The 144,179-nt window shown below is 36.6% G+C and overlaps 3 protein-coding genes across 10 annotated transcripts; 2 read left to right on the forward strand and 1 right to left on the reverse strand.

Annotated features, from left to right (window-relative positions):
* Nucleotides 1-66,104: 66,104 nt before the first annotated feature.
* On the forward strand, nucleotides 66,105-67,880 carry LOC127851209 (uncharacterized). The gene has a single exon (XM_052384834.1). The coding sequence runs from the start codon at nucleotides 66,105-66,107 to the stop codon at nucleotides 67,878-67,880; it is 1,776 nt and encodes a 591-aa protein (XP_052240794.1).
* A 5,966-nt stretch (nucleotides 67,881-73,846) lies between these two features.
* Nucleotides 73,847-89,588, reverse strand: LOC127849516 (protein FAM32A-like). The gene is made up of 4 exons (XM_052382140.1): nucleotides 89,425-89,588; nucleotides 78,492-78,642; nucleotides 77,902-77,955; nucleotides 73,847-75,335 (listed from the first exon to the last, which is right to left on the reverse strand). The coding sequence occupies exons 1-4, from the start codon at nucleotides 89,493-89,495 to the stop codon at nucleotides 75,267-75,269; spliced, it is 345 nt and encodes a 114-aa protein (XP_052238100.1). The 5' UTR covers nucleotides 89,496-89,588; the 3' UTR covers nucleotides 73,847-75,266.
* A 302-nt stretch (nucleotides 89,589-89,890) lies between these two features.
* LOC127851015 (spermatogenesis-associated protein 6-like) lies at nucleotides 89,891-120,942 on the forward strand. Of its 8 annotated transcripts, none has more exons than XM_052384435.1 (14): nucleotides 89,891-90,058; nucleotides 91,800-91,937; nucleotides 93,493-93,541; nucleotides 93,965-94,137; nucleotides 94,505-94,603; nucleotides 96,368-96,453; nucleotides 98,019-98,051; nucleotides 101,380-101,551; nucleotides 107,980-108,106; nucleotides 109,399-109,424; nucleotides 112,787-112,850; nucleotides 114,337-114,563; nucleotides 119,254-119,312; nucleotides 120,720-120,942. In XM_052384435.1, exons 1-14 carry the CDS (start codon nucleotides 90,011-90,013, stop codon nucleotides 120,874-120,876), a joined length of 1,458 nt encoding a protein of 485 aa, XP_052240395.1. In that variant the 5' UTR covers nucleotides 89,891-90,010; the 3' UTR covers nucleotides 120,877-120,942. The 8 variants fall into 8 exon arrangements, with proteins under 8 accessions (XP_052240395.1, XP_052240401.1, XP_052240394.1 ...); XM_052384441.1 differs by lacking the exon at nucleotides 109,399-109,424 and adding an exon at nucleotides 111,033-111,079 and having other exon boundaries at nucleotides 119,254-119,340; XM_052384434.1 differs by lacking the exon at nucleotides 109,399-109,424 and adding an exon at nucleotides 111,033-111,079.
* Nucleotides 120,943-144,179: the final 23,237 nt, after the last annotated feature.

A 144,179-nucleotide genomic window follows, 5' to 3' on the forward strand; every position in this document is an offset into this window, starting at 1 on the left:
CTTACAGAAATTCCTTTAAGCAAACAGCACAGACCCTGATGAGACATAAATGTGTTAATAATGAACATACCACCGACTGTACCCACACACATGTTGTATAATGTTTGCCAGTGCGTCGTCGGAACACACATTGGTTAATTAAAATGCGTTCTGTTGCAAACGCAGCATGTGTTAGTAACGTGGTTATTGAATGAGTTGTCTCGATGTAGCAGCTAGAAGACTGTTGACATACCACTAAGATGATAGGTTTAGCTTGTGTCACAATCTACATGTGCTTAGCTTTGTTCTTGGAAAACTGGGCTTAATGCATGTGCGTGGCAAGTCGTCACAGATTAGCATGTGCAATCCACACAGGCTAATCAGGGACGACACTTTCCGCCTAAACTGGATTTTCGTTGAGAAGATACTTCATTTGAACAAAAAATTCCATTAAAGCGGAAAGTGTCGTCCCTGATTAGCCTGTGCAAACGCTGCTCTACATCTGACAGTGCTCCAGCTAGGATTCAAAAAAGGCAGGGTGGCTTTTTTGTCAAAAGGGCACTCTCGACGCGCAGTATTTTGTCAACAGGGCACTTTCGAGCGCGTAAGCGTTTCTGAAATGCTTCCTGTTGCATATTAATTTATATGTTATTAATTATTGTTAGAATATATTATTCCCATTATTATTAAGCCATTCTACAGTGTAATATAATGTGTACATTGAGGAATAAATTAATTACAATGTAATAAGAGATTATTTAAGTATCATTCATATGTAAAAAAAATATTTATTTTTTTTAAGGGCAGCGGGGGGTGGGACAGGGCGGAGGTTCGGAATGGCACGGCGGGGGTTCGGGAGGGCAGGGCGGGCGCCCTTCAATTGAGGCCTAGCTGGAGCACTGATGTGAGTTGTTTTGTTAAGACCCGAGTGATGCTTTGTAGAGGTAGAACAGGTTATCTGGTACGTCACATAACTACGTATTCATACTGTGGATTTCAAGTGACGGCATGTGTACAAAGGATTAGGGAGCAATGTGAACTGAACTGTATTATGTCAGAAAGGCAAGATAGCACAACTATGGTTACGTTGGTTAAAAACATAAACATATATCCAATTGTAATTATTTCAAGGTGATTATCATTCCTTCAGATATTCTCATTATCAAACGAATTGTACTGGTTTGTTGTCCAGTTATATCTGGTTTGCTAAGCCCCTTAACCAGATGTCAAAAGCGCAAGCTAAATACTATGTTATATCTTTATCATGTGGCAAAAAGATATAGAGCTTGTAATGTGCAGATAAAGAACGTTTAATGCGAATAGATGCGAGGATTCTTAATCACAGTTATCTTTCAACTGCATGAAATGCATTAATTATTTTGCCGCGCTTTGGGCAAAGGGCCTTAATGCATGTGTTGTAAGTGTCGTCCCGGGTAAGCGTGTGCATTCCGCACAGGCTCATCAGGTACGACGCTCTCCGCTTGTCATTTGGTACTCCTCGCAGATTATCATTATCATAATTATCGGTACATATCCGATGTTTGACGGAAAGGGCCGAGAATGTGCGATTGTCCGCTTGTATGGAGTTTTTCATGCAAAAGAGATCTCTTCTAAATAAAAATTCGATGTAGGCGAAAAGTTTCTTCCCTGATTAGCCTTTGTGAATAGTGCAGGTTAACCTGGAAATTCATTTTCGCGCATAAAATTAAGTCCAGATTTCCCAGAATAAATTTCCCCATGATAAATTGAAACGTATAATTGAGTCGCGTTCTGAGAAAACTGGGCATAATGCATGTGCGCAAAGTGTTGTCCCGGATTAGCCTGTGCAGTTCGCACAGGCTAATCAGGGATGACACTTTCCGCCTAAATTGGATTTTTGCTAAGAAGAAACTTCATTTAAACGAAAAATGTCACAAAAGCGGATAGGGTCGTCCCTGATTAGCCTGTGCGGACTGCACAGGCTAATCTGGGACGCCACTTTGCGCACATGTATCAGAACACGACTCTTTAGATGAACACTCGCCAAATGTTATGCGCGTGTTCTCAAAATCAGAAATTAAGAATTAAACATGATTATTATTGTATATGTTCTGTGTTGAGTACCTTATTGTCTTACTTCAAGAAACATTATGGCTAATTCACTTAAAAATCTACATCCAATGTCTGAGCAGCTCCTGTTGTTAGAAAATCTTCAGGGACTTTGAAAGCACCTATGCCAAATGTTATTTTTCCAATTAACATCGCGCTGTCAATTACAGCGGGAACTTCATTTTGTATAGCACAGACGTTTAAAAGAATTGTTGACTATTGGACGTTAATTAATATTACTACTTTAATAAAACATAAATATCATCCGAAAGAAGCATAAAATAAATGTTTTATTTTACAGTTCTCAAAAATAACCAACCATCAAAATGCTCCGAAGAGTTAGCATTTAGCCACATTTTAATTTATTTAAAAATTATCTTCATTTCAACTTTTCCGTGATTTAACACATATATTACAGAACTCACATTAAAACAGATATCATACATTACAGAATAATGCAAAAATACATTCACGTATGTGGCTTATATACAGTCATGTGAACGTTAAGTCATCCAGTCTTTACATAAATATCATTTTCAATTTTGTGCATACAATGCATATGACGTTATTTTTTTATTTAAAATACTTTAGCTAATATCAACACGTATAATTTTAAATTTACTGCTAACAAGCCTGCCAATAAAAAATGTTCCGTTCAATGGAATACACAATCAAGTCAAATTGACAACTTTCCACATCACAGCATCAAGTAATAAATGTCACTTTATTTGATAATTTATGTTTTTTGTAAACTATCTCACTTAGTTGCAATAAAAACCATGTATAGTGTACTGTGGAACGTTTAACGTTTGGGACAAAAGTTAGAATAAAGTTTTTCACTTTTAAATGCGGTTATTTATTTACTAAGTTCAAAATCAAGTTTAATAACATTGCTTGACTACAGCTGAGTTATAACAAATGCATATTTCAGTTTTCAATTATTTCAATTATTTCTGTAATCATAGTGACCTTTATTTGATGAGTACATAAGAACTGCCAAGAAATGCGGTCTGTGAACGTTAAGCTCGTCAGAAGAATTATTAAGAACTACGATATTAACATTCTGCTGCAAAAAGGAATTATTTGTCTCAATAAGTCACCTGAGATGATGGAAGCATGAAATTTGGCATGGCAGCAAAACATGTAAGCTGACATAACCACTAACCAATGCAATGTAGCTTATCATTCAATCAGTGAATTATTTAGTCAGAGAAAAGAAGGCGTAAGGGTGAAACAGTGATAAGAAAGAACTGTGGAACATTCCTTGGAAGGTTGCGTTGTGTGTGAATGTGTTTGACCATAATTAACCCATTTATGCCTAGCGTCTAGAAAAAAAGGCATTGGCAAACAACGTAGACCCAGATGAGACGCCGCATGATTCGGCGTCTCATCTGGGTCTGCGCTGTTTGTTTAAAGGAATTTCTGTAAGAAAAATCCTAAATATAGAAATAAATGTACCAGACATCCCTTATTTTGGAAATAAATTGATCCAATTTAGAAGGATGGGAGAGTCCACTAGGCTTAAATGGGTTAATAAACAGCAGAGATAAATGTCATCATGAATTTCTATTAATTTGTTTCAAAAATTCGACATGACCTGACCCGTTCATGCAGTCGATTGCAAGCGTATTGATGATATGAACGATTTGAACAATAGACAGCCAATCCAGTAGAGCACGCAAGTCTGTGTTACAGAGGCGCTTGTTTACATAAGATGTCAGATCTGTCAAGCATCTGGCCGACAGCGATGACACTCATGGGAATATCAATTGACATAACTTAAAATATATTTTTTATCCGATCAACTATGCCATTATTCCGAATGGATCAGCTTTATGTCTGAATAAAAAATCACAATTCGAAACAAAAGAAACCGTTGTCCCAACTGATAAAGTGATATTTTAATCTGAAACAAATCCTTTGTTGTTCCTTAAATCTCTAAAAACTGTGTCTGAAATGCGGGTTTTATAAGGTATTATAAAATAATTTTGATCCATAGTTATCAATGTTAAGTGCTTTAAGGTGTTACCTGTTTTACATAGGCTTTCTTTATACAGATTAGTCACAGGCGACTACTTGAACTCAATAAGTTTCACATTTTTACTGATTGAACTAACCAAATCGTAAGTCAGAAATAATCATAAAAATATTATATTTATCTAAAACACACGCGCGCTGAAAGACGATGAAAGCATTTCAAATATAATGTTGTGTCAGCATATCTTCCATATGTTTAATCTCTGAATGTTTCTGCTGTTTACTTTTACCCTTCATACAAAGTTTAAGCAAATTATTTTCAGACACACACATATCACATGCTCTGTTAGGGATAGCGACATTCCCTTCGATAAAACAGTGTATCAGGAAAGTTATTCAGAAATAAAATTCTCTGTAGCATTTCATCCTTGAGATGAAGTTACAAAATACAACTTGAGAATCAGCAAACACTCTCAACGTAACATGTCGTAATATGACTCAAATTGAAAAAGAATTTGTGTAAACGAAATGCTAAGATAAATTTATAAACGTCAGTGCTTTTAAACGTATAAATTATAAGGAACATCGCGTGCAAATTGAATGGTGTGCACAAACAAGTGTACCGGTAGTAGTATTTCGACGGGCGTACGGATATACGAACGAACAGACTGGACGGACGCACGTCCATCGTTTAAGGTCATGTAACAAGATGGAGTGGTTCAGGTATATGCACGATGTGCTCTGCAGATTATTCGTATCAACTCAGTCTTTCCCGTAACCCCAAAACGGACACGGTTCATTAACACCACAACTTCCCTCTAACAATAACTCTTCATTTCCCACGAAAACGTACTTCAATTGTTCTCGTATTTCAACAATTCATCGGCAAATCTTTAATTTACATGCATACGTTTTGTGAAAACACCGTATAGTTAATTCAGTATACATCGCCAAGAAAAAGAATAAACGAGTGCAACAAAAAAATCGTCGTTATGGAAAACTGGTCTTAACTCGTTTGCGGAGTGCGTAGGCTGATCTGGGAAGAACGAGGCTCATATCTAAATAAGGTATGTCAATCTTTGTGCCAAAGTTTCAGCATCGCGATCATGTTAATTCATGTTTAATGCAAATGGCTATGATGATAATAACAATGAGATAAAGAAGAGGACATATAATAATATCTTGACGATGCTAATGATCATGAAGATGGTGGATATGGGGATGGCGACGATTGTGATGATGATAATGCTGATTATGATGATGCTTAGGAGGAGAAGTACGACGATGACGATGATGTTGATGATGATGATGTTGATCATGTTGTTGATGATGATGATGAGGATGATAATGATGATGGTGATGATGATGATGATGATCATGATGATGATGATGATGATGATGATGATGATGATGATGATGATGATGATGATGATGATGATGGTGATGATGATAACGAAGATGATGATGATCATCATCATTTTTATTTAGACTACGATGGCGTTAACGACGATGGTAGTGATGATTTAGATGAGGAAAAAGAACATAAGTATAAGGATAGTGATAATATGATTAAATCTATATTTGGTAATAATCAATAACGAAATAACTAAGATAAGAATGATGAGTGACATTAATATGTATGTAGATGGAAGAGAACACCACGCATACAACAGCTGGTGCAATGTTCTGGTACTTACAAGATAGTTGTGTCGGCCGAGACCCGGGGTATCGTATCCAGATTGAGGAACATACAGCGTACCGTGCTTCCGTAGCACTGACACCGGTCCGGACACTGGCCCCTCGAGAGCCCCGCGCACAGCGCGAGCAGCAGCCCCAACACGCACGTGAGGTTCGTGGACATCGTGCACATTGAGGTCACAGATGGAAATATTATCCAATATTATTTTAGAATAAGTGTTGTGTCTAAAAAGATACTTATGCGTAGCCTTACCCTGCTGTAGGTTACAGATTCTAACGTTATTTGTTAATCCAAATAGAATACAATTTCACACGCGACTTTTTTTTTCTTATTTCCCATCAATCACATTATGATGTCAGCACATTTACACTTGATTCAACATGCAGTGTACATTAAACGAACGCTTTACATATAATGTAGATCACATAAAACGAAAGCGATGTGAAGAAAAGATCCGAATTTTATTTTAACATTTGAATGTAGCCAAATTTGTGTTTCCCATAAATCATATCAACAAAGATTCACATATACGCATATTAGCACAATTACGCGAGAAATTCAGCCCACTAGATTACAAACAAAGAAGTTTTTCAAACGTAAATCGCGTTATTCCTCTCCACTAGATAACCATGCTCTGTATACACCACTTTGTAAAACAATCACATACCAAACACGATCTTATATTCCAAGGGGGTTATTTCAATACGAAATTGATAAGCACTTAAATACAAAATGACAAAAATGCAAAGAAGACACACTTCTTTCTTCCTTAAACGTAATTCCTCCCACGTGTTTCTTGTGTAAGCTTTGATTTATCTACAAATATCCACTGGCGCATTATCATACTTTGTCTGCCCTCTAACTGCGCATGAAAACATGCAAACTCATCGAGAGCGACTTGCTTATCTCACGATCAGATATGCGCATCTTACCAGTGCGATGTCTCACTGGCTTCTACCCTGAGGTACATCCGAAACCCCTCGTTACTTTACCTGTGTTTGTCTCTTTGTTTAACTCTTTTCTAGTCCTCTCGAGTATTGCGGTCTGACTTTAATGACAAAGTAAATCGCTGACTGTCGCACACTGTATTATGAATCAGGTTTTAGTCTGTTTTCATTCTTCATTCGATAGTTTAACTTCTCCGAGATGTTACCTTTCTCCCCCATAAATCAGCCCCCTGCGTTTCGGTATGTCTGGATTTCAAATTGAGCCAATAAACTTTTATTAAAATTGAAGAACGATGATTAAAATAAGCTAGCGACACAGGGTAATTGACGTGCCAAAAATTGATATTACAATTTTGTTCGCGCTTGAAATGAAATCTGTACACCGCTATAGCTATCGGCGAGGTTTAAACGCAAGTATGATTTGCAACAAACAAATAGCACAGTGACCAAATTTTTACTATTTTATTTCGCTTGTTACACACATTTTTTAACATTCGTTCTATTTCACGTTTTAACTAAGTTATACATTATTTAGTGGTATTCAGAACTGCAGAGGTCCGGGCATGTTATAGTAAGTGTCGTGCAACTTTTTTTCCGAACGTATGTAATTGAATCGAGATGTATTCAATAACTTCGAACAGAACTATACTGTAGCGTTTAGTTTAAAGGTACTTTCACAGCTGTTCTTATTTTTGAAAACATGTAATTAAATATGCTTAATAAAAATATATAATGTTTTGAATATTATCAATATTTTACAATAGCAAGACAGAAGTTGCATTAAAATATTGACTAATATGGAGGAAAGACTTACGCTATACTATGAGCCGCGTTCTGAGAAAACTGGGCTTAATGCATGTCATCCCAAATTAAAATGTGCAGTTCGCACATGCTTATCGGGGACGACACTTTCCGCTTTTATGGTATTTTCAGTTACAAGGAAGTCCCTCCTTACCGAAAATCAAGTTTAGGCAGAAAGTGTCGTCCCTGATTAGCCTGTGCCGACTGTACAGGCTAATCTGGAATGACACTTTACGCACATGCATTAAGCCCAGTTTTGTCAGAACAAGGCTACTATTTTACCGGTTTCGAATGATGATAATGCAAACATGAACCGATATTTTTAACATTTTTTGTCAGGAATATTATAACGTTGTTTAAAACCCATGTATGCCTAGTGGACTCTCCAATCCTTCTAAATTGGAACAATTTATTTCCAAAATTAGGGATGTCTAGTATATTTATTTCTATATTTAGAATATTTCTTACAGAAATTCCTATAAGCAAACAGCGCAGACCCTGATGTGACGCCGCATCATGCGGCGTCTCATCAGGGTATACGCTGTTTGCCAAGGTCTTTTTTTCTAGACGCCAGGCATAAATGGGATAAACATAATGCACACATTCTTTTTAAATGTATTACAATTACTATCATTTTGAAACTCATCATTTTACAAAACAGTGAGCAAGTTCTTTTAAAACGAGCATTATACCAATGTAAGTTACCAACATTTACAACTATTCCTTTCAATCTGTGTAGTATTCAAAGGGGCTACTATTCCTTTCAATCTGTGTAGTATTCAAAGGGGCTACTATTCCTTTCAATCTGTGTAGTATTCAAAGGGGCTACTATTCCTTTCAATCTGTGTAGTATTCAAAGGGGCTACTATTCCTTTCAATCTGTGTAGTATTCAAAGGGGCTACTATTCCTTTCAATCTGTGTAGTATTCAAAGGGGCTACTATTCCTTTCAATCTGTGTAGTATTCAAAGGGGCTACTATTCCTTTCAATCTGTGTAGTATTCAAAGGGGCTACTATTCCTTTCAATCTGTGTAGTATTCAAAGGGGCTACTATTCCTTTCAATCTGTGTAGTATTCAAAGGGGCTACTATTCTTTTCAATCTGTGTAGTATTCAAAGGGGCTACTTGGGTACGAAAGGGGTCGAGGTTAAAGTCACCTTTGTAAATAAACACCAATAACAAAGATCTTATCGCGAAGCCGACAGCTTGGGTGATTTTCCTGTCTGCAATTACACTGTAAAATGATCGTAAAGCGAGTCTGGCCTGCAATTAATGAGCGATTACGGGCTTAAATTGTTTAAATTGCGGCCTTTATCAGTGACAAATGGTTTTAATTGTCGGCATATAAATAAATTGCTCTTTATTCTATGTTTATTCCTTGATAAGTCATTTTGCCGACGAACTTTTAGCATGGATTAATTTATCGTGGCAGGTTTCGTGTGAGGGCAATTTTATATCGTCGCAGTTTTCGTGTGAGAATAATTTTCGCCAAAAATAAACCTTCGTTTAAGATGCTGCATCATCGCCATTAACCAAGTGAGCCTCGGTATGGGATAAATGATTTGAAATGGACCTTTTCACGTTTGGGTAAATTGACAAAATGGAAAAAAGTAGTATCAGATTCGCAAATTTTCGTTTTAATTATGATATTTATGAGGAAACAGTAATACTGAACATTTAACATGCTCTAAAATAGCCATTATATGCATCTTTTGACGATTTAAAACAACGAAAACTGTAAAGCGTTGCAACGCGAAACGAATTAATAATTTGGAGAGTTCTGTTGCTGTCGTTATATTTTGTGAAACTGCGAGGATTGCTTATAAAAAGTTTAAAATACATCTGTCATTGTATCTGGAAGGATGGCCGAGATTTCTAAGAGGTAGACTCTTTACTCCAGGACTCCAGGGGTCAGTGGTTCGGGCCCTGCTGAGGGTTTCCTTTTTTCCTTTTTTAAATTTTATTCTTGATTTTTTTACTGAATCTTTTTATATTCAATGTTTATATTTATCAATTTAAAGCATTTATTGACAAACTTCGAAACATGCCAAAATCTGTGAAAAGGCCCCTTTAATGCATTGTAACGTAATGAATGCTGTTGAATATATATATATATATATATATATATATATATATATATATATATATATATATATATATATATATATATATATATATATATATATACATATAATAATTAAAATTTGGGAAATTTGTATTTGAACATAATCATGATCAGTAAATTAATTAATAATTTATAAAATTCAATTATTATTTATACCCAATACTGTTTAATAACTTGATTTATAATTTCCAAAATAGGATTATTATATCATATATAATAATATCCAATAGTTTTCATTACGTTACACACAAAAAATATGCATTGATAATTTCCAAAATTCAATTATTATTTAAACATAATACTGGCAAAACATATATTAATAATTTATAAAATTAAATTATTTTTTATCCCAAATAATTTTTAATACATTTATTTATAAATTCCATAGTTCATTATTATATTCATATAAATTAATATTTGATAGTAATCATTACGTTAAATCATGTGGGTAAAGTGTCGTCCCAGATTAGCCTGACAGTCCGCACAGGCTGCTCAGGGAGACAGTCCGCACAGGCTGCTCAGATAAACAGTCCGCACAGGCTGCTCAGAGAGACAGCCCGCACAGGCTGCTCAGAGAGACAGTCCGCACAGGCTGCTCAGAGAGACAGTCCGCACAGGCTGCTCAGAGAGACAGTCCGCACAGGCTGCTCAAAGAGACAGTCCGCACAGGCTGCTCAGAGAGACAGTCCGCACAGGCTGCTCAGAGAGACAGTCCGCACAGGCTGCTCAGAGACGATTGACAGCCCCACACAGACTGCTCAGGGACGATTGACAGCCTACACAGGCTGCTCAGAGACGATGACAGCCGCACAGGCTGCTCAGAGAGACAGCCCGCACAGGCTGCTCAGAGAGACAGTGCACAGGCTGCTCAGAGAGACAGTGCACAGGCTGCTCACAGGCACAGGCTGCTCAGAGAGACAGTCCGCACAGGCTGCTCAGAGAGACAGTCCGCACAGGCTGCTCAGAGAGACAGTGCTCAGAGAGACAGTCCGCACAGGCTGCTCAGAGAGACAGTCCGCACAGGCTGCTCAGAGAGACAGTCCGCACAGGCTGCTCAGAGAGACAGTCCGCACAGGCTGCTCAGAGAGACAGTCCGCACAGGCTGCTCAGAGAGACAGTCCGCACAGGCTGCTCAGAGAGACAGTCCGCACAGGCTGCTCAGAGAGACAGTCCGCACAGGCTGCTCAGAGAGACAGTCCGCACAGGCTGCTCAGAGAGACAGTCCGCACAGGCTGCTCAGAGAGACAGTCCGCACAGGCTGCTCAGAGAGACAGTCCGCACAGGCTGCTCAGAGAGACAGTCCGCACAGGCTGCTCAGAGAGACAGTCCGCACAGGCTGCTCAGAGAGACAGTCCGCACAGGCTGCTCAGAGAGACAGTCCGCACAGGCTGCTCAGAGAGACAGTCCGCACAGGCTGCTCAGAGAGACAGTCCGCACAGGCTGCTCAGAGAGACAGTCCACACAGGCTGCTCAGAGAGACAGTCCACACAGGCTGCTCAGAGAGACAGTCCGCACAGGCTGCTCAGAGAGACAGTCCACACAGGCTGCTCAGAGAGACAGTCCGCACAGGCTGCTCAGAGAGACAGTCCACACAGGCTGCTCAGAGAGACAGTCCGCACAGGCTGCTCAGAGAGACAGTCCGCACAGGCTGCTCAGAGAGACAGTCCGCACAGGCTGCTCAGAGAGACAGTCCGCACAGGCTGCTCAGAGAGACAGTCCGCACAGGCTGCTCAGAGAGACAGTCCGCACAGGCTGCTCAGAGAGACAGTCCGCACAGGCTGCTCAGAGAGACAGTCCGCACAGGCTGCTCAGAGAGACAGTCCGCACAGGCTGCTCAGAGAGACAGTCCGCACAGGCTGCTCAGAGAGACAGTCCGCACAGGCTGCTCAGAGAGACAGTCCGCACAGGCTGCTCAGAGAGACAGTCCGCACAGGCTGCTCAGAGAGACAGTCCGCACAGGCTGCTCAGAGAGACAGTCCGCACAGGCTGCTCAGAGAGACAGTCCGCACAGGCTGCTCAGAGAGACAGTCCGCACAGGCTGCTCAGAGAGACAGTCCGCACAGGCTGCTCAGAGAGACAGTCCGCACAGGCTGCTCAGAGAGACAGTCCACACAGGCTGCTCAGAGAGACAGTCCGCACAGGCTGCTCAGAGAGACAGTCCGCACAGGCTGCTCAGAGAGACAGTCCGCACAGGCTGCTCAGAGAGACAGCCCGCACAGGCTGCTCAGAGAGACAGTCCGCACAGGCTGCTCAGAGAGGACAGTCCGCACAGGCTGCTCAGAGAGACAGTCCGCACAGGCTGCTCAGAGAGACAGTCCGCACAGGCTGCTCAGAGAGACAGTCCACACAGGCTGCTCAGAGAGACAGTCCACACAGGCTGCTCAGAGAGACAGTCCGCACAGGCTGCTCAGAGAGACAGTCCACACAGGCTGCTCAGAGAGACAGTCCGCACAGGCTGCTCAAGAGAGACAGTCCACACAGGCTGCTCAGAGAGACAGTCCGCACAGGCTGCTCAGAGAGACAGTCCACACAGGCTGCTCAGAGAGACAGTCCACACAGGCTGCTCAGAGAGACAGTCCGCACAGGCTGCTCAGAGAGACAGTCCGCACAGGCTGCTCAGAGAGACAGTCCGCACAGGCTGCTCAGAGAGACAGTCCGCACAGGCTGCTCAGAGAGACAGTCCGCACAGGCTGCTCAGAGAGACAGTCCGCACAGGCTGCTCAGAGAGACAGTCCGCACAGGCTGCTCAGAGAGACAGTCCGCACAGGCTGCTCAGAGAGACAGTCCACACAGGCTGCTCAGAGAGACAGTCCGCACAGGCTGCTCAGAGAGACAGTCCGCACAGGCTGCTCAGAGAGACAGTCCGCACAGGCTGCTCAGAGAGACAGTCCGCACAGGCTGCTCAGAGAGACAGTCCGCACAGGCTGCTCAGAGAGACAGTCCGCACAGGCTGCTCAGAGAGACAGTCCGCACAGGCTGCTCAGAGAGGACAAGTCCGCACAGGCTGCTCAGAGAGACAGTCCGCACAGGCTGCTCAGAGAGACAGTCCGCACAGGCTGCTCAGAGAGACAGTCCGCACAGGCTGCTCAGAGAGACAGTCCGCACAGGCTGCTCAGAGAGACAGTCGCACAGTGCTCAGAGAGACAGTCGGGCTGCTCAGAGAGACAGTCCGCACAGGCTGCTCAGAGAGACAGTCCGCACAGGCTGCTCAGAGAGACAGTCCGCACAGGCTGCTCAGAGAGACAGTCCGCACAGGCTGCTCAGAGAGACAGTCCGCACAGGCTGCTCAGAGAGACAGTCCGCACAGGCTGCTCAGAGAGACAGTCCGCACAGGCTGCTCAGAGAGACAGTCCGCACAGGCTGCTCAGAGAGACAGTCCGCACAGGCTGCTCAGAGAGACAGTCCGCACAGGCTGCTCAGAGAGACAGTCCGCACAGGCTGCTCAGAGAGACAGTCCGCACAGGCTGCTCAGAGAGACAGTCCGCACAGGCTGCTCAGAGAGACAGTCCGCACAGGCTGCTCAGAGAGACAGTCCACACAGGCTGCTCAGAGAGACAGTCCGCACAGGCTGCTCAGAGAGACAGTCCGCACAGGCTGCTCAGAGAGACAGTCCGCACAGGCTGCTCAGAGAGACAGTCCGCACAGGCTGCTCAGAGAGACAGTCCGCACAGGCTGCTCAGAGAGACAGTCCGCACAGGCTGCTCAGAGAGACAGTCCGCACAGGCTGCTCAGAGAGACAGTCCGCACAGGCTGCTCAGAGAGACAGTCCGCACAGGCTGCTCAGAGAGACAGTCCGCACAGGCTGCTCAGAGAGACAGTCCGCACAGGCTGCTCAGAGAGACAGTCCGCACAGGCTGCTCAGAGAGACAGTCCGCACAGGCTGCTCAGAGAGACAGTCCGCACAGGCTGCTCAGAGAGACAGTCCGCACAGGCTGCTCAGAGAGACAGTCCACACAGGCTGCTCAGATAAACAGTCCGCACAGGCTGCTCAGAGAGACAGTCCGCACAGGCTGCTCAGAGAGACAGTCCGCACAGGCTGCTCAGAGAGACAGTCCGCACAGGCTGCTCAGAGAGACAGTCCACACAGGCTGCTCAGAGAGACAGTCCGCACAGGCTGCTCAGAGAGACAGTCCGCACAGGCTGCTCAGAGAGACAGTCCACACAGGCTGCTCAGGGAGACAGTCCGCACAGGCTGCTCAGAGAGACAGTCCGCACAGGCTGCTCAGAGAGACAGTCCGCACAGGCTGCTCAGGGAGACAGTCCGCACAGGCTGCTCAGAGAGACAGTCCGCACAGGCTGCTCAGAGAGACAGTCCGCACAGGCTGCTCAGAGAGACAGTCCACACAGGCTGCTCAGAGAGACAGTCCACACAGGCTGCTCAGAGAGACAGTCCACACAGGCTGCTCAGAGAGACAGTCCACACAGGCAGCTCAGAGAGACAGTCCACACAGGCAGCTCAGAGAGACAGTCCGCACAGGCTGCTCAGAGAGACAGTCCGCACAGGCTGCTCAGAGAGACAGTCCGCACAGGCTGCTCAGAGAGACAGTCCGCACAGGCTGCTCAGAGAGACAGTCCGCACAGGCTGCTCAGAGAGACAGTCCGCACAGGCTGCTCAGAGAGACAGTCCGCACAGGCTGCTCAGAGAGACAGTCCGCACAGGCTGCTCAGAGAGACAGTCCGCACAGGCTGCTCAGAGAGACAGTCCGCACAGGCTGCTCAGAGAGACAGTCCGCACAGGCTGCTCAGAGAGACAGTCCGCACAGGCTGCTCAGAGAGACAGTCCACACAGGCTGCTCAGGGAGACAGTCCACACAGGCTGCTCAGAGAGACAGTCCGCACAGGCTGCTCAGAGAGACAGTCCACACAGGCTGCTCAGAGAGACAGTCCACACAGGCTGCTCAGAGAGACAGTCCACACAGGCTGCTCAGAGAGACAGTCCGCACAGGCTGCTCAGAGAGACAGTCCGCACAGGCTGCTCAGAGAGACAGTCCGCACAAGCTGCTCAGGGAGACAGCCCGCACAGGCTGCTCAGAGAGACAGTCCGCACAGGCTGCTCAGAGAGACAGTCCGCACAGGCTGCTCAGAGAGACAGTCCACACAGGCTGCTCAGGGAGACAGTCCACACAGGCTGCTCAGAGAGACAGTCCACACAGGCTGCTCAGAGAGACAGTCCACACAGGCTGCTCAGAGAGACAGTCCGCACAGGCTGCTCAGAGAGACAGTCCGCACAGGCTGCTCAGAGAGACAGTCCGCACAGGCTGCTCAGGGAGACAGCCCGCACAGGCTGCTCAGAGAGACAGTCCGCACAGGCTGCTCAGAGAGACAGTCCGCACAGGCTGCTCAGGGAGACAGTCCGCACAGGCTGCTCAGAGAGACAGCCCGCACAGGCTGCTCAGAGAGACAGTCCACACAGGCTGCTCAGAGAGACAGTCCGCACAGGCTGCTCAGAGAGACAGCCCGCACAGGCTGCTCAGAGAGACAGTCCGCACAGGCTGCTCAGAGAGACAGTCCGCACAGGCTGCTCAGGGAGACAGTCCGCACAGGCTGCTCAGAGAGACAGTCCACACAGGCTGCTCAGAGAGACAGTCCGCACAGGCTGCTCAGGGAGACAGTCCGCACAGGCTGCTCAGAGAGACAGTCCACACAGGCTGCTCAGAGAGACAGTCCGCACAGGCTGCTCAGAGAGACAGCCCGCACAGGCTGCTCAGAGAGACAGTCCGCACAGGCTGCTCAGAGAGACAGTCCGCACAGGCTGCTCAGGGAGACAGTCCGCACAGGCTGCTCAGAGAGACAGTCCGCACAGGCTGCTCAGAGAGACAGTCCGCACAGGCTGCTCAGGGAGACAGTCCGCACAGGCTGCTCAGAGAGACAGTCCACACAGGCTGCTCAGGGAGACAATCCGCACAGGCTGCTCAGAGAGACAGTCCGCACAGGCTGCTCAGGGAGACAGTCCGCACAGGCTGCTCAGAGAGACAGCCCGCACAGGCTGCTCAGAGAGACAGTCCACACAGGCTGCTCAGAGAGACAGTCCGCACAGGCTGCTCAGAGAGACAGCCCGCACAGGCTGCTCAGAGAGACAGTCCGCACAGGCTGCTCAGAGAGACAGTCCGCACAGGCTGCTCAGGGAGACAGTCCGCACAGGCTGCTCAGAGAGACAGTCCACACAGGCTGCTCAGAGAGACAGTCCGCACAGGCTGCTCAGGGAGACAGTCCGCACAGGCTGCTCAGAGAGACAGTCCTCACAGGCTGCTCAGAGAGACAGTCCGCACAGGCTGCTCAGAGAGACAGCCCGCACAGGCTGCTCAGAGAGACAGTCCGCACAGGCTGCTCAGAGAGACAGTCCGCACAGGCTGCTCAGGGAGACAGTCCGCACAGGCTGCTCAGAGAGACAGTCCGCACAGGCTGCTCAGAGAGACAGTCCGCACAGGCTGCTCAGAGAGACAGTCCGCACAGGCTGCTCAGAGAGACAGTCCGCACAGGCTGCTCAGAGAGACAGTCCGCACAGGCTGCTCAGAGAGACAGTCCGCACAGGCTGCTCAGAGAGACAGTCCGCACAGGCTGCTCAGAGAGACAGTCCGCACAGGCTGCTCAGAGAGACAGTCCGCACAGGCTGCTCAGGGACGACACCTTCCGGCTGAACAGGATTTTCGCTGAAAAGAAACATCTTTTAAAGGAAAAGTTCAATACCATCGGACAGTTTAGTCCCTTACTGCATAGGCTAATCACGGACAACACTTTCCGCCTAAACTAGATTTTTGCTAAGAAGAGACTTTCTTTAAACAGAAAATATCATAAAAGCGGAAAGTGTCGTCCTTGATAAGCCTATGCGGAGTGATTTTAACCCCTTTTTCACAGAACGAGACGCATACTGCAACATTCCCCACGCAATCTATGTGTAATTGTCATCAAATAGTTGTTTGATCGACGACATCCGGTTCACACGTGAAAATGCATTTTTTCCTCCGGAACAATGCATTTCAACCGAATATTACAATCATGGTATTAGTTGTTTGTAATTCATGATATAATAAAATACTTTATTAAATGTACGTTAAAAGAATAATGTCTTAAGAAAATAAACCTATCAAGTTCTGTTTATTTCTATTAATATATTAGTATTTGTTGATGAATGTGTGGGTTAACCCGTAAACATATTAGTTTAGGTCCATGACTCATGTTAAAATGGCAGGAAAGAGTTCTATTTGTATTGTCTTTTTAAGGAAGATGTTAAATTTACAGTTTGTACAAATACAAGTATTAAAAACAAAGCGTTAATTTGTTTAAATATTTGATAACACATGAGTGGATAAAATCAGAACAAAAGACTTATTTTAATAAACAAAATCAATTTTTAAGTTTAATAAACGAACATTTTAACGAATTAGATAATACTAGATAATACTATCAAAGGTTGGGCTAATGGTCTGCAAATTAAAATAATTCACAATATTGTTCGCTCTTACTTCATTGGCGCACGACTATTGTTGATTCTCGTAAGTGCTACACGTTTATCTCCCTTTAGATTTTTGTTGCTGAGATTAAGGTATATAGCATACTTCAGTATAATAAAAGGCCAAAACGTAAAATATCATAATGGTAAATGGTTAAACCAATTAAACATATTTATTTTCATTCCCACTACATTAATCATCCGTTATAATATACAATTCAGATATGGATATCTGGCAGGAGGGATTTACAGGGGATACATTATTGAAGTGATGGACATACAAAACTAACGCAAATCTGACTCAGCGAAGGCGGTAACCTATTAAATTTGTCGCTTAAATTACATGTTCTAATCACTTCTACAGAATTAATAAGCACGTGTTTTACACAATCGTTTTGCGTTGGGTTTCGGTAAACACTGTACACAAAGGGCAATAACCTTATAACCAAATATCACACATCACTGTTTTCAGAGTCAGTAACCTCCCACAATACATTCCCTCCAGCCACCAACTGTGGGCCATGGTCTTAACTTGCTGACGACTGTCAAGTAGAAGAACGTCTATTTTTGTGCGTTATTTACTCTGAGTTTGTGTGTCGCGCTGTGTATATATTGGTATTTCTCATTTTATGAAAATTGAATACCATGAAAGATTTGTCTAATGCGTTTAAAATAAGTGAACGATATTTATATTGACTTCGCTTTACACCTGTTCTCTTTTTAGGGTTACAAAAAAAGTCTGTAAACTATTCTTAAGGTCGTAGTGGAAACGATTTCTGTATTGAAGGTTCAGGATGCGATATGTACTTAAAGAGTCCTCGAGCTGTTATATCGGTAGCGGGCTGATAATATAGAAGTCCGGCTTTGCTCTGCCGTATATTTTCGTTTATATTTGATATCCTCCAATTGTGTTGCTTCACCAATTTCTTTTCATAGAACCAGATTTCCGTACCTTTATTTTAATTTAACTTATCTCGCAACTTATTTATGTTTGTAGTTTTTTTCTTTGTATGAATTGCTGTTTGACATTTACTTACAATTAGTTATTAAGAAACTCTGTTGTGTTGGTTTGAGTTTCTCCTATAAGTGCTGTTCTTTCTCCGATGTTCCTGCACGATAAGCTGTAGATGGTTGATGCATAAAAGTGTATATTTGAAAAACGTGTTAGGCATTAGAATGGTATTTATAGATGAATATTTCTGTAACGTGCCTTTGTTTCATATCATAAGAGAACGTTTAGTGATCATATAATAAGCAATGAAATCGTCTCATTGAATTTTGTTTGATTAACACGTAGTTTAGTTGTTGTTGTTTTGTCATTTTTCAACAGTATTTCAGTCATATTATGATGGTCAGTTTACTGTTTTCCTAGGTTACATGGTTTACCAGTACTGTGTGCACGTACTTATGCCAGTAACAACCACATACCCTTCTTCAAGAGAGGCAGTGGGAAAATAGCAAAAGAAAGGATTTCACGACCAATACAACACAAGTTATGTTGTCAAGCCGGGGATCGAATCCTAGGATTTGTAGTCTAACAATCGACTATCTTAGCGAGCCGTTAAAACTTTTATTCTCAATATATTTTACGAATACAATTTTTACTTTTTCCACGAATCACAAGACCCTTTAAAGTCCCTTTAAAGGAAATATGTATGTTAAATATTGTATAAACAAAGCATGTGTGCAAATAACAACTTAATTATGTTTAACTCGAGAAGTGAAGTGTATTCGGACATATATTGTTGGGATATGTCCGTTATACGATAATACATTATGGCAAAATATCATGACAGTAACAAATGGATATCTATTTAAGTTTAAAACAAACATTGATCGTGAAATGCCGTCGATTATGAAACGGTTTGTACACTTATGCTGATGTTATGAACCAATTTTACATTTAAATAGTTGTTTCCCATGTTTTCTTTATAATAAAATCGTCCAATAGTAGTTTTCTATCTTACTTCATTTAAACAATATATTTCAATCCAGGTTGCTTAACAGAACATGCGGGAAATAATAACTATACTTCAACTCAATGAATTTTTAAATATGTTTATTGTTGGTCTTTTTGAACGTGGTTTACTATTAAAACTAGTTAAGATGTATATATGTTTCATTGTTATAAAGCAAAAATCATAATATCAAGTTAAAATTTTGTTGAAATAAATGAGTGGCACACAGCTTGACTTGTTCATAAAAAGAAATCGGAGCAATCATGCATACTTCTCTCAAAATCGCAACAATTTACATTCACAAAGCTATTTAGCTTAAGAAGACAAACAACACAGGTCTGTGTGCCGTGTTCTGTGAAAAGGGGGTAAAATGAATGTGCGTAAAGTGTCGTCCCATATTAGCCTGTGTAATCCGCACAGGCTAATCAAGGACGACACTTTCCGCTTTTATGACCATTTTTCGTTAAAATGATGTCTCTTCTTAGCAAAAATCAAATTTAGGCGGAAGGTGTCGTCCCTGATTAGTCTGTGGGACGACACTTTACTTACATGCATTATGCCCAGTTTTCCCAGAACGCCGTTTATAAATGTAACAAAATGACAATACACAACAACATTTGCATCCTAAAGTGGACACATTTTCATAATAAAGAGATATTTATGTTTTCATTTTTAACAAATATTACACATTAATACAGAAATGGTAATATCAAAAGCATCATCACCCTTCACACAAACTTGCTATTGCAAATGGTAAATATCTGAACATGCCCGGTAATGATCGAACCCGACATGAAACAGTATACCATGTTTTACTTATTTGCCCACCAAATGTGTAAGGAGCTCAGAATGAAATATTTCAAACCTTTTCACTGTCACTGGCCTACGCTAAATGAGTTATGTTTGCTTCTAAAATCAACATGTAGTACCAGCTTATATAATGTCGAATAATTTATATTTAGGGCCGATAAATTGTGAATAGACGCTTAAAAAGTTACTGTTAACATATACATTTTACTATAATGAATCCAAATAGGTTTTCATTTACGACCACTATCTGTTTAATATTCATTTGATTCTCTACGTCGATATTATTTATTGTGCTTTGTATAATGCTTATACATTCTGGACTTAGACTTAGACATTAAATAGTTATAATAATAATAATTAAAGCTTTATTTACAGAAGGTTACACATAAAGACAATGACACATTATGCATATTATGCAGATGAATCAATACTATTTTACAATGTGGCCTTCTTAAAATAACATACACATATAGGTCTATAACAAGTAAAAGAAGTATGCATGACCTATCTGGAATACATACACAATCCTTCAGGAACCATACGCTTTATTTCTTATTTGTTAAATATATAGGGTGACAAACACATATTTTCTGAAAATCTGTTTGAAATGTCATGATATATATAGAGCTAGACCATTAAATTAATTTGCTTCTAGCGCTACACGTGGAGGAGGACTACACCGATAATTCAGCGCACTGAGACAATCTGATGGACACAGGTGAATGTGTATCAGCTAAAAATAGACAGCCGAATTACATAAATTGGATTTCATGATTACTTAACTGCTTAGTGTTATCGACAATTAAATCAAACTACTCCTTGTCTCCCAAACAATGGCGCTTGACATAACAATCATCACGTTTGGGTCAAAAGTTATCGACTCGTGGTCCTTCATATTGTGTCGGGGCCCATACTGGACGCCATGTTTGTGTAACGTAATACACGTACACCATATCTGATGATCTTATTGTGTTCTTTGCCCCCCCCCCCCCCTCCCCCGAAACCCCCGAAACCTAGGTAACAACACCAATATCTTCAAATTTGAGTGAAAAGTTACACAGTTATGATCATTAATAGATTTTTGTGGCCATCTTGAAAAAAAAACACACTTTCCGGGGTCCAATTATGGTTCACTATTGATTTGTAATAATGTACCTTCTAGCCTAAAAGGATCAGTTAAAATACCTTTTGTAGCATTTTTTGGGGGTTGATAGGGTATTTTTCATTTATTGACCCGACTAATTGTATACATTGTAACAATCAGCATTTATTTCGTTAACATGAATGCGCCAAGTCTTTAAAAAAACTATTTTAAAACGCGCTTTTGGATACATACAGCCTTAAAGGTTAACCAAAACCAGATATTCTAGGTTCCAATTTCAAACACACTGAGGCAACTGGAATTAATGTTCCTCAGTATTGTTTCCACGACATTCTTTTTATAAGGTGAGTGAAACTTGATACGTTTTAGTCGGAATGTAAATAAGCCGTGCTCTGTGAAAAGTTGATTTAATGTATGTGCGCGTAAAGTGTCGTCCCAAATTAGCCTGTGTAGTACGCACAGGATAATCAGGGACGACACTTTCCGCCTAAACTGGACTTTGCCTTTGAAGATACTTTATGTAAACAAAAAATACCCAAAAAACGCAAATTGTCGACCCTGATAAGCCGGTGCGGACGACCTTTTACGGACATGCATTAAACCCCCTTTTCACAGAGCACGGTTCAAATACTTTACTATGAAGCTTTAGCCAGTCCAACAATACAGCCTTTATAAGTAAGTTTCGATTATGTTTCACAGATAGATATAACTTACCCTGTTTAACAATATTTACATATGATGTGCACGATGAAATGTATATGCACTTGTCAAGTGCAAAAAAAGTTTGTTTATCTGTTCAAATATGTCCTACATATTGTTAGCACAATTACAAATACTTAACTGTTGCAGCGGACGAGTCCTATATTTAAACTACATTTACATTCCAGGGTAAAAAATAAAATTATACTTCTTAATATCATAATTGAAACCTTCTTAATTTTCTTGAGCACGCTCAACTCCGGGACATTTATTTGAAAAAAATTAACCTTAAAGGGATCTTTTCACGCTTTGGTAAATTGACAAAATTGAAAAAAGTTGTTTCAGATTCGCAAATTTTCGTTTTAGTTATGATATTTGTGAGGAAACAGTAATACTGAACATTTACCATGGTCTAGTATAGCCATTATATGCATATTTGACGATGTTAAAATCTAAAAATTATAAAGCGTTGCAACGCGAAACGATTGAATAATTTGGAGAGTTCTGTTTTTGTCGTTAAATTTTGTGAAACTACGAAGATTGCTTATATAAGGTATAAAATACTTCATGTGTATGTACTCGGCGGAATAGCTCAGTAGGCTAAAGCGTTTTTACTTCAGTACTCTGGCAGGACTCCAGGGGTCACTGGTTCGAAACCTGCTCCGGGCAATGTTCTTTTCCTTTTTTTAATTTTATTCTTGATTTTTTACTGGAGCTTTTACGATCCAATGTTTACATTTATCGATATAAAGCATTTAATGAATAAGTTAAAAAATGCCAAAATCTGTGAAAAGGCCCCTTTAAATAAACGTTCAACAATACGTGAACTATGAGTTTAGCATTCATGTTATAAATGCTGCATACAAGATAACACATTTTGAAAATATAATACCACATACGCCGTTGATGTGATCATTTTAACCTGCATTCTGTAGAGAGAATGTATGACCATAAAGTCAGCGGTGATACTGACGTAATGTTTGTCGTTTGTATTTCATTACCACATGAGTACTCATTTAAAAACTTTAACCAAAGTAAACAAACTCATCATAGAACCGCTTTCCTGAATCATTTGTAGACCTACCTCAAAAAATAATTCTATCATGCGTATCATTATTGCATTCAGGATGCAATCCGAATCATCAAACGCATTCGGTTTTTGCTTTTTTCTGTTCATCGCCACAAGGTACAGCATCTCCATCTCCATCTTTTTCTTACTGATCCACAGCATCGGCTCTGGGGAAGCTACAATGGCCTGACGTATCTTCGGCAATCTCAGAATTACCCTGGGACCCTCCGCCAGCATTTCCGTGATATCTGCTACCCATTTATGCTGCAGCACATCCCCCAAACCACAGGCCGCCATTAAATTTCTATCCGGAATCATGTAATATCGAAGTTGTTTAATCTCAATAGCAGTCCTAAGCTCTCTAAGCCCGTCGTGTAGCCAGTGAAGTAAGTTTCGTTCATGAAACTCTGTCTGTGGGGTGTTTTCTGCTTGCCATAATATGATATTTTTCAACACGTACGATGTTATTTCTTTATTTTTGGGTTTCATTATATCGTTGACAATCATTTAAAGAATAACATCAACTTTTGTTTGCGTATCATGAAGGTCGTTCACAAGTTGTGCCTCACCGGTGTTGAAACAAATCCTCCACTCTATGTGTTTATATTCACTGTGCCTAAATCCAACTGGGGTTACATAGGCTCCTAATGATACAACTTTCTTAACTATGTCGGGTGAAGGCCAATATCGTGGTCTCGCAGCCCATTTTTGTAAGATGCTGGGGTAGTGACAACGTAGTGCAACTACTTTATCGTGATGAACCATATCATATAATGACATCGGAATCGATGGTCCCGCTCGTTCGTGATACACCACCGGAAAACCCAATTCATGATATTTAGTCATTGCTGCCTGGCATTCATCAAGGAATAAACTACTACTTAATATAACGTTTCCATATCCATCATCACACAGAGCATTGGTAATTTCATCATAGCGTGCATTTGCTGGTCTCTCTTGTAACAGTATGCAATGACCTTGATATACGCGTGTATCCATTCTAAACACATCTATGTCCTCTGGTATGTTATGAAGATTGATACCAGCTTCCACACAGAGAACACCTTTAAACACGGCTAATTCGTCCATGTCACTTTCATGAAAGCTGGTCAACCCCTCTGCCTTGCTGCCAGCTGTGATTCTAGTGGATTTACTGGTTTCAGCATATCGTGCATTGAATATCCTATCATTTTCCTTATATTTCTCAATCCGCCACCGTCTGATCTCCTCGCTGTATCCCAGCCGGGAATTATACTGCAGATCTCCACGGACACACTTTCCACATAATTCTGAAAACAGAAAACCATAATCTTTAAGTCAATTTAAGATGCGCATTGTATTAATTTAAATATCGGCACACGAAAATCCACATATACCTGGAGTTTATTGAAATATAATTTTCGAACAATTACAGTTTTTTTCCTGAAACGATAGTAACGGAATTATAACTGGAATTTCGGTTATTGTAAATATGTTGATTAAACCTCTTAAGTTATTGCTTGAACATTAAATCCAAAGATAAACATAATTACTATCTACAACTAGCTATAACGAATTCTATTTTAAGAAAGATGATTGTTTTGTGGCAAGGAAAGAGTTGCGTACACGAACTGTAGAAATTATTCCATGGATACACATTCACAGCAAAATTTTAACGACAATTTTTCGCTTTTATTGACTTTTTTTTGTTTTAAAGAAAGTGTTGGTCCTCATTAGCGTGTACGATGACACTGTACACATACACGCTTAATGCATATAAACAGAAGTACGTTGATTAAAACTATTCTTTTCTTTTACTTGTCCAAACACTGTTTCTCTTTTACATTACGTTTATATTGTTTGATACGGTTATTGATCAATTTACATTCATATAAACAAACCATATTAAATCATTTTCACATAAAAAGAAAAAACAATCGTTTTCTTATGGAAAAAATAGTTTAGTTTATTAGATAATACAGTAGGCAATATGCCCATGAGTATACATGAAATATCAAATACAATAAGCAAAAACACAAAGTCACAGGTCATTCGAATCATAGACATCAAAAATACATCGGTACAATGTAAAGCAAAGTATTGGATATTTTATAAGACAATATACAGCAAGAGGCTGTGCATAAGTATATACAAAAGTCCTACCCTAATCATAATACGTATTATAAGTATTTCTTATTTCCCATGCTTTAAAAATAAACATAGCTAAATTTTTAACTATATTGCTATTTTGAGAGGTCAATAAATCTATAAACTTTAACATATTTGGTCTTACGTAATAACATGGTTTTAAATAAGCTTTTCTTACATCAGTATATAATGTACACTCCATAACAAAGTGGTATTCGTCTTCTAAGACATTGCATAGAGTACATTTTCTTTCTTCATAAGGAATAGCTATTGGTTTTTGCCATCTACCCGTTTCAACTTTAAGCTTATGTGCAGAGACTCTTAATCTAGAGAGAGCCATTCTGTACTTTGGGATATTTACATCACTTAAATAGGATTTAAGTTTAAAATCGGATATTAATATGTATGTTTTTGCTCTAGTTGATTCACTCAATTCGGTTTTCCAATTTTGTATAAACATGGATGTGCTTAGATAATGATTGATTTACCTATTTAGCATAGGATATTTTTCAGTAATTTAGACAATCCATACAAATAGCTCCTATACATGTACTTTGTTTAAAGAAAGATATCAGATAATATTGAACTCATACAGTTAGTTTCTTATCTTAGCAAACGCTTTGTTCTTAACAAATTCTTAATGATCTTTAGTAATTGATTGTCAACTGAGACATGCTATGACCAAACCAAAATATGAGAGTGAGGCAGGGGAAACAAGCAAACAATTTTATTAGAGATACATGTAAGACGTGACAAAATTTGACAGAATATATGACACATTTCAGAACTATAGGAAAATATGGGCAGCTTTTTATAAATATAGGATTTCTATCAAAAATATAGGATGTTTATAGGAAGATAAGAATCTGTTGACAGTCTGCTCCATAGACTGCTATGTAACAACTGTATAGACCGCAAAGTCTACAGACCGCTGTGTCTTTAGACCGCTGTGTCTGGAAACGCTTTAAGTCTGTGACTTACCCAAGAGTGACGACTGTACACGCTGCTGTGTCTGGGAACGCTTTCAGTCCCTGACTTACCCGATAGTGACGACTGTACAGGCTGCTGTGTCTGGGAACGCTTCCAGTCTCTGACTTACCCGAGACTAACGACTGTACAGGCTGCTGTGTCTGGGAACGCTTTCAGTCCCTGACTTACCCGAGAGTGACGACTGTGCAGGCTGCTGTGTCTGGAAACGCTTCCAGTCTCTGACTTACCCAATAATGACGACTGTACAGGCTAATGTGTCTAGAAACGCTTCAAGTTTCTGACTTACTGAAGAGTGACGACTGTACAGGCTGCTGTGTCTAGAAACGCTTCAAGTTTCTGACTTACCCAATAGTGACGACTGTACAGGCTGCTGTGTCTAGAAACGCTTCCAGTCTCTGACTTACCTAATAGTGACGACTGTACAGGCTGCTGTGTCTAGAAACGCTTCAAGTTTCTGACTTACCCAATAGTGACGACTGTACAGGCTGCTGTGTCTAGAAACGCTTCAAGTTTCTGACTTACCCAATAATGACGACTGTACAGGCTGCTGTGTCTAGAAACGCTTCAAGTTTCTGACTTACTGAAGAGTGACGACTGTACAGGCTGCTGTGTCTAGAAACGCTTCAAGTTTCTGACTTACCCAATAATGACGACTGTACAGGCTGCTGTGTCTAGAAACGCTTCAAGTTTCTGACTTACTGAAGAGTGACGACTGTACAGGCTGCTGTGTCTAGAAACGCTTCAAGTTTCTGACTTACCCACTAATGACGACTGTACAGGCTGCTGTGTCTAGAAACGCTTCAAGTTTCTGACTTACTGAAGAGGGACGACTGTACAGGCTGCTGTGTCTAGAAACGCTTCAAGTTTCTGACTTACCCAATAGTGACGACTGTACAGGCTGCTGTGTCTAAAAACGCTTCAGTCTCTGACTTACCCAATATTGACGACTGTACAGGCTGCTGTGTCTAGAAACGCTTCAAGTTTCTGACTTACTGAAGAGTGACAACTGTATAAGTTGCTGTGTGTGGAAACGCTTCAAGTCTCTGACTTACCGAAGAGGGACGACTGAACCGGCTGCTGGGTCTGGGAACGCTTCAAATCTCTGAATTACCCGAGAGTGACGACTGTACCAACTGCTGTGTCTGTGAATTCTTCCAGTCCCTGACTTACTCAAGAGTGACGACTGTACAATCTGCTATGTCTGGGAACGCGTCCAGTCTCTGACTTACTCAAGAGTGACGACTGTACAGGCTGCTGTGTCTGGGAACGCTTCCAGTCTCTGACTCACCCGAGAGCGACGACTGTACAGGCTGTTGTGTCTGGAGACGCTTCAAGTCTCTGACTTACCCATGAGTGACGACTGTACCGGCTGCTAAGTCTGGGAGCGCGTCCAGTCTCTGACTTTCCCGATAGTGACCACTGTACATGCTGCTGTGTCTGGGGACCATTTCAGTCTATGACTTACCTTAGAGTGACGACTGTACAGGTTGCTGCATCCAGTCTCTGACTCTGTACATCCGATGCCTCCTTCTGCCATGTATGGAATTCTGGCAGTAAATAGAAGATGTTATAACCAAAGACGCGATTAAATAAAAGATGTCACTTCGAAAGTTAATAATACACGTTTATATGTGTGTGTTAATTGAATGTTTTATCAGACTTTAAGTTTACATAACCTCGATTAAAACTTCACCTAACACGCTAAAACTGATCTATACGTTATAATGAATCAATATAGTCCTCGTCGTGTAAATGAAAGAGGTTAATAACTACTTACAGTGTCACTCTTTATATATAACAAAGTCTGACTTAGACAAATCAAAACATATTTCGCAAAACCAACCGGGCCTTCCCCTAGTTGCAATATCTTCCAGGTACTTATCGTACTCGTCGCTGTACATCTGTACTCATAAAAGCTCAAAACTAAAAACATTTAAGAAGAACTAGAATTTCCCATGGTGCTTTTCTTAGAAACATTTTTGAACTCGCATAGGCATGTTATGTGTATCAATCAATCGTTCTATACAGCTGTGGTAAGAACACGAATGACACTTGACACAAATTACATCCGCCTCAAATAAATAAAAGTGTTTATGAAACATCAATGTATGTCTTTATTAGGAAAGTTCAGTCGTTAAATAAACGAGAAATTGATCAAAGATATTGTTTCTAAAATAAATTTTAACAATGAAGTCCAAGCTTAATCACACGCCGAGATTAATTATTTTTATTATTATTATTAATTTACTATTTATATTTCAAGGGTGAAGAGAAATGAAGTATTTACGAAAGAAACCACAAGTGATCATACACTTGTCAGTGTTACTGACTAATGTCGTCTGCACGTCATCTCAATGACCTAAACAGTGAAACCAAGTGTAATAAAAACAATTCAAAAAGAAAAGTATGTATTGGGCGGACAAAGCAATGGATACTTACGCTTTTGACTCTTGGTATAGGAGATATGGAGGGGCAACGGCAGTCGAACTTTAAATTAAATTGACATCATTTTATCCTTAAAATACGACTACGACACGGATCTTAAGCCGACGTAACCGATTCAGGCCTTCTGCACACCGCCTCAATACCTTTAACAGGTGATGAAATGAATATGAAAATCTGTCAAACTGTTAAGATTTTGAGAAGGACAATAAAGTGATACAGACAGACTATCGCACGGACGGACGAATGACATTCTTATAACCCCCATTCCTTTCGGAGTGAAGAAATCAAATAAAGCGCATGACATTGATATCTTTGACAGTGGACTATCATTATCGCACAACTTATTGTAAAACAAAACATAGATATTCTCGGTGTTTGTTTTCACGTTCAGTCACACATTTTTAATTATGAAGCATGTACGCGTAGAATATCATGATTGCGATTGTAGTAAAATTTGCAGTACCAAGAATTGATGAATGGAAAGCCAAGGGTTTGTCGTTGTGCAATCATGCCAAGTGGACGGTTATGTCGAAATTCTAAGCATGCAGAGGTTTGTGGGCTCGCCTTCGCCTTTTGAATACCGTGTATACACTTATTGCACTTTTGTAGGCATCATTATTAGCGCATAATAATATACATTCATTTTCGCTTATTCCTAGCTCAACACTCGACAATATATCTTTAGTTGAAAGGCAAGAAAAAAGATCAGCTATTGATATATTGGTTTTTAATGTCAATTCTCGGTAAAATAAATCTATAATTATTTTTTGAATTTGACTTAAAATGCCATTAACATACCCATATATTTGATTATAAGGAAACGGTGCGAATACAGAATTAAGTTTAATGTAAGTTTCCCTCATTCTGCCTCATTCTAGACAATCATATGTGTGAATGTGCTTCATTCTTGACAATCATATATGTGAATGTGCTTCATTCTAGACAATCATTTTTGTGCATGTGCTTCATTCTAGACAATCCTTTTTGTGCATGTGCTTCATTCTAGACAATTATATGTGTGTATGTGCTTCATTCTAGAGAATCATATGTGTGAATGTGCTTCATTCTAGACAATCATTTTTGTGCATGTGCTTCATTCTAGACAATCATATGTGTGAATGTGCTTCATTCTAGACAATCATTTTTGTGCATGTGCTTCATTCTAGACAATCATATGTGTGAATGTGCTTCTTTATAGACAATCATATTTGTGAATGTGCTTCATTCTACACAATCATATGTGTGCTTGTGCTTCATTCTAGACAATCATATGTGTGAATGGGCTTCATTCTAGACAATCATATTTGTGTATGTGCTTCATTCTAGACAATCATATGTGTGTATGTGCTTCATTATAGACAATCATATGTGTGTATGTGCTTCATTCTAGACAATCATTTTTATGAATTTGCTTCATTCTAGACAACAATATGTGTATGTGCTTCATTCTAGACAACAATATGTGTATGTGCTTCATTCTAGACAATCATATTTGTGAATGTGCTTCATTCTAGACAACAATATGTGAATGTGCTTCATTCTAGACAATCATATTTGTGTATGTGCTTCATTCTAGACAATTATATGTGTGTATGTGCTTCATTATAGACAATCATATATGTGAATTTGCTTCATTATAGACAATCATATGTGTGCATGTTCTTCATTCTAGACAATCATATTTATGCATGTGCTTCATTCTAGACAATCATATGTGTGTATGTGCTTCATTATAGATAATCATATGTGTGAGTGTGCTTCATTTTAGACAATCATATGTGTGCATGTGCTTCATTCTATACAATCATATGTGTGTATGTGCTTCATTATAGACAATCATATGTGTGAATGTGCTTCATTCTATACAATCATATGTGTGAATGTGCTTCATTCTAGACAATCATATGTGTATGTGCTTCATTCTAGACAATCATATGTGTGTATGTGCTTCATTATAGACAATCATATGTGTGAATGTGCTTCATTCTAGACAATCATATGTGTATGTGCTTCATTCTATACAATCATATGTGTGTACGTGTTTCATTATAGACAATCATATGTGTGAATGTGCTTCATTCTAGACAATCATATGTGTGAATGTGCTTCATTCTAGACAATCATATTTATGCATGTGCTTCATTCTAGACAATCATATGTGTGCATGTGCTTCATTCTATACAATCATATGTGTGAATGTGCTTCATTCTAGACAATCATATGTGTGCATGTGCTTCATTATAGACAATCATATGTGTGCTTGTGCTTCATTCTAAACAATCATATGTGTGCTTGTGCTTCATTCTAGACAATCATATTTATGCATGTGCTTCATTCTAGACAATCATATGTGTGTATGTGCTTCATTATAGACAATCATATGTGTGAATTTGCTTCATTCTATACAATCATATGTGTGCATGACTTTATTCTAGACAATCATATTTATGCATGTGCTTCATTCTAGACAATCATATGTGTGTATGTGCTTCATTATAGACAATCATATTTATGCATGTGCTTCATTCTAGACAATCATATCTGTGTATGTGCTTCATTCTTGACAATCATATTTATGCATGTGCTTCATTCTATACAATCATATGTGTATGTGCTTCATTCTAGACAATCATATCTGTGTATGTGCTTCATTCTAGACAATCATATTTATGAATTTGCTTCATTCTAGACAACCATATGTGTATGTGCTTCATTCTAGACAATCATATTTGTGAATGTGCTTTATTTTAGACAATCATATATGTGCATGTGCTTCATTCTAGACATTCCCATAAGTTCTGTTTGTTTGACAAAAACATAATTTTGAGACAAAAGTGGTATGTGGGGGCCTCCATGGACACAGGTCTTGTTTATTTAATATATCCTATTGTTCTCTTACAAAGTTCGTACGTTCTATCAAGTCAAGTCTTCAGTCAATGCACTCAGGTGAACGCTTAAAGGCTATCACCTCTTTTTTGTGTTCAATGTTCTGCTTAGCATATATAATGTAAATCTCAATGTTTGCATTTCACGTTAAATTATTAATGTTTCTTTATCAAGCAAAGACGTTTGCTGCAAAGTAGCAAGTTAAAGACAGCTGTTATATCAAATATCCATTTTCTGAGTGAAATTTACATGAACATTGTTTTTACATTTTACAATCAAAATTTGTCAGTTCTAGTAAAAGCAGAACATATGGTATTTATTTCCAATGGTACTTTACAATTTAATTATGTTTCTTAAGTTATCTCCTCGCCGAAAGTCTCTCGCCTCTCCTCGGGAAAGTGTATTCTATTTTATGGGGCGACATTTCCTATGTTTGTAATTTGGACGGAAGGTTTATGATCAAACAATTATAAGCTCCTCTGATAAAAAAAATATATTCATGGTAAGCTAGTGTGGTCGGTCTACTTCTGGCGTCGTTTATGGTTTGTTGTCTGTTATACACGTTTAACAGTTTACCACTCTAAAGGCCACCTTTTAATTTCAATTTTGATCAAACTTGCTGAAAATGGTTATATTGACAATATCTGTGCCGAGTTGGTATGTAAGTCACATCCGTCTAAACGGTATGTCATCATATCAAATCATAGAAAACCGTGTTACCATTCTAGAGGCGACATTTATGAGTACTTGGTGAGCGGATCTGTGGATTACAGCGGATCCGGTTGATTCAGGGGTCACTTCTGTGATTTAAAAAAGGTGTACGTTGGGAAACGACCGATTCCGCGGCATATATCATAAGAAGCCCAAAACAATCCGATTTTAAAATATTACACTGATAGCACTATGCGCTTGCACAAGACTCGTGTTTGTAACGAGCGATATCATTGGCTGTATTATCCCGATCTTCCAATAAAAATCGGTCTCTGAAATTGTGTTGGTAATTTGTTTGCTTATCATTTTGCGAATTTGGTCGTTCTGAAGAAAATGTAAATAATTAAAAGAACAAAATACACTTAACAAATCTCGGTGATTGACAAATCATCCATTACAATTATGGGAATGGCTATAAACAACAGCGGATATAAATAAAAATGCAATCCCGAAACTGCATAAGTGCTGAACATATTGCGGAAGAAAACTGATTGAGCTGTACGGAATTCACTGTCAATGAATACTGTAAAATGTGCATCCTTAAACAGATACTATGTTAAGTAAGGGTTAAATACTTTGTGTACAATATCGTATAGTCGTCCTTCATACACGTTTTCAAATCATGCCCCTGGTTTTTACCACCAACGTCCCAGGTGTCACTGCGATTTATGTAGACTTATATTGTAAATGACTTAACGTATTCTTTGAAGCCACGACTAATTAAGTAAACTAATATATTAGATTTCTATAGAAATGTTCTCTGAAAACGCAAGCAATATGTGTAATATTTTGTATGTAACATTGTATAGTGGTAATTTACACAGTTTGTTCAGATCATGGCGCTTAGGACAAAACGGACAACGCCCCAGGTGTATTCTTTTTTATGTAGTTTTGTATAGTAGATACCTTTAAAAATCTATATTTCATAGTTGTCCTCTATCAAGCTTTGTTCAAATTAGCCATTTAAGGTCAAAACTGGCAACACCACAGAAATCACCAACAATTTATATTGATGTGTATTATATAGCTTTACGAAAATTCATACATAAAAAAGCAAGGATCAGGGGTTAAGGTTTTGGTTTGTAAAATCGTAGAGTGGTCCATTACATTGTTCAAGTCATGCCCCAAGGGTCATTTGATTTATAAAGACGTATATAGCAAATAATAAAATATATATTCTTCGTTGAAAACAAAAGGATCAAGGGTTAACAATTTAGTTTGTAACATTATATATTTTCTACTTAGTGCGTCCAAATCATCGTCAATGGTTCAAACGTGGCCACTCACTGATTTAAGGGTCAACTGATTTAGACGAATAAGGTAAAAACATTATTATCTGAAACCGCACGCCCAGACATGAGATGTTTCTTATAAATCATAAGATAGATGCCTGTGCAAAGTGATTTTTCAAATGAAGCCACTGGGTTTCCAATTCGCTAAGCTCCCCTGGTCACATGATGTATATAGACTTAAAGAGTAAACAACTTGTCTAGTTTTGTATTATATGAACTGTAAGAGTATATAACGAAAAGGCTTGTCATATTTAACTGGTTATTTTCAAGATTTCATAACTACCTTTGTTTTATCCTCGTTTAGGAAATTTGTTAAAGAAGAACATACAAAAATCGTTCGTGAATTCTCTCTATATCTGTTTTACGCTGTTTCGTTCTTATTACATGCACCAAGCATTCGTGGTAGTGATTGTTAGATTGAATAACGCCATGTGTCTGTACATTGTAAACCCTTACCGTAACCTTGACCTGTTTATTGTGAAACAACACTTAGCCACTCTTACAGTAGTTGATTCTGTCATTTTTCTCAATCACAAGTTGGATTCGTGGTATCTTGCTTTACAGCAGCGATTACTAATTGATGCCTTAAGCACATACTTAACAAACAATACCATCATGTGACTATGTACTTGAACAAGTATTGTTATTTTGTCACATGAATAATCATTTCTGGGTAAAGGGCTGTTTTCTATTATTATAACACTTTGAAATACTCGAAAACAATCACCACTGGATGTTTCTAAGAATGAGTTGTTGACTGACAATTATATATTAGTCATATTTTATAATAAACCTTGCATGTCTTATGTTCCGGTGCCCCATTATACCTCAAACACAATAAGTACTTGAGTATAACTGTATGCAAAATTGTTTTCATGATACTTCATTGCTTCGCATACCTCGCTAAAAGCAATGCATTCGGCCCTGCCTTATACCATTTGCTTGCATATTTATTTTGACATTCTCTGTTTGATGTTCGTTTAGATATGTATGATTCCACCTGCCTGTACAATGTTAACTAAGAGCTAGTTGTTCGTCTTCCACGTTCATAATGCACAACGACTTTAATATACTTGAACATTTGTTTATAAAGTCCACGTTTAATCCATTCATGTTCCCAATTACCCGTAGGCATTAACATGGTGACATTCTTGGATTTCCTTGAAAACTCCAAACACAGTATAGAATTCAATGTAATTAAAATAATATTTGCTTTGATTCCATTCTGAGTGGCTGATTGACAGATATATTGGATTGAGGAATTGTCGTCAAAATTGTGCAGTTAATCTACACAATTATTAATATATTAGGAAGTTTGTATTTCACCGATTTCAATAAGAAAAATATTTCGTTAACATGGGATTTTAAAACTAGTAATTGTTCAATCGATACAAACTTTCGGCTGAACATTGTGTTGTGGTCTTCAAGATACCTCATTTAATAATTTAACCTTCAGACTGGAGGATGATGTTTTGTAGATTGTGTTGAAGTGGTTCAATACATATACATGTAAGCGCACTTCAAGGCTAGTTACTACATATTAGTGTTCTTCGTAATATACATATTTTCGGCTGACTAGTCTATTCATAATGAACAGATTTTAACTGACACTGAGTGATTTATGAAGAACACTCTTAACTTAACAAGACCATTATATTGTGACTAGTTACATGGTTAAAGGAGGAATGTCATGATTTTGAAAACCCGTATAAGCCCTTTATTTATCGTTTTCGCACCTCACTTCGATTCAACGACCGAAGAATTAGCGAGAACGAATATAACACAGTCGCGAATTTTCACACATTCCGATCTACACACCATGTGTCTTAAACGGGTAGTGACGTAGGTTCGGCCCATGTTCAATCGCTCTCAATAACAAACCGGCATAATAGGTCTTTAGATGTGAAATTTCTTTCAATTGTAGTAAGAAAAATTGATGATAATATAATATGCTGGTGGTTTGTCACGAATTTTTTGTTGAACTGAACATGTCTCAATCGGAATTTATTGTTTGTCAGTCAATATTTTCAAGATGAACACCGTGTTGGGAATACGGTTTAGTAAAAACATAATTGTCTTATTCTGTTTTATGCGCATGCAGAAAACAAAGCACACTTTTACTTTAGGTGCGTGAAGTTGGCTCGCCGGTCGACGTTCGACATAAGTTCAACATTCAAATTACCGAATGTCGAGCTGGCTCGGCATTCCAGCTCGACATTCAGTTCGGCATTCGCATATAGTGTTGTATGTTTATTTTCGAATGTCGAGCTGGCTCGGCATTCCAGCTCGACATTCAGTTCGACATTCGGATATACTTTTGTACATTTTTTTTCAATGTTGAGCTGGCTCGGCATTCCAGCTCGACATTCAGTTCGACATTCGGATCAAATATTGTAAAATAATTTTTGTAAGACGAGCTGGCTCGGCATTACAGCTCGACATTCAGTTCGGCATTCGCATATAGTGTTGTATGCATATTTTAGAATGTCGAGCTGGCTCGGCATTCCAGCTCGACATTCAGTTCGGTATCCGCATACAGTGTTGTATGCTTATTTTTGTATGACGAGCTGGCTCGGCATTCCAGCTCGTCATTCAGTTCGACATTCGCATATAGTGTTGTACATTTTTTTTGAATGTCGAGCTGGCTCGGCATTCCAGCTCGACATTCAGTTCGACATTCGGATATAGTGTTGTACAATAATTTTTGAATGTCGAGCTGGCTCGACATTCCAGCTCGACATTCAGTTCGACATTCGGAAATAGTGTTGTACAATAATTTTGAATGACGAGCTGGCTCGGCATTCCAGCTCGTCATTCAGTTCGGCATTCGCTTACAGTGTTGTATGCTTATTTTTGAATGACGAGCTGGCTCGGCATTCCAGCTCGACATTCAGTTCGACATTCGGATATAGTGTTGTACAATAATTTTTGAATGACGAGCTGGCTCGGCATTCCAGCTCGGCATTCCAGCTCGACATTCAGTTCGACATTCAGAGATAGTGTTGAGCAATACTTTTTGGATGACGAGCTGGTTCGGCATTCCAGCTCGACATTCAGTTCGACATTCGCATATAGTGTTGTACATTTTTTTTTAATGTCGAGCAGATCGACATTCAGCTCGGCATTCGCATATAGTATTGTACAATAATTTTAAAATGTCGAGCTGATCGATGGACGACCAACCGATGACCGACGGACGGGAGAGGGATAACCGATGGACGACCGGCAGATGGTTAAGGGACGACCGGTGGACGACCGACGGACGGACATTCACAGACAATCGACGACCGATGGACGGTAAACAGTTGGACGAGGGACGACCGATGGACGACCGATCGACGAAGGACGATCGATGGACGACCGATGGACGACCGAAGGTTGGGCGAGGGACGACATATGACGAACGACTGATGGACGAGGGATAACCGATGTATGCAGACGGATAAGGGACGACCGATGAACAACCGACGGACGGACAAGGGCAAACAATGGACGACCGATGTACAGGCAACAGTTGGACGAGGGACGACCGATGGACGACCGATCGACGAGGGACGACCGATAGACGACCGACTGTTGGGCGAGGGACGACATATAACCAACGACTGTTGGACGAGGGATAACCGATGGACGACCGACAGACGGATAAGGGACGACCGATGGACAACCGACGGAAGGACAAGGGCAGTCAATGGACGACCGATGTACGGGCAACAGTTGGACGAAGGACGACCGATCGACGAGGGACGACCGATGGACGACCGACTGTTGGGCGAAGGACGACATATGGACGAACGACGGTTGGACGAGGGACGACCGATGACGACCGATAGTCGACCGTTGGACGACTGTTTGACGACCGATGCACGATCTATGGACGACCGACGATCATATTAATCACCAACATCAACATAACCATCAATATCATCATTGCCATTATTATCACCACTATTAGTATTATTATTATTATAATTATTACCATTTTTGATTTTTTTTGTCTATAGTTTGTTTACTAAATTGGCGAGGGACGACCGATGGACGGCCGACGGTTGGACGAGGGACGACCGATGGACGTCCGAAGGTTAGAAGAGGGCCGACATATGGAAGGCCGTCGGTTATCAATCGATCGGCCCTCGCCCAACAGTCGGCCGTCCATCGGTTGTCCATCGGTGGTCCATCGGTCGTCCACCGGTCGTCCCTCGTCCAACCGTCGTTCGTCCATATGACGTCCCTCTCCTAACCGTCCGTCGTCCATAGGTCGTCCATCGGTCGTCCAACAGTCGTCGAACGGTCGACCATCGGTCGTCAATCGGTCGTCCCTAGTCCAACCGTCGTTCGTCCATATATCGTCCCTCTCCTAACCGTCCGTCGTCCATAGGTCGTCCATCGGTCCTCCACGGTCGTCCAACGGTCGACTATCGGTCGTCCATCGGTCGTCCCTCGTCGATCGGTCATCCATCGGTCGTCTCTCGTCCAACTGTTGCCCGTACATCGGTCGTCCAGTGTCTGCCCTTGTCCGTCCGTCGGTTGTCCATCGGTCGTCCCTTATATGCCTGTCGGTCGCCCATCGGTTATCCCTCGTCCAACAGTCGTTCGTCATATGTCGTCTCTCGCCCAACCTTCGGTCGTCCATCGATCGTCCATCTTCGATCGGTCGTCCATCGGTCGTCCCTCGTCCAACTGTTTGCCGTCCATCGGTCGTCGATTGTCTGTCAATGTCCGTCCGTCGGTCGTCCACCGGTCGTCCCTTGTCCATCTGCCGGTCGTCCATCGGTTATCCCTCTCCTGTCCGTCGGTCATCGGTTGGTCGTCCATCGATCAGCTCGACATATAAAAATTATTGCACAATACTATATGCGAATGCCGAACTGAATGTCGATCTGGAATGCCGAGCCAGCTCGACATTCGAAAATATGCATACAACACTATATGCGCATGCCGAACTGAATGTCGAGCTGGAATGCCGAGCCAGCACGTCATTCAAAACTTATTGTACACCACTATCTCCGAATGTCGAACTGAATGTCGAGATGGAATGCCGAGCCAGCTCGTCATTCAAAAATTATTGTACAACACTATATCCGAATGTCGAACTGAATGTCGAGCTGGAATGCCGAGCCAGCTCGTCTTTCAAAAATTATTGTACAACACTTTATGCGAATGTCGAACTGAATGTCGAGCTGGAATGCCGAACCAGCTCGTCATTCAAAAAGTATTGTTCAACACTATCTCCGAATGTCGAACTGAATGTCGAGCTGGAATGCCGAGCCAGCTCGACATTCGAAAATAAGCAAACAACACTATAAGGGAATGCCGAACTGAATGTCGAGCTGGAATGCCGAGCCAGCTCGACATTAAAAAAAAAGCATACAACACTGTATGCGAATGCAGAACTGAATGTCGAGCTGAATGCCGTTCCAGCTCGACATTCGAAAATAAGCATACAACACTATATGCGAATGCCGAACTGAATGTCGAGCTGGAATGCCGAGCCAGCTCGACATTCAAAAATTATTGTACAATACTATATGCGAATGCCGAGCTGGTCATTTAAAAATTATTGTACAACACTATATCCGAATGTCGAACTGAATGTCGAGCTGGAATGCCGAGCCAGCTCGACATTCGAAAATAAGCATACAACACAGTATGCGAATGCCGAACTGAATGTCGAGCTGGAATGCCGTGCCAGCTCGACATTCAAAAATAAGCATACAACACTATTTGTGAATGCCGAACTGAATTTCGAGCTGGAATGCCGAGCCATATCGACATTAAAAAAAAATTGTACAATACATTCTCCGAATGTCGAACTGAATGTCGAGCTGGAATGCCGAGCCAGCGCGTCATTCAAAAATTATCGTACAACACTATATCCGAATGTCGAACTGAATGTCGAGCTGGAATGCCGTGCCAGCTCGTCATTCAAAAATTATTGTACAACACTTTCTCCGAATGTGGAACTGAATGTCGAGCTGGAATGCCGAGCCAGCTCGACATTCTAAAATAAGCATACAACACTATATGCGAATGCCGAACTGAATGTCGAGCTGGAATGCCGAGCCAGCTCGTCTTTCAAAAATTATTTTACAACACTTTATCCGAATGTCGAACAGAATTTCGAGCTGGAATGCCGAGCCAGCTCGACATTGAAAAAAATGTACAAAAGTATATCCGAATGTCGAACTGAATGTCGAGCTGGAAAGCCGAGCCAGCTCGTCATTCAAAAATTATTGTACAACACGTTCTCCGAATATCGAACTGAATGTCGAGCTGGAATGCCGAGCCAGCTCGTCATTTAAAAAGTATTGTACAACACTGTCTCCGAATGTCGAACTGAATGTCGAGCTGGAATGCCGAGCCAGCTCGTCATTCAAAAATTGTTGTACAACACTATATACGATTGTCGAACTGAATGTCGAGCTGGAATGCCGAACCAGCTCGTAATTCAAAAAGTTTTGTTCAACACTATCTCCGAATGTCGAACTGAATGTCGAGCTGGAATGACGAGCCAGCTCGACATTCGAAAGTACGCATACAACACTATATGCGAATGCCGAACTGAATGTCGAGCTGGAATGCCGAGCCAGCTCGACATTCGAAAATAAGCATACAACACTATTTGCGAATGCCGAACTGAATGTCGAGCTGGAATGCCGAGCCAGCTCGACATTCAAAAATTATTGTTTAACACTATATCCGAATGTCGAACTGAATGTCGAGCTGGAATGCCGAGCCAACTCGACATTCAAAAATAAGCATACAACACTATTTGCGAATGCTGAACTGAATGTCGAGCTGGAATGCCGAGCCAACTCGACATTCAAAAAAAATTGTACAACACTTTCTCCGAATGTCGAACTGAATGTCGAGCTGGAATGCCGAGCCAGCGCGTCATCCAAAAATTATTGTACAACACTATATCCGAATTTCGAACTGAATGTCCAGCTGGAATGCCGAGCCAGCTCGTCATTCAAAAATTATTGTACAACTCTCTCTCCGAATGTCGAACTGATTGTCGAGCTGGAATGCCGAGCCAGCTCATCATTCAAAAATTATTGTACAACATTATCTCCGAATGTCGAACTGAATGTCGAGCTGGAATGCCGAGCCAGCTCGACATTCGAAAATAAGCATACAACACTATATACGAATGTCGAACTGAATGACGAGCTGGAATGCCGAGCCGGCTCGTCATTCAAAAATTATTGTACAACAATATATCCCAATGTCGAACTGAATGTCGAGCAGGAATGCCGAGCCAGCCCGACATTCAAAAAAAATTGTACAACACTATATACGAATGTCGAACTGAATGGCGAGCTGGAATGCCGAGCCAGCTCGACATTCGAAAATAAGCATACAACACTATATGCGAATGCCGAACTGAATGTCGAGCTGTAATGCCGAACCAGCTGGACATTCGGTAATTTGAATGTTTAACTAATGTCGAACGGCGAGCCAACTTCACGCACCTTTTTACTTTTGATTTCGTTGATTGTAATTCTACAGTACTATCGCGTCAGATATGACGAACTGAATGTCGAGCTGTAATGCCGAACCAGCTGGACATTCGGTAATTTGAATGTTTAACTAATGTCGAACGTCGAACGGCGAGCCAACTTCACGCACCTTTTTACTTTTGATTTCGTTGATTGTAATTCTACAGTACTATCGCGTCAGATATGACTTCGTTGTACGGTTTATAAGTATCGACACAGAAATGATACTTGTAAGAATGTTTAATGGTTTTTTTAAAACTTCTAATCTTACTTCCGTTATAATAATGTGATGAAATCAAAACAAGGGCATGGTGTAGGAAAAGGGGCAGGGTGGGACCTTGGTGTAAAAGATTGCTGAATCCTTGTGTAAGACCCTAGTCTGTTGGCGATTAATGTATATGCTACAAAGATGATTTAATTGAGGGAGGTCTAATATGATCTGATACCACACTGTGTCTGCCATAATCAACTCGAGATATATCCGCTATAAAAGCACATTGCAACACCAAAATAACAATAAACTACATTACACCATATGTATAGAATACTACACATGCTAATAACTTGTGTCAATAAGAGATCTAACTTAACTGGTTGCCATGGATATTTGCGAAAGTTAAAAAAAAGAAAGCAATCATTCTCGTCCTGACCTTAAATTGAATCAATATAAATATGATAACTGGAAAAGTCAAATCTGTTAATTGTTAATGACATCAATACTAATTATGATGATTCATGCACACAACCCTTAGCATGTTATAATTTATTGTGAATAGTTTAATATAACATAATAAAGGGTGTGAGCAAACAATATATGTTATAACAATTTAATTATAATTCCTTTTCATACAGTCAGTTACTAGTCATTGAATTAAACAATACATTATTTAGGTTAAATATCAGTATAAGTAGGGGTTTGTGACACAATGTTTCACATTTTTGAAAAGTTTGGGACATTGTTTCACAAATACAGCGCCTTAAGTCTGCTGCATAAAAATAAGGAACAAAATCACGTGTTGTTAAGAAATATCAAGAATTCTCAAGAAGTTCAGTCCCTTGAAATATGCGTCCTTAAATATGTGATATAGGAGAAGTTTAACAAACAGATCATTTCTGATTTAAGCGCAGTAAAACCACATTCAAAGTGCACTTGTAAAAATGTTCAAAGCCATGTTTTCTGTATTGTTTATTTGGTATCAAGTGTGCATCATCAGCTTAATTACTCGACCAATGTAACAGTGCATATGACGCTAAAGTGCTTATTTAATCAGTTATGTGAATGGAGACGCAGTATCTTATAATAATTTTGCGTGTTGAGGACAAACAGGACGGATTGAACAATATCAATCGTGTCCGAATGAAAGTAGTATACTTTAGTGTTGTTTGGCATTTCAATGCATTATATTAATTCATCGGAACTCCAAACCGTTGGGTTTCACCGTAATACGCAAATTATCCTTTAGCTTTATATTATTTCTTTATCATAGTGTAAATTGTACTCATTAATTTCCCTCGGATGACTCAAATAACAAAACCAACACAGTTTGAAAGTTATGAGGATTCCAATAACAAAACCAACAAAATTTTAAAATGTGACGCCAACAAAGTCGGGGCCTTTAAGGATTTAACAACAATTAATGAAACCGATAGCTATGTAGATCTAGTTATAGTACATATCAAGTGAAGAAAACCGTTTGATTGCTTTACGTATACCGTTATTACTCTATGTGTTCGGACACTGGAATATAATTAATATTTTTCGTGTTCGAATATTAAGATACACCAATATTAAAAAAATACATGTGTCCAAACATAAAGAGGAAAAAAATACAGTTGTTCAAAAATTTAGAGGCTCACTAAAAATATTGCTTGGACGAATGTGTATAGCGTAAATTGTTCCAACGAATAATAGCACTTGCTTTTAAAATATCACGCCGTATAGTATAAATTAATTTAATATATGTTTCACGTTAAGCTGTTGGGTGAAACGGTGTACATAGTTATTTACAAAATTACGCAATTGTACTGGTTCATTGCCATAAGATATCTGTTTGCCAGGTTTTATGACCTCAATCCTGTCATAATAACACATGATCGAAGTGAAACCAGATAAACAAAACAGGGCAGAATTCTTGTAAAATAACCAAGTAAAATAAACTGTCCGAAATTTAGAGTAAATAATTATGGACCTGAACCGTTATTCCCGAAAATCTTAAGTCACGAAAAATAATTATTTTGGCTTAAAACGGGGCTGTCAGAACATTAAGATTGTCCGATTACTTAGAGTAATAACGGTACTCGGAATTTATGATAATGCCAAATAAACAATTTTCCTCATAGTAAAATTTGGAACAAGTTGAGTCAGAAACATAGTCATCAGGTTGAAGCTTAAGCAAAACTTGTAACCACTGAAGAAGCTACGTTAATTGCTTAATATCTTGATGAAATTCGGTATGAATGTTTATCATGATAATATCACAAAAAAGTTTAATCTAGGTAAAAAGGGTTCACTAATCCCAACTAAAGATCACAAACACTATACATGTCTTATGTCTGACCAGATTCTTATCAAACATAGTATGAATGTTATCTTTACCACATTTATGTTAATTTAATTCTGGGTTACATTAAGCCAAAACTAGATCATCAAACTATTTTAGCTATAACTTGAACTCAGATGAATGCTTTAGGATAATTGCGACTGTGTTGCTAACATTAACTTAAAATTTGTTTTCATACAACATTTGAAACATCGTTAGTATTATTAGAACTCTTGTTGATTGGTTGGTAGGTTCGTGTTAAGTCAGTGTTTGTTGCTAATAAAGCCGCTTGAGTAAAATCTAGCCATACCCGTGTGGTCTCATGGTTTATATAAATGTTATTTATATCAAAATAACATTCCACAACATCACTCTCAAACGGTAAGGCCAAAATTTGTTCATACTTTCATATTTGTTTCATCCATGCGCAAATAATGAGTCTCGGGTCTTAACTTTTCACTCTCCATGATTCATATGCTTTTAAATCGTTTAATTCTTATCTTATATGTTATATTATTAAAGTTTCTTGGCGCTAAGGTTTTGTACATTAATGCGTAATATCCTACATGCAGAGTGATTCTTAACTGAAGATGTTCAAATTTGAACCCAGTGGTAAAGACTGGTCACACACCGGATGCCAAATAATTTGTATAACACAATTATTTTCTCTGATTCGGTATTTGCCTTGTATCTGGTATCTGAAAAGATTGTTAGCTTTTATTTTATAACAGACAGCCAATCAGCGTCCTTTGTCGTGTGTTTTGTGATATCGGTCGTCAAACAATTTGCTTGAATTTTCCACACCAACCCAATGGCAGATTCTAACAAACCCTCAGCAAATTACTATCAGGTGACTTTCCTTCAAAGTTGTTGAAAACATTCCAGTCAGCTTCATATATTGGACAAAGGATACCAAATTTTTTTTTAATTACAATTTAAAAGTGCAAAACAAATTTGTTTGAAGAATGACCCTTGGGATAAATAAAGGCTTCGGAAGACTAATTTTGTATATACACTTTAATGACACAATTTATATAAAAAATGTTGAAACAACAAAGTATTTATGATTTGTATTTGGCATGACATTATTTTAAATAGGCATGTACTAAGTTTGTTTCCAAATGCCACAGGAGTAAAAGCCGGCCAAGCCAAGTAGTTCCCATTGATTGTTGCATCTGCTAATGTAAAATTATTTTTTACTTCTATATTTATAAATTTCCGATTGTCAATGTACTTGGAATATAATGTTTGTTATGATCATGACTCTCTAGTAAACACTGGCCATTGAATGAATGCATAAAGTAAATTTAACTTTATTGGCACAATTAATTTTTAACATGTTCACCCCAAATATACAGTAGGACAATCTATGGCCATCGTGTTCAATTAACGCTCTGGTAGTGATATATGGCCATGCCACAAACGGCACACAAATTATTAACTGGTAGCATAAGCAATAACAAATGTCGTACAATCTATAATTTATTCAAACTGTAAGTCTTAATGCTATCATATTTAGTTGAAACATATTTATTTCAAGCAATAAACATTGTTTTAACATAGAATTACATGTTACATTCATACAATGAACATGTTTGAATAGGATTTTAACGAAAGAGAATTTCTTATATAGTTCTTCTCCCTATACACATACAATCACATGCTGTCAGGCGAACATGAGTGGATTTTGATAATTATACAATAATAACAGTTTAAGAAAGAGACAAACTCCGGAAGTGTTTCAATTGTGAAAAACATGTTTAAAGTTGACATCTGAAAGGTGAAGGATAGAGTGGCAGAGTTTTGGGAAGAAGTTTTGAAATATTTTAATACTAAAAAGAAGAGAAAAGGGTCGAGAGTCGTAGCTTAGCTTATTAACGAATCAAATTGCGTACTTTTAACTATAAATTTGTGAACAGCATCAGCTATTTAAATATTGGTTTGGTAGTCACGTGTGTTGTCTCCAAATATAATAGTTTCAATGCAGAGAACGGAATATACGGATATTGTGTTATGAAGTTCTCCGCGAACATTTGCATACTGAGTGCATTCGAGAAAATAATGTGACGCCGTTTCACGAAGTTCGCATAGACATAACGTGGATGTAGTAATATTAAGTCTGAAAAGATGGTCATTTAAGGCGCTACACTTTGTACGAAAGCGCGTGTGTAACATTTGAGAGCGTCTTTCGCCGTACGATAATGTGGGATTGAATCAGTCGATCTATGTCAATTAGCCTTTTGAAGGAATTGATCGATTCAGCGTTTTTGGCGTCATCGGGATTTTATACAGTAATATCAATTTATGTTTGCGTCTTCGTTGACTGATAAGTTTCCAATCCTAATTCATTATAAAGATCTTAGGATGAGACTAAACGTGTTCATCCGGCTGTTATTCGCGCGGCTTCAGTTTGGATTCTCTATAGTTCATCTTGTTCGTATTGCGTCCAATTGTCAAATACAGCGTATGAGTACTCAAAGATTGGTATAATAAAAAATATATTTTCTCGATAGTTTTTCTATCAATAATTATTTTTAATCTACGCATTTTATGAACTCGTGTCCATGCCTTTTCCTGTATGAATAATAAATGCGCATGCCATGTCCAGTAAGTGGACATAAAAACACCTAAATGTTAATGGACATCAACATCGGGAATATTAACGTTCTGCATAGTAAATGGTGGATGATTTGGTTTATCTATTTTACGAGAAAAAAATTCATTTATTCGGATTGTGAAGGGTTAAAACATACCATCCATTTGTTAGTCCAGCTAGAAATATCATATTGCAGTACAGCTGCAGTTTCATTTGACGAATTAACGACCATGAAAAGACTGGTATCATCAGCGAACAAATGTATGTGTGCATTTATGTCAGCAATGTCATTTATATACACTAAAAACATAAATTGTCCTCAAATAGAGCCTTGAAGAACTCCGGCTAGAATTTCAATAGGGGTTGATTCGGACGATCCCGGTAAGGTTAATGTTTGTTGACGATCAGAAAGATAATTAGACAAAAATACTTGATTTTTTCGAATGCCTGCTTGGTGTAGTTTGCATAAAAGACCTTTTTGCCATACTTTATCAAAAGCTTTATTATATCGAAAAATACACCTCTGACTTAAAAACCATTGTCAAGTGCTCTGCAAAACGTGTTGTAAATATATTTTAGCTTATTGACAGTGTAGATGAGATCAATTATGGAAGATGTTTGTTCAGTATAATATGTTGGTGCATTAATAAGTTGCGTTAACTCATATTGTTCACAGATATCATATATTTTTCGTTCCGACGGTTCAGCGAGAGCATTTATGTTAAAATCACCTGCTATAATAAAATCGTTTATTCGTGTGTCTCTGGCTAGCCCTATAGAATCTTAAATGGATAGCATATATTATCTATCCGCACTAGGCGGTCTATAAAACGCACCAAACAGAATGGATTAATTTTTTTAGGGAAAAACTTCAATCCAAATAGATGTAATTCGGAACTCACGCGCTGTGGGTTTTTCCGATTTCTAAACGCGCGCGTGAGCTACAAACATTGTTATTAATACAGTAAAGTCCAGTAACCTCGAAATCCGATTTGCTTCCCATTCAGTAGTGGATAATAAGTATTTAAACCACAGAAGTGTTTCATTTAGGAAATGTCAAAATTCAAGTGTTTGTTGTTATTACTATTATTATTAATAATTACACATAACAAATCTAACACTGATATACATGTATGTCAAACGTTTAATACAGGATTTAAGTCTAAATACACCGTTCAAATGTACAGCCGCCTATATGAATGGGTCCAGTAGCTAGCATCCTGAAAAGACATGAAAAACATACTTTGTCAGCTGTATGGTAATGAAAAAACCTATACAAACGGCTTGACATATGCAATATTTCTTCTGAAAAACATTATTCATGTTCTTGTTTTTTCGGCATGCTTTATAGAATAAAAGTAAGGACGGTACAGCTAGATAGTGATGTGCATTCTAATTTTAAGGTCTTAGTCCTTAGCGAATAATTTTCTTTACTTTTCAGATTGGATTTAAGAAAAGCACCACAATAGAGCTATATCAATAGATATATGAATATCCAACTGATATGGAACGATATATTAGTCCTAATACTACGCATGTACTGAGGATAGTAAGGTTTTTGTTGTTTGGTACTTGTCTATATGATTTTAAATATATTTGAATAGTATAAAAAAGTGGTGTTAACTATTCAGTGATAAGAGAAATTATTAATTCACTCTCTTTTAAAATATGCTAGTCTGCTTTTGTTTGTACCTACCGCGCGTGCTCAAATATCGGAAAAACCCATACTGGAGAGTTCCGAATAACAACTATTCTTTCAACCTTATTCAGTTCAATATCTTTTATGCGTTTGAAAACGAAAGTTTCATTTACGTATATAGCAAAGGCAACCATGTGAATCGAATGCGCGATCCTTGCGGATTGGTTGGTGAAAACCGTAAAAGAGGAGATGCGCAGACAGAATAAATTTTTTTAACCATGTTTCAATAAAACCAATTATGTTAAATTCTCGTAGACCTGTGTAAAGAACATCATATTTTTGCATCAGACTTTGGATATTGTAATATGTAAAACGGATATGGTTTGTTTCTGACGAATTGAGAAAAAAAAACTGCTTGCATCTGTGTTAGAAGATAGATCAGACAAGGTTGACCCATGGTTTGGATGAATATCACCTGATAGTAAAAAGACAATAGAGATCCAATATCATGTCGCAACACACAGGGACCATTTAAGAAGCTTTTTGAAGAAAATAATATCTGTTTTTCCTATCCGAACACGTTTCCTTGGATGTTCAATTCTCATTGCTGTGTTCATAGACGCGTATACATACATTTGTAAAAAAAGGCTTGCTCCAGCAGCTGGAGTTTCACTTCTTTATATTGTTACATTAAGCCATACATATAATAAGTGTAGGAAAAATCGAAAAAAAAAATGGTGATATATATGCAACCTTAACAGCGTGTCCTGGTCTCTGTTTAATGTACAACGTAATAACAACCTCCAATAAATACAAGATGATCCAGATACGCTGACATGATTCGCCAGTTGCAGTTGAAAATTAGAACATATTGCGACAGGTAAGTTGTTGAGATTTGATTTCGTAAGCTCAAAGGCATGATATTTACAAGAATTGAGCGTTGTATTTTACACTGTAATAGTGAATTTTTATCTATTTACTCAGGCAGCATCAAAACATTTTATTTTGAGCAAAGAAAAATAAACAATTTTAAGTTGTATTAATATATTAGAGTCAGACTAGAGAAACGTTGAGTGATGTGTTGTTGATGTATCATTTTACAATCACGCGTATGCACACGTGCAGGTAATACTCATGAAGACATACACTTGCACACACACATACACTCACAATTACAATACAAGTTTACATCAATAAAGATGCATCATTGTATAAGTATATGAAATCGTCGACTTTTACGATGCACTTGTACCCGCAAATAATTATTAAGAATTCTACATACATGGTATTGATGGTTCAGCAGACAATTTTACACTATGAAAGCTTGTCGCCGCAAATAGTATATCAGTCAGCTGACTAGTTTGTTCATTTCGTGCATAGTTGGATACTGCTTAAGAGACAAAAAAATGATTGCCTATAAACCAAAAGACGCTACAATATAATTGGAAAACTGTGACTTTACTTTAAAGCAGCCAATGACATGTATATTCTTTACTTATAATAAGATACTACACATTTCATCGTAAGTTTGTTTTTAAGCATACGTTGTCAAGGTATAGAGGTATCCACACACTTCAACGTTAGTATAAATGAAAGATACAGTGTCACTATATAACGGGATTTACAATTTTAATCACATACTCACATGCTTAATAGAGGAACAGAAATAACAACATATCATGATTATCGTGCACATTATTATATCAACTTGAGTGACAAATACGGCATGAACTATTTGAGGTTAACTTATTTGACAAAGCAAATGTTGTTATTTTACTGAGATTTTTTGTTGAAGTTGTTCTTAATAGTTTTTTTTGTTTTGTTCACATGCTTAACCAGATTAACATTGATGTTTTACAAACTTAATATTTGCTTAGGGCGCATTTAAACAAATATTCAGTTTAGATAACTTTTAAGTGAATAGTTTCACAGGAGAACGGGCTATTCGTGCAGGTAAAAATGTCAGCCTCGCATGAAAATAAACTGAACAAACAAGAAAAGTAGTTCTATAACTAGCTGATGATGTACTTGTCAAGTTCTGACGCACAGCTGATGCGTTTGATGATTGATTGGCCGTTTTCTGTTATCATGATCAGGACGTTACCATTGGCTGACCATGAACTTTCAATTTCATTGGATCCTCACTAGTCCACGTGCGATAGTTAGCAGTTGCGCACGGTGTTGGGTCAGGTCTTCATTAATGAAGATTTGGTCTTGTCCGCTGCGTTACTTCCGTTATCATATTTGTCATAAATTGAAAATAGTATAACCATTGAACATAATTACTGACACATACATATATTACTTAAGCCCAAGTCTCACTATTGCCGGTAGACCCCCGGTCCATCCGGTTTGCTTACGCCGGTCGACTGGCGAGAATCGGGATGATTCGTAAAATTTATTCAACGCGGTCACACTATTTCCCGGTGCAGCCCCGGTTGAAGCCGGTCAACAGCCCGGCAGAGTCCAGGTCAACCCCGGACTGGCTACTGTTTATCCCGGTGAAGCCCCGGCAGAGCCCCGGTTGTCGCCGGTAATGCCCCGGTTGAGCCCCGGTGAAAGCCCGCACACACACAAAGCCCCGATATACCGTACCTCCACCGGCACTCACCGGGGCTATACCGGCATCAAACCCCGGCAGAGATACGGCAACGACCCGGTTTAACCCCGGTCGTCGCCGGTCATGCCCCGGCGGAGCCCCGGTTGTCTCCGGTAATGCCCGGTTGAGCTCCGAAGCCGGCAGCGTCCCGGCAGAGCCCCGGTATACCGGGACTCTGCCGGAATTCAACGGGGCTCCACCGGGGCATTGCCGTATCTCTGCCGGGGTCTGAAGGGCCCCGATGGAGCTATTGTGCCGTCCCGGTTGTTCCCGGTGCCGTCCCGGTTGTTCCCGATGCCGCGCCGGTCGTTGCCGGTCCTTCCCGTTGACTCCCGGTTTATCCCGGAGGTATTAAACATTTTAATACTTTCCCGTCGGAGCCCCGGTTGTCCCCGGTTCATCCCGGACGTCCCCGGTGGAGCCCCGGTTCATCCCGGTAGAGCTCCGGTTCATCCCGGTAGATCCCGGATCACGCACCGGGGCTTCGCCGGGATCATAGTGAGACTGGGCCTTTAAGAGATCATATTCGATCCACGTAGATTGGTGTTTAACTGTTATTTGGTGTTGTCGCACAAGTAATGGGGAGATACTTATTTTATTATTAAAACATGAATTGTTATGACCATTTTATTTTAACACATTAATAGTTTAAATAATTATAAGTGAAGATAATGATTTTGAAAACTAGTTTATTGGTTCCGTTCAGTAACGACATTTTCATCTTTTCCTAAATACATGCTGATATTTTTCCTGTACCTTTTATAGTTCACTTGTATTGTGAATGATGCAAACGAACACATTATTAGCTGGCAATTTATTTCCATAAAATATGTTCAGTGGTTAATCTTTTTTATCACATATCATATAATAATAATTAGAAACCTTACTCAAATTACAAAGTCATAAGATGTTGCTTACATATTTTTTAAGCTTTCCATCGTTTAAAAATAGTGCATGATACACCAAGAACAGGTCGCTTTTAGTTTGTATTCGGGTTTGCAAATAATGCAATAAAATGCCGCAACATATTGTAACAACCCAGTGCATATTACATTATTTAAGTGTGAATCAAACTTTAAATTGAAACTAGTTACCTGAATTTCCTTGTCAACAGCATAATTGTTTTCATTGTTCATTGGTTGCATTCATGTTTCTTTTCCTAGCCTGGTCATATAATTAATAGTGCTGACCAAATATATATTACAGACCAGCCACTAATATCACATGTTTAGGCTATAATTAGTTTTCCTTCATACTTACGATTTTTCTCCATTGTTATTGTCAAAATGTTCCTACTTCCGGTTTGAAGATAGACATTTGTTTCTTAAAGTTTATGTTATTATTTAAGAATTCATACAAAATTAGTGGCAGCTTTCAAATTTTAGTCCTATTTTGCACATTTCTGCCAATTCTTAATAGTAAGAATTGTTTACATCCATTGCTTTTCGACTTCAAATTGTCACACTTGTTTCTTAGAAATAGTCGGCAGCCATCTTGATTTTTACCGTGCCCGTTGCTAAGCAACTTCTGTCAAGCCGACTTTTAAAGTCCTTGAGAATCATTTCGTATTTAAAATAATTGTTAGAGTTCTGAAATGAATTCAATTCAAAGCAGAAAACGTTCCTTTGAGGTATTATTATGTTGTTATATGTTTTTGCATATTTTAAAGTTGCTTTTACACAACAAATTGTCCATACTTAAGAGCATTCTATTTGAGCACTTGTTAAGAAGGCACATAGAATACTGTGTCGGGCACAATTTTTGTTGTTGCAGGCACACCTTATACGAGGGTGATGTTTAAAGTGTATTCATGAAGTAGACACAGTGGTATGGAGATATTTCACATTCAACTTAATCAAATGTCGAAGTACAAAAGGTGTCCAATTATCCTAAATTTCAGGTCAAAGTTATTAAAATTGGTAAGTGAACTCACACATGTATGGACTCCGCATATCAAACATTGTACAATACATTTAAATATACATACGCTGAAAATGTCTACTTGCTTAGAACCAATCATCTAACATTTCAGTATTTTTTTTAATTGAATTTTCATCTTGCGCATGCCTTTACATTTATGAACACAGGTGGTTAGCGTGTGGCTATGATATCAATTAGTAAAAACATCATTTTGAATGATAAATTATCATATTATAACGGAAAATTAACTTTTCTGAAAAAAAACAATTCACTATCAAATATCAAATTTGATAAGATTGTCGCCGGAAGTCGGGCGTACGATGTTCTTGGTGTGAAATCCAAACGTCCTGAATGTATTGGATAATAACGCACTCACGGAACATAAGAAAGCGGTATTTTCAGACCTCAATGAATTATTCAATTGACGTCATAAAATTATGTTGGTTTTATTTTATTTTTTAATTCATTCATTTGGTTGTAAACGATAATCTTATACAATTTAAAATTGAACTAAGTTTACATTTACTTCCTTACATTTCCTTCCAAATCAACTATGTTGCGAGAATCAGCTTTCAAAATTAGTCTACGGAATGTATTCACTTTCGGTTCGTTATCAAAGACAAATACGCCCCACCTCCGTTATTACCCAATAAAAGCACAGCTTTGCTTAAAAAATCCGCGTCAAATATGGTGAACCGAAAGTGAAAAAAGAAGAAAACTTTGAAAACTGCTTCTCACATCATATTGGATTTAAGGGATATTTATGTTAAAAATTGTGAACTTCTTTAAATTCTGAATTGTATGTGATTTGCAATTACAATGTGAACGACTGTCAAACCGAATTATGCGTGTTTGTAATGCATTTTCGTTGTAGCCAGAACGATTCAAGTAAATGTGTTTGCAAGTTTGCTGTTAAGTGATCGCTTTACATGATACTTTTGCGAACAGGCCTTATTCTATTAGTACGAAGTCTTCTGCGTTGTTTGAAACCAAGGTTTTGCAAATCGATTAAAATTTAATGGAGAAGTTAGCTTTGGAAATTAGCTGATATGCCGAGATCAGCATTTCAAGGGTCGAAGTCACATACCTTGTTAAATAGTTCAAGTAAAATATATTTTCGACTAACTTGCGTTTGGTTTAGTTACTGTGTATACATAATGGCAAATTTTGAGGGATTTTGGAGGGGGTAGCAGCTGAGGGAGGTGGTTACAGCTGGGAGGGGGGGGGGGTAGTTTCTAATGCCGAATGCATGTGCTTCTGTCAACTAGTTTGTATTTTAGATAGACCGATTCTGTATAAAAGGATGACAATCAACGTAAACGTTTATTGAAGGTGTATTAAGATTATCTTCCTTGCCAAACTATGTTAACCCCGTATTGTAGCCTTACATAATTAGTCAGAATGTGCCCACTCACTGTTTCTTTTTTTTTCGCCGCATTAATTGTCATTATACAAAAGTATTAGTTCATAGGTGCTCTTTGTAATGGTTATGCCGTTTTTGTTGATAATGTCTCCTTTCCATGTTAGTTGACGTCCTCTTTAAATGAAATTGAGCATGTATAAGTATGTAAAATACGCGTGTAAACGATGCACCCTACGTATCCAGTTCCGATCAAACAGTTGTGTGTGTATTTAGAAGTTTATTAGATCTTTTCCGAGCCAGGGGCTATACAATGTGTGGACCCAGAGTGTGCCCCAACACTCCTACTTAAGTAAATTACTAGACACACGAAGGTTGGGACGCGTTTTGAATTTTAGCGCAGCTATTGCGTTGTCACTGAAAGATGTTTCGATGTTGGTGTGTTCTCGTGTTGTCGGGGGTGTGGGGGGAAGCCGGAGTACCCGTAGGAAACCTCATCCGTCCGGTGTGATGTTCACCAACTCACAGTACCTTTGCATGAGAATTAAATGGTTAAATAGAGATCATAATACTAATAACATTAATTGCAAGGCGCAATACAAACATATTGACATATCATAAAAGCTCTAACTCCCACACACTAAATAAAATGAGGCATGCACGAAATAACGACGTATGCACTCAAATTATTATGTCATGCGCACGAGATTACTTAAAGCTTTGAAGACAACTATAAATATACGCATGTTCTCTCTACGTCACTGTTGAAATGGATTGTTATAAGAAAATTTACATTTCTAGCAATTGATTAAAAATGCATTCACCATACAAAATATACTTAAATGTGTGGTAATGGTTAAGGTTTATAGTAGTCATTGGCTTTGATAATAATCAGAACTACTTAACCAGACAGACAACGTCTTACAAACAAATAGAAACCTAACTGTTCTAAGCAGTTTGTCTGATTGTGGTTTCCTTTACGTCTATCAAAGCTGGTCTTATTGAAGAACTTTTCCTGGAGAAATGCTTCCTATGACCTAATTCTAAAATGCAAAGGTTATTTTTGTGTCAAACTCTACACTATAGCTATCCCCTCAATGTAAGGAATACCTACCGACAGCATCTTGTCACAGCATACATTGTAACTAGTCAGATATGTTGGCTATTTTGAATTTCAAAAGCAACAATTGGCACAATAATATTTTGTTTTGAATCCCAAAACGAGCTGAAAGGCAAATGCAGAGTATGCAGTAGAGTTTTGCAAATAAGTATACATTTCAATTCCGCTCTGGTCCAAGGCAACATAGATAAATGAAATCAAAATGTGTCTACAGACGCTAGACAGACATACATTATATATAGTTTAGCTGTCAATTAAAGCAAAATATTACACATGAGATCATATATGCATACAATATTGTATGCGTATAAAATAGATTGAAATCCGTAGTTAAGTTACATTTGAATATGTATTCTGCATTCAATTATTTTGAAATTGGTTTTACAAATTTCACTTCCAAGATACATACAGTAACTGTCAAGAAACTTTTAGAAATATGTGTGTATCAAAATAAGATGAGCAGTATACTTTGAAAACATTTTCACTTTGTAGTTGTTTAATTGTTTTGAGAAAATCACAGATTGTCATAGATTTAGCTTCATAGATTTTAGCATAATAGCTTCATAGCATCAAAGATTTTTGGACTTAACATCCACTACAAAATGTGGCCACGCGTATGTATCTGCTTCGCTTTTCTCTTCTCCAATTGCGGGCTATTGAATCTGCAAACTTAAATGATATACCAAGGTTTTAACAAAATATTTTATGAATATAGAAATCCGAAAAATTATTTGAGTACATTTTCTAACTTTATCTCACTTAGAATTTTTAGTAAGGGTATATTTTATAAATATGTATTAAGACAGCTTACAGTACAGTACATGAGTTATCAAAGAAGTAGTATTGTTCAGATCCCTTACCCATTTGAATAAACACAGCATCAGGTTTTAATGCAAAGGAAAGAGACGCAGAACATATGTGTTTAAATAAAAATAGTTTGTCTTTTCTTGATCAGTTCATATATTTACATTAAAAACGTGGACACTGTTGTACATATATTTAATTACAATGTAAATTTAGTTTAATGTTCACATATCGGAAATTTACAACATAGCAAACCTGCAAAAACGTGCATTCAATACATGTGATGAATTTACGGTACTGTTTATACGGTCCCTACATTTTACATCAAGTGTACCGGAAATGGTTAGGTAGTACCCTTTACATAATGCAGTTTTTCTTCCTTATTATTTGTTGTTATTATTTCCATATTATAAATAGTTAATAGTATCATTCAAACCCGTTTTCAAATCCATGATAGCAGATTTATATCCGGAATCACTGTACCTCGAAATGTAAAAGAATCAATTATCCCTTTTTAAGTTTTATACTGACGCTTTATATGAGTGTTTGTTATGAAAAAAAATCCATTTAAGGTAAACTAAAACAAGCACTTAACAAATAGACGAATCCGTCACCTCAAATTATCACACATAAAAATATGTGTTGCATGATGTAATCTTATGTAATGTTAAAACTCTAAAACTATAACCTTTTTGTAAATGAGTTTTATTTTATGCGCATTGATTAAGTCCAAAATCAATTTTTCCATACGTAGATCCGCTGTTCCAAGGTCGAAGGTTACTTAGGCTGGCTCCGAATCAAACTTAACAAGATGGACATTGCCTCTGGAAACTGCTCCAGGCAATGCTTCAAGTGACATCTGAGACATGTCCTACACCTAAATGAAAAAACAAACAAACTACAAGTCAATTTGTCAATAAGTCACAGACATTCTTGATACATCATGCAGTTTTAAAACGTCGTAATTCATAAACTACAATTGATAAAAGAATTATGTGTTTATGTATAGAAAATGTGAATAAAACATACCGTAATAGAAATGTGCCTGCCATAAACTGCCTTCTTATTACAGCAGAACAACGTTGGGTATCAGTATGACATTATTATTTGTTTTTGCAAAACGCCTGATATTTTTACGCACTTTCATTTTGCAACAAAATATCATCAGCCATGACGTCAAAAAATCTAACAAATGCATTTAATTTTAAAGTAAATACATCTTTAGGAGATGAATACATTAAGGTCGAAAATAAAAACACACACAGTTATTTTGTGTTGTTAAGTCTTTAATTAAAACGCACTCATTTATTTCGCATTGTTTTTTAGTTTATTTCCGGACTTTATCGTAGATGTAAAATCGTAACCGAATGCTTTTCGATGCTTTACGGTGTTATCGCCCAAATATTACCGATTTCATTAGGTCCCCACTGCCTTTAATGACCGTGAAAATTGATATTGATGACCGTTACAAATAAAATATACAAACGTACAAACACTAACCTTTAAGTATATGATTCATCACACCAACACAATTAATATCTCCAACGATTCAACCTTTAACGTTTTGGAACAACGAAGGTTTGCTTATCAAGGGTTCAGCCATTTTTGGGGCGATTGCCTTCTGAAATTCGCCCCATAGGTAACATAATATATGTATACCGAAGACAGTAACCATTTAGCATCCAGATTCTGCATTCGCAAACAAAATATCTCCGATCGCATGGTATTAGTATTAATACGCCACTAAAACACTGTGACGAAGTACATCAGTATTTGCCGTTTCAAAAATTGACCAATCAGAAGATGTCAAAGCTATAGGAAATTGTTAGATTTTTTAATTATACATATTGCTGAAACAAATGAGTTTGACCGGTTAGCGCATTCGGTAGAGCACGAGACTGTAACGTCGGGGTCGTGGGTTCGAGTACCAAGTTGGCTGATAATTTTTTCCCTATTATTGAATGGATGTACTTAATTCTTAGACAGAATACCCCTTTGGACAAGACGTTTTTACCTTACCTATGGTTTAGTATCCAATTCCTCAAAAACGAACATTTGCCGTATATTACTTGATACTGAAGGGATTAAAGTTATACTTTGACATACGGAGGCCCGTATACTAAGGCAATAACGATCCAGAAACCTTACTGTACTAATTAGAAATTACTGCAATGCTTGTCTTTATAAAATGTATGTCAAGTTTGGAACTGGGTTGCCTTTATTACCATGAACCCTGGTTGACATTGACCTTAAGTATCAAATTACTGAAGAAATAACATTTTCCATATCTTACTTAAAACTGAATGGATTTACTTTATACACACACGGAGGCCCGTGTTCTTAGGCAAGAACGATCCAGAAACCTTTCTGTACTAATTAGAAATTATTGCAATACTTGTCTTTATCAAATCTATGTCAAGTTTGGAACTGGGTAAGTGTATTATATCTTCGCAGTTTAGCTATCAATTGGCAAATACGACAATGACTTGTTTTAAATAGAAGCATTTACATTTAACCCAAATAGTCAACTTATATAATGTTGAAAGCCTGTCACCCTTCCTTACTTCCCTTTGTTTTCTTAAAAAAAATGTGATTGGTTGGCATCACGTCGTAAAGTGTTTTAAGGAGCACAAAATTTGAACAAAATCGCCCCACCAGTACTTGCCTAGGTGCCTATTTTTACTGAAATACGACCTCTTTCAACGTATGAATCAACTTTAGCACGTTAAATGATTTATTATCAACATAGCACGAACACGTGGAAGAGAAATACGATCTGCATTCAAACATTTTTCTTCTTTCTTAATTGGTGTATCCGTTTGCGATTTAGAGTATTTTAAATATCGATAATATATTTTAAGAACATTTCAACCACGATTCAATAGGCGATATCACTTAAGTTAAACACATTTGCATTTTGCGACATTAACCAATCAGTTCATTTAAGCTACGTATCATTGTGCAATCTATTTATGAAACCCTGACTTCACCACGTACACCTGTCTATAAATAAAGATATCTTTCGGTTCATATGCAGTTTAACCCGAGCTTTTCGCTTGTTAACATGTTTCAAGGACTTCTCATTGTGGGCTTCCTCTTGGGAGGCGAAGTGTTGGATGAAGAGCCAGCTTGTTATACAACAAACCGGTTTGAATACGAGAAAAATGTACTCGAGAAAATGCTTTACTTGGAACAGTTCAAAGCCGATGCTACAGTGAAATTGATTTATTTGGAGCAGTCCAAAGCCGATGCTACCTAAGGATTGCTGCTTTGGCGAGACAATTGCAAAGTACATAATTGTTTTGAAATGTTGGCCTGGGTCAAAATACAGATGAATGGTGCATAGAGTGAAATGACGTTGTAGTATATTTATGAGTGTGTATTAATACAGTTAACTTCATATTTGTGTACTGGAAATGTCATTTAAAACTTGTCACATTTAAACATTCTATGAACAATCAAACCTCTATAACTATTTTGCTTCAGCTCATTAAGCACAATATTTTATTATCAGTTGTAACTATTGCTTTCGTTTTTGGGAAGTTATGTTTTCATCAACGATCTCAGTGATCATCATAATTTAAATAAAACACATCCCTGTGATGGATTTATAAATACAACACGAACCATTTGCTTTCTGTTTCGGTTACTGCTCAAATTTCAATAAATATTTTATTTGAGTAAATTGACTTTGAAAAAGAATGAAGTTGTTTCTTTGTTTTCTATAATTATTTAATAAATATTTTAAACATTCCATATATAATTGTTTTGAAAAAACAACAACATTTGAATAAAGGAGAAATAACAATTCAAATCTATTCCCAAAAATAGCGTTTGAATAAAAAAAATTATAAACAGATTCACATTGCTTGTAATCGGTAAAACCAATCGCATTATACTAAATTGTGCAGTTGTCTATTCAATCATGTTTGTATCACATCGATAACAATATAAGGTCTTGAAAATATTAAACTCAGACTTCAATATACTTTTTAGGCCAGACAACACAGTCCCCGCAAACCATGCGGAGTTCGTCAACATACGTGCACTGGGGAATGAAAACGTGTCCCAACGTGACAGCTACAAGTCTTATTTTCAGCGGACAGGTAGCTGGATTGTATACAAACCGAGGCGCAGGGGAGTATATTTGTTTGCCAAACGACCCATCATATGATCAATATAGCGACGCCGCTGACGAATATAGGTCATGAATGTACGGTACCGAGTACGAAACATTCTCGTCTCCAGTTTTAACCAATTTCTATAACTTTGAAGTCCCATGCGTTGTTTTCCTTGCCTGACGGAAGACAATCGTTATGATACCTGGTCGTACATCGTGCTACAGCGGCTGGACCATGGAGTATCAGGGGTACCTGATGGGGCCGTACTATAATTATCACAACAAGGGGTACCTCTGCGTGAACAAACTTGCCGAATCCTTGTTTAATTCCAGCTCTGGCAACGAGGATGGAGCTGTGATCTACATGACTGAAGGTCGATGTGGCTCCCTGAAGTGTCCTCCTTATAAGAACGGAGCAGAACTTGCCTGCGTCGTTTGTTCAACAACCTCATAGATATGAGTGTTACATATGGAGTATTGAAAGCAGATACAAACCTTTTTAAAGACGTTAAAATGCCTAGTTTAAGTAACCACAGACAAAGTTATTTTCAACAAATAGTGCACTTCCATATACACAATGCTCTTTCATAATTGTTTCTTCTTATTTGTGTTATTTATATTCTGACCTCATGAAAAGTATATGTTACTTTTTATGTACATTTTATCATCGTGTTAACACGTTATTTTATGCTACCATTTTTCTGAAGAATGAAGAATAGCATTACAACACATTATGTCAAACATCGCTTTTGTTAAATTCTGCTTTAAACAATAATGCATTTACATATCGCATAACGCATCTCATTTTTAATATAACTAAAATGTACTCTGGTAGATATAAATATATATTTATCTATCATATTTGTTTGTTTTAATATGTCTTATAAAGTGTAACAATATTGACAATAGAACGTTTTAATGTGTAAGTTACGGCTGCATTGTCTACTTGGAGTCGAGGTAACTGCAAACACGGAAAAACACAGTCTACGCTTCTTTCTGCGATTATCTTTGGATACAAGACAGATGAAAAAAACTTCTTTGACAACAATTAAACTATCTTTCTGGAAAGTGTGTTGATCAGCCACAATCAATTTAACTGTTCGACAAATGTCTCTTGAGCAAACAATTAAATAAGATCTTCAAATGATGAAATGTGCGCATAATAATTACACTAAACTGGTTAACTAGGTTTGGACAGTTTCTAAAATTTATTACACCAAAGTTTTCTTGCCTGTTCATATGTGGGCTGTTTGGTCGCGTTAGCTTTAAATATTTTGTGACAAATGCCGAACACTATATCGGAAATCTTCACCGCTCATAATCTAGAAAATAACGGGCAATTGAACCATAACGTGCTAAAAATAGTAACCATGTGGAGGCAATAATATCCCGACATTGAATTAAACGGACAGTGGTTCATACGCTGACGAACATATGGCATACTTTGAAATACACATGATTGCTTAAAATCTTTCAGCAAGTCACTTTGAAGAACAAACTAAATCGTTTAAAATTCGTGCGTGTTCAAACAGAAATAAGGATTAACCAAATGAACAGCTTAATTTCCTGTTTTAGTTTACATTAAATCAAGATGAACACTTTTTGCTGTCTTGTTCAATTGTTTAGATGTTTACTTCGTCAACAATGACTACAACAAAAAGTGTTGCATCATCTCTAACCTATACGAACCCTCCTTATCATTATTTAAGCGGACTGAGTTTATACATAACTGATATATTAATTTGCAATGACTATGATGCCTTTTCGCTTGCAAGAAAGTGTGTAAATAAGACATAAAACCATGCTATTCCATCGTAATGCAGAAGGACCGTTTAAGCTGTACATGTGATAATCATAAGGATTAGAAAGATATAAATTATAAATGATTTATAAAGACAACCATGAACTGAATTCCACAAGTCTCATTTTGAAAGGTACTTACAAGTAACTATTGATACAACAGTAGGTTCACGTTCGAGATGGCGCCATTACGTCGGTTGAAAACAATAAGAATTTTCCTCCACAATAATCGCTAGCGTTTGTTAAACGACTTTGAATTTGTTGTAAACAAAATTGATACTTTCAGTTAAAAAATGACAAATTTAATGTCATGACCACTCATTCAATAAAGCTTCGTGATGTATAATATTTTGCCGCATATTGGGTTAAAATGGAAGTAATAAACAACATCATGGGGTTTTAGTGTGAAACGATTATCTCATTTTGACATGTAAAACAGAGACAAGAGTTTTCTACCGAAATAATCTCATTTTGCAATACAATTTTGTATTTATCTAAAAACATACATGTCATAAATTATGCTCACTTTCCATCCATATCAGTAAAAAGGTATTAGCGTTTATTTCGAATGAAAATTCGCTTTTTACCTGGAGTTACATCAAGTCAAATTTCGCAGCGAGTTTATTCGAGATATAGAGCTAATATTAAAACGAAATAAACGCTAGTAACTTTCTTGCTTAATGGCTGGAAAGTGAGCGGTATGTAAACAATTAATACAAGTAATAAAGGGTATAAAGCGGCGAAAAATACCTGCCTCGGCATGGTTGTCGCTATCTTGATAGTCACGTGATAACACCCTCTGGCATAAAATTTCTTAAACTTCGACGGGACATGTGACAATTTACTGGGAAACATAATTGCTCAACACTAAAGGTGTTCCGCTTGTAAGTAGCCATAAAATTTCTGAAAGAACCAATCCAAAAAGAAGCTAGTCCGTTAGTTTTCGGACAATACTATTCGACAAAATCAGGACATTTTAGTGTTAGTGATGGGCAATTCGACCCCTAAAAACAATAATTCACAATAAACACCAACGACTTGTATTTTCCATGACGAACAATCCAATATTGACGAACCATGTGTTGAAGAGGTCACTACACAAAACGTTTACCATGCTACCCAGTATACTTGCCCGTAACTTTAAAAACTAAATGGTTTGATATGCGCTTATTTGGCGTCCAATCGAGTCTGGAGTATTTACATTTCGTACATCAACACCTGATCTGCGAGCACCTAAAACTTATAACAACCAATCAACAAGTAAATACAATGTTTTAGTGTTTGTAACGTGTACCAGCTATTTTCTGAACATCAAACGAACATATATGCTTTACAAAGAAGAGTGACAATTAGTCAATAGTCAATATCAATCAGTCAATACATTGCTAATACGTTATACAAACTGCTCAACTTTAGCATGAACATAATGAAAATTGTGGTTATCAGGAGTTATGAAGTGATTAATACTTAAGATTCAACTGTATAATGTATTAGTGCGATTGCCCAAGAATATCGCATCTCAGCGGGACTTTGGTAAAGTCCTTTCGGAGCCAGGGTAATCCCAACGAAACCGGGTTTGTATGGCATGTATGTCTAGAAATGTTGATCACGTTTTACTAATCTATCAGATTCACATAGCATCTTTTTAAACAAGAATAGATGCAAAGTAATATAAAAATGGACTATCTGGAAACATTCAAGAAATGATTCACAACATTCCAAATTTTAATAATATTCAATCCTTTGTTTTGTTTAAAGGCACAGTTACATCATGTGATCTTTACGAATGATTGTGTGTGACTTATTATCCTAGCCTATAATATTGAGCTTGTCCGTCCGTCCTTATTTCTTTATGTCAGTCCGGAACACTATTGTGTCCAGGACCGGAGCCATAAATCGGGACTTCTTGGGTAAATATTTCAGCGCAATGACTGTGCGCCGAACATTTCATAAAGAATCCTGTATTTTTCCAATAAACACGGGTTGCCAAGTCAAGCCACCAGGTACAGACTTTTATTTATATAAATACTATCATACCTTTGGGAAAAATTGTGTTCTTTTGACACTCGTTTAGTTGTGTTCGTCTGTCCATCATATTGGCTCTTTATTCTGGAGTAAAAAGAGGGGCATATAGACGTTTAATACGGTATTTTTCTAATATTTTGATCTTAAAATATATGAGTATTTAATGGCTTTTTTCACAAATGTCTCTCGGAATTAACGTTCATTAAAATATTTATTGTTCTTACTATAAAACAATTTCCCGTGGGAGTACTCATTGCGCATCAGGACATTCTGACGAAGTAGACAAATCGTTATGGATGAAATTTACATGAAGGTCCAATTAAGACATTCGGTAACGAGACTTTGCTTAGCGAAATTCTCATTTATGTGCGTTATTAATGTACACATTATTTCGTGAAAAAGTTGAGGCGAGTTAAAAAAAAAAAAGTTTAATCACTATTACTTAGTTTCTAGATAATCATCTGCTTTAAAATGAGAATATGCATTGATTAAATACCTGTCTATGTTTTGGTGAAATACAGTCGGTATGCTCTTTAAATGCTTACATACGACCATGCCATAGCTAAGATCTATGTCATGGTGATGTGTAGCGGGGCTGTATAAGTTCAAACATAGGTAACTAATGTACTGAAGTACGGACTATATGAGATTTACATTTAAATAGGTTTTGAATTCTTGAAATCAGTTGTACTAATTTAAAACAGGTATTTAGAATTGTGAGTGTTATGGTTTATGAAGTGTTTGTATAACTAAATATATGGGATTACTCTATATATTTTTATAGATGATGACTTCATATATTTTATAACTTTATAATTTTGACATGTGATGATTTAATATATGTGTTGGCTTTATATATGTGATGACTTTATATATATGATAACTTTATATGTGTGATGACCCAATAACTTTACATGAAATGATGATTTTATATATGTAATTACTTTATAAATGTATGATGACAAATAAATGTGATGACTTTATAGATGGGATGAATTTATATATATATAACAAAGTCTTTATTAGCCTTGTTGTGTTTAAACAAAAACGCTGTAGTTATTTTTTGCCGAAGCTTTCGACCTCACGGTCTTCATCAGCGGCCATTTTTTATTTTCAGATGTTTTATTATGAATGGAAATGACGTCGTGCATTTCCGGCGTCAACGTTGTTTACGCGCCCTTTTATTAACGTTTATTCTTGCACGTTGATGCCATATGGTCGGTATGTCCTTAGTTTCGACTTCCACAATTGCTCCATGGTTTTGCGGTATTCGTCCGACCCGCTGAGTTTTTCGAGTCCCATTATTTGGAAGTCATCCATGGACTGTCCGTCGGTGTAGAAATGTTCAGCTACCGGGTCACTGTGCTGTGTGCGAATACGCGACAGATTCAATAGATGTCGCTGGTACAGAGTTCCGCCGGTCTCTCCCACATACACGAACCTGCGACTGCGACGACAGTTGACCGCGTACACAACATTGGATGATTTGCAATCAACATTGTTTCTGACGCTGTACTTCCTGCCGCTGGGATCTGTGAAATATTCCGCCTTCATCATGTACGGGCAAATGGCGCATCTATGTGCCCCACAGGGCCCGCTCATATTGGGTTTTCGGAAGAACATCCTATTGTGTTTCTTGTGCACTAGGATGTCTTGCAGGTTGCAATCCCGTCTGAAGGCTACTAATGGGGGCTCAGAGAACACGTCCTTCATTCTATCAGACGTGTGCAGCGTGTGTATGCGTCTACGGATGATACGGCCGATGTTGGGTAGTGCGCGCGAAAACGTTATCACCAGCGGAATCCTTGTATTATGCTCCGAGTTTTTCTTTTCGCGTAAAAGGTCCTCTCTCTTTTTATTGTCGACCTTAATCAATTCGGTCTCCACAAACGCCCCGTCATATCCACGGTTCACGAGCTGTGTTTTCACCGCCTGTCTGTGCTTACGGTAGGCAACCTCTTCTGAACAGATTCTTTTCTCACGCACACCCAGACCATATGGTATTGCTTTTTTTGTAGATTCCGGGTGCGAAGAATCCCTGTGTAGGTACAGTTGTTTATCGGTAGGCTTAGTATATAGGTCGGTTTGAAGGCGCCCGTTCCGTATTGTTGTCACCGTGTCCAGGAACTCTAGTTTTTCTGAAGAATAGCGGAGCTCGAGTTTAATGCGAGGGTTGATTCCATTTCCTTGTGTGTGGAAAGTTTTAAGTGCCTCGATACCATGCGTCCATAAGCCCCACACATCATCCACAAACCGGAAGTATGCGAGTGGTTGCTTTTCTGACCGCCGGAACAGTTCCTGTTCCCAAGCACCCATGTAGGTTGATGCATAGTTCAGCCCGAGGCGTGAGCCAATAGCCGTCCCTTCTGTCTGTATAAAGTGTTCGTCGTTGAATGAGAAGGTGTTGTTCTCCAACACAGTGTCCATCAGCACGATGACGTCCTCTGTAGGTATTTCCGGGTCCGTTCGCCTGTTTAAAGCGTCTATAGCAGCAGCACGGGCCTAATCTCTCGGGACACTTGGATACAGGGCCTTCACATCTAAACAGAATATTAGCGTACCTTCCGGAATAGGTTGTTTTAATTTTTGTATTTTGTTTAAGAAGTCCATAGTGTCTCTTACAAACGACGGAAGTGACGTCACATGGCTTTGCAACTGGTCCTCAACAATTTCCGCCATTTTCTCTGTCGGGTGGCTTCTACCATTCACAATGGTGCGAAACGGCATTCCTGGTTTATGTAACTTCGGGTTCCCTTGAAGCTTACCGGAATACTTGAAGATAAGAATGTCGCTACTGACAAACCGGAAGTGCAGTGTAACCACACCGGAAAATGTTTAATGACTGCAGAAAGCGTCCTTGTCGTCGAAGAGGAACCGGAAGTGGGATCTGTTGGTTCAGAAAGACTTTCCATGCCTACAAAAATATGCATGTGTTGTTAGACAAGCCGGAAGTGCAACGCCGCAATACAGCAAACGGTTCAACGTCTAAAAATTGTGTTATCGTCACTGAGGGACCGTCGGTCCAACCGGATGTAGTGACTAACCTATCTAAGAAGCAACTTACTGTCTCACAAATAAGAGTTCTATCTAAGGGATTGAAATTTGTTCCAACAAGAAGAGTCGTTGACAAAGGCAAGTTGTTGACGGACCTCACTGCATGGGAACGTCGCATGCGTCTCAGAGAATATTTCTACTCTGAAGAGAGGGACGGACATCCTAATCAAGAGAAACCGTACAGGAAGAAGACGCCGTCAACATGGACTCAAAAAGCAGGCCGCGATAAATGGTTGGATGCGTATATCAAGGCTGTAAAGGATGACATCATCAAGGGTCTAAAAAGAAGGTTTATGCTCAATATGAGTAAATCTGAAGAATACGCTCTAAAAGAACTTCTTAACGACGATGAAATTGTCATTCGGCCTGCTGATAAAGGTTCTGGTATAGTCGTAATGGATAGCACAGATTACATACAAAAATTAAAAGGTGAAATTTCCGATAGCGACACATATGCGGAAGTTACCGACGACAAAACAAAATCAGTGCAAAACAAGGTAAAAAAGGTGGTAGACAACCAGTACAAAAGAGGTTCCATAGACAGTGATCTCCGACAATACATGACAAGGAACGATGGCACTTCCGGTAAGCTTCAAGGGAACCCGAAGTTACATAAACCAGGAATGCCGTTACGCACCATTGTGAATGGTAGAAGCCACCCGACAGAGAAAATGGTGGAAATTGTTGATGACCAGTTGCGAAGCCATGTGACGTCACTTCCGTCGTTTGTAAGAGACACTATGGACTTCTTAAACAAAATACAAAAATTAAAACAACCTATTCCGGAAGGTACGCTAATATTCTGTTTAGATGTGAAGGCCCTGTATCCAAGTGTCCCGAGAGATGAGGCCCGTGCTGCTGCTATAGACGCTTTAAACAGGCGAACGGACCCGGAAATACCTACAGAGGACGTCATCGTGATGATGGACACTGTGTTGGAGAACAACACCTTCTCATTCAACGACGAACACTTTATACAGACAGAAGGGACGGCTATTGGTTCACGCCTCGGGCTGAACTATGCATCAACCTACATGGGTGCTTGGGAACAGGAACTGTTCCGGCGGTCAGAAAAGCAACCACTCGCATACTTCCGGTTTGTGGATGATGTGTGGGGCTTATGGACGCATGGTATCGAGGCACTTAAAACTTTCCACACACAAGGAAATGGAATCAACCCTCGCATTAAACTCGAGCTCCGCTATTCTTCAGAAAAACTAGAGTTCCTGGACACGGTGACAACAATACGGAACGGGCGCCTTCAAACCGACCTATATACTAAGCCTACCGATAAACACCTGTACCTACACAGGGATTCTTCGCACCAGGAATCTACAAAAAAAGCAATACCATATGGTCTGGGGGTGCGTGCGAAAAGAATCTGTTCAGAAGAGGTTGCCTACCGGAAGCACAGACAGGCGGTGAAAACACAGCTCGTGAACCGTGGATATGACGGGGCGTTTGTGGAGACCGAATTAATAAAGGTCGACAATAAAAAGAGAGAGGACCTTTTACGCGAAAAGAAAAACTCGGAGCATAATACAAGGATTCCGCTGGTGATAACGTTTTCGCGCGCACTACCCAACATCGGCCGTATCATCCGTAGACACCTACACACGCTGTACACGTCTGATAGAATGAAGTAAGTGTACTCTGAGCCCCCATTAGTAGCCTTCAGACGGGATTGCAACCTGCAAGACATCCTAGTGCACAAGAAACACAATAGGATGTTCTTCCGAAAACCCAATATGAGCGGGCCCTGTGGGGCACAGAGATGCGCCATTTGCCCGTACATGATGAAGGCGGAATATTTCACAGATTCCAGCGGCAGGAATAACAGCGTCAGAAACAATGTTGATTGCAAATCATCCAATGTTGTGTACGCGGTCAACTGTCGTCGCTGTCGCAGGTTCGTGTATGTGGGAGAGACCGGCGGAACTCTGTACCAGCGACATCTATTGAATCTGTCGCGTATTCGCACACAGCACAGTGACCCGGTAGCTGAACATTTCTACACCGACGGACATTCCATGGATGACTTCCAGATAATGGGACTCGAAAAACTCAGCGGGTCGGACGAGTACCGCAAAACCATGGTGCAATTGTGGAAGTCGAAACTAAGGACATACCGACCATATGGCATCAACGTGCAAGAATAAAAGTTAATAAAAGGGCGCGTAAACAACGTTGACGCCGGAAATGCACGACGTCATTTCCGTTCATAATAAAACATCTGAAAATAAAAAATGGCCGCTGATGAAGACCGTGAGGTCGAAAGCTTCGGCAAAAAATAACTACAGCGTTTTTGTTTATATATATATATATATATATATATATAATGCATAGGAAGCTAGTCAATTAAACACCTGTTACTCAAACCATCTGAATACAACAGCCACCTCTCTACACCACCCAACTCCTATTTATGGCAGTTGGTTGTTGTCAGAAGGTTGAAAAAAATCCTTATTTTTTCGGTAATAAAGTAATGACAAGTTTTTTGAGGCTCATAAAATAGTGAACCAATGAAGTAAGGATTGCTATCATCACTACCGCCTACTTTAAAACTGTGACTAATTAAATATTATACATACAACCCCCATTTACACTTATTAAGACATCGTTCTATAAACCTAACCAATTAATTTATATGACAAAGCAGTCAAGTCTTTCTTTCCAAAATAGTGTTGTTAAAAAGAAATAAAACACGAGAATTTATTTTGAAAAGGCACAATTGATAATACATAAGGCATTTAAAAGTACATTTGTATGCATATGCGCCCACATACACTTAATATATGCCCTATAAAGCAAAGAAATTGCAACAAAATGGCTTGAATTATAAAGTCACTGCTCACATAAGGTTTCCTGGTCTTCTCCAGATGGTATCCGTGTTTTCCCAACATGGCCATTAAAAACGCAAATTTCTCCACAAGAAATAGTTTTCTGGAGAAATCCTGCCGAGAGGTTATGGTGGCAAACATGTGTAAGTTTGTATAAATCCTTTAATAATTGTAGTGGCTTGCAAATTAACGCAGTTTTTCTCCCCTAAATGCCTAAACATGGCCCATTTTGCCCGATCTTCTACTTCAGGGAGCCACATTTCGCTCATTTTTTACGAAAATTTGTCAAGATATTTTTTACATGAAGGCCAATACCTTTGTTATTAATGTTAATACACAGTTGTTTCAAATTGGACTTTGAAAAAATATTTTTTTTCCAATTTACTTACCCTATGTTAGTTCATGCTAAAATAACGAGCACTGCTCCAATGGTATCACACTGCTCACAAGGTATCGGGTTTCCTGGGGTGAACAATTAATCTCTCCGACAAGCCATTCGATTTCGTAAATCGTAGTTTTGGTCAGTATTCCATACAAACATTTGCGGGTGGGCGGTAATGTCAATATGTCAGTGCAGAGGTTCATGAGGAAGTTCTCTCCTTTCTACTGCTCATACAACCGGATGCTGGTATTGCGTACATTATTTCGTCATCAGTGATCTTCTTACATATATTAAGGACGAAGAATCAACGGGGTTTACACACGCGCTGGGCAGAATGTAAACACACCGTTAAGAACTTTATTTTTCAAAGATCTCAAGCTATTGAAATTCTTTTGCAACAAGGGCTGTTTGTAAAACATGCATGCCCCCCCCCCCCATATGGACTGTCAGTTGGAGTTGCAGCCATTGTGTGAATACGTTTTTTGTTATTGTGACCTTGACCTTTGACCTAGTGACCTGAAAATCAATAGGGGTCATTTGCCATTCATGATCAATGTACCTATGAAGTTTCATGATCCTAGGCATAATTATTCTTGAGTTATCATCAGGAAACCATTTTACTGTTTCGAGTCACTGTGACCTTGTACCTATGAAGGTTCATCATCCTAGGCGTAAGCATTCTTGAGTTATCATCCGGAAACCATTTTACTATTTCCAGTCACTGTGACCTTGATCTAGTGACCTGAAAATCGATAGGGGTCATCTGCCAGTCATGATCAATGTACCTATGAAGTTTAATTATCCTAGGCGTAAGCATTCGTGAGTTATCATCCGGAAACCATTTTACTATTTCCAGTCACTGAGACCTTGACCTTTGACCTAGTGACCTGAAAATCAATAGGGGTCATCTGCCAGTCATTATCAATGTACTCGTGAAATTTCATGATCCTAGGCGTAAGCATTCTTGAGTTATCATCAGGAAACCATTTTACTGTTTCAAGTCACTGTGACCTTGACCTTTAACCTAGTGACCTGAAAATAAATAGGGGTCATCTGCAGGTAATGATCAATGTTCCTATGAAGTTTCATGATCCCAGGCGTAAGCATTCTTGAGTTATCATCCGGGAACCATTTAAATGTTTCGAGTAACTGTGACCTTGACCTTTGACCTAGTGACCTGAAAATAAATAGGGGTCATCTGCTAGTCATGATCAATGTACCTATGAAGTTTTATTATTCTAGGCGTAAGCATTCTTGAGTTATCATCAGGAAACCATTTTACTGTTTCGAGTCACTGTGACCTTGACCTTTGACCTAGTGACCTGAAAATATATAGGGGTCATCTGCCAGTCATTATCAATGTACCCATGAAGTTTCATGATCCTAGGCGTAAGCATTCTTGAGTTATCATCAGGAAACCATTTTACTGTTTCGATTCACTGTGACCTTGACCTTTGACCTAGTGACCTGAAAATATATAGGGGTCATCTTCCAGTCATGATCAATGTTCATATGAAGTTTCGTGATATCAGGTGTAAGCATTCTTAAGTTATCATCCGGAAACAATTAAATGTTTCAAGTCACTGTGACCTTGACCTTTGATCTAGTGACCTGAAAATCTATAGGGGTCATCTGCCAGTCATGATCAATGTACCTATGAAGTTTCATAATCCTAGGTCTTAGCGTTCTTGAGTTATACGGAAACCATTTTACTATTTCGAGTCAATGTGACCTTGACCTTTGACCTAGTGACCTGAAAATCTGTAGAGGTCATCTGCCAGTCATGATCAATGTACCTATGAAGTTTCATGATCCTAGGCCTAAGCATTCTTGAGTTATCATCCGGAAACCATTTTACTATTTCGAGTCCCTGTGACCTTGACCTTTGGGCTAGTGATCTGAAAATCAATAGGAGTCATCTGCCAGTCATGACCAATGTACCTATGAAGTTTCATGACACTAGGCCTAAGCGTTCTTGAGTTATCATCCGGAAACCATCTGGTGGACGGACGGACCGACCGACATATGCAAAACAATATACCCCCTCTTCTTCCAAGGGGAGCATAACAATGTAAAGTGCATAAAAAACAGCTTTTCTTGCATTTTGAGAAGATATCCTAATCTATAAGAATAAATCCTTGAATACGTCTGAAATCGGTGACAAATTTTACTTTGTGTGAAGCATAACCGTGCGGTACACAAGCATGTTTTAACCAATAACACAGGCTTATTAAATAAAGTAATTATGATGTATTTCACATTGCCATAAACAGCATAAAACTCTGTCTTTTATGCACTGGGTGAAATTCATAATACATGTATTTTTTTAAGTTATTTGAAAAAAATGCACCACTTACCGGTGTGTTTACATCTATAAACGTTTAAATGGCAAACCCACAAAGTCACGTGATCGTGCTTCCTGATATTATCGTTTGTTTATAGCTCAGCCCTTGGCAATCTTTAGCAGCTTGACCATTAAAAATGACAGGAACTATTGTGTTTTCAATAACAATTATAGTAAAATAATGAAAAACGAAAACCATTAAAGACTTTATTCACTTTTGTCGAAAGTAAAACTTTTCTCTTAGTATTAGTTTAGGTATAAAAATAAATTAAGTAAATATACATTCATTTCAACAACATGCGATTTATTATTATATATGATTTTTACTGAAAAATAAACGTAAATATTGCTGCTAGTTCATTTCATTACACCTCATGAGGTGGGATTCACTATGTTACAGTGCAAGTTCGCTGGACACCCACAGCGGCATCAGATCTCGTCGGTTAAAGATAATATTTCCTGGTTAACACATATACAGTGTAAACGATTTTAGAATGCATTGCACAATGGGCGCAAAGTACTCGTGTACTAACAAAACTTACTCTGCATAAGTTCTTTTTCAGCAATGTTCGGCGTTGTGGCATAAAGGCCGGAATACATTTTGCAAAATCGAACACTGTCCATTTTCTAGTTTTTCTTTCCAAATTTTGAACATAATGCAAAGCTGTTTAATTTATTATGTAAAATCATTAATTGGAACTCTCCCTCTGCATATATGTGTTAAGTTTTCGCTTAAATATATTGAACTTTTGCAGAGTTAGACATTATTTTGCACAAACGCACACTGTCCAATATTTGAATATGCTTTCCATCCCACATTTACGGTGTCATCAAAAAACTAATCATACTTTTGATTATCAGAACTCGTTTTGGGGTATTGAAGATTAAAAAAAGATCAGGTAATTAATTTAATGCATCAATATGTATATACAATAATTGAAAGTTGTCACTTTAACTTTGTTCGAGCTAGTTTATCGATTATTTACACTCTAAGTTTACAAAATCGTGTGAAATCTAATATCTCCGGTCTTTGAAAATTAAGATACATCATCCATATTGACATTGATTAAAAATCATATTCCCGATGTTGAAGTTACTAAATATTAAAAACATTTAGAAGTATCATAGTCAAATTTCGATGTCATTCAAGAAAATTAAAGGTCTATATTGATTCTTACAGGTCAGAATTGAATAATCATATCTTTTACAATTTCCATTTATAATCTACCGGTAGTCAGTGGTTCATGTTCCTAGTTTTTAAGCATAGTTCTAACACATGAAATTCATTTTCAGTGAATCTGCATTGTAGACAATTGTATTTGAAATAACATAGTTTCTCTACCTACATTCTCAGCCCTTTTTGCATGGGTTAGGAAGGGGAAAGGATCATGCTTTTATGTTTGGCCTTATGGTCAAATTACAGCCCATACACCTTAAGTACAATAGGAGGCATAATCATGCTTTAAAGCTGTTTACAGATAAATCTTGGTCAGTAAATGTTCATATGAACCCCAAAAACATATACCAAGTGTTATATAAATATACATGTATGTAGTAGAAAGAGACATGGAGTAGTTGAAAGCAAACAATCATATTTTTTAAGTAAAAAATGGGGCTTAATACTGCTAAATGGCAGATCAGAGTCATGAACCTTTGTCATTGACCCAAACAATGACCCCAACCACATGTTTCAAATCAATACCTGTAGTAGAAACAGTCATTTGGAAATGATGCCTGTTAACCTTGACCAAATCAAAACGCAGACACTGACAAATGGGCGAGTAGTATAGCTCGAACTACATGTATTCAATGAATGGCTATAAATTACAGTAACCAAAACACCCAGGTGCCAATTCAAATAAAGCTACTTAATATGTTTGTAAATTTTCATTTCTCAAGCAGTATTTGTTTAGTTACTAAATGAACAGATCTTGCATTAAAAAAGCCTACATGCTTTATTTCAAGTCTAAAATGCACATAACATTGATCATGCAAAAGTGGGGAAAAGAACATGTTCACCTTGGTGTATGTTTAAAACTTAAAACATTTATGTTAATTTTATTTAATTACAAACATACATTTCAAAATGTGAAACTTGTAAGACAGAGCATGACAATAGACATTATTTTACAACACACCATTTTCATTTAAACAGTTGAAGAAATAAATGTTAGTTAATAATATAATTACAATACCCGAAAACACAGTACAAACAATTCAAATTAAGTAAAAATAATTGCATACAAGTTTTATCATCTGATCAATGAGATACATGCAGCATTAATAATTATAAAAAAATCCAAGTGGACAAATTCAGAAAGGAATAATAACAGTGTGCACCAATTTGTAAATCAATTGCAGAAGCAGAGCTAAGCCAATTCTGATGCTACTAGTATGTGTTAATTTGTATTTTATATACACACCTATGGGCCAACACATCATATACCTAAGACCTATGTCAATATAACAGGTGAAAACAAATGAGCCATGCTCTGGGCTAAGGGAGCTTAATGTATGTACATAAAGTTTCGTTCAAGATTAGCATATGCAGCCTGTACGGGCTAATCAGTGATGACACTATCCACCTAAACGGGATTTTTGCTCAGATGAGACAACCTTAACAAAAAATCCATTACAGTTGAAAGAGTTGTTGCTGATTAGCTTGAGCAGATTTAACAGTCTTATCTGGGACGACACTTTATGCACAAGTATTAAGCCCAGTTTTGCAAGATAAACCTCAAATCCAAGACTTTAAGGCATTCAGTACCCCTCGCAGATTATCATAATCGGACTCGGGAGAAATACGGGTTGAAAGTAGTCCGCCCACGTGCTACCATTCTAAGAATGTTACAACAACAAAAACAATAACAACGACGGCGTCCATAATTCCTGTAGAGTTTGTACTTGCTCTGGCTTCAGAGCATAGAAAATCCCCATTTTCATCTTTGCAAAATGTAAACAACTCGCAAAACCGGCCATGTTTGTTTTTACTATGTAATTTTGATTCGCGTAGGCCCGCGTAGGTAGACCGCAAAACCGCTTCCAAAATGTGTATTCATACTATCTCCTTCGAGGTACTTATCCGATGTTTGACGGAAAGGGCCGAGAATGTGCGTTTGGACTTTAAGGCTGATTCATCTTTCAAACTATCGTCTACATACAAATAGTGTTTACATATACTGTAAAATCATTATAATTCGTACAACATTCTTTTTTTGTGGATTTTGTGGGTTGCCCGATCAACGAGTTTAATATATCGGAAAATTACCAACGCAAATACCTTTTTTTTCAAAATCAGAAATCCATGTCCACAAAACATTTTTTGAAAACTCACAAAATGTAACGCTGACAAATATAAATTATTTAACAGTGCTAAAAGCATAGCCATTAAGTGATCACTGAACACAGAAGCTGAGAGTTCTTCCTTCCACACACAGCTTGTGTCCCACCATGACCCAAATGTCCCTCACTTTGTCCAGCTCACTTTGGGGATGTCAAAGTGCTCAGTGAGATTGTCAAGGTGCTGGTTGAACTCCTGAAATTAATGACAGGCTCTCATTAAGGTTTGTCAAATAAAAGGCAGGCTCTTGTTAGAGTTTGTCTATGTAATAAATGACACGTTTTTGTTTGGGTTGTAAATCAGTTGTCTTTTGAATCTCATCAGTATTTTTGCTGAGCTAGTTTAAAGTCAAATGTCTTAAGTTATGAGCACCTCCTAGTTTGGCATGTAATTCAATGTTTTTGTTCAATAATTTACATCAAAATAATAATTTATTTCACCATTAATAACATATTTCAACATCCAACAAATAAGAAACACACTTAATGTGCATCAATAGAGACACAATTTTCAAACACGGTAGTAAAAGAGAACACAATATCACAAAGACAAATTTGAACTATAATTATATTCTCCAATAGACAAAAAAAAACAAAGGACAATAATTCTGCCCAAACCGGTCACAGTCGAAACAATCATATACACATTGAGGTCATTAAAATGAGAAAGCTTAAGCAAGATTCAACACGTAGTTAATGGGCATTTTTGGGACTACAAACTCAATAATGGTAAAAATGACAAAGGGCCATAATTCTGCCAAAAGTGGCAGGCAACATTCTTTTATTTTTACAATAATCTATACATAAAGGTCATTCAATTGTGGAGGTTGTATTAAGATTTAACCTGAAGATAAAGAAGAGATAATGTCAACCTCTGTCAATGTCAAGCAATTGCTGTAATCTGATTTGATAATTCAATCACATGATTACATGACCTGATTATCATTTCGCAATGAACCAACCTAATATACCAATGTTAATGTTTATATTCATGACTGTGCTACTTTTTCATAAACAAATTGCAAAATGAAGTCAGAATTTTGGGTGACTTGTAATGACGTTGCAGTGATATTTTTACAAATTTTCTCATCTGAGTCCTGGGACTCTATAACTTGCAAATCTATGAGTCCCAGAATTGAAAGAATGAGTCCAAATATTAAACGATATTTTTTTTTTTTATAAATTTCAATGCATTTTTGGGACTCGCATAATTCGAAACTTTGCATCCCCAGAGGTTTTTGTGAGTCCAGGACGCAGGACTCGCAGGTAAAAAAACATCACTGACGTTTTTTAAACATCATCAGTTAAATGACTCAATAGTATGGCCCCAACTTCAACAATATGCCATACAACACAAAGAAAACTGAAACTCAATTTATATGCCAGTGTATAGAAGTTTGTTGCTGCCTTTAGAATGTTATCATTAATGGTACTTAATGTCTTTTTCATGACTATTGAAAAGTTTTCATAACTATTGAAAAGCATTTTTTTCATTTAATCAACGTATGAACTGTCTGGAAAATAAACATTAATTTTTCCATGAACTTCATCATACACTGATAAATGATACACAAAAAAGGAATTCCATTCTTAACTGAAACACAAATGTTGAGACAATCATTTTTATATTGAAGCAAACAACACAAAGAGCAATAACTGTGCCAAAACTGGTTGCAGCCAGAATTCCTTTCTTCATAATCTACACATTCAGCTTGACTGACTCGTGCCTTTTGCACATTGTCTAAATGCACTTAACATTGTATCCAACTTTCGTAAATATTCTTGAATGGGTTTAGGAAGAATGGACAGAACATGAAAATAGAGGCTTAAGCCTTTGACCTAACTAGAAATATGACCTTGACCTCAAGTCTAGATTACTGACTCATGTCTTACGTACACACTGTCAATTCCCTAATTATTTGAGACAAGTTCCATCAAAATCCTATCAAGGGTATAGGAGATATAGAGTGGACACAAAAATGGAGGCTCAAACCTTTTGCCTTGAGGAACTACCTTGACCTTGATCCGGCATGACTGACTCATGTCTTCTGGACATGTCTCAATGCACTAAGCATATGATGCAAGATTCGTAGACACAATGCGGAAGCTTGAACCTTTTACCGTGAAGTATGACCTTGACCTTAATCTGGCATGACTGCTTTCTGAACATTGTCTAGATGCTTTTAGCATTTGAGGCATGTTTAATGAAAATCTGCCAAAGGGTAAAGGAGATATATAACAGACATAAAACTGTTACGGACAGACTGATAGACTGACAGACTTACTGGCTGACGGGATACAGGAACAGGGAATTCTTCCTTACAATTTGTGGAAGCACATTAATTGTCAAGGGGTCTTGACCCACAAATAAGGGGTATTTTTTTGCAAAAATGGCTTCCAGTAAAACCTTGAAACCAGCAGTTGAACTGGTCAGATAATTCCTGGCCAATACACACTTTGTTCAATGTTAGTATGTGAATTGCAGCTGCTATCATCAATGACAATTGTATCTGGTTTGGGAACATGTTCTCAATCATCACAGTGTATTTGACTGTGCCATAGTTAATATGGATCTTAGTCAGTTACCTTAAGCATAAAGCCTGAAGACATGTATAACATGTATAAGTGTTAAAAAAGCAAAACAATTTGCAGGTAAATGTAGACAACATTTTAAACAGTTGAATGAAATGGTTTGACATAAAATAATCCTTAATTTCCTAAGTGAAAAACAAGCACAAAAAAGGATTGTAAAAAGAACTTACTACAATTCTTTCTTTGTGACTTTTTGTTGCCCTCTCCAGGATTTGCTGGGCCATCTGCAAACCATAATTTGAACATTATGTATTGCTAAAAACAAAACCTAGTGTTCTAAAGAGTGTCTACTTGTTATAAAAAATACCTGAACAAGTTTGAATTATCCATAGGAAATACCACAATTTTCTTTAACTTACGCTTCAATATACTTCTGTATCATATTCTAAGTTGCTTAATCAAATCTTATCTATTTACTATTTGAAACAAGATTTGGTATACATGCCAAAATCCTATTTAATATATTGTTAAGGTAATTTAAAAAGGTAATTTGAAAAGAATCACAAAAGTGATGTTCACAGATTAGCAAAATTAAAATGTTAAAATGACGTATCATAGATTCCACAATGCTTTGTCGTAATCTCCACCAACGCTAAATCCCTAAAACAGATTTTCATTTAGACGAGACTTTCTTTAAGCCCAAAAAAATACATAAAAGCGAAGAGTTGTCTCTGATCAGCCTGTGAAGACTGCATCGGCTAATCTGGGAAATACTTAACACACATGCATTAAGCCCTGTTTTAGCCAGAGTGCAGCATACCTTCTTCTCCTTCCTCTTCTCAAAGGCAATCTCAGCCTTGGTCCGTGTGTCAGCCCTTTGGGCAGGCTGCTGCTCTGATGTACCGGGCGTCTCTGCCAGACTCTGCAGGTACTTGTCAAGCTCCTTGTCTTTATCCTTCCTTTTCTTCTTCCTGGCAAATATTAGGATAATTTTTGACATAATGAAAAACTTTGTTTGCATACGTTAAAACCTATTAATTTAAGCCTTAAAGCGCTGGAGCTGAATTTTAAAGGCCTTTGCAAACAGTTTGGATCCAGATGAGACGCCACAGAACGTGGCGTCTCATCTGGATCCAAACTGTTTGCTATTCTGATAGTATTCTTTGAAAAAAATCGAAGAAAATGCTAATTTTAGAAATTCTGCAGACAACATTTTAGCAGAAGACAAATTACCCAGCATGCAAAGGGTTAAGCTTGATTGCATTGAAATTCTAAGGCATAATGAAATGCTCTCCAATCTGTGACTTGGGTTTAACGTTCTTGGTATCTTTGAGGGAGATCTAAAGAATGCTCCTACAGAGGGGGATTGAACATTTGACATCGTGGTCAAAAGGCAGCCAAAATACCTACTATAACACTTTGACCTTGTGAGCTTGCTTTTGGACACACATGACTTTGCCCAGGTATTGTCAAAGAGAACATTTGACCAAGTGTTATCAAGATTGAGTCCTAAATGTGATACAATACAAGGCTTTCTTAGTCTTTGAAAACACAAGAATCTGATTCCAACTCAGCATAAATATTGTCAAGATAAACAATCTGAACAAATTTCATCAGAAATAAGCCATAAATGTGGAATCTAGAGTGATAAACAGAATTTTGAAGTGTGGCTTAGTTTGTGGATGTACAGGACTCAGCTTCGTACTCAGCTTATATTCACAACAAGGGACAAAATTGTCACAAAACCAGGTTTTCATTGTGAAAAAAAATTTGATAAAGGGAGACAACTCAAACTGAACTTTTGAAATGAACAAACAAAATTAACCCCCTTTGTAAGTTTGTTTTAAAATAAATCTATTTTTAGTCGTGGCGACCTTGACATTAGAGATATTGACGTGATTCTTTCGTGAGACACACCGTCCCATGATGGTGAACAAATGTGCCAAATGATTATAAAATCTAATAATGAATGACATAGTTATAGCCCAGACAAGCTCATTTATGGCTATTTTTTACCTTTGAACTCAAAGTGTGACCTTGACCTTGGAGATATTGACGTAATTTTTTCGCGCGACACACCGTCTAATGATGGTTAACAAATGTGCCAAATGATTTTAAAATCTCACAATGAACGACAAAGTTATGGCCCGGACAGGTTTGTTCCGCCCGCCCGCCAGCCAGCAAGCCCGCCAGCATTCGCCAATCTAATAACCAGTTTTTTCCTTCGGAAAACCTGGTTAAAAACCTGGTTAATAATCATCTACATTGGATGAAAATTGTGGGCTTTAGTGTGATAATGAGCTTAAATTTGACACAGGTGATCATGCTCGGGTGAGCTCCAAAAAGGATGACATCAATGATCAATGGCTGTTTTGAGAATCATGTTATTTTTGTTATAGTATGATATGAAAAATTGTACCATATAACAGTTGAAATAAAGATTTAAAAGTAAAGAATAAGAATTTTAAAAAAGCACACTGAGTGGTTCAATACAAGAATACAAGATTCAGTTCATAACCATATAAACATAACACAAAAGACATATTTATACATGTATTTAATAGCATGTCAAGGGAATGTGATTGATAGAATTAGTTTACTTAAGGAAAATGTTTTAAACATATTCAATGTGAGTTAAATATTTGAGATCTAAGCATTACTGAAACAAAATAGGATAAAAAGACTAACAGCCACAATTGCTTAATAAAATACATCAACAATGAAAAATATAAGGCTGTTACACCCATTTGATGCGATTCATTATCTATGAATCAAACAAAACCAAATGCTCTGATAATGGTTTTGAACCATAAATACCCAGGTAAACCAAGCAAAGTAAATTTATACATTACAAACCTTTTCGATTATTAACTTTAAATTTTAATGTTAGAGGAATGGGTTAATTTTTTTTTGCAAAGCCAAAATTAAATAACACCAAAATTAATATTGAATAGAAGTAAAATTGCACTTCCATTTTAATCCAAGCATGAAAGACAATTTATAATTCCATGGATTAAAATGTGTTTTTGGAAAACTATGGTTGAAAAAGGTGGCTTATTTTGTTTAATCCCTTAAGTCCATCAACACCTCTGTAGCAACAGAGAACTCATACAGTACCCCTGGTAGCCACAGACACCAAAGCCAACACTCAAGCCCACTTGATGCTCAGACATCAAGCTTCAGCTCTGTATTGTCGCTACCGGGCCCTCCACAAGCATCATTTAGGATATTGCTGATCAATTTCCAGAGCATGCGAGCCAAACCATCTGAATTCTGGCTACTCCTCCAAGAATCAAACCCTGATATTGTCATTGGCTGTGAAACATGGTTGAAGATGTGACAGCAGTGGTATTGCCCCCCTAAAACATGTATAAGGGCACATTGTCTAAGGCTGCAATCTTGAATGAGCAGTTTACAAGTGTGTTCAGAGAAGAGGACCCAAGTAACATCCAAAAGATGAGCGGAACACCATACCCATCAATGGCAACCTTTTTCAACATAGGAAATGAGGGTGTACACAAACTCTTGCTGAACCTGAACCCAAACAAGGCAACAGGACCTGATGCTATCCCTACAAGGTTCCTACAGGAATCTGCAAGTGAACTCTCACCTATGTTGACCCTCATCTTTCAGGCCTCTCTGTCACAAGCCTGTGTGCCTGATGACTGGAAGCAAGCATCGATGGCTCCAATATTCAAGAAGGGCGACAAAAGCACCCCTGCCAACTACAGGCCTATCTCCCTCACCTTAATTTGTCTGCTGCAAAATCATGGAGCATATCATGCACAGCCAGATCATGCAGCATATAAAAGACCTGAACATATTGTCAGACTCACAGCATGGGTTCAGGAAGCGCCGGTCATGTGAGACGCAGCTACTCCCGACCTTACAGGATCTCTCGTCAGCTCTTGACTAAAGTGAGCAGATAGACGCCATCTTACTTGACTTCAGTAAGGCGTTTGACAAGGTCCCACACAAACACCTTGCTGTGAAACTGGAGCACTTTGTCATCAGTAGAAACATTCTCACCTGGATCAGAAGCTTCCTATCAAACCAAAGTCAACAGGTACAGGTCGAAGATGTACAGTCAAAACCAGCACCAGTTACATCGGGTGTCCCTCAAGGCTCCGTGTTAGGACCCTTGCTCTTCCTTGTGTACATCAATGACATGCCCTCAAAAGTTAAATCCACAACAAGGCTATTCGCGGATGGCAGTCTTCTGTACAGAGAGATCAAGTCTTCAGAGGATGCACAAATATTATAGAACAACCTCAATGCCCTCCAAGAGTGGGAAACAACTTGGAAGATGTCCTTCAACCCAGACAAATGTGAGGTACTGCGGATAACAAGAAAGCGAACCCTGATACAAGAAGACTACAGCATCCACGGGCACCAGCTAGCCTTAGTCAAGACAAGAAAAATTTTAGGCGTGACACTTGCTATCGATCTTTCCTGGAAACCACACTCAGACAGCCGCACTACGTCTGCCAATAATTCTCTCGCCTTCCTCCGCAAAAATCTCTCCATCTGCCCGAAAGACATAAAGCTGCAGTGCTATAAGTCACTAGTCAGACCTGTCCTCAACTACGCATAAGCAGCTTGGGACCATCGGACACAGGCATGTATTCAACAGTTAGAGGCTGTGCAGCGAAGAGCGCGGCGAGATTCATCACAGGCAATTACAGGACCACAAGCAGCACTAGCCAGATGATCCAAGACCTTGGGCTAACTACCATAGAACTCCGCCGCCAGCACTCAAATTTCCTGATGATGTATCAGATCACCTATGGTCTTCTGGACCTTCCTGCCACCGATCCTCTCCGGCGATCAATCACATCTACATGTACATGAGGACGTGGACTAGAAGACATGGATGATGCAGTGGTCCGTTACTGGATACCATACTGCAGAACAAACACCTACCTTCCGTCCTTCTTCATCTCTGGAGCTTGATTGTTGAACCAACTACCAAAGCACCTTACAGTTCTACAGACCCCCAGAGTCATTCAGGGAAGGACTTGCCAGCCTCCAATTCAAACATTGTGCTTTCCTGACTGTACATATTATAAATATTAAAGGTTTTATTCTTTTAACTGCACTCTCACGATCACCTTGTAAATAAAAAATGTACGAGTATGCTCCAGAGTGAGATTTATACATCACATGGAAAAAGAAGTCTGTAAAGACTCCTAAATATTGAAAGTAAGGAGTAAAAGGGGCTCCTTACTAAAGTTATTCAGATTTGTAAGTGTCAAATTAAATCACATATCCTTTGCACATCTGTAACGTATTAGAACGTACATGTTTTTTCTATCCTCAAAACCATGGCGATTTTTACAGTGTACTACAACGTTATAGAACGCATACAAATTTCGTTGTTTCAAAACCTGACCCCTATTAAGCGTAGGAACCCTGAAACTTTTTTTCTTAAAAAATAAAAGTATCAATGTTTGTAAATGAACTGAAACTTAATTTAAGACAAAAATTAAAATAAGACTGCGACGTTCGAATGTTCAATATACAGTCTGTTGACTATAAACTTGTCAAATATAAGTTTCGACCATTTATGGTTAATAAGTGAGAGCTAAAATCAATAAATATTTAAATTCTCAAAATTCATCTTAAACAAGGTCAGTTGTAGTGGCAGCCATTGTGTGAATACGTTTTTTGTCACTGTGACCTTGACCTTTGACCTAGTGACCTGAAAATCAATAGGGGTCATCTGCAAGTCATGATAAATGTGCCTATGAAGTTTCATGATACTAGGCCTAAGTATTCTTGAGTTATCACCCGGAAACCATTTTACTGTTTCGAGTCACTGTGACCTTGACCTTTAACCTAGTGACCTGAAAATCAATAGGGGTTATCTGCCAATCATGATCAATAGCTTTGATACTTCATGAGAAAAGTGGACCTAAACACAAAACTTAACCAGACGCAGACGCCTAGGTGATGACAATAGCTCATAACTTTTTTTTCAAATGACCTTGACCTTTGACCTAGTGACCTGAAAATCAATAGGGGTCATCTGCGAGTCATGATCAATGTACCTATGAAGTTTCATGCTCATAGGCATAAGCGTTTTTGAGTACCGTAAATCCACGAATATAATACGCCCTCGTGCATAATACGCACCCCCTAGTTTGGTCAAAATTTATCGGTAAAAATTGAAAATCCGAGTAAAATACTCACTTAAAAAATCAGTGTCCGAAATCGGACATTTCCGAAAAAATGTGTCAATATATTTTTGTGCTGTGAAAATAGCAAATCAATTTGGTGTTGTCAACTATCTGTTACCCCGGTATATTGATCGGGATGTGTTATAGTGCTGTTGTTATGACAGTTGCATAATAAATATCTCTGTCTATTGTTTATATTACCATTGATTGTTACCGATAACACACGGGCCCCTTGCTGACATCCGGGTCAAGCAGTCATAATTACAAAAGAAAGAAGCAGAGATGCTGTTTTTTCTTTTCACATTTAATTCAATTTGACAATATTCGGGACGATAATAATTATAATAATAATAAAGTAATAAGAAGACAAAATGGACTTCCGTTTTTATAGTTGTCTAGATGAATTACTTTTACTTTGTTCAAGTTACAAACTCAATACTTTAATATAACTAAAAAAACAATTAAACCGCTCGTGTTTTTCATGATCTAGTTCATTAAAATACGCTGCTGTCATTAAGGCTAGTTTTGGAGTAAAAAATAAATTAATTAATTATCACCTTTCAATTTAATTCGGCAATTTGCAGACAGGTGTAATAGACTATTAGCATCATAAAACTAATTATTTAATTACCACTCTTTACTTCAGATATGGTAAATATGCGGTACAAAGATAAATAGTGGTCAGCTAAGAAATAAATATTTACGGGTATTGTCAGTTATTTTTTTTCATTTGCTAATCTCTTTATACGACTTAGCGTCCAGTCGCTATTTTGTAGGCAAACGATATTAACTGTGTATTCAAAGTATACAGTGTCTGCGCATGGATGACCCAATATTATCCGATAGCTCCTCCCGTTCTCACGTTTCATTTGACAACGTCATTTCATGTGTAAGCGAGCTCAAGTTTTATTGGCCAGCTACCATGTGCACTTCAATAACAATAAGGTCAAGCGATGTCTCATAATCGGGTACAGACAGGGTTTCGTTTACTGTTCGAATTGCAAACACTTTCATTAAAACAAAGAGACAAATATAGAAAACCAGTCCGATATAAATGGCAGATGTTTTCAATGAAATTTTACTAGATTTTCGTATTTTCACAAATAAGATTTTTATTGAGCCAAATTCTCAATATTTTCGCAAATGACTCAACTGGCGAATGACAGCACGAGCCCTGTTGCACCCTTTTGATGTAATGGTGTAGTTCAAAATGGATGCCACGAAGCGAATAATAGCGATTAAGTTGAAAATTTACACAGGAAAATAGTTGTTCTGCTCTCAACTCGTATATTATACGCACCCCCTACTTGAAGAAAAAATCGGCAGGTAAAAAAGTGCGTATTATATTCGTAGATTTACGGTAATCATCCGGAAACCATTTTCCTATTTCGGGTCACCGTGACCTTGACCTTTGACCTACTGACCTGAAAATCAATAGGGGTCATCTGCGAGTCATGATCAATGTACCTATGAAGTTTCATGATCATAGGCATAAGCGTTTTTGAGTAATCATCCGGAAACCATTTTTTTATTTCGGGCCACCGTGACCTTGACCTTTGACCTACTGACCTGAAAATCAATAGGGGTCATCTGCGAGTCATGATCAATGTACCTATGAAGTTTCATGATCCTAGGCATAAGCCTTCTTGAGTTATCATCCGGAAACCATTTTACTATTTTGGGTCACTGTGACCTTGACCTTTGACCTAGTGACCTGAAAATCAAAAGGGGTCATCTGCGAGTCATGATCAATGAACCTATGAAGTTTCATGATCCTAGGCATAAGCGTTCTTAAGTGATCCTCCAGAAACCATTTTACTATTTCAGGTCACCATGACCTTGACCTAGTGACCTCAAAATCAATAGGGGTCATCTGTGTACCTATGAAGTTTCATGATCCTAGGCCTAAGCGTTCTTGAGTTATCATCCGGAAACCGTCTGGTGGACGGACATCCGGACATACATACGAACGGACCGACATGAGCAAAACAATATACCCCCTCTTCTTCGAAGGGGGGCATAAAAAGCAAATGAATGGTATTTTGAAAACAATGATTTTCTGTCATGTTTGTGGTATAAACTTAAGAAAGGTCTGCATTTCGAATGTTTATAATATATGACGTTTTGGCAAAAAATATCAAATCATACAACGGATCATGTGTATATTGTAAGATTGTTTATTGATCTGTATTGATTTTTTCAAAAATACATTTTTATACGTTACAGAGGTTTATTTGCTATTGACAAAGTTAGTAAAAATACATTACAGTTTTTCTTAGTATTCTCATGCACTTCATTTTTCAGTTGTATAAAAGCGTAAAAATACGGTAGAATCCGCTATGGGGCATCACTTTCTAAAACAAATTATAACGTAATTAAACAGATAATTGTTTGACGATAAACAACTGTGACGGGTTAAAACATATTTTAGGCCAGAATTTCGTTTATGAACCATAAAATGTATTTTAAAAAACGCGAAATTCCGTTACAGTATTGAAAATCAGGGTTTTTTTTGGCCCGATTTTATAGCCGAAATTTGGCTATATTCCCAATCGCAAAAAGTATACTTTTTTCCCAAAATTTGCTAACAAATTCCCAATTGGGAAAAAATGCTAATGACATGGCTTTTTCGATTTTTAACAAAGCGTAGTCCGATCCAGTCTCGTACAGTTTTTAGACTATAACGCGATTTGGATAACGTCTGCATTATTCGTGTGCACGATATTCTGTGTGTTGTTCAGCGCTTATTATATTTGTGATGAAATTTAAGTGTTTTGTGATTCGGCTGAATGGAAAACAAATATGTCACACAATTCGAAACATTACTTGAAAGATTCCTTAGCAAAAATGTGGCCAAACAAAAACTGTTGATTTTTTTAAGCAAGCATCATTAAATAAACAAACATCGTCAACAAGTACAAGTTCTCCCATTGAAACTCCTTCCATTCATCATTGGCAATGAAAGCAATTTAATAACAAGTGACTCTTTTGCATGGTCATCGTTGATTTCCCGAAGCAAAGTGCTGACTGATATTCAACATGTTGAAACTAGGGAAATAAGTTTGTGACTGAAGACTTTGTGTGAGTTTATTATGTGCAAAAACTGTTGATCATGATGATGTTTGTGGAGTTTGTAATTAAAGATGTTGAACTCTTTCATGTAGTTTTAAATCCCAATTTATTTTCCCAATTTCTTGAAAATGCAGATAAAATTCCCAATTTCAAAGCCATGGGCTATCTTCCCAAAATGCTGAGAAAAAACCCTGAAAATTGTGAAAAACATGCATGTTTAAACAACGTTGTATGTGTAACCTTAAAAAAAAAGCCCTGGTTCTGATAAGAGAAAAATTGTAAGCTTCAGCGTTTTGCTGCAAAAATCGACCAGGTGCCTAAAGGATATGAAAAATCGCTTACATAAGTATTCTAAGAACATTGATCAATATGAGAATTTTCAGTTAAGAGTTCAGTTGCAACATTTCCATACATAAACGACTTAAGTTGCTATTAAAACATTTATTCAAGATTGTGTTTTCAGGGCTTTTCATCTGGAAATTGGGAAGAAGCCCTAGCCTTGCAAATTGGGAAATTTAAGCGTGATAAATGGCCATTTTGGGAAATTTTTTTTAAAGCATTTCATCACAGGTAAATCATTTAATCAATTTTAAACAGTCACAATAATGGTTTGAACTTTATTTTTGTTATGAATTAATGACTTGGAAATGTTCTTTTCAAAGATTGGCCAGCTATATTTTCAAACAGATAAACTTTTCAACAGGTAACAGCAGTTTTTGAACAGTAAACTAAAAGTTATCTCTTTTTTCAAACTGAAAATTCAGCGATGACACTGGTGACCTCCCTTGCGGCCCTCGTGCAAAAACCGACAATAAAACCCGTACTACGCAATATTCTGTTCTAGACTGGTACACAAATACAATTAAAATTCGGCTTAGCGGTAGTGGGGAAATAACTGAACTGAACTGGTAGCGAAAAAATCGATACCAGACAACAATTACGCAAAATAAACCTTCATCTTTGTTTATCGCTCGTGGAAGCTTTCAATGAAATTACAATCATCTACAAGACCAGTAAAACTATACCGAATAGTAACTTGGCTACAAAACACTATCCGCTGTGTTTATTTTTTTGATTTTCAGGGGAATTTCAATCGTTTTTTTTGGGAAGTCTTTCAACCAGAGTTGGGAAAAAATAAGGCTTTTTAGAATTGGGAAGGAGCCGAATATCGGCCTCTGTTATATAAGGATGAAAAGCCCTGAGTTTTTGTTGATGAACAACTTGCACATAGACTAGTCTCATTTATAAGACGCGCAAAGAATTTAGAGATACTTTTTATATGGGCTAAATTCTTTGGAACGTCTCATCGTTGAAGGACCTTTTGTGTGGTGGAAACCAGAAAGTTAAAATTTTCATCAATTTGCGTAAAATTGCAAAATAACATTACCAACTCATTCAGTTTTAATTCAGAAGTTCATTTTTACATCAAATATCGTCGATTCGAAGTTAGAAAGGCATAAATTCTTCAGTTAAACTTCTGCTTAAATCGCAAAACAATCACTGACCTGTAGCCATGTCATGAAACTGATTTAAATATGAACCAATCAGAAGAAGGCATTATGGTGTAACGTGTACGCGTAATTTTATTTAACATTAGCTTTTAACACCGACTTTTACATAACTAGATCTTGTATGCTAAACTTTGTCGATTTAATAAGCATATGTTCAAAACAGATATGGTGCAGTTTCTATTCACTGTTCTAAGTTTCAGGAAGTGTTTATGCATGTCTTTTTCGCACCTCTGTCTGTGTTGTTTTATGTACTTACATTCTACGTTAAAAAGGACGGTATACTGTACGATCTGTATCAATATTATTTATGTACAGTATAAAAATAAAAGATGTAATTTATTTCAGAACTTTTTAATTGTCAATTTAGAAAAAAAAACAATGCTAAATTAATCCAGAAAAGTATAACATCGGTTTACTATGTAACCCGCTGCACCACAACAGACGAACGCAAACTGTATTTTACGCTGTTTATTCTTCCACTTTAAACCAGATGCTTTACATCGAGGTCGTGTTATCCATTTATATCTACACAGCGAGCGAATCGAGAGATATTGAAAAATTGAATAGTGGTTGGATTTAAATTGCTCAGGCGTGCAAAATTCAAAGTGTCATTACATAATTTTTACGGAACATTATTAAGAAATGAATTATCTACACAGGTAAGTAAATATTATTGCAATCCGTTGTTATTAAGTGTCTTATATCGGGGCTTGAATGTTGCGCACAAAATCCTTGCGCAACAATATAGACAAAGAACAAAAAATTCCCACCACATAATTGGTTTTTCACCCTTTGTACGCTCCAAATATTACCCATATAAAAAGTAGCTTAATATTTAAGAGCGTCAAAAATTTGGACTACACATAGACTAGAGCAATACAAAATCATATGGTCGCGAAATCATATTTCGCACATCAAACACATATTATCTCATATTATTTCATTTCAAACAGTGTCTAACTTTGTCGTTTGTTTTATCTTGTAGACTTACTTTTTAATTTTATGATCTGAAACACGCTTTAATTTTAATGAACCTCGACAGACATTGTCGTATTCAGACATCTTTATTTACTTCAACATTCGTACGAAGAGGTTTCGTACACACAACATAAATCATGATTTTAGTTTTGAAAAATATCTTATGAAATATTTGAATGCAATTTATACACAACGAGATTTCTTTAATAAGAATTACGTTTTGTTATGTGCAAAGGAAAGTATAAATTAGGGTTGGAAATGTTAATGCTGCAGATGTATCGAACCTGTTGAGTACGAAATTTAGGGAATAATAAATTTTCGTACTTTGTATTTTCATCTTGTTTGGATATTTTCAAGTAAGAAATGTTATAATAAATAATAATTGAATTATTATCAAATAATTTGTATATAATCAAATGTTTGTCGTTTAGATTTTTTTATAATATTAAAACTGGTCCCCGTTCACAATAAGAAAGCAAGACTTTTGATTGGTCGAAATAGGGGCGTCCTTAGAACCAGAGCAACGGGTTGGGATTTTATATTTTGGGGGTCATTATTTATTAAAAACCTTTTAAACGTAGAATTAATTAACCGTTATAATGCCACGAAGAGCGCTGAGATGTGTTGTGGATTTAAATATTGAAAGGGTATGCTGTTTTTCTTATGATTTGCTAAAAAAATAGCCACATATAGAGATGTCAAAAGTCATGTTGACAGGTTTTTGCATGCAAAGCACATTCCCGCTTGCGCTTTATTGTATACATAATATATTCTACTTGTATATACCACTTTTGAAAAATAACATATGAATATGTGATCAGATTTTAAAATAAATTCTTTTTAGTTACACAATATGGAGCAATCAGTATAAGCAGCAAGATCATAGTTTTTTTTTTTAGTAAAGCTTTACTTTAAAGCATGATTTATTGATCAATCATTCGATGTACAGTAGTGTATTGGTTTTCACACTTGGTTTTTAGGGCACTTGTGATTGTTATCAAATATTTATGTATAGGGCTATAAACTGATCTACCTTTGACATGTATTTAATATGGGATTTTTATGGCTTAAGATTGTGAAGATGAATCAATACATGCACTGCATCAATGCCCATATTATGTAGATTTATTGCTGTAGTAAACTGGTATTGCAAGAAACAGGTGTTTAAAGTTGCCCATAAGATGCACCATTATGATCAGACCATTATCAAGTTTATTCATTTCAGCTAGTGTAGATAAAAAAATTTTTTTTTTTAGTTTTTTCTTTACAGGTAGGCGATTTTGTTGTTTTTAGATAACTGTCAATCTCAAGTGAACTTTAATTGGCTATTTTTGATAAAAAACTGTATGTCGTCTGGCCTAACCTGTAATCATACAAAATAAATTAAAGTTTAAACCCTTTATTTTTACATCTTCTCACATTGACACTAAATCCAGAGAGAAATTATTGTGGTCAAAAGTATAAACGTTGTTTGCCGGGTTATTCTAAACTGGTTGACTGACTGTACACATTATTTAAAAAACTATGATTTTAAATAAAAACAATAGAAACATATCAACACTCAGTATTTGTTGCTATTAAGGGCCCTCAATTTGCACTTTTTACAGCCAAATATCGGCGACTTCCCACATGAAAAAAGTATACTTTTTTCCCCTATTTCAGCTAAAAATTCCCCCCTCCAAATTTTTTTTATTTATTTTTACTTTTATACCTATGTTGCCTGCTGGTATTGTGCTATTAACCTTTGATTAAATGTATATTTATTTAAATTACATTTAAATATAGCAATTTTAAGTGTTGAATGGTTGGTGAAAAGATCTTCTAAAATTCCCCTTTCGCCCAAAACAACGCAAAATTCCCCCAGGCCCCAATCCCCCAAAGTGTAGCAAGGGCCCTGCTATTCTTAAGTACTACTAATCACTAAATATAATATTGGAAAAGAAGCACACAGGCATAGGCTGTTATGCTAATCATGAATACTATTGTAATAAGGTTGTTTTGTTCAGTGTATAATTATATAAATTGACACATAATAGTTGTCTTCAAGTGAAGTATTAACAAGTTCTGCAAAAATACAATTTCAAACAAGTAATCCATATATCATTTCAATTATTTGTTATTCTATTAAATAATGCAATGACAAACAACAATACTTTGTATATGAAAACTAGCGTATACTAATAATATGTTTCTTCAGACATTATTAGAATATCATAATAAATTATTTCCATTGATAAGAAAGTCAATAATTTACAACCAGATAAAATATATTTCCATCAAGAAAACTGTTATTGTTTTCTTGAGGATAACACATGTCTTTATATTATTGTGCTTTTTATATTTATACTATATGTCAACTGTTCACCAATAACTCTTGCTCTGTTGCAGGTTTCCGCCCCAGGTGTCTGGCTGCCAAGCAAGGAGGACTGTTATCTAAGTATCAGTGTGTTTGGCCAGTACAGGAATACAAGAAATGTCACGTCCGTGTTTCCTTTCATCTTCTATGAGCCATTTAGATTCGAAAAGGTGTGTGTATGTATTGTGCAATATTATATGCAATGAGGGACCACGACTGTTATATTACATTACTTGAAAAAAGTTCATATTTTCAGTATATTTGGTAATAAAATTTTCACGCTTTGAAATGGAAAGTACATCGCAAAAATAGGTGACAGCGATAGGTGTGTACACTATAAATAACACAAGTATATTGATCATTTTATATATAATATATATATATATAATTCACAATGCATGCACAATTTGCATTCCTGGGTTTACCATGTGACCATGATGATCAATCTACTTGCGTTATTTATAGTTAACTGGTAGTAACCTGGTACCTGTACCTAGTAAAATTTATTACCAAATATACTGGAAATATGAAAACTTCAAATAATGTAATATACCAGTCGTGATATTTTAATCAATATAAACTACGGTAATACAGGTTTTTACGGGACGCGATATTCTGCGTCAAATACGCATAAAATGCCAGTCAGGACCCGTCATATTTGTTAATTTGCGTCCCATGGGACGCACAATCATTTTGACATATTGGTTCTCGTAATATCAACAACAAACTCTGAAAGATAACTGCAGTACGTAATTTTCTAGACGGATGTACAAGATGTCTCGCTTGTTGATTTATCGACCAATCATGTTATCTCCTGTTGCTAGGTGCAAAGTCCCGAATTGAGATTACATAGCGTAAATGTGAGCTTTTTATGTCGCTATGAAAGAAAAGCTTACTGAGGTTTCGATAGCTTATTATCTGGCAAGGAAGATTAAACTATAAAAATAAATACAATCTTTAATTTTGTAGGTGTGTGTTAAATCTCGGCTATTGTTTAAGTAAATAATCGATTACTACACTTATAAGTAATTGACTTTGACACAGCCAGCATATTTAGCATACATTCGCTGCTTGTAACTCAAATGGCATGCATTTAAATATTCCCTTTTTTGTCTGCAAAAATGTCAAAGCAAGGTAACCTACAAGCATTTTTTTAAACTAAGTTATATTAGGACCCCCATTTTTATTGACAGGACCCATGAAAATTATTAACTAGAGTCCTAGGGACCCCTAAAATTTGACATGGATGTAAAACCCGGCTAATAATTGTAAAAAAATATGGTATTTAGAATTTTTCTTTTTTCTTAAATAGCGGTTGACGGTCCCTTAAAAAATGCCCTAAAATTTTAAATTAAATTATAAATCAAGTTATTGAAAACATTTCATAATTCTTATTAATTTGTTGGGGATTTTTTACATTTGAGACTCTTAAATATTGTGATCTTTTGAAATATAAGCTGTTTTTGATATAATTATAGTAGTTTTTTTGTAGCTATACTGTCTGAGTTCTGTTCTGGGAAAACTGGGCTTAATGCATATGTGTCAAGTATCATCCCAGATTAGCCTGTGCACTCCACACCTTATTAGGGACAACACTTTCAGCCTAAAATTTATTCACATTGTTATTAAGCCCAGTTTGCCCAGATTGGAGCTCCTTAAGGCTGTAAAGTCTGTAGAAGAATTTGATAAAAGCAAGAACAGCAACTTTTGTTATTTACATTTCAGACTTACTACACAGCTTTAGACCCACAAGATGTCGCCGAATTTCTTGAAGGTATGTTTATTGTGAACAATTTTGAATGTTCAGCATATTACAACATTTTACTACATACCTTACTATAAATAGTATCAAAAACTTACATTAACTTTTAATGGAAAAAAATGACACAACCTGGTTTACACATTTCAGTGGGCTAGTAACTGTACAGGTTGATATGGAAGAACTTTACCCACATGGTGTCAGCTCTCTCAGTGCTGGAACCGAATTTTGAAGGCCTTTGCAAACAGTTTGGATCCAGATGAGACACCACAAAACGTGGCGTCTCATCAGGATCCAAACTGTTTGCTATTCTGATAGTATTCTTTGAAAAAAATCGAAGAAAATGCTAATTTTAGAAATTCAGCAGACAAAATTTTAGCAGATGACAAATTTCCCAGCATGCAAAGGGTTAAATAGCATGGCTAATTTGTATTTCAGATGAGCTGGTTATCATTGAGTTACTTCAGTACTCAGACTACTCAGATGGTGCTGTCCGTTTGGCCTCATTCTCAACCAGTGCCAGGGAGTTCCTGTTCCCCTACCCCTCTCTCTGCCCCTCCTATACATCCTCATGTCGCGAGGTCCTCCTGTCACGCACCATCGCATTCCCAGTAAGTGGCATGACCATTTATACTCCATAGTGGTGGTAAAAACTTGTATATCTTACCTTATTGTTTGTTTTAATGTAAGAGAGCATCAAAGAGGATATTTAAATCTATGTCTAAATGCAGTGGTTATGAAATCTATCTTATATGCAAAATCTTGAAATCACACTTAAACCTTATAAACACACAAGATACACAAGACATTTATTTATCATGTATTATCTAGTTTATTTCCGATACTCTTGTTCATAGAAAATACTTGCAGTTGTTTTTATCTTTCTTTGCAATTTCTTCTTATATTTTGAAGTGTATTTCCATGAAGCTTGGGTTCACCAAAACAGCTGTGATGAAAGAATCTTGTACTGTTTTTCAGGGTATTTCTCCAAAGTTGGAGTTCACCACTGGGACTGTGATCAAGGAATCTCGTTCTCCAGAGCTTGACGCTCTTGAAGATGCTTTGGAGGAGGAAAAGGTGAGAAACTGGCAAGGTTTGTCTTTTATGAGATAAGCAACACAAGAGTTGTCTTTCATTAGCAACACATACGAGTTGTCTTTCATAAGCTACACACAAGAGTTGTTTTTCATGAGAAACACACAAGAGTTATCTTTCATCAGTAACACACATGAGTTGTCCTTCATGAGTAACACACCAGAGTTGTCTTTCATGAGTTACACACAAGAGTTGTCTTTCATGCGAACCCACACAAATTGTCTTCATTAGCAACAGTTAAGTGTTGACTTCCATGAGCAATACACAAGAGTTGTCTGTCTTGAGAAACAGACAAGAGCTGTCTTTCATGAGCAAAATAATTGACTCGAAAAATTGTAAAGCGCCACAGACAAGAGTTTTTTGTAAAAAGAAATACACAATACATGTAGTTTGTTTTACATAAGCAACACACAAAATTTGTCTTACATAAGCTGCAGGAAACAGTTTTTTTCATGAGCAAAACACAATAGTTGTATTTCATGCGCAGCACACAAGACTTGTCTTATAGGAGAAACACACACGTGTTGTCTTTCATGAGCGATACACAAGAGCTGTCTTTCAAAAGTGACCCCAAAAAGTTTTATTTTATGAGCAATACACACCAGTTTTCTTCAGGAGCAACACACAAGAGATTTTCGTCTTGACCATAATACAAGAGGTTTTTTTCATACGCAACGCACAATAGTCATCTCGAGTACCACACAAGAGTTGTCTTCATATGATTTACACACAAGAGTTATCTTTCATGATTTACGCACAAGAGTTGCACACAAGAGTTGTCTTTTAAGAGTAACACACAAGGGTTATCTTCCATGATTTACACACAAGTTGTATTTCATGAGCAACACACAAGAGTTGTCTTTCATGATTTTTACACAAGAGTTGTATTTCATGAGTACAACACAAGAGTTGAATTTCATGAGTAACACACAAGAGTTATCTTTCATGATTTACACACAAGAGTTGTCTTTCATGAGCAACACACAAGAGTTTTCTATGATGAGTACGAATCAAGAGTTGTCTTTCATAAATAATACACAAATTTTCTTTCATGATTTACACACAGCAGTTGTATGATATGAGTAACACTCACGAGTTCTCTTTCATAAATAACACATAAAAGTTGACTTTCATGAGAAACACACAATAGTTGGATTTCATGAGCTATACACGAGACTTTTCTTTCATAAGCAACACACAAGAGTTGTCTTTCATGAGCAATACACAAGAGTTGTCTTTCATGAGCAACACAAAGGTTTTTTTCATGACTAACAAACAAGAGTTGTCTTTCATGAACAACACACACGAGTTGTCTTTCACTAGCAACACACAAGAGTTGTCTTTCATTAGTTTCACACACACGAGTTGTCTTTGAGCAACACACAAGAGTTTCTTTCATGAGTTACACACCAGAGTTGTCTTTCATGATTTACACACCAGAGTTGTTTTTCATGAGTAACACACAAGAGTTGTTTTTAATAAGCAACTTCCAAGAGTTGTCTTTCATAAGAAATTAGGCGAGAAACTAAATGTCAATAAAGTGTTATGTATGTAAAAAAAATAACTTATTTCCATAAAAATAAAAAACAACTCACACACACTCACACTTAAATCCATTTTATACAACGTCTTGTATGGTCCACAGCACCATATAGATATCTATTTTTATGTAACAAGTTAGACTCATAAATTATGATTTTTTAAGCATTAATTTTGATTTAATTAATTGATTATGTTGTTTTTCAGATTGCAAGAAAGGCTCGATCTCGCTCAAGGTCAAGAGGTCGTTCTGTTACAAGGTCAAGGTCACTGTCAAGGACAAGAACATACAGGTTAGTAGATCTATAAAGAGAGGGCTCCGTCAGTTTGCGTGGAACCTGGCCCATATATATGCCCATGATGGCTTGACTATGACTTTTTTGTTGGTGATATCTACACTGTGTTCTTTATATAATTGTAAGCACTTTGTGTTTCGACCTATTGGACCTGTATTTGCCAACCCATTTGTAGATTTGAGATTTAAGATACAAGAAAGAACATTCAGAAGCGTTAATGTTTGAAAATGATTTTCATTTGAATATTTCTTATTTAGACTACCTTATTAATAGCATCCTTTTTGTACTCTACATACAAATTGAAAACACTGTAGCTTTGTGTTGTTGAATGGAAGGCTGAGAATGGTTGGAGAACTTGGGCTCAGATAATTATGCTGTTGAAGATTAATGTTAATTTATTATCAATGCATGTCACTCATTTACCAAAAGAGGCTGTTATGGGAAAACTGGGCTAAATGCATGTGTGTAAAGTGTTGCCCAGATTAGCTGGTACAGGCTTATCAGCAACAACAATTCCAGCTATTATGGACTTGTTCGTTAAAAAAGTCTATTCTAAACAAAATCCAGTTTATGCAGAAAAGTTGTGTCCCTGATAAGGTACTGGACAAGCTCATCTGGGACAACACTTTATGCACATACATTTTACCCAGTTTTCCCCCAAAGAGGCTAAAAATTAGTAGTTATTCATTCATTTGTTTGTATCTTTAAAACTTGACTTTATGAAAACTAATTCTGTCCCCTCTTACTGTAATTAGCAATACACTGGAATTTTGCTTACTAGAGAAGTTCATGAAACAAAACAATACCATAAAAGCAGAGTGTCGTACTTGATAAGCCTAAGGCTAATTTCGGATGGTTCTTTATGTACTTGCATTTAGCCCAGTTTTCCAAATTTTCCTCAATATTCCTTGGTCACTGACTTCATTGCAGCTTTTCAGTTTCCAGAAGTTTGTATGGCTTAAGGTCTAAATATGTCTATTGGACAAATACAATAAAATCAAAATTTGTAAACAAAAACGTATTTCTAATGTATCAAAATGAAACCTGAAGTGTATTTGAAGTTTAGATAATAATGTTTATATATTAAATAACACATACATTAAAGTGCATAAATCAACCATTTAATAAGCCAATACCTTAATTCAAAATCAATTTCAACACTGACATACATCATTACCTTTGGCTTATTATTTGTGTATAAAATTGTTAAATCGAGCCTCACTCTAGGAAAAGGGGGCTTAATGCATGTGGGTGAAGTGTCGTCTCAGATTAGCCTGTGTAGCCCACAAAGGCTTATCAGGGTTGACACTTTCAACCTTAATTTGAGTTAAGTTAAGAAGAGACTCTTTAAAAAAACTACAACATGAAAGCGGAAACTTATGTTCATGATTAGCCTGTGCAAACTGCACATGCTAATCTGGGACAACACTTAAGCACATGCGTTAATCCTTGTTATTCTGGATTAAAGATGAATTTGTAAAGCTGCATGTGCCTCAGTTAATATTGTTTGATATGACTGTAAACTGCATGTGACTTTTTCCTCATTTCTGTTTCATTATTAGCCCGGAAGGCTTGCATATCACAATTACATCAGGGTAGGTGAAACTTTAGCTTCTTTTTTTAGGGCCATTAACTATCCACCCCTTATTTATGCACTAGCATTTTCATCCATTTCAGCTTCGCTCAGACATTATTTAGAGGAATGTTTATTACCGCTTCAATAGTTTTATTATGGTTCAGTCTAAAAAATGCAAACTGTTAACAGCTTATGTAAGTTCAGTGTTATTCCCAAATTGTTAAATTATCAGATACAGTTTTGTTTAGCTATAAAATTAAATTGATGCCTTCTTAGAGGTTTATTTTCTGTGGTTCATGTTTATGTTATTTGGTTTATTGTTATTACTTTAAGATTGCATGTCAATTTAGCCCCATTCTGGAAAAAGTGGACTTAATGCATATTATGCAGGTTAATAAAGGACCAAAATGTCCATCTAGGCTGGATTTTTGTTTAGGAGAGACCTCCTCTAACCCTTCGCATGCTGGGAAACTTGTCGTCTGCTAAAATGTCGTCTGCTGAATTTCTAAAATTAGCATTTTCTTTGATTTTTTTTCAAAGAATAGTATCAGAATAGCAAACAGTTTGGATCCAGATGAGACGCCACGTTCTGTGGCGTCTCATCTGGATCCAAACTGTTTGCAAAGGCTATCAAAATTCGATTCCCGCACTGAAAGAGTTAAGGCATGTAAGATCATTTTTGTTGAAGTCAAAAGTCTGTTGCAAATTGGTTTTTCTATTGCATGTGTATTAACCTAATAATGGGATCTATAACAAAATTTCCTCAACAACATATACTGTATTATGATTCCTAAAGATTTTATGGAAGTCTTTACCACAGTTTGTTACAGAATGCTGGTTGTTGGTTTGCATGTTGCTGTTATGTTTCATTCTTGGTTGAATTGTTCAAATATTGACTTATTATGTTGTATGATTTACTATCACTGCCTTTAGCCATGTACTAACATGTTATATGATGATATAGAATCCTAAATTACATAGATACCCGTGTTTACCTTGAACCTAGATGCTTTTCAGGATTTTGCAGGGCTCTGTTTTAGATATTTGTATTTAGTTAGCATGGTAGTAAGCATTAAACAAGATATGCAAATTGTATAATATTCTTAGTTAGCATTTAACAAGATATGCACATTTCATAATATTGCATTTCAACTGTTTGAATGTGAATTTTGTACTAACACCACAAAGAGAGAGGAAAGGCATCTATCATATGAAGCATTGCACTTGTTTGTTCTTATGTTCATTTGTCAGTATTGTTGTCCTCTAGCTTGTGTTTTCAAGTAATTTTGTATGTACATCTGTAGAATTGTGTTTTCAACTCTTGAACTGCTTGGTGGATTTTACCTTTCACATCTGTATGAACTTAATGTTTAGATCATAGTGAAGGAATGAATATGGACTGTGACCTGTTTAGTGGCAGAAATATCGCTGTTTGTAATTTTTTCCACTATTGAGTATATAATCCCAAAACTCCTCTAAACCCCTTACCACATAGATACGTATTTGATGAATTTGTAGTCCCTTCGAAAGTTACATTTAATTAAATACCATTCTTACTAAATTCATGTTTTAAAAGCTTCACTTCCAACTCTTAGACAATGATGAGCAGCAAACAGCATAAAACCTGAATAGACTGCAAGTTTAACTGGCAAACTGGCTGTTCTGGTTTTATGCTGTTTGCACAGAGCCATTTTCACTTTGCCTCTGAGTGGGAAAGGCTTGAACTAGTGGATGGGTATCACTTAGAGATTTACTGCTAAACAACCTTAATGTGAAGATTTAGATAAAACAATCCATTTGTGCAGAGTGATGGTAATTTTTTTCCACTTTAGAATATATAGTTCTATATTTTGTATGTGTTAATTTCTCTTTAACCGCTGGGCATCAATTCTAATTTAATACTTTCATGAAGAGGTAAAGAAACTTGGGCATCAACCAATTCTGGAAGAATTGTGGCCCTTTTTGTTTTCTTTTTTAAGTATTATTTTATTTTCATGATTTTTTGGCGGAAACATGTCCTCTGCTAGTGGATTGGTCTGTGTGAACACATCTCTTCTGAGGGCATACATCACATCTAGTTGTAGTACAAAACATGTCTAATGTAGGCATACGTGTCACATCTAGTTGTAGTACAAAACATGTCTAATGTAGGCATATGTGTCACATCTAGTTGTAGTACAAAACATGTCTAATGTAGGCATACGTGTCACATCTAGTTGTAGTACAAAACATGTCTTATGTAGGCATATGTGTCACATCTAGTTGTAGTACAAAACATGTCTAATGTAGGCATACGTGTCACCTAGTTGTAGTACCAAACATGTCTCATGTAGGCATAAGTGTCACATCTAGTTGTTGACAAAACATTTCTCATGAGGGCATAAAAGTCACATCTAGTTGTAGTACAAAACATGTCTCATGTTGGCATTCTTGTCACATCTAGTTGCAGTACAACACTTGTAGTCTCACATGGCCATAAGTGTCACATCTAGTTGAGATACTTTTAAGTCTGTTTTGCTCCTTTCCACTATAAATGCTATATTTGTTATTTGGTGATTTCCCTAGATATAAAATCTGTTTCCATTTACATTTTCAGTTGAATTTGATAATGCTTTATTTTGTCCTCAGTATAGCACACCAACATTAACTAGACACTGAACTTCAATCTTAAAGATCTTAAAGCTTTTTTATGAAAAATAATTATGTTTTTTGCTTTATCAAGTTAAAAGATACCAGAATTTTGCACTAATCGACAAAACACATAAAGAACAAGTCTGAATACAGGACAGAATTCAAGGAAATTATTTATGATATTAAGAAATCAGAGGTAAAATGTTAATGACAGGGAGCTTAATTGAATATCGGCAGTTCTCTGGGAAACCATGCAGGGCTTAATGCATGCCCCTAGAGTGTTGTCCCGATTAGCCTGCGAAGTCTGCACAGGCTAATTTTGGATAACACTTTAAGCTTAAATTGAATTTTTTGTTTGAGTATTTTCAAAACAGAAATCCAATCTAGACAGAAATATTGTCCCTGCTTAGCCTGTGTGCACTGCACAGGCTCATCTGATGTTACCATTTATACACATGCATTAAGCCCCCTTTTCCCAGATTGTGGCTCACAGGCTATATTGAGTATATAGAACAATATTGTTCCTAATGAAATATACAAAAACAGCCATTAAATGAAGGTTTTGACAAAATATCTAAATTGTAATTGGTAATGATTTTTAACAGCCAGGTTAAAGCATTGATTGTCTACATTTCTTGGTACGTCAGTACCTTAACAAGCCCTTGTGCCTCTTTAGTTCTGTGTTTCCATAGTAACGCAGGTTCTCTCTCTGACAGGGCGTATTCTTCGGACTCCGAGGACAGCGAGGGTTACGACTCTGACCCATCTTACATGCGCCCTACCATCTCTTCTATTTTTCGTTCCAGGTCAAAATCTGGGGTACGTAATTCTTACGATGATGAAAATTTGTCCGACGAGACTGGCAAAGCACCATTTGTTGTCCGACATGTAGGTTTAAACTTGAAAACTTTCCCATTATTTGTTGTTTTTTTTTAGATATTAGCCTTGCTTTCAGAAAATGGGGTTTAATCCATGTGCGTAAAGTGTCCTCCTAGATTAGCCTGTGCATTTTACACAGGCTAATCAGGAACAACACTTTCATCTTTTATTGGTTCATGTAAGGATGTAAGGAAGTATCTTTATAGAAAAAATCCAGTTAAGGCACAATGTATTGTCCCTGATTAGCCTGAGCTGACTGCACAGGTTAATCTGGGATGACACTTCATGCATATGCATTAAGCCCTGTTTTCCTAGAGCAAGGCTTATATTTTAGATTTCCTACATAACATTATTAACCCTTCAGAATCTTTTTTTCTCAAATTTGTTACTAAAATGTTGATTAATTATTTGATTAATGTTTATTATTATTTGCTAAACTTAATTATTTAAAGATCAATATCAATTTGTAACTTATTGAACAGTACTTATACATGTATAAAAAGGGTTAATTTGGTGCTGTGCTTTCATATATGTCCAATCAGAGTTATATTTGCAGGTTTGGAAACAGTGTAAATTCTTGTTATATTTACAACATAAAAATGACCTTTGACATGTGACCAAGAAATTTAATAAAAATATGTGAATTAATATTTAATTTTTATTATAGTATTTTATATTATTATAAAATAATTATTTCAACAGAATCATATACATTAGAAATTTTAGATATATTTTCCAAACCTGCTTTATTGATAGCAAATTCTTTGGTGAAGGATTTGATTTTATATTAGATTTATTTAGAGGCCAATATTCAGATTTTATTTAGTTAAAAGTCACCTCTTTTCATTAGATTTTTATCATGTATTTTTCTATTCCTGTGATATCCAATTTCCATCTATTAACCATATAAGTACCTACCAATAGAGCCTCAATGTTGTTTGCATACTCAGGATATTAAATATCGAGTGATAAGTTCAATAGCCTTTGCCAATACTATTGAAATGTTATCATAAAAAGAACTCTATAGTTATACGCCTATTGCATTTATTGAACAGTCCGATTTAATGAGGCTGTAAATTACTTGTAAAGAATGAAAGGTGTAAAGATTAGGCTTTAGAGCAAACATTCCTGCGATAAATCTGCTGCCTATCCTGAATATAAACTTCTGTAAGATTTGATGTAACATGTATATGACCATGCTTTGGGTAAATGGGGATTATTGCATGTGCTTTAAGTATTGGCTCACATTATGCTGTGCAGTCTGCACGGGCTAATAAGAAACAACACTTTCCATTTTTATGGATTTTTTTGTTTTAAAGGAAGTTGCTTCCAAAACAAAATCTCTAGGCAAATTGTTGTCTCAAATAAGCTTAGACGGACTGCACAGGCTTATCTGGGATGATTGAAGATTGTTTAAGTGATATCATGGGCATTTTTCACTGTTAAATTGACCTAAAAAGAATTAACAGGGCCAAAGTGTTAGTTCAAATATGGTAACTTACCAAGTATCTGCAACTCATCTTGCTACCAGCTGTTGAGAAAAAAAATATATTATTTTCGATATTTTACATGACTCACCCAGTCCTCTAACCCGAAATGATCCTTAAAACAAAATAGTGTATTTGTGTTGTATGAACAAATATGCACTAAAACTAAATTTAGATTCACATCGTACATCGAATCATTTCTGTCGTCAGTTGTCAACACGAAAGTACGGTTTATATTCAAATGCATTATTTTTCTCTTTCCAGGATATTGTTTTTGTATGTTAATGCTGCATTAAGAAATATAAGTGTATATGAAGTAAAAACACCAAAAATAAACAACGGTTGCGATAGACATCTATAAACTGTTATGATGTCCATAATATCACCTTAAAGTCACTATCACGCTCACCAATACATACGGCTACTGTATTATGCTATATAAAAACATTCGACAACAAGTAGTACCATACGATGGTTAATTACAATAGGAAGACCCTAAAAACAAGCAACATTGATGTAAAAACGATATATTACAAGCATTCGGCAAGTTTGAAGCATCTAAATATCAAAATATCGTTCCACGATGTAATCTACTTTCGCTTTCGAGTCAGGATCGGATTCAGGATCGGATTCATTCGGGTTGCGTTCATTTGCATAATTTATACAAGCCATTTTCTCATTCGCTAAGTTCCAGTTACCCAGAATTCATTTTGATTTCACAGAATGATTATTCATGAGAGCTACGTCATGCTTCCGACGCTTACCGTATTAAATCTCGTGTTCGCCCGTAAATGTTTGGATATTTCATGGGAGATATAAATGGAATTATTTGTGGCCACAAAAAAATTAAAACAAGCATTTTGTATCTCGTTAAATCAATTCCACCAGACAACATCTAACGTTGAAATTTTGCATTTTGCTGAAAGGAACATTGATTTTTTTATTGGTAAGCTTTATTTAACGAAGTATTCAATATTTTTGAGCGTGATTGTTACTTTAAGATTAAGTGACACATTATTTTTGTGCGGGTTTTATTCTCGCAAAATCTTCAACATCTAGGTCTATGACAATAAAAATGTATGACATTTTTCTACAGCTGTAATAATGTCATAAAAATGGGTAACATTAAATGAGCCTCACTCATTTCGGGAAAACAGGCTTTAATGCATGTGTGTAAAGTATGATCTCATATTAACCTGTACAGGTTTTAATGCATGTGTGTAAAGTATGATCCCATATTAACCTGTACAGGTTTTAATGCATGTGTGTAAAGTATGATCTCATATTAACCTGTACAGGTTTTAATGCATATGTGTAAAGTATGATCCCATATTAACCTGTACAGGTTTTAATGCATTTGTGTAAAGTATGATCTCATATTAACCTGTACAGGTTTTAATGCATGTGTGTAAAGTATGATCTCATATAAACGTGTACAGGTTTTAATGTACGTGTGTAAAGTATGATCTCATATTAACCTGTACAGGTTTTAATGCATTTGTGTAAAGTATGATCCCATATCAACCTGTACAGGTTTTAATGTATGTGTGTAAAGTATGATCCCATATTAACCTCTACAGGTTTTAATGTATGTGTGTAAAGTATGATCCCATATTAACCTGTACAGGTTTTAATGCATGTGTGTAAAGTATGATCCCATATTAACCTGTACAGGTTTAAATGCATGTGTGTAAAGTATGATCCCATATTAACCTGTACAGGTTTTAATGTATGTGTGTAAAGTATGATCCCATATTAACCTGTACAGGTTTTAATGTATGTGTGTAAAGTATGATCCCATATTAACCTGTACAGGTTTTAATGCATGTGTGTAAAGTATGATCCCATATTAACCTCTACAGGTTTTAATGTATGTGTGTAAAGTATGATCCCATATTAACCTGTACAGGTTTTAATGCATGTGTGTAAAGTATGATCCCATATTAACCTGTACAGGTTTTAATGCATGTGTGTAAAGTATGATCCCATATTAACCTGTACAGGTTTTAATGTATGTGTGTAAAGTATGATCCCATATTAACCTGTACAGGTTTTAATGCATGTGGCATGTGTGTAAAGTATGATCCCATATTAACCTGTACAGGTTTTAATGCATGTGTGTAAAGTATGATCCCATATTAACCCGTACAGGTTTTAACACATTTGTGTAAAGTATGATCCCATATTAACCTGTACAGGTTTTAATGCATTTGTGTAAAGTATGATCCTATTTTAACCTGTACAGGTTTTTATGTATGTGTGTAAAGTATGATCCCATAATAACCTGTACAGGTTTTAATGTATGTGTGTAAAGTATGATCCCATATTAACCTGTACAGGTTTTAATGCATTTGTGTAAAGTATGATCCCATATTAACCTGTACAGGTTTTAATGTATGTGTGTTAAGTATGATCCCATATTAACCTGTACAGGTTTTAATGCATGTGTGTAAAGTATGATCCCATATTAACCTGTACAGGTTTTAATGCATGTGTGTAAAGTATGATCCCATATTAACCTGTACAGGTTTAAATGTATGTGTGTAAAGTATGATCCCATAATAACCTGTACAGGTTTTAATGTATGTGTGTAAAGTATGATCCCATATTAACCTGTACAGGTTTTAATGCACATTTGTAAAATATGATCCCATATTAACCTGTACAGGTTTTAATGCATATGTGTAAAGTATGATCCCATATTAACCTGTACAGGTTTTAATGTATGTGTGTAAAGTATGATCCCATATTAACCTGTACAGGTTTTAATGCATATGTGTAAAGTATGATCCCATATCAACCTGTACAGGTTTTAATGTATGTGTGTAAAGTATGATCCCATATTAACCTGCACAGGTTTTAATGCATATGTGTAAAGTATGATCCCATATTAACCTGTACAGGTTTTAATGTATGTGTGTAAAGTATGATCCCATATTAACCTGTACAGGTTTTAATGTATGTGTGTAAAGTATGATCCCATATTAACCTGTACAGGTTTTAATGTATGTGTGTAAAGTATGATCCCATAATAACCTGTACAGGTTTTAATGTATGTGTGTAAAGAATGATCCCATATTAACCTGTACAGGTTTTAATGCATGCGTGTAAAGTATGATCCCATAATAACCTGTACAGGTTTTAATGTATGTGTGTAAAGTATTATCCCATAATAACCTGTACAGGTTTTAATGCATATGTGTAAAGTATGATCCCATATTAACCTGTACAGGTATTAATGCATGTGTGTAAAGTATTATCCCATAATAACCTGTACAGGTTTTAATGCATGTGTGTAAAGTATGATCCCATAATGACCTGTACAGGTTTTAATACATGTGTGTAAAGTATGATCCCATAATAACCTGTACAGGTTTTAATGCATGTGTGTAAAGTATGATCCCATAATAACCTGTACAGGTTTTAATGCATGTGTGTAAAGTATGATCCCATAATAACCTGTACAGGTTTTAATGCATGTTTGTAAAGTATGATCCTATAATAACCTGTACAGGTTTTAATGCATGTGTGTAAAGAATGATCCCATAATAACCTGTACAGGTTTTAATGCAAGTGTGTAAAGTATGATCCCATATTAACCTGTACAGGTTTTAATGCATGTGTGTAAAGTATGATCTCATATTAACCTGTGCAGGTTTTAATGCATGTGGCATGTGTGTAAAGTATGATCCCATATTAACCTGTACAGGTTTTAATGCATGTGTGTAAAGTATGATCCCATATTAACCTGTACAGGTTTTAATGCATGTGTGTAAAGTATGATCCCATATTAACCTGTACAGTCTGTATGATCCCATATTAACCTGTACAGTCTGTGAAGCCTAATCAGAGACAATACTTTCTGCTTTTATTGTTTTTTTTATGCCCCCGGATCGAAAGATCGGGGGTATATTGTGTTTGGCCTGTCTGTCATTGTATGTGTGTGTGTGTGTGTGTGTGTGTGTCCCAAAACTTTTACCAAAACTTTAACCTTGGTCATAACTTTTGCAATATTGAAGATAGCAACTTGATATTTGGCATGCATGTGTATCTCATGGAGCTGCACATTTTGAGTAGTGAAAGGTCAAGGTCAAGGTCATCCTTAAAGGTCAAAGGAAAAAAAAAACAAATTCAAAAACTTTAACCAAAACTTTAACCTTCTTCATAACTTTTGCAATATTGAACATAGCAACTTGATATTTGTCTTGAATGTGTATCTCATTAAGCTGCAAATTTTGAGTGGTGAAAGGTCAAGGTCATCCTTCAAGGTCAAAGGTCAAAAAAATAATTCAAAGCGGCGCATTAGGGGGCATTGTGTTTCTGACAAACACATCTCTTGATGTTTTTAGAAAGTCTATTCTAAACAAAAATCCAGTCAGGCAAAAAGTGTCGTCCCTGCACAGGCTAATCTAGAACAAGACTACCCACATGCATTAAGCACTGTTTTCCCAGAACGTGGCTCAAATCCTTAACAGCTCTTGGTGTTTATTATTATCAGAAATCAAAATATATTATGTGTACAAACTCTTCATGATTGACATAAATAATTATCATTTAAATCATGTTTAATAGTACTAAATTAATGAATGTCCAAACATACATTAATAAATCATTATAAATTGATGTGTAAACGTAATTTAGCCTGTCTGAGGGAAAACCAGGTTTACTGTGTGTACGCAAAGTGTTATTCAAGATAAGCCTCTGCTGTCTACACAGGCTAATCAGAGGTAAAACTATCCCCCTAAACTTGATTTTTGCTTAAAAGGGAGTTCCTTTAAATGAAAAATATGATATAAGCAGAAAATATTTTCCCTTATGAGCTTGTGCAGACTGCACAGGCTAATCTGGGACGACACTTTTTGCACATGCATTAAGCCTGGTTTTTCCACAGCGAGGCTGAAATTGATGTGCAAACTAAATCACTTTTCACATTGTTATTGTCACATTTAGCTGGACAAGAGCTTAATTGGTCGCACACCTGGAGCTCCGCCTGCCAAGGGTCAGAAGGTCAAGAAGTCATGTGGGAGGTCAAGGTCTAGGTCACGATCCCGACCCTCAAGTGCCCTCAGCGGATATGGTAGGCGATCAAAAATGTGCAATAAATAAGTTTATATGTATTGAAACAATGATTACATCTTTTTTATGCACTAATATTTTATTTTTATAGAGCTTTTATTTTTCATTAAATAAATGTGCTATAAGTATTGATTATAATTTTAACTGTAAATTGTAACTGATGATTTTTTTCTACAAGTCCTTTCAAATTCAAAACCAAGATCCTCAGGACAAAAAGTGTTATTCATGGCTTTGAACGTGTTTTTTTTCTTCTTAGATTGTGTTGGTAATATTTGGAATGTTTGTCTTGGTTGATTTATGAGGGTGTCATCAAGGAATGCTGTTGAAGTATACAGCCTTTATTGACATCTATGTATTGTTTTTCAGTTTCTCATCCAGTATTAACTGTTTGTTATGTATATTAAATATTCTTTATTGTGTTCTGCTGCATGGTCTTAAAAATGCTTTTTCTTTAAGACCCATTCCGGCAAAAAACAGGGAGATTATCTTTAGTGATCATAAATACCAACATCATGCAAAACAATTTGCTGTAAATTAAAGTGTAGTTTTTTATGCCCCCCAGTCTATACTGGGGGACATATTGTTTTGCCCTGTCTGTTTGTTGGTTTGTTTGTTTCAAACTTTAACATTGGGCATATTCTTATTCAATATTGAAGATAGCAACTTGTTATTTGGCATGCACGTGTATCTAATGGAGCTGCACATTTTGAGTGGTGAAAGGTCAAGGTCATCTTTAAAGGTCAAAGTTCAGGTATATGGGAGTCATAATGTTTCACAAACGCATATTGGTTGTTTTGTTTTTTTCTCTGTCAGTAAGTGACAGATTGCCAAAATAATCATTTTCTGATTTGACCTTATCATGAATATTGATATGGCAGATCTTATTGCTGATAATGGCCCTGCAAGTGATATGGGAAGACTGGGCTTAATACTTCAAGTGTTGTCATAGATCAGCCTGTGCAGTCAAAATCTACGTTTAGGCGTTAAGTGCTTTGCTGAATAGCCTATGTGGATTGCACAAGCTAATCTGGGACAACACTTTATGCACATCCATTCTAAAAAGCCTGGTTTTCCGAGAACATGGCTGATATGTTTTTGCAAGCCAATATTACCAGGCCTGATTATCAGCTATGCACACATTGTATAAGTTACAACATTTTCAACATGTTTTACAGACAAGTCGCGAAATGCAATAAAAGGCCAAGCATAAGTTTGTTTGTTCAACCAACGTGGGTTTGGTTTGGCCTTGCTTATATATATTTGCTGTACAATAATATGATAATGTTTACATAGATTCCCTGGATTCGTACGACCATGGGGTAAATGCACTTTGATCAACCCAACTATGTCTGTTGCTAGAGTTCGTCAATATAGATGTATCCATATACTCACCTGAAATTGTGAATATAGCTTCAGGCATATTAGATTTTGTTCTAGCTCGCCTGTGTACAAAAGGCTCATGGTTAGCTATATACTGTGATCACATTATGTCCGGCATACATGTATGTTTGTTGTGCAGTGTTCTTCCTGCATAATTTTCAGCTCGGCTGTTTTCGGAGAAAAACCCGAGGTATTGTCATAGCCAGCCCGTGATTTCCGCCGTCGTCCGCTTAAACCATAACATTTTGTTAAGGTTTTGAACATTGCTTCTTAAATAAAAGTGCTTCCACCTAAAACATTGAAACTTCATATGAAGCTGCACCTTGATGAGTTGTACACACCACACCCATTTTTGGGTCACTAGGTCAAAGGTCAAGGTCACTGTGACCTCTAAACAATTCTGACAAACTTTCATTCATTCAAAACTGCACCCGCAGCCAAGCGTTGGCATCAGTTATGCTGTGCTTTTCTTTAACGTGTAACAACTAGTGACCACATTAATGACTCAATCTTGGTCAGCATGTTTATGATCACATCATCTACGCTGAGTTTTCATATGAGTCATTTGTTTACAATACTAGGTTACCAGGTCAACTCTTAGAAACCACTGGCAACCACACTAGGGGCCAAATTTAGGACCCAAACTTAATGAAACTTGTTCAGAATGTTTATCTTGCCGATATTAAGTCAACCTTGAAGTTTGAATATTTATCATATGCATCCAAAAACGTGGTCACCTGGTAAATTCCTATAAAAACCTTGTTTATAATCTAGAGCTCACATTTATGACCCAATCTTGAGTAAAGTTGGTCAGAATGTTTATTTTGACAATAGTTGGCCCTCATTTGAATATGGGTCATATTTGTCAAAGAAATAGGTCACCAGGCAAACCCATATTTCCACTTGTGTAGCCACATTTATAAAACAATAATTGGATTTGCTTGAGGTCATGTCTGGAACTCGGGAGTGTACCTTGAACTCAGGTGAGTGCCCCAGGGTCATCACGGCTCTCTTGTTAAAGGATATTGTCACTAATGACTACTTACTTTCCTCTGTATCAACATAAAAAATTAGTTGCAGCAACATAAATTAGTCACAGCAACTTTATATGCAGTAGCATTGATGCATCCACTGCTTTATAATATTTATTCTTTATCTTATATATAAGTCGTTCTCTGAGGAAACTGGGCTTAATGCATGTGGGAAAAGTGTCGTCACAGATTAGCTTGTAATATCCGTACTTGCTAATCAAGAACAACATTTTAAACCTTTACTGGATTTTCTCTAAGAAGGGATTTTTGTTTAAACAAAAAATACCTTAAAACCAGAAGAATATCTTTAAACCAGAAAGTGTCATCCCTGATAAGCCTGTGAGGACTGCACAGGCTAATCAGTGGAATGACACTTTACACACAGGCATAAAGCCCCTTTTTCCTAGTCGGTTGCTCATATAGAAGAAGATTTCTACAATCTTTTATCTCTCCATGTATATATCTAGTGCTTTTCGCCAAATTATTACTCACTTCTGTTAATCTGTCTGCTTGTAGTTAGTGACGAGCCTGTATCCTACACCCCCAGGCAGTATGTAAAAGAGGTAAACATGCCATGTTTTACTTCATTCGCATGACTTCTCGAATTTTACAGTACTAGAAATACTAGAACTAGCAGAACAAAACTTTCCAATGTAACAAACTCAGTAAACAAAATTTGTAGATGGCCATTAGCTAGTCCTTATTTTAAAATTACTTTTTTAGGTCAATACAATGTTACAAACTGGGTGCATTAAGCTAAGAATATCAGCAAGCATCATTAAAAAATGTTAAGTTAGTTGCATATGCATTTTATTTAAACGAAATAAAAGACAAAACATGGAATTCGACAAAACATCAACATTTAATATTTGTCAAATTTCTGTTTTTAGCTGGACTATTCACAGAATAGTCCAAGGTAAAATACTTACCCAAATGTCGGCGTTGGCATTCGCATTGAAACTGTATACATGTGTTTTGGGTCATTGTTTGACGTCACAGACCAAGATCCAATACTATAAACTGCAATTTGTTGAATTATGTCCCCTTTTTGTAATTATAAATTTTTAAGGTAATCTTGCAACATCTTAATATCACTGTTTCTACGATGATAGGTTTACAATAGAAACTTCTGACATTTGTATTGGGTCATTGTGTGAGGTCACTGACCAATTTTGAGCAAAATAATGAACCCCGTTTTGTACTTAGAAATTTGCTTACAATGAATATACATTATCTAAGTATCACTCTTTCTACTGCAGATATTCAATTGAAACATCTTACCTGCAATAGAGCGAAATTAATTTCTCTTTGCACTAAGAAAATTCTGGTTAATGTTTGGGTGCAATAACTCCATAGATCTATATTTACTACAGATATTGAATCAAAATGTTGCATATTTGTTCAGGATCTTTATGAACATTCACTGACCAAGACCTATAACTTTGACTATAAGTATGATTATGCCTTCCGTTTGTACTTAAAAAGTCAGGTGAAGGTTTGCATGCTAGTTGAAATTCAGGTTAAAGTTTTCATGCAACAAGCGTTTATCATGGTCATCATGAAAGGTCATGGACCAAGCCTCATAGCTCTGACATGCAATATAGCAGAATAATGGCCCTTATTTTACTTTTTGTATTAAGGAAATTCTGGTACAAATATGTTAGGTCAAGTTCATTGTTACTAAAATTGAGAAATGGTTTCAGCTTTTATTGGGATGGAGATATTGTGCTCGGGTTTTGTTCATAGGCAGCTTAGATGCAGACCTTGTGCAAAAAAAAAATAATTCAACTAAATTATTTGGTAAAGAGTTGAACTAAGTTTCCTAGAATGGTCATGTTTCTTGTTTTAATTTATACATTATCAGCTTTAATTTGTCATATGTTATAATCTTCCACAAATATTCCACTACAAATATGTCTTTGTGATTTAATATCATGTGACTGCTTGAAAATAAACATTATACTATCAAGCAGAAGATATTCGAGAGCACTGACTATCGCCAGTTTTTATCTAACTCAAATGTTTGTAATTAAATTTGTAATGTGTTATATCATCACTGACTTTATCTTACTGTTGTTTACTATGTTCATACCATGCTTTACAAAGGATATTACATTGTATATTGTTTGAGGGACATGAGGGCTGAAGCATTGCTTATTTCTTAATGATAAAGGCTAGTAAAATTTAGTTAAAAAGCAATTTAAGGCTCTATAATATTGTCGTTGTTATGTGTGAAACAGAAGATTCATGACAGTGATTATTTGGACCAGGTGATCAGAGATGGTGACGATGCCTTGCCTGTCTACAGCACCAAATATGTGTCTGACGATGATGGTATGTCCAAACAGCTGACTAAGATATATATATAATTATGTTTTATTACCTGAAGTCTTATATAAATGATAATTAATTATTTTTTTCTTTTTTCTCGTCGAAAAAGAAATTTGCAATGTTTTAAACTGTTACCGTTGAATATCGAACTGTTGACCGGTCAACAGTTTGAACTGTTGCCCGCTGGAATAATGACGTCATTTCGTCAAATAAATGACGTCATTTTACCGTTAAACAGTCAAAAGTATTTATTTTATCTTTTACTGTTGTGTGTAAATAAAAATTTAGTTTGCTGTTATTTCTATGTTGGAAATTTGATCAGGTAATAAAACACTTATTTCATGGATGCTTGGTGAACAATCTAAACTGTTGTCCCTCGGTATCAGGGCTGACATTTGGAACTGTTGCCCGAGGCCGATAGTACCAAAGTCATCCCTGATACCTTGGGAAACAGTTTTGACTGTTCACCGCGCATCCATGAAATAAGTGTATACTGATTTTGTGTATTTTAGCCTCAATCTGGGAAAACGGGGTTTCAAATTGTTGTCCTCACAAACTTATATTGGATGACACATTCCCCCTAAACATGTTTTTCACTAAGAATTGGCTTCAACGAAAAATGCCATAAAAGCTTAAAATGTTGTCCCTGATTAGGCAGTGTAAGCTGGGATTACACTTGATGCACATGTAGTAAGCCTTGTTTTTCCCGGAACAGACTCATTAAGTATAATGTACTCTAGTTAGCTGCATTACCATTTTGACCACAGAAGCTCTCTGCATGCATTATTGAAGAAGAATGTTGAATGGTGTCCTAACGCAAAGTGTTAGGGATAAATCCCTTTCAGGTCAGGGAGGATAATTTTAGATCTTTCTTAAAACTAGTAGTTCCCAGGCAACTGACTCGAGAGTGCCTATGCAAGCAAATTTTTATGGTTTCAATAGCTAAAGAGTATGGGCCACGTTCTTGGAAAATGGGGCTTAATGCTTGTACTTAAAGTTTGCGTGTTCAATCTTCACAGGCTTATCAATAATGATGCTTTCAGTCTTAAACGGATTTTTTGCTCAGAAAGGACTCCTTTTAATAAAAAAATACTATAAAAGCGGAAAATGCAGTCCCTAATTACCAAACTGCTCAAACTAATCTGGGACTACATTTTAAGCCCACTTTTCACAGAAAAAGGCTCATTTTATGCCAATATTCCAATACTGGCCATGTCATAGACCAGCCACTTTTTAAATCTACAATGTACTTGCTCTTTTTGTATATCATAACCGTTGCATTCTGGGAAAACTTAGCTATATTTATGTGCGTTAAATGTCGTCACAGATAAGCGTGTGCAGTTGGCATAGGCTAACCAGGGACGACACTTTCCTCTTTAATGGCATGTTTTGTCCATGTCATTTTTACGCACATGTATAAGGCCCTGTTTTTCCAGATCTAGTTTTATTTTAACTTACCATACACCATTACGGTCTCTCTATCACACAGATGCGGAGGTTGAAGCCCTCACGTCGCCGACCTCATACCTGCCCCCACCGAGGCCGCGCTCTGTGAGCCCCTACATCTACAAGCCCAGCTACAGCACTCGGTTCTCCGGGCTCACTGCCTCAGAGAGGCTTGAGATTGAGCTCGCCCTGGAGCGGGCACGGGCGAGAGCCAGGGCCCGGGCTATCATAGCCCGTAGCAGAAGCCCCTCTCCCGTCAGATACACTCCAGTACGTTACGTACTGTTTTAAGTTACTGTTTATTACTGCTTTGTATTAAAGGATTATATATATTCCAGCACCAGATTGTTTAAACCATTTAACCAGTGTTTATACAATTGGGTGCAGTAAGGGCTATTCCAGTAAAACATATGTCCCACCCCCTGGAAGGCACTTTCAAAATGAACCAACCCCCTTTAGAAGTTAATTTTACAAAAAAGAACCCCCTTTAGAATATATTTTTGTGCTATTTGGACCCCCTTTAGAAATTGTTTTATGGCACTTCAGTTTTGATTTTAAAAGCAGTTGTAGGGCAATATTAACGCTGTGCCATGGACTATGGATAACCGTGTAATAACACTAAAAACGGTGAATGAGCGCGAAAATCTCTGTTAACTGTAATAACCACGGACTCTAGATGACAATATACGCTTCGTGACCTACCACACGAATCGGTCCCTACAGTCTACTCTTCCACGAACAAATCGTGGCCAGTTACTTAAGGGACTGATGATAGCAACCGGGTGTAATCCTCATGGAAATCATGTATTTCATGCATACTAAATCAAAATATGTTTCGACACGTTAAGCGCTATAGCTAACAAATTAATATTGAATTCATTACACATATAATGCAAATATAAATGTTTTGTTTAATATCCAAATGCGAATAATTATTTGTAATCCGAAACACACTTCCGATTTTTATGTTAACGCGACGTTTACAAATTCTAGCGTTAAATATACAGTCCTCATGTATATTTTGTGTTATTCTTTTGTTCCGACAAAAAGCGCGCGAAAATTATGCGGTAATGTACAACATCACGCTATATGCCTTTATTTTATGATTAAAACTTGGTAGCGTTGAGAACGTTGAGACTTGTTGATTTCGGTTAAAAGTTTCGTTGGTCTTTTAAACACAATTATATTACAAACAATTTGCAAGTGACATTTCCTCTAAATTAATTTTGAATCACACACGACGTATCTTTTTCGTTACGGTCTATATTATGTGTTACAATAATACGATTATCATAAATAAGACATGTCAACATGTATTTCACAACCATGCACATGACAGTTTTTTCGTGTTTGTAGACGCCCAGGATAAAAGTAAACCGTGCTCGCACAGGTACATGTAGCTATATGCCCCCGCACACGAAGAGTGATAATTGCGTGTTGTTTATGCTTTAATCAGTTTGAAGTCATAACGAACCCATGATTGATTGTAATAATTGCATCATATATGTCTAAATGTCGAATTTTATATTGAAACATTAGGCGGTGACCATTTATTTATGTTATGTTATTTAAATGAAATTTCAATGCCAAATAATTCGCAAGATACCCCGGTACTTTATTTTAAATTCACTACGAAACTTTTAATGGAAATTAAAAGATCCAAATGTCTGCGCTAAGATTTTTTTGTGTTCCAAATAAATACACCCACGCTAATTTCGCGCGCTTTTTATTTTGAAGGAAACATGAATTCACGAACTACACATGTACATGTGCACTATTTATTTGTGGCAAGAATTTGTAACAGAACATGAACTGTACACGACGTGCGCACACCGCGTAAGGTGATTTACACATGACCTAATTGGGCGCTTATTTCATCAAATCTTTAAATAGAAACATATGATACTTTAGAAAAAGGGGAGAATATTAATATGTGTTAATGAAATTTTGAGCACTGTTTTCGTCAATATTTACCAGATTTGATTTTAAAAACGGAAGCGGGCATTTACGGGGTTATCATTGTTTGACAGATGACATCCGATGGTAATTGTATGAAGTATGCACCATGGAGAGAAGCTGACGAAATTTTAACACAATCGCGAAGAAGTTAACATATCAGCGTTGTAAATATTTATATTCGGCGAATCGCCGCGTGTTTAGACGCGACCTGACTCCGCGGATCGATGCCGAGGCAGAAACAAACGCGGCGTCAATCCGCGAATTTACACCGAGTGACTCAGCAATATGCCGAGTAAATACTCGTTGCGGTCGCGGCGAGACATCGCAAACAAAAGAATCCGTCCGCGTCGTAGCCGCAGACTTTGTTGGTTTTGCGTGAGCTGTACTGTAGACTAAAACCCACGCCGTTCCGTTTCACAGCCGACCCGGTCATGTTGATCGCGTGATTATCGGACTCCAAAACGTTCGTGATAAAAAACGGTTGGCACGGAAAGGTATTTAAATATTCATATAGTCCATTTTAAGTTGGCAAATAGGGCTAGAAGCAAAATAGAAATGATGCCCCCAACAGAAGTAAAATATATGTTATAACAACCCCCTTCAGAAGCAAATTATGAAGAAACCCATCCCCAACAGAATTTATTTATTTTGCCGTCCAGGGGTGGGATATATGTTTAACTGGAATAGCCCTAAGTGGAATGGAATTGTTTTGAGAGGCTGTTAAGTTGGCTGGGTATTTTATGATTTTTATTATCCCCTGCCGTTGGTGGAGGGATATTGTTTTGGCTTTGTCTGTCCGTTCCTCCGTCTGTAGCTTTTGTGTCTGGGGCCACATCCTGGAACTGCTTTGGCAGATTTCATTGAAATTTTGTATGATTGTATATATGGAATTGTATATATGGATAAGAGGATGATGTATTTCCCAGGTAAGTTATACTCTAGTATGCTATGTGGATATCATTGTTTTGAGTTGCTTTTTAGGAAGGCTGGTTATTACCACTTTTTCCTTTCAGAAGCAAATTGTAAATGATTAAAGTGTTTATGCCACCAACATGAAACCAGAACAGACTGAGAGTGACTGCTGCTCATTAGTGTCATAGGGTTGAAGCCTTTAAAACTTGAATCTGGCACTACAAACACTTCAAAATGCATATCTGAGTGGTTAAAGCCAAGTTTATTTTGTTATATTTTCCCATTTTTATTATATGTCGCAAACAAGTGATTATGAGTCAAAATGTGATGGTATTTATGTCAGATGTGCAAAAGATTTGGTCAAAATCGGTCAAAAAATGCCCAAATCAGTACAAAGATAGGGCTTTTCAATTTCTGTCTATGGACAGAATTTATCTTAATTTAAACATGCGCGGGTCACATGTAAAACCACTTGATTTGCTCGAGGCATGGCCTCGCTTGAAGATTGAAAATAAATGCACAGACTCGGAGCACAGGTGTTGGGCGTATAGTTACATCAATCGCGCGATAGTTTTACTCTTGTAAAAATCGGCACTGAACGTTCGGATAGTCGAGAGCCGACCTGGCCTTTCTACGAGTTCGAGAAGTGTTTTCTTGGAGTTAATGTTGGCAAGTAGCAGTTTGTGGTCATTTTTCGTCATTAGGCAACCTTTCCCAACAAAATGGTTCATAATTTACGAAAGTCGACCGCCATTTAGGCACTTAATGGCTTAAAAATGCTGATGTAGGTGATTTTCCTGTGTCAATAGATACCTACCTCGTATATATATAATATATCAGAACTTTTTTTGTCAAAATGATGAAAAATGTTGTTTAATGTCATATTGATAGTGTTAAAGTGACTCGGCCGAACACCTGTGATTTAGTAGTTCTTCTTTGTTTTGAAAAGCATGGACGTGGAAATCACGTGAAATTGGCGCTAACGTGACCCAAAGCGTGTATACGTCACAGGTTAATAATAGTCTTGAGGATTTCGTTATGTACATGATTAGGTTTCGTATTTTTTATGCTTTTGGCATTTTTGACACACTTTTTGCAAAAATCAGTATGGAAAAGTTAAGCTTTAGAATGTTTCTGACCAATAGTGATCAATTCTGATCAGTTGAGAAAAACAAATTGTTGTGAGAAATATCAACTAGGCCGGCTGTAAGTGTTAAATGGTTGTTTTGTACATTGGTTTCTGTTAAAGAGGAAATGAAACTGAAAAAGAAACGAGTTGCAAATGTGAATTTGCTGGAAAATTATAGTGACACATTGGCATTATTTGAAATTGGGTCTTATTCCATATGCATGTTGCGTGGCTGCAGACCAGCTTGTACAAACACGCGGTTTACGACTGTTTGCTATCAAGTCATGCGAGGTTTCGTGGTCTCATTAGTCGATAACATAGCTCCTGACCAGGCTGTGCCAATGCAATGATGTGTAGGCTTGTTTGGAGCTACGCTGGGTGCATGTGACGTAAGACCCATTTTTATCACGCAGCTTATATGTTCTAAGTTTAAATTATTTCACAATTTAGTAATTTTATTTTCTAAAAAAAACACAAAAACACAGACATTCCTTTTTTCTTTTGCATGCTTTATCAGCTGTTCAGTGGCATTTATAGTTAATCTTGCATGTGGGATGTTTTATTCTAATGAAATACTACAAGAACAAGTTAATATGGGAAGATATTTTTTTCAAATTTTCAAATCTGCATGAAGCAGACTGTACTTCAACCAGGCTCTGGGAAAACAGGTCTTGATGCATGTGCAGAGTGTCGTCCCAGATTAGCCCATGCACTTCAAAACATTCTAATAAAGGTCAAGACTTTCCTTTTTTTTTAAAGGTAGTCTCTTAATAACAAAAATCCAGTTTAGGCAGTGTGTTTTATCTCTGATTGGCCTGTGCAGACTGAACCGGCTTATCTGGGTTGACACTTAAGGCACATGCATTCAGTCCAGTTATATCAGAGCCTGGCTCGCTTGTATTAAAATGCCAGCCTAATTGTGTTGCCAGTTGTCATGCTTCAGCTATGTACATTATGTAGATTCTTGACGGCACTATAGACGATCTGGCCTTAGAGACCAGCATTGCGAAGAACCGGAGGTACTATCCGAGATATTTACTTTAAAAGGTTCTTATTAACTTTTTATACCTTTTATTGCATGATGCATTTTAACTTAATCTTCTAAGGGACTATGCCGTTTTGAAAAGAAGTCCCAGGTGTAAAAACAGATATGGTTGTAAAGTATTACGATTCACAGTTTTTACAAATACTTTTGATGGTCATAATACATATTAACAAACGAAATATGGTATCAATTTAAATAATTGTGTAATTATAAAATAGAACATAATTTCTCTTCACACTGGCATGCTATAATGAAAGAACAGCCTTCAGTTGAAATGTTACATGTTTTTTATACAAAGAAACTATTTTCATTAGCACAGTCTCTGGAAAGTGTTATGGTTTGGTGAAGCACTCATAATTGTCTGCTTATATTTTTTTAATTAATGCAAACAATTTAAAGAAAACAATTTCTTTATATGCTTGGATTAAAATGAATTAGTGCACAACCTGTTATTTTGGAGATCTTATACAGTGTCCGACAAATCCATTGCCCGGAGCCCGGGGGCTACCGAAATTTTTCATCGGGCTACTGACATTTTCCAGCTGACGCCCGCCGGGCTACTATAAATCTATAAGAGCGGTAGCCCGGTTTATTGACAGACATACATATAAGACTTATATTTGGTATGAAAAAAGATCAACAAAATTGTTTATTTCAGTTAGAAAAGTAGCAAATTAAAGAGGTTTCTAAATCAATGTTATTTTATATAACAGAACAAATGAATTGCTTACAGTGTTTTGAGTGTATGCTTATTCTGAAATACTGTGTCTTTAAACATATCTTTAGCAGCTTATTGTTGATTTTGAATTGTGATGAAATAAGCTTTATAATTAATTTGGTTTGAACACCAAATTGTTGTGGTTTGAACACCAACTTGTTTTTGTTTGAACAACCAATAGTTTGTGTTTGAACCTCAATTGTTTGTTTTGGTAACTCTTGTTTGTGTTAACTGTCAGTACTTATGAGCGCGCTGTTATTCCCTCTGCATAATTGTTGCTGACTAACTGTTACTAATATGGATTTATTAACACCATTACAATATAAAATAGTGTGCATGTGTTTTTTTTTAAGATATGCTTTTAGACCACAAAGGTGTCGAAAATGTTCATATGATGCATTTACATGTAATGCACCTTTTGACTTGATTTTACACTGGGTTCTGTTATAACTGTTGACTGGTTACAATTTAATTGTTTCTGTTCAAATAGCAATATTTACTGTTTCTGTTACATATTTTTGCTGGTTAATTGTTTCTGTTCCAACATTTTACTGGTTTACTGTTCCTGTTTTAACATTTGACTGGTTTACTGTTTCTGTTTCAACATTTGACTGCTTTACATTTTCTGATCCAACATTTGACTGGTTATTTTTTCTGTTACAGCTGGGTGCATTTAGATGCTGAACAATACTGGACCCAACGCGCAGCTGAATTAACAGGAACTTCTCACAGGGACGTTTTTAACAACAACATGAAAACTCTTTATTCTGGTCTTCTTAGAAAGGCGGAAAAACAACATAAAAAATCTCAAAGAAAATGAATATTTATTTTATAGATTTTTATATTTTGTATGCTAGATATTTTAAATAAAATGGTTTTATCTATATTTAGAGTGAATGATTATCATTTATGTATTATTTGATATAGAAAAAATGTTTTTCATAGTAAATATGACACATTTCTATTTTCCTAGATTGTGAATTTTAGCATTTATACATCTGGACTTGTACTAAGTCTAAATATTAGAATGCACATATATGAATATTCACAACTTCACAAGTATATTACCCTTCTTTCAACTTATAATGTAAACAATTCAACGAGTGTTTGATACTTCTGTGTATTTATATATGTGTTTTAATATACAGATATATAAATTTACACAATATTAAAAGTCTATGGATTTAGGAGATAAATACAAGGTCAAAGGACTTCACCATTATTATAGCCTTCTGTGATATTGATTTCAATTATTGTGTTATTTTTAGAAAATATCTTATTTAAATCTAGTTTCTGTTTTTAGTTTATCTTTATTATGTGTTGTCTTTTCTCTTCTAGTCTGTCCTAATTATCGAACTTGGAAGTACTATAAAATATGTCAAATTAAGATTAATATTTCAGTGTTTTTAGTTGTTTTGACTATCAATTGTAGTAATAACAACTGAAGAAATTGATTATTCTTGATAAAATATACTGTATCTTTTTAGCTCACCTGAGAACAATATGCTTATGGTGAGCTTATGTGATCGCCTTTGTATGATGTAAGTCCTGAATCGTAAATTGTCAACATTTACCTTTTTATCACTCTAGAGGCCACATTTATTGTCAAATCTTCTTGAAACTTGGTCAGAAAAAATGTCACAATGATATCTTGATAATACTGACAATAGATTCATAAACATAAACAACAGCCAACATTTGTCATGATATTGAATTTTGGCATAGTTCAATTTCTTCAAATAATTATAGTTTTATCTCATCAAATCACCTACCGATTGACCCAGTAAAATAAAAAGATCTGTTTTATTGGAATTTTATTTTACCTTTCATTCTTTGATAGGCATGGTATGTGAGGAGCATTTATTAATATCTTACCATTTGATATATAAATTAGTCACATGTGACGTATTTCACATCTTATAGACAGCCTCATTTGCAGGAGAAACAACCAGCAACTGGCTAACTGGGTTGTTCATTGTCCCCTATAAATAATACGTTCTGTGCTTGAAATATGTTTAATATATAAAGTTTCTCATAATAATGTGCCTAGAAATTAAATATGTATGTTTTTTAAGGTCTTTAATTCTTTTGAAGTCTTCCTTCGCAGAATAGTCTTGTTTCTTCGGGTCTCAGCTGAGTGCAAAAGAGCGCATGGCCCACTTATATGGACATGATGTGTCATCAAAACAAATACTCATACTATAAAATAACATGATGCAAATTCAACATACATTTTAATAATGAAAAAGTGCCATTTTACTTGATGGAGTGATGGTACAATTGTCCATACCTTCCAAGCCAGTCACTTTGAATTTCAAAGCACATTATTTTTTTATATATAACTCTTTGTGGTATTGGCGTTATACACGAATACAGAACCGAATATCATAGAAGTAACCCATTGGTGAATCTTTGACTGATATCTGGTTCTTTTTTTGTTGATGTGGGCTTTTGTTGGCTATTAAGTGTATTTATTGGTATTCCACTTCTTTTATATGTTTCAGTTTCCTTAATATCTGTACAATTTTTAAGAATTTACAGTTTAGTCGTCTATTATCTTTTGTTTTCTGTTGTACAATTTCAAACATATTTCATAAATGAATTTACGATAGTAAATAACTGATTTGTCAATGGCTTATTAAGTGAAAGTTTTTCATAGACTGTCTTTAAACAGAAAGGTGATGATATTTATATTTAGGCATGCTTTTAGGTGTTCTCGTTAACACATAGTTTTGCAATTAATAGAAACGGATGCTCGAACCCATTTGTAAAATCAAGAAGTGAATACTTTTCCAGAGAAGGAAATTGCAATCAATAACAAATAATGTTCTTGTTTCCATAATTAACCTTTGAGAATATTTTGGAAGTAAGGATATACAATTTACTAGAATTAAGAACACTCTTTACTTCTGAAACAGAAGCTAGGCAGCACATATCAGACATCTAGGGAACTCATGTTTGTCAACCATGCAGGTTTACATTTTGTAGCTAGTTGTTTATGTATAGAAATGCATATATTTGCCATTAAATATATTATAATTTACTATTATAGTGTTTTCATCTGTTTCATTTTCTGTTCAATGTACGATACAATGATCAAGAATATTTTATGCAACACAGTACGTTTAAGAAAGCCCTCGCAACTGTTCCAAAGGATTCCATCCTGGTTATTTGACGTGGGGAGAGTGAAACAATTTTACGATAGTTACCATTTAGCAGATGTGCTGAACACAAGAACCATAATGTGAGCTTACTCAATTTAAGAGTTATTACATTTAGTGTTTGTTTCTCTTACTTTGTTTTTTTCCAATGCATACCTTTTGATCAAACCGATTTACAAATGGTGTGCAGACAAAACTTATTATTACTTCCCTATTGTTAGATTTATTTCACATTGTTATTTTTGTACAAACTTTTTGACCGGGTTCTCAAAAACTAAAAGAGGTATGAACGTAAAATTGAATACATCTGTAAATCTCATAAAAGGGATGTGAAATACACAAGAACTATGTCCATTTTCCATATCCTGAGATATATTGCCATTTGTTTATTTTTGTACTTAAATTCTGTGCAAAGCAATCTTGAAAACTAAACGAGGTATCAACTTAAACATTATTTGTATATAGACTTCAGTATGGGGATATATTGGATGTGATTTCATATTTTAAGTTATTGCCCTTTGCTAATTTATTACGTCAACACTTTGATTAATTTTATAATTAGATGTATTTCAATGACGGAAATGGAGTGTACTAGAACCACAACTTTCTGCTTTTATATGTTCACAGTGTAAGATCTTTTGGGTCTCTAAAAATTTGGATCCAAACTAATTAACATTACAAAACATTTTGTCCACCAAAAGTTGCATTCAATTCATAACAGTCGATAAGGTACGCGATTTTCAAATCTAGCCCATTATTAGTTATGTCTAATGCCATTCAGAACTGAGCATAGGGCGTCACACATTGGCGTTACAACGTCACTCGTTTGCGTGATGTAAAATATTGTTGATATTGTGACAACAATAACTATTTGTACAATAATATCATTGTATCAAAACTGCGTCCATAAAATGTTTGAAAAAGATAAAACTTATATTGCTTAAGTATTATAATTGCGTATTTGCACTTACGTTAGTATACATACACAAGAGGGTCAAGTTTGCCATAGATAGCTCACGTTTGTACTGGGTTCTTCCTTTTTCGAACCAATTGGCATGATTTGTACAATCGTTGTAATGGACGACATCTGATATCGCATACGAAATATAAAAAAAAGGTGTGTGTTTTCAAAGCTACATTAAATCACAAATAATTGAATACTGCAATCACATAGAATTGCCTGAATGCCCGTCTTGGTCATTAAGCTTCTAAAATTCACGGATCACTTATCTGTTTTAAGATGCAATTCATTATCTCAACACTTCAAATATAAAAACAAGGGTGACATTTAGCAGTTATGACAAACACTTCTTAGTTTCGATACAGCGACTCGTAGTCCGAAGCGGTTTTTCACGAGGGTTAAAAAAAAATCCAGTTGGCTTCAACAGACCGTTCTTATGCATTGTATACCTACTCATGGTATTGGAGCTGCCCATTACTTATGACCATACAAAATAGGCCCGACAATGATTTTGCACTCAAAGCTTATTTCAGAAATACAGAATCCACACATCAACGATTCAATAACACTGCAAAGTAAAGGTTATGCTTAAAAATGGAACTCTCTAGATTATGTGTCGACCGATGACATTAAATTGTGACAATGACGTATAACCTAGATCCAGCATACAACAATCTGTCATAAAATCCATGTAACATCTGTAAAATTATTTGGAAAATCATTTACAATCCATTTACAATCGATTTCTCCGGATTGGTGCTAGGAGTTGATTCCGATATTTGCATATGAACGTGACATTCACCTCTTTCACCAATATATTTGACAATGTATTTAACCTTGAATGGGAACCTAGATCTTGCACCTAGTGTCAAGAGTCACGCGAATGACATATGGTGCTTAATATCACCTCTGCCAAAAGATGGTTTAATGGTTTATTAAATATATACACTAGACATACAGTCCATGAGTATACATGATCAAAACATAGTAGCGTATATAAAGGCATGACATGTGATCAGTATTGAATTTCATAAGTTGTTTAATAAAATATAAAAAGATGAAAACGTCTAGGACACATTTCTTTTTTTGGATTACAGCATTAAGAATCTAGTTAATAATTGATGCTATAACAATAACATCAAAAACAACAAAGGCGAATCTACAAAAGAGCGAAAAGTCAAGTTTGAGTAAGAATACAATTATTCATAATAATATTTATACAGGTTTCTTTGACTACATGCTTTATGTACATACATAGCTAAGTTTATGTTGGTACTTGTATTTTCCGATTGCATAAATTCAATTAATTTTATAATGTTTGGTCTTTTCCAGTAATATTTATTGATAAACAATTTTATAACATCATCATATCATCATATGATGAACATTCTAATAAAAAATGATATTCTTCCTCAAGAACATTGCAATGTTGACATTTTCCATCTTTAAAAGGTATAGCTTCAGGTGTATGCCATCTGCCCGATTCGATTCGATAAACCCTTTATCTACGGAGATAGGATCTAAACTTATCTAAACACATTTATACTAACATTTTTTAAGTAAGGTTGCAATTCAAATTTACAAAACTGTTCGCAACTCATTACTCTTGAAGAATCATTAAGCTCTGACATCATATACATAAATTATTTGATTTCAAATCAATCACTTAAGATTACAAATACAAACGATAAATGGTAACAACACCTAAGTTCTATCGAAGCGGATCTAATATTTATCTGAACAACAGTAGTTTTTTGGTAACGATAGCTTCTTTGGTACAGGTACAATATTGATGAATGAATATGATATATATAAATAATTCATGGTTTTGGATCTCGTCATTTCTTGAAAGTTCTAGCCTTTCATTTCGGCGGTTTTCGTCATCATATAACAGCAATTATTCATAACGACCACACACTCAGGAAGAGATGTGTACCTCGTTGAAACTGGATTACAAGGTCAAATTTACAATAGCGTGTGAACAAACATGCACAGATTGCATATTCTTTATGAAACATGCTCAGATCTGCCTGTTGAAATCTGATTCTGATCCATTCAAATAAAGGCTGCCATTAGGTGGGGGAGCTGTCCTTGTGTGGCTTCAGTAAAACCATTTGAACACTCTACAAATCACATCTGCGACCCAATCATCTTGAAACTTGCTGAGACCAAGAATCGAAGTTTGTTTTGAGATAAATGGGTCAAGTTCAAACAATGTTTTTTTTTTCAAAAACATGGCTACCAAATATTGGGACAGTTTTTATTTCCTTATAAGTTAATTGTGAACTCTTGTGCGCACTATAACTAATGGTATAAAGATTCAGTGGTTCCAATCCAGAATAATTCACAAGTTACTTGAAACAAAGAGTCGTTTGAATGAAGTGAAAATAACGGATGATCAATAATGTTCTTTTTTAAGGAAAATTTAGAACATTATTTGTGGGAGTGTCATGTATCTAAAGCAATTATTGATGAAATCTTACTAGGGCCATCTATTCCTTTCCTTAATATGAAGACTTTTCTCCTTGGATATGCAACAAATTCTGCTAGAGCCATCAATATTGTTATTTTGTTTATAAAGCTATACATACACAAGTTTAAAATGAATACATGCATTCCATGCAAAGCAGGATCCAAGAAATAAACAAAGTATGAAAACAATAACTTGAGGAAAAAAAATATTCAACAAAATAATTTGGAATCCTTTGATAGTGAATGAAAACTATTTATGACATTGTTTCACAAACTTAAAATTTAAACTTTATTATTGGTGTAGTTGTTTTTACATTTTTTTTTTAAATTATATTTATAGCGTACCGTAACTTAAATAAAATCATATGAAGCACCAATTTGTCATAAAATATTATTGTATGCACCTACTTTTGTTTGACATTGCCTCGGTGTTAGTCAATACACACTGAACAAATCAATATAATTAAATGCGTCTATTAATACTTTCGCTATGCCTTATTCATCTGAAAGTACAATCTATACATCCTTGTTTTTCTATACACACTAGAAAAGGTATTTTTTCAGAAATGTTTTTTTTCAAAACAAATTTATATGTATTATAGAGATAACCTATGATGTATTGCATAAATTACATTGTTGTGATATTATTCATATTGTTTATATATTTGGTTGCAATCTTGACATAAAATGTGTTGGAAACAGAAAAGTTAAGTTATGTGCGGTCTTATGTTATCGCCATAAGGCCTTACCTTTGATGTTGTCGGAAACCTTACTAAAGCGAGTGAAAGGTCACAGACAGAGGATTATAAGGATAATTAAGTGCTTATTGTAAGTATTTTTATATAACAACAAGATAAGTATTGATGCAAAGTATCAAAGGGCGTCGAGAATTTCAGTGTAAAAGGCACCCAATAAAGTTACATGGAACGATTTTTTTTCTACTGTAAATATTAATATATTGCCGATTATTTTAAACAAAATAGAAATAGATACTGGTATAACCATTATCTATGATTTTGTGTTATAACCCCCGAATAACCATTATTTATGATGTTGTGTTATAACCCCCAAATAACCATTATCTATGATTTTGTGTTGTAACTCCCAAATATTTATTTTTTTCATTTTTACATTGGTTTCCTTTTTTTACTGGTATCCGTGTGCAGTTTTCATTAACGGAACAGAACTGTGTAGGTTTAAAAAAAATCTGCTGTATAGTAATACGTGTCGCGCTTCGCGCTCTATATGTGGTTCTTAAAAAAATCCGAGGAGTGCTTGACTCTAGGGAAACGGGTTGCTGGGTAACAGCTCCTCCTTGATAAGCGGCTGCTTCCTTTATCGCAACTCATTGTTACAATCAATAATACGTGTCGCGCTTCGCGCTCTAAATGTGGTAGAGATAGGCCTATAATAGATAACCATAAAAATACATGGAAAATAGATGTGTTGTTTGCATTTATTTGTTAATATAAAACACGTGTATTTTTTATAAGATATTTTAGTGATGTAAGAAATTTTAATTAACGTTGTCACCACGTTGCATCCATTAATTTTAATAAAAATGTCCAATTGTAGTAAAATGGATTTTAAAATGTCTACATAAAATTTAGCTTTATTATATTTATTAACCTGACTGAAAAAATTGTCAGCCGCCGAACTGTTCCGTTCGTGCCGGATTGAACTGGGGGGCCTTTAGATGAATGTTGCGTAAACAACTTCAGTCTAACGCTCTCCCAACTGAGCTATTCCGGCTGACATTCACTTATGTATTGCTATTTGGTGAAGTTGTGTATAGCGATCGTTATTAAATGTCTATTAATAAACCAATACATTGTACGTGTTCGTACCACTACGCCTTCCAATAAACTTGCTTGCGCGATAGGTCGTCAAATATCGTACTACATTGATTCTCCACTAAATAAGCAAATTAGAAAAACCACAAAATAAATATATTTTGATTAGGTTTTGTTTTTATACAAAACATCATTTGTTTTTATACAAAACCAGAAAGTTTTGCGTATTTACCCAGTCTCTGTGATCTTTCCCCTGTGATCAGTTGTTGATCAGTTATTAATTAAAACAATAATTAGCTTTGCATTATTGGCATTAAATGTTGTAATAAATGTAATAGGCACAAATGCAGTACTTATTTACAATAAAATTAAATAAATCGTACAAACACGTCACTGTTTATTTAAATGTTTCTGGTACTAAACATGTTTCGGCCGTAGCCTTCATCAGTAGTACATTAATATAAACAAATACAAAGGAAGTGACGTCAACGTCATACAATAACGTAACGTCGTTTGGCGGAAAAATATATAGTACATAATATTACATAATACATAATACAGAGATGGATCATTGCTGATACAACAGTCTATAAGTAATAATATAATTTATAAAAAAAACATAGTAATAGAAAAAACATCAAATGTATATGTAAATTATGTTTATGTTCTATATGTCATACAGCAGTTTATTATTTAGACCGTTAGGAATCATAGTTTTTAATTTGTGTATCCAATATGTTTCTTTACATAAACGGTCTAGATTGTTTTGAACAACATCAATTGGTACAAAGGAGAAATCTGATAAAGTGCAATCATTGTCAGTAGATCCAAAATGTGTAGCAACATGTGAAATAGGATTTATTGAACAATTTCTGATATCAAATTTTTTGTACTTATTTACACTTATTTACACACAAAAATCACCACTATGCAAGATATTCTTAAAACAAAAATATATACATTTATCCGTAAAATAACTTTTCCTCCCATAAGCGAAAAAATGCATTACATACTAGTCGCCGCCCTCCAGGGCGACGCCAATAATACTGTGTGCATCAGTTGGTAAATCCGGAAATGTTGTCGAGCTTTTTTGTGGTAACATTATACATGCTGCACATTTTGATTGTCAACACTGGTTGATGTCTTTTCTAGAATAACATGATTATTTTGAGATTGCGAAAAAACGGATATTTAACAAAACACTACTTCCGCTGCATATCATAAGAAACTGTTTTCAGTAAGGTCGACTGAATATCCATGAATATGCAATACAAGACTTATCATCTATAACCTTGCACGGGTTAATTGTTTTCATACACAAAGTTTGCAAGTACATAGTATTAATATAAAATAGCTTACGGAAGCGACTAAATTGTCGTGCATGTAGCCCTGATAAACGTGCAAAATAGTAACTTAATTCATTATCACATAAGCATTCTGTAATAAATATCAATCAGATCATTAACAGTACTGCCATTTAAGATAATTCCTTTTGTAACCTCTATACATAAATATAACTGGTGGATCATTATCTTCTTCAGGATGGAATCCGAGTCATCTGTCTCCTGAATCTCATCCATACATTGCGCGGCTCTGATCTTCATCTCCAGAGACATCATCTCCAGCTCCATCCTTTTCCTGCTGAACCACAACATCGGCTCTGGGGACGCGACAATGGCCTTTCGTATTTTCTCCAGTCTTAATATAACCTTTGGGCCTTCCTCTAGCATGTCCGTGATATCTGCTACCCATTTATGTTGCTTGTAATCATGCATACCACAGGCATCCATCAGATTTCTTTCCGGAATCATGTAATAGCAAAGTCGTTTTTTCTCAATAGCAGTCCTAAGTTTTTTCAGTCCGTCATGCAACCAGTAAAGTAAGCTGCGTGAATGAAACTCTGTCTGTGGAGTATTTTCAGCTTGCCATAATATAATGTTTTTCAACACGTACGATGTTATTTCTTTATTATTTGGTTTTATTATATCTCTGAGGATCATTTTAAGAATGACATATACTTTTGCTTGTGTGTCGTTAAGGTTGTTTACAAGTTCTGCCTCACCGGTGTTGAAACAAATCCTCCACTCCACGTGCTTGTAATCGCTTCCCTTAAACCCTACCGGAGTAACCAAGGCTCTTTATGATACTACTTTCTGAACTAGAGTTGGTGATGGCCAATTACGTCGTCTGTCAGCCCATCTCTGTAGGATGCTGGGGCAGTAACAACGTAGTGCGATTAGTCTGTCAAAATGAAGTACACCTCTTAATGTACTAGGCATCGACGGCCCGGCTCGTTCATGATGCTCCACATATGCATTATGTGTTAATGGAAGTGCCGAACATTCATCTAGCAATAAGCTACTACTTAATAGAACGCCCCCATATCCATTATCACACAGAGCCTTGGTATTTTTTTTTTTTTATTCAATATCATACATACAATGTAAACATGTATATGATCATACAACATAGTGATTGTACAAAGCAATAAAGTTAAGACATGTTATACAAGATATGCTAATATATATATTTTTTTTAAAGAGAATAGAAAAGAACAACAGAGGAATAGTTATGAAAAATGATGAGTTGTATAAAGTCGGAAGAAAGCATACTGGACTTGTGTGTTTTGTTTTATATTCACAATGATCTTGTCAGATTGAAAAAAAATAAACAAAACTATTTTAGAAAGATAAACTAACATTAGAGTGAAATGTATAAAAGTGGACAAAACATTATGAGAATTTAATCCGATTCCATTTTTGTTCAAAGATTTTTAATGTGTCATTACTGAGGGCTATTTCTTTCTCAATCTGGATTTTAAGTTTAAGACTATGGACAAAACAATACAAATTTGGTACTTGTTTTTTGTGCTTCATGTTTAAAAGAAATAAACAAAACTATTTTAGAAAGATAAACTAACATTAGAGTGAAATGTATAAAAGTGGACAAAACATTATGAGAATTTAATCCGATTCCATTTTTGTTCAAAGATTTGTAATGTGTCATTACTGAGGGCTATTTCTTTCTCAATCTGGATTTTTAGTTTAAGACTATGGACAAAACAATTAAAATTTGGTACTTGTTTTTTGTACTTCATGTTTAAGATAAAATATTTCATCAATATAACCATAAAATTCACAATATTATTACCGTCTAGTGATTTCAATGAGTTAATTCCGAAACTTACATTTAAGAAAGATAGTTTAACGTTTAGTTGCTGTTGTTCAAGAAATGATATTAATTGATTCCAAATAGGCTGGATGTGTTTGCACTCCCAAAAAAGATGTTCTATAGTTTCAATGTTTTCACTGCAGAAGTCACACAGATTTGAGTTAGCTAATTTGCATTTAAAGAGATATTTATTTGTAGCTATAATTCTATGGATGTATTTATATTGAAAATTTCTCAGTGTGCTTTCAATGGTTGCTTTATATGGCATGGTAAATATGTGTTTCCAATTAAGTTCATTTTCTACAAAAAGGTCTTGCCATTTATTTTGGATTTTGGAGTTTTCTGTAGGGTTTTTAATTTGTAGTGTGTAAAATATTTTATTTGTTTTGTTTTTTCTTCCAAGTATGTTTTCTACAAATGTTGTTTGAGTACATGGTGTATTATTTGTATTGATTTCAGATTTAATATGTATGGGTATGCTTTTGATTAGTGTGTAGTACTTCAGAAAATTATTTGAAGGTATTCCGTATATGTAGCATATATTATCAAAAGAGTAGAAATCCTTAATTCTGTAGTCATATAATTGGTCGACATATTTAATGCTTCGTTCAAACCAATCTTTATAGAAAAACGTCTTATTGTTTGAAGTTATGTCTTTATTGTTCCATAAAATTGTTTTACTGCTGGTTTGGGTTTCTAAGTTATGAGTGACATCACTCCACGCTGATAGAATATCAGACAGAAATATGTTTTCGTTTGCAATTTCATGTAAGATAGTATTGCTGATGTTACATTCAAAGAGTAAGGAGTCACCATATTTTTTAAGGATTTTTTGGTAGAATAATTTCCATTTACTCGTATTGGTATTATCTAGGTATCTTTTAACCCAGCTGCATTTGATTGCATTCAAGAATGAGTCAATGTTCGTTAATTGGATACCTCCATTTTCTACAGATTGAATTAACCGAGTTCTTTTTATTTTATCAGGCTTACCGTCCCATATGAAATTAAATATTGCTGATTTTATATCGTTAATTACATCGTTTGGTGGATTTGGGAGAACTGTTAATACATATATTAATTTAGGAAGTGCAAACGTTTTCAATACTGTGTTTTTTTCCGATTAGTGTAAGTTTACGATGATGCCATGATTTTAAGCAGTTTTTAAAATTCTGTAATTTAGGTAGTATGTTTTTAAGAACTGTATCCTTTTCATTATTTGTGAAAGTAATGCCTAACGTTGTGGCTTCATCGGATGTCCAATAAAATTTCATTTCTTTTTTATATTGAACAGTACTTTGTTTTAATTTACCTACTCGTAGCACAGTACATTTACTTTTGTTTAGTTTAAGACCCGATGTCATTCCGTAAAGGGTTAGCGACTCTATTAGGTTATGGAAAGAATCGTAATTGTCGTTTAAAAAATAAGTTGCATCGTCAGCAAATAGGGATTGTTTGATTTCTTCGTCAGGTTCTAGTGATATGCCTTTTATGTGTTTATTTGATTGGATTTGATGTGATAGATACTCGATGCAAATAATAAATAGCGATGATGAGAGTGGACATCCTTGTCGAACCCCTCGTTCGATGTTAAAACTGTTTGAAAAGAAGCCATTGTTAATGATTATACTGTTAATATCGGTATAGAATAGTTTGACCCATTGAATGAGACTTTCACCAAAGTTCATATTTTCTAAGCAAAAGAACATAAATGAATGATCAAGCGAATCGAATGCCTTTTCAAAGTCTGCAAAGAATATTAGACCAGGATTATTTGAATTGTTGAAATAGTTTATGCATTCTTGGATAAGACGAACGTTTTCACCAATGTAACGTCCTTTTATAAAACCAGATTGAGATTTTGAAATGATTGATGGTAATATTTTTTTAATTCTGTTTGCTATACTTTTAGTTGCAATTTTATAATCATTGTTTAGTAAACTAATCGGGCGCCAGTTTGATAAGGATTCTAAGTTTTTTCCAGGTTTTGGAATAAGCGATATAATACCTTGTTTTTGTAGCGTAGTTAAGTTTTCGTTGTTAAATGAATAGTTAAGTGAATTAATTAGATGTGTTTTTATCTCATTCCAGAATATTTTATAAAACTCGATTGTGATGCCATCAGATCCTGGGCTTTTGTTATTTTGCATTTCTTTTAGGGCTAATCCACATTCATATTCATTAAGCAATCCGTCGCACAGTTGTTTTTCCTCTTGGTTTAAAGCGTGATGTGTATTTTTAAAAAGGGTGTTATTTTCAACATTTTTTCGTTTATAGAGGGTTTCGAAAAATAAACGTTGTTCTTCTAGTATTTCAGTTCTGTTTGTTATATCTTTGCCATTGACTACTAATTTGTGTACAGTTTTTTGTTCACTTCTACGTTTTTCAATGTTTGCGAAATATTTTGTATTTTTTTCATTGTGTTCAACATGCTGTGCACGCGCTCTTAGTATTATTCCATTGAGATGTGTATGATAGATTCCATCTAATATTTGTTTTTTTAATGTTATTTCATTTTCAATGTCGGTGGTATCATTTGTGTTTGTTTGATGCAATTGTTTTTCAAGTGTTTCAATGGTTTTGATGGTTTCAGTTTCAAGTTTGTGTGTTTCTTTATGTTTAAATGATGTGTATCTAATTGTTGTGTTACGTATATTTCCTTTAATTACTTCCCATAAGGTGTTTGGGTTTGCATCTTTATTATTTTGAACTGTATTTAATATTTCCTGTTTTATTTGTGTTTGATATTGTGTATCTAATAAGATGCTATTGTTAATTTTAAAGTATCCTGGGCCTCTTTCAGGAAGTATATTGTGCAGTTTAAGTTCAACTAGAGAGTGGTCAGTCATAAATCCTGGTTTTATGTTACATGTGTCAATACTATTGCAAAGAGATTCAGATATTAAAAAATAGTCTAATCTACAAAATATTGTTGGTTTTGTGTTTGAGTGCCAGGTGAATTTGCTTTCGTTTGGATTTATAGTACGCCAGATGTCTATCATATTGTAGTTTTCAATTATGTTATTTAAAATGTTTCTATTTTTAGGATGAGTATAAAGGTTTCCACTCTTTTTGTCTAATAATGGGTTAAGAACAGTATTAAAATCACCACCGACTATGATGTTTTTATCTTGGTTATTAATTATAAAGGATTGTAATGTTTCGTAGAATGTGGAATCATCTATGTTAGGGCCGTAAACATTAATTAATGTTAATTCTGTTTCGTGTATTTTGATATCTATACTTGCTTGTCTGCCAATTATTATTTCGTTAAAGTTATTGACTGTGATCCCTATATTATTTTTTATAAGAAAGGCAATGCCTTGTTTATTAGTATGTTTTCCACTGAGATAGATTTCTCCGTCCCATTCATCTTTTAAGGTTTGTGCTAAAGTAGGTGTCAAATGACATTCTTGTAAAAGGCATATACTATATTTTTTTTTGTCTAACCATTTGAAGATTTTTATGCGTTTGTCTTTATTGTTTAGCCCTTTTACATTCAATGTACATAATTTAATCATTTAATGGAGGGTGATGTAAATGATGATTTGTGTGTGCTTGTCCAGTTAGTTTCAAATTTAAAACATCTCCAGTTAGTTTCTATTGTAAGATAAGATATGTCTCTACATACAAACAAAATATGGAAACAAAAATGAGCAGAAAAAAAGTTATGTTTACACCCCGAAAAGCAACGGGTACACATGATAAAAAAAAAACTGTTTACAATGACAAATAGGAAGAAAGGGTTCCGCCAAAAAAAAAATATATATATATTGTGTAACAAACACTATCATTACACAAGTAAAAAAATGCTTAAGAGAAAGAAAAACAGCACACAGAACAACGCAAACACAAAAAACACTGGCATGCAAAAACAACAACAATGTTTGCGTGGCGTTTGCGTATTTAAACAGTACGTGTTTTTGTTTCCTATGCCGTAATCTCAAGTAATAAATATGTTAAGTTTGTACGCCTGCTCGTTGATATAATGTGATTGTTAATAAGTATATGCGCAGGTTCGTGCATGTGTGTGTGTGTGTGTGTATGTACATTCATGCGCGCGTGTGTGTGTGTGTGTGTACGTTAATGCGTGTGTGTATGTGTGTGTGCGGGTGTGCGTGTGTGTGTGCGTGTGGGTGTTTGTGTGCGCGGGCGTGTGTGTGTGCGTGAGTGTGCGTGAGTGTGCGTGTGTGTGATTTTTGTGCGTGTGTAGGCGCGCGTATATGTCCCGGTGTTTTGTGAAAATATATAAAACATCTAAAGGGACAGAGAAAAAACAACAGAACTACATTAAACATACATTAGATACAACAACCAAACATGTTGAAAATTCTTTTGAACAAAAAGAATAAAATTGGTAATTCGTTTGTATTCGAGAGAGCGTGGTTGCTTGCATGTAGCCATGCATTGGTGTGTTTTACTGTGTGTGTGTGTGTAACACTGATTTTTCACCAAAAAAATAAAAAAGTGTAGTTTGTACGCCTTCTTGTTGATGAAATGAGATTGTTAACAAGTATATGCTCACTTTCGCGCATGAGTGTGTGTGCGTGCGTGCGTGCGTGCGTGCGTGCGTGCGTGTGTGTGTGTGTGTGTGTGTGTGTGTGTGTGTGTGTGTGTGTATGCGTGTGTGTGTGCGCGTGTGTTTTTTGTGTGCGCGTGTAAGCGTGCGTGTATGTCCCGGTATCTTGTGAAATATATAATACACAAAAAGAAACAAAGAAATAAAATATTAACAAACAGAACAACATTAAACATAGTAGAAAAAAACATAAGGTACAACAACCAAACATGTTGAAAGCTATTTAAAAAAAAGGTAATTCGTTTGTGTTCGAGATAGCGTGATTGCTTGCATGTATGCATGCATTTGTGTGTTTTACTGTGTGTGTAAAAGTGATTCATTTTACACCAAAAAGGAAATACAGCAACAAAACAGCAATGTACAAGAAAACAAAACCGAGCGTGACATATTGTTTTGAATGATATACAACATATTTTTTAAGAATAAGTTATTCCGATCAAGTGAAAATTTTAAGTTTAAGTGAAATTAACGTGTTACGTTCGTTGTTGGCATTTTCACAATTGTAACACAGAATAAGTTTGAGCAATAAATAATTAAAAGAACCATTTGGTTTTACTATCAACTATCACTAATTGTTGGACAAAAAGAAAATACAGCAACAAAACAGCAATGTACAAGAAAACAAAACCGAGCGTGACATATAGTTTTGAATGATATACAACACATTTTTTAAGAATAAGTTTTTCCGATCAAGTGGAAAATTTTAAGTTTAAGTGAAATTAACGTGTTAAGTTCGTTGTTGGCATTTTCACAATTGTAACACAGAATAAGTTTGAGCAATAAATAAGTAAAAGAACCATTTGGTTTTACTATCAACTATCACTAATTGTTGGACAAAAGTTATTTTATCTACCAGCCATAGACGCATTATTAACGCAAATCATTTCAGAGGGTAATACAATCAAACGACTTATATAAATTTTTCAAAAAGAGTTCATTCGTCTGTCTTTTGTGTGTGTACGTGCGTAATGCATCCATCACTATACAACTGATTAATAATGTAAAAGCCGTAGTTGCCTCTACCAGCTATAGCAAGAATAAACAAGAGACACAATCACGGTACAGGCGTGCATTAGAAACGCACAATCCGTTTTTGTTGTTTTAACATAAAAGATATAACTAATTTAAACCAACAATTATTGAATCTATTTATGTAAAGAATAGATTCATCTATTTGGTTTTGTAATGTCATAGATATCGTGGGGACTTTTATTATATAAGACGATCTTTGTTAGAAAAATCTACTGTATAGTGTATCGTTCAATTTAATTTTGTTAACAGTATTTTGGGTTCAAAAACAATACAGCTTAGACTATTGTGTATGCTTCCTTTTAGATGTAATTTTTATAGTAGATAATTAACGGGGATTTAAGTTACAATATGCAGAAAAGAATGGTGTGTAAAAAGCTACTAAAAAAATCAATCAATAACAGCGATTGTTTCGAATGAAAAACCCAACAGTAAGTGCGGTTATAAAAACATCGTTAAAGTTCGTTTACGTTTTGCGGTTTTCACGCCCCCTTTATATGAACAATTAGTTGTTTTTTTTAATCCCACAAGTTGGCAAGTCTAGCGCGAAAATGAAAAACTAGATAAGCCTCATGGCTATATAATTTCAATGATAGTTGGTAATTATAGCATAACGTGCATGAGCAGCTGGTCTCTCTTGTAACAGTCTGCAGTGCCCTGGATATACACGTGTATCCATCGTATCCATCCTAAACACATCTATGTCGTCTGAAATAGTGAGCAGATTGATATCAGCTTCCACACAGAGGACATCCGCCAACAAAAATAATGTGTCCCAGTCGCTTTCCAAACAGCAGGTCAGTCCCTCTGCCTTGCTCCCAGCTGTGATTATTGTGGCTACGTTTATTTGTTTATTCAAAGATCGTGCATTCAGCAACCTGTCATACTCCCTGTACTTCTCAATGCGCCACCGTCTCATCATCTCTCCGTAACCCAACCGGGTCATTATAATACAGATCTCCATGGACACGTTTTCAAGATAATTCTATGAACAAAATAATACGATCTTTAAGTCAGTTTAAAATACGCAATTGTATTTGATTTAAATTATAAGCACATACAAAAAATGCAATTTGGTTTACATATGTTCTCAAATAAAGTTTAAATTGTGCTTTTTAATTTCATGGAAAGAAAGTTTATTGAAAACTTTGAAGTAATTAATTATCTTCGATTACTTTATCTATTTTCTGCTCGCTCTATGCCTGCTTTCCATTCATATGGGACATGGACATTAACATTTGCAATGTTGTACGTGAATTTGCTTGGAAGCATCCTAGGCGGATGGATCTTCCTGACATCACGTCTGAGTTGTAGATTGTAACCAGACATAGTACGAAGAGATATATGAATTATCTAAGTGATCATTTCTGAGAAAGTACAAATATCATAATATTAGTTGTATAGTTGTAGGAACATACTTGTGCATATATTTTGTTGTATTGTTTTTACAAAAATGACATAATATTTGATAGAACTTAAAATAAAGAGTGTTGCTTAAACTGTTATTTTTGTAATTTGTAAAGAGGTTTATCAATGACTTTGCCTTATTTGACAGTTTTTGAACCACATGACTCAACAAGATATACATAATACGATTACAATAAATTTTAATAAATATCCACTCATCCAACAGAATGACCTTGTAGGATATCCAACAAAGTAGGTCCACCCATCTAACACTGTTAAACAATTTCTGGATAAAGATTATGTCTCCCACCAGTTTAGTGGTTTGACAGACTTTTGATTTAACCCTGTGTGCCTGTCTGTGTGTCTGTCACACTTGATGTCTGAACTAAAGTTCTTGTTTGTTTTATATGCACTTTTATCATGCAAAAATGATAATTAGACAGCAGGAAATTGCATCATTTCAAGGTGCCATTTAAAAAAAAATTACAACAGGAGGGGACCCCCCTCCAGCATCCTCCCCAGTTGAGCCCCAAACCCCGCCCCCCTCTTGATAATTTCTGCGTAGGTCTCTGTAGTATATGACTTACCTGATAGTGATGACTGCACAGGCTGCTGTGCCTGCAAATGCTTCAAGTCTTTGACTTACCCGAGAGTGATGACTGTACAGGCTGCTGTGCCTACAAATGCTTTCAGTCTTTGACTTACCCGAGAGTGACGACTGTACAGGCTGCTGTGCCTCCAAATGCTTTCAGTCTCTGACTTACCCGAGAGTGACAACTGTACAGGCTGCTGTGCCTACAAATGCTTCCAGTCTCAGCCTTACCCGAGAGAGACGACTGTACAGGCTGCTGTGTCTATAATGCATCCAGTCTCAGACTTACCCGATAGTGATGACTGTACAGGCTTCTGTGCCTACAAATGCTTACAGTCTCTGACTTACCCGAGAGTGACGACTGTACAGGCTGCTTTGTCTATAATGCTTCCAGTCTCAGACTTACCCGATATTGATAACTGTACAGGCTGCTGTTCCTACAAATGCTTTCAGTCTCAGACTTACCCGAGGGTGACGACTGTACAGGCTGCTGTGCCTGCAAATGCTTCTAGTCTCAGACTTACCCGAGAGTGACAACTGTACAGGCTGCTGTGCCTACAAATGCTTTCAGTCTCAGACTTACCCGAGAGTGATGACTGTACAGGCTGCTGTGCCTGCAAATGCTTTTAGTCTCTGACTTACCCGAGAGTGACGACTGTACAGGCTGCTGTGCCTGCAAATGCTTCAAATCTCTGACTTACCCGAGAGTGACGACTGTACATGCTGCTTTGTCTATTATGCCTCCAGTCTCAGACTTACTCGACAGTGACGACTGTACAGGCTGCCGTGCCTGCAAAAGCTTTCAGTCTCTGACTTACCCGAGAGTGACGATTGTAAAGGCTGCTGTGCCTACAAATGCTTCTAGTCTCTGACTTACCCGATAGCGACGACTGTACAGGCTGCTGTGCCTACAAATTCTTCCAGTCACTGACTTACCCGAGAGTGACGACTATACAGGCTGCTGTGCCTACAAATTCTTCCAGTCTCAGACTTACCTGAGAGTGACGACTATACAGGCTGCTGTGCCTGCAAATACTTTCAGTCTCAGACTTACCCGAGAGTGACGACTGTACAGGCTGCTGTGCCTACAAATGCTTTCAGTCTCAGACTTACCCGAGAGTGACGACTGTACAGGCTGCTGTGCCTACACATGCTTTCAGTCTCTGACTTACCCGAGAGTGACGACTGTACAGGCTGTTGTGCCTACAAATGCTTTCAGTCTCTGACTTACCCGAGAGTGACGACTGCACAGGCTGCTGTGCCTACAAATGCTTTCAGTCTCAAACTTACCCGAGAGTGACGACTGTACAGTCTGCTGTGCCTACAAATGCTTCTAGTCTCTGACTTACCCGAGAGTGACGACTGTACAGACTGCGGTGCCTGCAAATGCTTCTAGTCTCTGACTTACCCGAGAGTGACGACTCTACAGGTTGACGTGCCTACAAATGCTTTCAGTCTCAGACTTACCCGAGAGTGACGACTGTACAGGCTTCCGTGCCTACAAATGCTTTCAGTCTCTGACTTACCCGAGAGTGACGACTGTACAGGCTGCTGTGCCTACAAATGCTTTCAGTCTCTGACTTACCCGAGAGTGACGACTGTACAGTCTGCCGTGCCTGCAAATGCTTTCAGTCTCTGACTTACCCGAGAGTGACGACTGCACAGGCTGCTTTCCTACAAATGCTTTCAGTCTCAGACTTACCCGAGAGTGACGACTGTACAGGCTGCCGTGCCTACAAATGCTTTCAGTCTCAGACTTACCCGAGAGTGATGACTGTACAGGCTGCTGTGCCTACAAATGCTTTCAGTCTCTGACTTACTCCAGAGTACGACTGTACAGGATGCTGTGCCTACAAATGCTTTCAGTCTCTGACTTACCCGAGAATGATGCCTGTACAGACTGTTGTGCCTACAAATGCTTTCAGTCTCAGACTTACCCGAGAGTGACGACTGTACAGGCTGCTGAATCCAGACTCTGACTCTGTACATCCGACGCCTCCTTCTGCCATTTGTAAAATGCTGGAAGTAAATATAAGTTTTAATTATCAAAGATGTGATTAGATTAAAAAAGGCAAAATGAATGGTAATAATATATATTATTGTTTTAATTTTTTTTCAGAGTTTAAGTTCTAAAACTCTCATAAAACATCAGCATAACAGCAATTTTGATCCTTTAATCCTAATGACGCATAACATCTTATGAAGCACTTAATAATATATATGCACATGAACTTAACATTTAAAAGTCTTATATACTACTCTGTACACATTGGGTCTATATGCACCTGGTTGCGTTAAAAATATAGTGTTTGATGTGTGTGTTGTAAAATAGTACATGTTGTAGTTCGATGTTTTTATCATAAGTATCCAGATAAGTATATCATTTCTGTGAAGAAAGTTAAAGATTTGAACACTAGGTTAGTTTCAACTTTAACTGTTATATAATGATGTTTCATCAAACGAGTCAAGACAATGAAGACCTGTTCGTATCAATGAACCTGGTAGTTATTAATGTAACCATTTACGAATGCCCGAGCTTCGTTATTGATTGTTAAAATCACTAGATGACGCTGTGAGAATCTTCTGGACATCTAAATAAAAACTATACTGTTCATATGCGGACATGGATAAGCTTGGCTAAGTCAAGATGTTGCAGTTGGTGATGCAAATTATTTAAATAATCTTTTAAGCAACGTGTTATTGATTGCTGCAAGCAAAAATAGGTCGTCGACGTTTTAAACTCGAGTCGATGTCATCATTATAAACATACAAAAGCCTACATTACACAGAAATTTACTTATCTATTGATTTAGCACCAAATAAAAGATTGCGCTTTTGAAATTCCGAGCCTCAATCACAATTTACAAATCGAACTGGGGAGACGCAATAATGTACAAAAAGATAACAGAATATGCAATAATTGTTCTGCAAACTAAGTTCGATATCTGGATTGTGAATATCATGCTTATGTTCGTGTGTGTGAATATGTTTAAACCAACTATGCCAAGATCTAAGAAATATAAATAACTGAATAATGCACATTCTATATTTACACAACTCTTATGTATTTTTATAAGCATGTTCTAGACATATATAACTTTATTTCCTTCAAATACACGAAGAGCAGAACAAATAATATGACACAAGTTTACAATTATTAACAAAATCATACGAGTTATATGTATACAAAATGCAATATAGTACACTTCTTAAGCGATCAGAACACTAAACATTGACATGATAAACAGAGTAAACTTAAATACACAACTATTTGAACAATTATTTATACGCATGGAAATAAATTGATATTACTAAGGGAAACAAATCGTCTAGAAAGGTAATTGAACCAAAAAAAACATTACGCATGTGGTAAAAACATTAAACATATAATATTACTTTATATATATTTGAACAATAAAAATTCTGAACGGTGTGTTTACATTCTGTCCAGCCCTTGTGTACTCCCCTGAAAGCCCTGTTGATTCTGCACCCTCGTAATGTCTATTGTTGTCATTTTGCCCTATTATAACGTGATTGTTAAAACCAGTCATAACAAAGAGAATATATTAATTGTTTTAACACGTATCTATATTTAGGGGATTAACCGATATACTCTTTTAAAGTATCTCAAACACATACACACAATAAGACGTTTTTTATTACAAAACTTATGGCAATTAAAAACAAATTATACTTCTAGTTTGCTCAGTAAACCAATAGGTAAGGTAGTATGAATGGTCCATTAATTGTAATAGTAATAGAAAGTTGTTCTATGGAACTTTTATTTCGGGCATGGAAAAATATGTCCTAAAAAAGAGAACATTTTATTTAATGCTTTCCGGTGGTTTATAGAGAAAAATCAGTGAATTAAAACTGATAATTTTCACTATTTCAAACAGTGAAAATTATCAGTGAAAATTATCGATAATTTTCATTGTTTACTGTGAAATGACGTCATTTTTTTACGAAATGACGTCATTTTCCCAGCGAAATTCTTTGGTTAAACTCTTTAACAATGTATATAAACGATGAAAAAAAGCATAAAATAAAAAGAAAATGTGTTGGATTCGGTTGAATATCGATTTTAATTCACTCGTGATCATAAAAAACATATATTTTCTATGATCACTCGTGAATTAAAATCGGTAATCCACCGATTCTAACAAATATTCTCTATGTAATTGTTTAATGCATATCTGTTATTAAGGCGGAATACCACCGAAATGCCCCTTTAATAAATCTCAAACACAGGCACACAATACAATAATGGTGTTTGTTTTACGAAATGTAATTTCTATTTAAGACATTTTGTTTCATTTGTTCAATAAACCATAGTTCGTTATTTTATTTCAGTGCCTCGTTGTTTCTGCGGTGCATTTATGGTTGAATCCATTAAAGTTAGAATAAATCTATAACTAATAACAATGAGAAATATGTCCAAATAAAAATATATAATAAATACTAAACCGCTTATTCTTTACCAAATATATTTGCATTTGTAATATTTTGGTTCAAACATATGTAATGTCGAACATCTTAAATACGCACTGATTTAAAAAAAAAATACATTCTACTCCAGTTGGGTACGTCAGAAAAAAAGGATATACATCCCTTATTCTCATAGTAATGGCCCTCCTAATAATATCATTAATTTAACGAAAACTACTCAAGAGGTGCTGGAAAGTTTTCTTTTTTTTTTCAATTTTTAGATGTTGTAATTTATTTCATATTTATCCATGACTATTACGACGATCATTCTCATGATTTCCGGAGCTCATTGGAAAGAAGGTAATGTTTATTCTACAGTGGGTCAATGATTTTTAAATTACGTAGCACACAATTATGTCAGTTTGTTTATGGATAAATATTAGCTTAATCAAATGTGTATATATCGGTTATTCTTATATAAAATATTTTACGAACAACAAAGGCAAGAGTTTTTCCATTCAGATATTTTT

The sequence above is a fragment of the Dreissena polymorpha genome, chromosome 11, assembly GCF_020536995.1.
Source record: "Dreissena polymorpha isolate Duluth1 chromosome 11, UMN_Dpol_1.0, whole genome shotgun sequence".
NCBI classification, from domain to species: domain Eukaryota; kingdom Metazoa; phylum Mollusca; class Bivalvia; order Myida; family Dreissenidae; genus Dreissena; species Dreissena polymorpha.

Bases quoted from the DNA above. Each gene is read 5' to 3' on its own strand.
- LOC127851209 (XM_052384834.1), top strand. From the start codon at position 66,105: ATGCATGTGTTGTTAGACAAGCCGGAAGTGCAACGCCGCAATACAGCA.
- LOC127849516 (XM_052382140.1), bottom strand. From the start codon at position 89,495: ATGTCTGAATACGACAATGTCTGTCGAGGTTCATTAAAATTAAAGCGT. The intron at 77,956-78,491 runs GTATGCTGCACT...TATGGTTTGCAG, and splicing joins AGAAGAGGAAGGAGAAGAAG to ATGGCCCAGCAAATCCTGGA. The intron at 75,336-77,901 runs GTAAGTTCTTTT...CATTAATTTCAG, and splicing joins GTCACAAAGAAAGAATTGTA to GAGTTCAACCAGCACCTTGA.
- LOC127851015 (XM_052384434.1), top strand. From the start codon at position 90,011: ATGCCACGAAGAGCGCTGAGATGTGTTGTGGATTTAAATATTGAAAGG. The intron at 93,542-93,964 runs GTATGTTTATTG...TTTGTATTTCAG, and splicing joins TGTCGCCGAATTTCTTGAAG to ATGAGCTGGTTATCATTGAG. The intron at 94,138-94,504 runs GTAAGTGGCATG...ACTGTTTTTCAG, and splicing joins CACGCACCATCGCATTCCCA to GGTATTTCTCCAAAGTTGGA.